The 144,179-nt window shown below is 38.7% G+C and overlaps 1 protein-coding gene across 1 annotated transcript; it reads left to right on the forward strand.

Moving 5' to 3' along the window:
* The first annotated feature begins 34,642 nt into the window (after positions 1-34,642).
* HIVEP2 (HIVEP zinc finger 2) lies at positions 34,643-119,584 on the forward strand. Its single transcript, XM_080807261.1, has 8 exons — positions 34,643-34,755; positions 96,379-96,423; positions 97,559-103,113; positions 104,099-104,253; positions 107,713-107,888; positions 110,639-110,740; positions 111,530-112,425; positions 117,083-119,584. The coding sequence occupies exons 3-8, from the start codon at positions 97,942-97,944 to the stop codon at positions 117,908-117,910; spliced, it is 7,329 nt and encodes a 2,442-aa protein (XP_080663387.1). The 5' UTR covers positions 34,643-34,755; positions 96,379-96,423; positions 97,559-97,941; the 3' UTR covers positions 117,911-119,584.
* Positions 119,585-144,179: the final 24,595 nt, after the last annotated feature.

A 144,179-nucleotide genomic window follows, 5' to 3' on the forward strand; every position in this document is an offset into this window, starting at 1 on the left:
AAATAAAATCTTTTAAAAAAAAAAAGGCTGGGAACTATGGGAATAATACATTGAAAAATACCAAATGGGAAGTTTATGAACTGTAAGAAACTCAGTATTGCATGAAATCTTACTTTACTCTCAAAATTGGCCATAAAAGAACTAACTTCAATTGCAGGAAAGGGGTAGATCTTTCATTCTAACCTATGTGTTTTGATAAATCACAGTATCTCCTAGTTTTGGTTAGGTAAGGTGAGCTGGACTTTGTCCTTTCATTTTCAGGTAAAGATGCTGTTTAAACGTGATTTACTGAAGAGTCATGTGATTTTCACCAATCATTTATTGAAAAGAAAAAAGATGTCGTCAATTCATATTTTAAGATAAAGTGAGTTTGAAAGGTTTTATGAAATCACTGTCCATTTTGATTCGGTTTTGCCAGTAGCTGCCAGCACTTACGCTTTGTTCTTGGTTAGTCATAACTGTTTAGGAAAGATTGCTGCCTTTTGGAAATGGTCCCAAAGACTCATTGTTCCAGACATCGGACATCCTTATGTTATTCAGGTCCTACATACTTGGTCTAAAACAGATTAATTACTAATCTCTCAGTGAATAATTAACCATTTGACTTGTTCCCAAGTTATATACTCACTGGGTTAGAAATGATTTCCCAAACTGCTGAAGACAGGGGAAGGTTATTCCTGGTTTCACAATGTCCCCGTTATTACTAGCTTGTGTGTATGTGTGAGAGACATCAGCTGATGCCTAAGCTCTGGTCCAGCTACTCAATCAAACCACTTCCTGGGGTTTTCTCGGGTGATGGCAGTGATTCAGAAGATACCACAGTAGTTTTAAAGGGCTGCTCCCTGCGTGTTACTCTGGGCCTGAATGACTGAGAGCTGTCAAATTCAAAAGGAGCATTTTTGTTGCCATGCCCTTAAATCTGTGGCTTACTTTTGCTCAAAGTTGAATTTCAGCTGGGTTTAGCGTTGCTTGTCTGTGTGTTTCCAACAGTATATATTTTAAGACCACTTAATTTCATAGTAGTGGGCTACCAACTTAATTTCCATTAATTAGCCAATCCGTGCCTTGGTTGAGTTCTCACCATATACGAAGTCCTGTGTTAGGCTTGGGGCAGACAGGCAAAGGTAAGTCATTTGTGGCCACCTTTGAGCCGTAATAGTAACTGCAGAGATGAGAGCTCAACATGAAGGCGGTCGAATGAGGTGTTGATGCAAACGTATGCAATTGTACTTTTATAAACACATGTTTCTGTGATTTTAGCTTCTGAATCTATGCACGTTGTGTGTTCCATAAGGGTAAATTTGTATTTTTAAGATTTTATTTATTATATAAAAATGCCCATAGAACTACTATAAAGGTTTTGATTTGTTTTGCTTTATTATCTTTCTCAGAAGAAATAAGACTTTCAAAATTATTTTGGAATCACGACAGATGTGTTCAGAAGCTCTACAATTGCATTTTTGGCCATGGAGTAACCAGTTAAAATTTGGGAATTTAAGACACTAGTTCTCTCCTTGGATCTTCTGACACTTGACCTCCCTTTTTCCTTCTGATACCTGCAGATCTTCTTTCCTTGTGGCTGGATGATCCAAGTCTAATGAGATAATGTATGAGGAAATAGTCTGTAAGCTGTGAAGTGTTGTGAATAAGCACGTGTCGGTGTGATTATCATTGTCACTATTGTTTTCACATATTCACTCTTGCTATTACCTCACTCCACGTGCCAGTAATTCACTTCTGCAAGGTCAGAGATTATCTCATTGGGGAAGCTACTTTCTTCTTAAGCTGAAGAAAATTTGGTTCACGGATGGACGTTGTCTTTGGCAAAAAGTTGATTTCTCCAGGCCTGTCGTCTGTGTCCTGGGGAGCAGGAGGTGATGGGGAGGTTTATGAGGGGAAAAGATTCAGTGTGTTTGTGCTGTGTGGTGACTGTGCAGTGTCTGGCTATCTGAGCGTTGTAAGGCTCACTTTACAAAAACTGATATCTGCTCATATAAATAAATTTATCTATAAAGGGAGAGATTGTTCTTGGTAGTGGTTAAGAGTATAGGCTCTGGAATTAAATTGTCATGCCTTACTTCTAACTGGGTGATAATTTTGGGCAAGTTTTTCCTCCATGTGCCTCAGTTTTTTTCTATATTGTAAAATAAGGATAATTTTATTACATGGCAGGGCTTTTGTGAAGTTTATTTTTTTTAATTTAATTTTACTTTTTAAAAAAGATTTATTTATTTATTTATTTATTTGAGAGAGAGAGAGAGCACGCACGAGCGGGAGGAGCAGAGGAAGAGGCAGAGAGAATCCGAAACAGGTTCTGCTGTGAGTTGGGAGCCTGACATGGGGCTCGATCTCACGACCCTGAGATCACGACCTGAGGCGAAACCAAGAGTCAGACACTCAACTGACTGTGCCACCCAGGCACCCTTTTGTGAAGCCTAAGAGGGGAAATGGATCCGAAGCAGTTTGCACTCATCTAGATTCAAAGAGGAAATAAAATTTTATTTTGATGGGATGAAAGCTACCATCTCTTATACTGTTCTAAATTCTATTTAATGGAATTTGGTTGGCTTTGAGAATATGTCTTTCGAGAGGAGGAGGAAGGGAACAGGCAGGGGTGGATAGAGAGAAGGATGCATGAAGAACAAAGAAGGAGCTGTGTGGTAGGGATCCTTCATAGGTACAAACTCATGGGCTTTATGCAGCTGGGTGGTGTGAAAAGGTCTTCTAGATACATTTCACCTCATCGTCACAACAACCCCATTTTACAGATACAGGAATTCTGCCTCGGAGACACTCAGTGACGAGCTGATAGATAAGCAGCCAGTGAGGAGTAGGGTGAGGCCAGAGAAGCAGACCTCCTAAACTTAGGTGCTAACTTCCTTTCTTCCAGAGAAGGGTCCTTCTCTGCTGCATAGTAATGTTCATTTTTTAAAAAAGATTTTATTTATTTATTTGACACACAGAGATCACAAGTAGGCAGAGAGGTAGGCAGAGAGGCAGGCAGAGAGAGAGGGGGGAGCAGGCTCCCCGCTGAGCAGAGAGCCCGATGCAGGGCTCCATCCCAAGACCCTGAGATCATGATCTGAGCCCAAGGCGGAGACTTAAGCCACTGAGCCACCCAGGTGCCCAGTAATGTTTATTTTTATAATAACTCTGGTGCAGAATGCCAGAGGAGCAGAGGGTGCTGTGCTACCACAGATACTCCGAGCGGTAGTGGTGGGGACCCAGGGACCTCCTTCTGTAGACTGAGTGCACTAACCTGCAGCTGTTCAGGGCTGGCCTTGCTGCTGTGGCTGGGAGCTTTTAAGCGTCCTCTACTCTTCCTGGCCTTGGAGTGAAGATTGTGTTTCATCTCTCTGAAGGGCCGTTTCAGATCAGTGTGCTGGGGGAGAAATCGTCAGTCTTTCTTTTCTGCTACGAAGGAAGGTAATGAACACCTGTTCCCTGATTGAACACATAGGCTATAAGATTAGTAATATGAATATACTTTTAACTGGGCCTTTTTTGGATTACTGTGGCTGAACTTGAAGTTACTAAGGAAAGCTACTAACATATATAATCCAAACCTCAGTATTTGTAAAATGCTGAAAACAAATTTTAAAATTGGAAGAATTGCTTCAGGCATGTTAATGACTAAAGATTAAATTGGTTTTAATGTTATATTTGAATACATGGTTTTTATGGAATCATTTTCTAGACTGAATGAGAAATTTGTATATAGTTGGTATATTTTTGGCAATAAATACATTTGTTTTATGGATTAAAATTTTGATCAGCCATGATACAACCCTTTTTTGTCTATGAGCACTTTATTTTTCAGAGAAGTCGTATGTAACAGTGACATTTTTTTGAAGCAACATCTAGGCTAGGGTTGTTCAGCCTTGGTGCCGTTGACATATGGGTCTGGATAGTTCTTTGTTGCAGGGGATCTATTTTGTGCATTATAGGATGTTTAGTAGCATTCCTGGCCACTCCCCAGTAGATACCGATAGTATCCCCTGTACTCAGTCCGAACAACCAAAAATGTCTCCAGACATTGCCAACTGTCCCCGAGGGAGCAAAAATCATCCTGGATTGCGAGCTCCTGATCTAGGATTTTCACTATGTATTCAAATCTTCTGCATTGCTTAAATCTGGATTATTCTATAATTTTGAATAGATGTTCAGAATCACACCCACGGGGGAAAAATACTCCAGAGGCAATACATTGGACTTATACATTATGAAAAAGTAAGATTTTTCAATAAAATGGGTTGAAATGTTATCTGATTAACAGTTATCATAACAAATCGAATTAACCAGAAGTCCAAACATTCGGATAAACATTTTTTCTCCTTCTTTTCTTTCAAAATAGATATATCCCCTTGAGTCTGAATTCATTTATAACCGTGACTTGATAGTGTTTTTGAAAAACTGCAAATAAGTGGAAATGATAGTATGACTTGCCACATATTAAGTGCTCTCTCTGATTAGAACATTCTGTGTGTTCCTCTTGCACCTACTGGAAGGCTTAATTGCCTTTACAAATGGGCATCTGCCTCAATGAAGTAATCGTGCAAAAAGTGCTGAGGTTGGGTTTTCTAAGTTTCTTCATGGTCCTCTTAGTAGATGCTTTTGCATAAGGAGGCAGAGAGCTACACCTGGTTATTAACTGCCGTGGAGAAAGAGACATTTCACTTGGCATAGGAACTAAGGGGCTGCTTTGTAAAATGTGTTTTGCTAACGATAGAACGTATCTTTTTTCTGTGGACCATGGGCTGAAGCTTTAGCCAATCAGGGGAAGGAATTTACTGTATGGTAAAAGGAAGTATTTGTTCCGTTATTGTAGTACATGGCCTCTTGCCATCTTTGATAACGGATTGAAGTGCTGTGCACCCAAAGTCTGGTACCCTCTTGACCCTTCATCAGTCATCAGCTGCGCTGTGAGGTTAAGTGAACTGTAGCTCAGCGGGATAACCATTGTTTAAGCACTGTGTCACTCTTAAAAACGGAAATTTCTGACACAGCAGTCTTGCAATGTGATGTCTTTCTAGTTTTAAGATGATAGACATATGTTTCCTTTCTGTTGCTAATCTGTGCCAGATTAGTGGTATAAAATGATAATATAGAAAGCTTGAAACTAGCTTGTTTAGATGGGTGACCCAGAGACCCTTGGGAATTTCTTTTTCTTTTAAAAATAAGAACGTCTACAAAAATAAGCAGCCTTTTCTAGCACACCATTTCAAGAACTTCACATGGGATCCTGTTGGAATTTTCATTGTCTTAAAAACACCGGGCTACTTCCCAACTCTTGCATGCTACTCCTTCAGTGTTCATGTTTTAATTATGGAAAGCAGGTATTTTTCCACATGTTTTCTAAGTAACTGATGGCACATAGAGAGTCTTTTTTTTTTTTTTCCTGACTAGTTCAGGAATGCTTTGGAAGAGCTATGTCCAGTATTCAAGGCTTTATGTCATCTAATCTTTATACTTCTGTCCTGTACTCAGACAAGTAGAGTAATGTATGAGCTGCAGCTGTTGCTGACCAAAGCTCTCACAGAAGTGGGCGGAGGAAGAATCAGGGATGGTGTGTTCAGGTTCTGGGTATCAAAAGCATATCTGTTGCAATCAATCTGTGATGACAACAACTGGCTTGTAGAAGGCAGTTCAAGCCAGATACTTGTTTTATCTTCGACCAAATGTACAGTAGATGGATGCCATAGTGATAAATACCACTAAGAGCTAATAACAATTCATTGAATGTATACAATTGCCTCACTTGGATAATAAGAAATACTCATGAATGGGTAGTGTTCATTAGTTTTGGCTGCAGCCTTTCTGTAAAGTTGTAAACAGAAAGTTTGATTCTTAATAGCATGCGAAGTTATAAGAAAGACAAATGAAAATACAGAAGAGCAAAGGGGTAAAATGTTTGTTTTCTGATATAAGCAGGCAGTAGTGCTTTCTAATTAAGTGTCTTTTGATTATAATAAATATTTACACCCCGGCGTATATCCAGCTGCTCTTCAGAGGAATACTAACACCGCGCTTACCAAAGCTGCTTAGGAATCCAGGAGTCAGGATAGCTCTACCCAAGATTCCTCATAACTCACCGGATCTCCTTATTCCCCGTCTTCCATATTCCCCCATTCTCCAGTTTACCGTGGGGGCAGGGAAGAGAACTAAAAATCCCCATAAAAAATTGTAGCTCAGGGGCGGCGGGTGGCTCAGGCTCACTCTTGGTTTTGGCTCAGGCCATGATCTCAGGGCTCAGTGTGGAGCCAGCTTGAGATTTCTCCCTCTCCCTCTGCCCCTCCCTTCTAAAACAGACAAACAAATAAATAAGCTTGTAAACAAAATTGTAGCTTAATTTTTATCTTCTTTCTCTCTGTCTTTCTTTTTTTAATAAAGGCAGTTCAAGGGAATGAGAATTTTTTTTTCTTTCTTTTTTTTTTTTAGCAGTTGGAAAGGTATTAATTGGCCTTTTTGGGCTGAGTCTCTGCATTTTAACCCGGTTGGGGTAAAATGAAATCCCGATATGGTTAAATCAATTAAGGGAGAGACTTACCTTAAAGATAAAAAGAAAGCCCTTTGTACAACCTTACATATTGATCCTCCCAGTAATTCTCCTCTTTATCATTTTTTCATGATATCATGGTATCATTTTATCATCATATCTCCTCTGTATCATCAAGATACACACTGTTTTTGGGATTGTCCACATTTTTTTTTTTAAGATTTTATTTATTTGACAGACAGAGATCACAAGTAGGCAGAGAGGCAGGCGGTGGGGTGAGGGGAGGCAGGCTCCCTGCTGAGCAGAGAGCCCTGTGCGGGGCTCGATCCCGTGACCCTGGGATCATGACCTGAGCTGAAGGCAGAGGCTTTAACCCACTGAGCCACCCAGGCGCCCCTGTCCATGTGTTTTTGAATAACTGATGGCATGTCCAGATTCCTAAGACTGCAGGGGCCTCCCAGAAACAACTTTCCAGACAAAATAGTTGCGTTCTGGTGACTCACGTTGAAAGATAGTCACTTTGATATGGATATACATAGGGCAAAAAGGTAAAGGAGTAAGCTCTTACCTAGTTCCCAAAGGAAGCTTTACAGCAGAGATGAAATTTCAGGGACTGTTCATTGCTGGGGTTGCTGGGCGTTGGGGGAAAGGAAGTGTGTGCCAGCCATCATGCTCAGTGATTTCTTTTTTTTCTTTTTCAAGATTTTTTTTTTTTTTTTTAATTTGACGGAGAGAGACACAGCAAGAGAGGGAACAGAAGCAGGGGGAGTGGAGAGGGAGAAGCAGGCTTCCCACTGAGCAGGGAGCCAGATGTGGGGCTTGATCCCAGTACCCTGGGATCATGACCTGAGCTGAAGGCAGGTGCTTAGTGAGTGAGCCACCCAGTCACCCCTCAGTGATTCCTTGATAGCTAATGTTTACTGAGGACTTAGGGTGTGCCAGGCGGGCGTACTTTAGATGCCTTAACTTCGTTTCTTCTCCCACAGCATTTGAGGCAGTTACTGTTACTGTCTCCCCTTTCCTAGGTGAGGAAACTGAGGCACAAGGAGAATAAGTATTGTGCTTGATTAGAGGCAGTAAGAAGCTGAAGGATGCCTCTTAACCAAGGCACCGCCCAACCCAACCCTGCAAAGGAGGGATTTTCTTCACTTTACACAGGAAGACACCGAAGCCCAGGGAGGTCAACTTCATCAAAAGTCACAGGAGGCCAAAGGCAGTGGAAGGATTTGAACCAAGGTCTGAGCCTCTCAGAAGTTCTGTGCTTTTTCACAGCAAGAGGAAGTCTTCTGGGGAAGGTTCAGAAAGGCATTGCTGACAAAGAAAATACGGCAGGTCCAGCTCCTTGCCTGTAAAGACAGTTTTAAGGTTACAAAGAAGGCTGTAGAGATTGTTCATAATCCATCGGGAGGCAGGAGAGCAGTTGTTTACGGAGGCATGCAAACCCCTTCTGGTTCAGCTGTGTCTTAGAGAAATCGTCTGTCTCTGTCATGGTCCTAGGCTGTGCCTCATTTCGTTTGGTGTGCCTCTTTTTCAATGTACTGGGCTGTTCTATTCCTGTTTATAAATCTTTTAAGTGTGCACATTGAAGAAGTAATTAAATTGTCATTATAATTTATAGTATGCCTGAAGTCAGCCACCTAATTAAACTGCAAAAGAAGAGAGGTGGTAGGTTCATATGCATTTATTAAGTATTACTGTATTCATTATGCAAGGATTTTGAACCGGGTAAAAGAGAAAACTAAGGGTAACAGTGGTCTTTAAAAGTTTTTCCATTTCTTCTCTCTCAGTTTAATAGGTTGAGACTCTCACTAGTTTGTAACATAACCCTAACGTCTTTTTTGGTTGATTTTTAATGAAAACTATGATTTTTATGTCTTTCACTCAGCATTTTCTTAAAATGTTCCTGAGGGCATTAATGCACAGCACCCCACATCCTAACTGAATAACATTTAGAAATACAATGGAAATAGCAGTCCAAACTCTAACTTAAATGATAAAAATGGCAATGTGTTAGATACCTAAGATCATTTAGAGGAGATTTGATTTTTCTAGAGCAATCGTAACAGTCAATATATTTATTTTCTTATCAGAGAATAAAAAAACTACACCAGAAAAAAAACCCAAATGAACTGTAATAAAACTCTTACTAGAGGAAACAATTTTTGAAGAGCCTATTTTTAAACCTTAAACTCTAGCACATGTATATGTGTGTGTATATATGTTATGGGAGGTGAGAATCGATCACTTGCCTAAGTGTTTCAGTCCCATGGGAGATAATTGCACTTTGTAAGGGAATGCACTGAATTTATTCTTTTGGGGTTTGGGCCTTTGAGGAAAGGAGAATATTGAGGGACATAATCAAAGTATCATCCAGGCAAATAACAGATTGTGTGCTATGAATTTGCCCCTCCTTGTATGTAATTTTGTGGGTGTGGGGGGGTGGATTGAACTGAAATTCCAAAACAGGCAATATTTTAAAGAAAAGAACAGGCAATAAAGAGCAGAATAAAGGCATTTAACTGAGGTACGTAATAGCAAATGTATAATACCTAGAAGCTACGAGGTGCTCAAAAATTAATTGAATGAACAAGTGTCATGTATAAAGATCCCAGTTTCTTTCTCCTTCTGTGTGCACATAAGATACCGCCAACTTCAAACAGTTTTCTTGGATAATATTTTTCTTTGCTAAATTACAAAAACTGAGTTGACCTGTAAAGCACTTGCTGTATTAGTAATAGGTAATGAGTTATATATCTGGGTGTCAGTTTTTCTGGAAAAAGGCATTCCGAGTGACAAGCTGTGACATTGGGGAACATGGATCTTTCTGCTATTGTGGGAGCAGCGTCTCTACTACTCCTAATTTCTTAGCTACTTCTAGAGTTCTTGGTGGAAGGGATCTGGGGAGACTCTTGCTGACATTCCTGGAGGCTGGAGATTGAAGGAAAGAGCCAGCGAAGATGGCTCTAACTCCAGGCTGCAGGACTAGGGGGAGAGGGAAATCCTCAGAGTGGGCAGCAGAAAGAAAAGAGAGGGATCCCCAGACTGCCCTCTGGCTGGTCTGCTTACTGGGTGGTCTTTCCGATGGAAGAGGCAAAGGTAAATCATGCGTGTTTAATTTGAGAATTGCTAACACATATGTATCCTTTTAATACGATCTTGATTTATAGCAGTATAAACATTTTTCCATACTGGAACAAAAGTTCCATGAAATAATAAGAATGAAATTTAAATAAAGATTTTGCTTAGAAATGTATTTTAGGGATGTTTGAACTGTAAATATTCCTTGAATCCGTTCTCAATGGAATGTGTGCTTTTCCATAGAAAGAAATACTCTTATTCCTTATGGGATATCCTAACACCTGTCCCTGAGTTATCAAGAATGGGGCCTCAAAATGTGTAGTATGTAAAAAGTGTGTTTAGATGTAGGTAGCTGGGAAGTATTGTGAAGATTTTAATTTGATACTTCTGATTTACTCTAAATCTGGCATGACATTTACTACTGAATTTGACCTCTTTGGGGAAAGACTTTCTAAACATCTTTTATTTCCTCTTCACTTCTGAGAATTCAATTAAATCTGTAGAAAGATTCATAACTTGTTATTTGCCATGTACTGTCTTTAGAAATATTTTGTAATATTGTACCCTGCATGCTTTTTGATTCTTCAGAAAGCAGTTATTTTAGGAATTATTTTATGCATAGTAACTATTAATAGCCATTAATAGTCTAAAGAAGTTAATTCGTAATTTCCAAAAAGACTTAGGATTTTGAAACAAAAACAGTATATGTGTTAATGTCAGGAACACTGACGAGGCTGAGAAAAGTGTTGGCTTGTATTTAGGATTTATATTAAAGAAATCCAAACATACTATAATTCAAAGTTTATTTATGCATATAGTTCTGGTATCTGAGGTTTCTTATTAAATTTTGTGGTGTATTATGTATGGAGCCGGGGGCAGAGAATTTATAGGGAAAATATAACAAAAAACGTTTTTTTTCCATTTTTATATATTTCATTTGCTACAACAGCAAATCCATTACTATATATATATATATATATATGTATATATATATATATATGTAACCGTTGAAAGTAGTAAAGTTGTTTGAGGAAGAACTGATGCTTGTCCTTCACATCTGGAATCTAGTATAATAAATTTGTTTCATTCTTTCTAGTAATTATATTAGCTAAACCCATGTTTCATTTATTAGTGTTTCTTGCCTGTTATGGAGATTTATATAGTGGGAAAAGAGAATGTAGGGCCGCGAAAAGATTCAGGTATAAAATATTGATAACAGAGGCTTACAGAGATTGCCAGGCTGACGTGCCTCCTTAATTTTACAAACCTAAAATTTTCCGAGAAAATTTTCAGGTAACATTATGAAAACCTGAATGCTGTTTTATTGTTGTTGGTGGTGCTTTTAATCATTATGGAAATCAATCGCTCTCAAGCTATTTTCCCCATCTTCCTGCAGCTGTCCAGAGGAACCATCTGCTCTTGCAGGTGGACCAATTCTAATCTCCAGTAAGACTGCCACACTGTCTGCTCTGCCTACCATTTCTTTCTTAGGAGTCTACTTTGAAATGGAATCCTCTTCTAAAAAGAAGTTCCATACACTGAATTTTATCTATTTATAATTTGAAAGTATGGGGCTTGGCAACTTAGAACTTAAACCAGCATTAAATTGTTTAGAGGGAGAGGGACAATTTTAAGGGCATTTATTGATGAGTTAGAAAGAAAGCCAAAAGATCTCTTTCTTGGAATGTTATTATTATTATTTTTTTGTGTCAACCTGATTACAAAATGTATATGTCTTTTATAAATTTGTGTTATTTGTATGGTGCTATTCTGTTTTTTCCCAAGGACACCTAGAAGAAACAGAATTATTTTGTTGGGCTGGTCATGTTGCTCATAGTTCATCAAATGTTCTTGCATTAGATCTTTGGTTTACATTAGACATGGCATTCCATTTTTTTTTTTCCATGTATAGAAACCGTGGTTTGTTCATCTCAAGCTTATAGTGCATATTTTAGAGCTTGTCGTTATTAGCACATTGCTTCTTAGATATCAGTCATGTGAGTATTAATATTGGGGAAGGTCATTGTAACTGATCTGTCAATCAGTAGGGAAAGATTTTGCTCCTTAGTAACAAAATGTAACAATGATCTTGTTTATTTCCAAACATACAGAAGCAAAGAGGCTTTGTTATTCCAACCATTTTCCTTTGTGAATTAAACTTAAGTGTTTGATTATGTTGTTCTGTTGCTTCCTTGTGTCATTGTTTGTATGTGGCTCTGCTGTGTTTTTCAGTTATCTGATGTATGCATGTGCTAAGTAGCTTTTTAATTTCTTTGAAAATTGATGCAAGTCTTCTGTGAAATATTGGTTGATTTAACTTCTATTTCTCTTATTTTTTTCATAGTTAAATGAAGCACATAGGAATCAAAGAGGATTTACCTCATCTTAAAAAGTTGATTTATTACTTAGACAAGTTGCCAAATTTATTAGGAATAAGGCCTACTCTCAGGGCCAGTAGTGACAGTAACTGATAGCTTGTAGAACTTGACAGTATTAGTGTACATATCAGTAATTTTTAAAATCTTGAAACAGGTGATAAACACTATAAATTTATTTCTGCTCATTTAAATTTTTATCCTCTTGGTTCTTCTTAACATTATGGGAGTCACATAAAGTCAGTGAGTAATTGTGGCTCAGAGTCTTTCTTGTCCCTTTTACAGTTCCAGAAAAAATGTAGAAGGTCTGAGGGGATAGAGGCCTTTGATGAATTTCTGCCTTTCTTTTAAAAGGAGAATCTAAAGGAGGAAAAAATGTTTACATTTTCCCTATTGTGAAGTTTAACCAAAATGAAGATTTGATTTTGGTTAGTAGCATCCTTTCCCTTCTTCAGTGACTTTCAGAGGATATTACCTCAACTTCTTGCCTAGCAGTAAAGCAATAAACACTTTGCTTTCAACTTCCTTTAAATTGCACCCCCCCACCTTGTTTTGACAAGTTTATGCACCTTAATTCTTATTGCCTTGCCTTTGAGCTGATGCTGTTGACTAACGAAACTTCTAACAGTGACCAAAAGCTAGAGTATGGGTAAAAGAAAAAATTAGAGATGGAAATCTGTGTTTTACTCCTTTTTATATTTCTGTAGTGTCTACCCTGGCCCTGGCCCCAATCACAGGTGATTCCTTTAACACTGTTCGGCAGATGTTTATTGAACACCTGTTATGTGCTAGGTCCCGAGCAGTGAGCAGGGTGCAGTTTCTGTCCCCAGGAACCCTGGGTGCATAAGAAAGGCAGAAGCAAACAAAGTACAGTACAATGATGAGGGTTTCCGCAGAGTTGGGCACGATGGAGTAAGAGGTGAGCTAAAGCTGGTAATGAATTAACAGTGTGGGGGCATGGGGGGCGTTCATTCTGAGCAAATATTAATCAGTCATCTGCCATTTCTAGGCACTGTTCATGTGTCAGGGATACAATGGGGAAACAAAGCAGTATTGCCTCTTCTGAGAAGCTTCTATCGTAGTATGGGGGACAGATGTATGTCAGCCTTACTAGCACACACGCTCTGTGTGTATGTGTGTTAATTAGGTGGGGAGAGGCTATGGGAGAAGGTGACATTGGAGCAGGGACCTTATGGGGTCAGGCAGAAGGAACAGCAGCCTTTGTGATACTATGCACTGCATATGAGTACTTAGATCTCTCCTGGAAAGGAATTAACATTTCAAAGTGGGGAAGGGGAATAACTTAGAATAATTGAGGTGATATGTCTGACAGGGCTCTTGATATTTTGTGCCCCTATTAAGGCCACCAGACTCCAGCCAGGTTCAGCCAACATGAACCAGCCATTGTCCTGCTCCTGGTTCTGGCCCTAGCCATAGAGTGACTGGGTATTGCTCAAGCCTGGGCCGAGATCCCCTTTCCAGGGGGATGCTCCCTTTCTCCTGAAGCCCCCAACCCAGTGCCCCCAGCTCTCTCTCCTGCCCACACCTTGGCACAGGGCAGACTCTGGCTTGGAAAGGATAAATCTGACCTAAAATTAAACCGTGAGCTATTTTATTTATATATATATATATATATATATATATATATATATAAATATATATAAATGCCCATGATTAGGTGTTTACAGCACCAAATCTTCAACAATTAAAGAGAAAAGGTGTGGGTGGGGTAAAAAATAGCAATACCCACACTCTGAAGTTTTTGAGAAAAACAGGAAACTAGTCTTTTTTAACCAGTGATGCCCAGAACTGGTTATTGCAAAGAGGGTTGTTTTTCTAATGCATTGTGGTCAGCCCAGCTGTGCCAGAAGTAGATTTCTGCTCATTATGACAGCCGTCTGTGGATTTCTTTAGCTGACAAACCTATAGACAGGCAAGCATAATTATCAGTAGTAACCTGGTCATTATGGCCGGATGGTGCTTGGAAAACAATTTGCACAAGTCCTGAAAGCTCGTGGGAACATACAAAATAAGAGCATTTGGCGAACATGCAGCTATTTCCGGGAGTTGTGAATGACCCAGACCTGTAAACCATACAATAGCTTATTGTAGAAAGACTGTTGGAAACCTCTCTTTCTTTGGATTTTTATTTTCAGCTGACAGATAACATTTGATGGCAAGTGACATAATATTTTTTCTAATTTGCTCATTAACTCAAGCTCCACCTTCTAACTATGTTTTAGCCCTCTTTATTTTTGGCTAACATTTGCTGGTTGGTGGCAATGCAATAACAATTTCAGAAGTAAAATTGAGATCACAGAGATGTTGTCTCTTGTTCTCTGAATCTCAGAAATGCACCATCACCGCTGCATTTGTGGACAACTTGGGGAAAATGATCACAGAAGGGATTGTTTGGGCAATTATCGATTAGGTTTGTGTTCTTCTGAATCATGTAAAATGCTTTAGAGCCAAGCTGAAACGGAGTAGTTCCCTTATCTGCCCTGTATTCATACACGAAGACTGGGTTAGTACAGACTAGTCACAGAGGTTTCCCCTCCACTTCCTGTGTGGCTTCAGTGTCATCGGGGAGCCCCTCTAAACCAGAGCTCTCCCTTGCAGGCCATTTCTTTGTGCACGTGGAGAGGTCATCTTTTTCAGGCTAAAAGGGGCATTAGATTTTTGGAAGCTGAGTAACATAACCTAGATTTCATTGCTCATAGCATTGTGGTCGCCCAGCCAAGCACTTGGTCTATGGGTTGAAGGATTTACACTTGCCCATTTGTATCAGCCTTTACAGTTATCTCTTTAATAAGTAAATTACTCATGCTTCTCTATTGTGAAGCATGTTTGCTGTGCCTGATCCAGGCAATGTGCCTGGGCTTAGCAGTGTCCCCTGTCCTGCTGACAGCCCGGGCCACTCCAGAAAAGGCAATCATTACTGCTATTTATTTATTTATTTATTTTTTATTTTTTATTTGACAGACAGAGATCACAAGTAGGCAGAGAGGCAGGCAGAGAGGGAGAGGGGGAAGCAGGCTCCCCGCCGAGCAGAGAGCCCGATGTGGGGCTCGATCCCAGGACCCTGGGATCATGACCTGAGCTGAAGGCAGAGGCTTTAACCCACTGAGCCACCCACGCGCCCCTGCTATTGATTTTTTGGTAGCACATCGGCCATGTTAGATTTCTTTGCAGCGAAAGGGAACTCAACTCTTGGCATCGGTCTGCCTTTTCATTTTACCAGAAAAGTACTGGAGTCTGCAGTCTTTCAATGGCAGTGACAGGAGCTGAAGAGGGATCTTTTTCCTTCCTTACTCTGGGGCTGGCTTGGGTGGAGTCCTAGATAGTAGTAATGAGGAGCAGGAAGTAGAATTGGGGGGCGGGGATAGAAAGGCCTCCTATGTTTAACCCCTTCCTGTCTTGTTCTCAGTGAAATAGGGGGGAAGTATCTGCCATTTCCCCCTCAACAGCATGTGGCAAAAAATCGTGAGATGGTAGTTGTCCAGGACTCGCAAATGCATATGGTGGATGCTCTTCCTGAAACAAAACAAAACAAAACAAAACAAAAAACAAATCCAGGAAACAAACCTGCTTTTTCAGAAGCCCCCCCCCCCATTTCAAATGCATATTTAAATCCTGGTGTTTCTGCGGGGGGGGGGGGGGGGGAATAGAGCCCTGGGAAGTTGTGATAAAGTTGAAAGGGTAGAAAAATAGATTTTTATTTGTCCCACTTCTTCTTGTGTATGCCCCACTGTGGCTTTTTTTTTTTAATGCATTTTCATGTTCAGATTTTTAAAATTTTGAGGACTAGAAATACAGTCTTTGACTTTCCGTACTTGATAGGTTCTGAGTATGTCTTTGACACTGTTACTTTTATTTATTTATTTATTTTTGACACTGTTACTTTTAAATAGCCACACTAAGCATCTGAACTTCTAGAAGCAGGGCATAAAAGTCTTGGTTGGGGGAGGTGTGCGGAGGTAGGGGGGGCACTTAAGAAAACAGTTTCCTTTCTGGTTGTAGGACAGTGAATGGAAACTATCCCAGCAGATAATTCAGTCCTACTGAGCAGTTCCTAGAACTAAAACTAATTTGGGTGTCTACCAAATGGATATAAATATGTAAAGCATTTGTCCATTACATCAAAAGGCTCCTCAATTTGGTGGTGTTGTTGCCTTCCATTTTGCTTTTGCCTGCGGTTTTTATTACAAAGACACAGTTAAAAACGCACTGTACTCTTGCTCTGTGCTTCCTAATGAGAAGAGGGTGCTCGGGAGGTGATGGCTATCTGTGCAGGAGGCTGTGGCTGACGAGGCCAGAGTGTAATCATTTGTCCTTCCCCTGCTGCGCACACATGGAGATTGTGCCTTGATTTCTTACAGTCATCATTTCTAACAGCCTGGAGCTCAACGGAGACTTGCTCTGTCAAGCTTGGGGCCATTTTTCGCTTTTGTTGGAAAAGGCTTCTCTTGTGGGACTGCTCACTGCCTGGGTGGTTGGTCTGCTGTGTTCACAAACACCCCCCCATGGGAACCCTCAGGGCAGAGGGCTTCACAAGGTCGCTTTTGCCAACTTTCTTTTGAGCAGCCCCCTTCTCATTACCATCTGGAAAGAAAACAAATCATGGGAGTGGGGATTGAAAGGGAGGCTGGAGATGACTAAGTCCAACTCTTTCTCTGTTCTAATGAAGAAAGAGAGGACCAGAGAAAGGTTATGTCCCCTGTCCTGGTCACAGAACTAGTTGTGCCCTGATTCGTGACCCTGCTTTCATTCTTTTTCACACATCCAGCCCAGTAAAAGATTTCCTGGGGGGAGACGATTGCTTTTGCTTTAACAGGGGTGCGCTGTGAGCATTTCGGGAGCGAGCTGACACTCCTGGGTTGTCATTGGACGCTCAGTGAGGAATACAGCCGTTGTTGATGGAAATACTTAAGAAGCAGGATGCGGCATTGGTGGCAAGGTCCACGTTCACATGGGACCTCGCAGTGCACCGTGCTCTGGAACTCTGCAGTTTGACCCCGGTGATACCAGGTTCATGCGGGAACCTTCCTACCAGGCTCTCAGTGTTCGGCTCTCTTGATTGTATTTCTTCAGTTAAAAATCGGATGTCATACTCTGTTAATTCTGAAGAGTGATGTTGGTTGTAGGATTTCTCTTAGTTGACCAGGGTTTCCACAATGGAGTTTGAATAATATAGTGACCTGCAGGATCTGTGTGCCAAGATCACTTGCTCAGACACGTCACGAGCACAGTAACAAGTAACAGAAAGTTACTGTAGCACATTTAGGAAGTTAGAGCCTTTCTCAACTTGGTGCTGTTGAGATTTGGGGTTGGAGGATTCTTCGGTGTGGGGGGCTGGCCTGTGCATTGTAGAATATTAAACAGCATTCCTGGTCTCTACCCGCCAGACGACAGTAGCACCCCCTCCCCCGCCGTGATAACCAGAAATAAGCCCAGACATTGCCCAGTGTCCCTTGGGGGTCAAAATCGCTCTGATTCAGAACCTCTGTAGGCAGGCAGCCAATCTGAGGAGCACTGCACATATGCCAGCCTGAATCAGATTCTCATTTACAACAGAAAGCTTGGCCTTAAGAAGCCAGAGAAGGAAAGTAAGGTTTGGGAGGGTTAAATTACTAAATGATGAATATTCCTAATCCTGTGACCCAGTGAGTAGCAACCCAAACCAGGGGATTTCCCCTGTCGGTTTGTGGCAGGAATTCCCTTTCTCTTCCTCTTGCCCTCAGCTTGAGGACACTTCCTTTTCACCACTGTTCAAGTTTCTGATTGACCTATTCTCGGGGTCAGCTTTTCTCTTCCTCTGTCCGGCCACCCCAGCCACCCCAGTCACTACCGGTAACCAGACCACCCCTGCTGCCTTTGGGAAAGACTAGCGCCACCAAGATTCTCCCTGCTGTTGCCTCTGAGCCATCCCTCTGCCCCTGAAGAATGTGTCTTGCTGTTCTTCCATTATTATTTACCTCTTAGGGTTCTACCTAGACTTTTATGGCCCATGTAGGAAAAGGGGGGGATACTTTCATATCCTTTTGACTCAAGTCCTCAGTGTGACTATTTTTTTTCGAATAAAAACTATGACATGTAGGTGATACAGGTTCTATAGAACTCCTGTTACATCGCCTTAGGCTAGTCTGGGATGCAAATCACTGTTTGTGACTCTGGTTCTCGAGAGAGGCATTCCAGATTTGGAGTAGTAATCATTAAAGGGAACTTTGGCTATGTGACTTATTTTTAAGAAGGAACCATTTTGGCAGGCTGGAAGATGAAGTGTAATCATCCAGCTTGTGCCTGTTCCAAGTGAGTTCTTCACCAAATCCATAAGGAGACCCTCAAGTAGGCAGCTTGGACTTTCCTTTCTGTTGGGACTTCCCACTCTAAGTCCTAGACTTGGAGGGCAGACAAGCTGGACCATCTATGGGTTTGCTTCTCTGATGTGGAAAAAATAGACATCTGGCAGTCTCCTTGGATTCCATTTGGCCATGCTCTTGTAGATAATCTTTGCCAAATGGACTAGTCTGCCTAAGTCTGCCAAAGGAGGAAAAGACAAACACCTTAATCTAAGGACTGACATACCAGCTGAAGGAAATCAATAACAAAACAGCTGGAATCTTAGCAGGCTCTAAAAGGAATAAAAGGAAAGATAAATGTTGTACATGTATGCAGTTAAACTAAGGGGAGTTTAGATTAACTGAAAGATAAGAACAAAAAATAGTTACTTTTTGTTTCTACATCAAATAACAAATTTTGTGGGGGTATAGCTCAGTGGTAGAGCTTTTGACTGCAAATAACAAATTTTGACATCAAGTTTGTCAAAGAGACAGATGCTTATCATTTCAGACTAGACAGGTAACAGTGGAAAAGCCTGCTACTTCAAGACTTGAAAGGGTTTTCTGCAATTCTGATCATGTTATCTGGCTCCCCTAACCCTTCACTCTAAATTTGTCAAATTGCACAAATTGGTATGTTAGACTCAGTGATAAATCTGTGCAAGCTAGAATAAGAAAATAGTGGCCAGTGAATTCTTTTAGGAAATTTCTAGATCATCTGTGCTGAATGATTTCCAAATTGGATTCTGGGTGCTCTGGGACATTTACCAGTTTTGAAAGAAAATATAGTTGTGGTGGATTTAACATGTGTCTCTTTTAACCACCTCTAAATTTGAGGCTTCAGATCATGACAAGAGGGATGCTTAGCTTCCACATTTTAAATTTTTTAAATTGTGCACACTTAGAAAAGAGTTGCCTTTCTCAAATGGCTCTCTGATTACATGACTTGCCTTTTGTTGTAGGATCTACACAGTAACAATCTGTTTTTAATGTCTGTTCTTCGCTAGCCCTTAAGTTCTATGAGGACAAGAACCACAGCTTTGGGAGTACATAATTATTGTTTGTTGAATGAGTAATTGAATAAACGAGGGGGAAAAAAAGTTCATCATGATCATTTTATAAGAAAAGCATAATTTTTTGATAGAAAAATTAAATGAAGACATTTCCCAATAACGAAGTTAAAACACACCCTAAAGGAATATCATGTAGTGAAGTTTTGTTTCCTTTTTGGAAATTTGTGGCTTTTATTTAAGAACAAAGAAATACTGTATTTTCTGGAGAAGGAGAGCATGGAATGCCCTCCAAAATTAATCGAGTGGAACATAGACATATAAAGTCCTCCAAACCCAAAATCAATTTTAGTCTTACTTTATAATAATAAACATTTTTCAGTGCCAAAGTAAATTAGGACAATGATCTGGGTAAAAGAGTACTCTTGAGCTGTATATGAAAGATTTTTATTTTGTTGCCCAATTTAGAGCAGTGACCTTCATTTTCAGTGAGAAAGTGTTCCATCATTGTTGCAGACAGACGTGGTTGACTCACCTGAAACTATTGCCATGTGGTTCAGTCACACCAGTATAGATGGTAAGTAATAGGAATGGCTCAATATATTACACTTTCTTGGCTTGGCACCGATGGTTCATTTGCCAGATCAAAATCATGAGTGAAACTGAAAACTGAGTGCAAATAATTGCTGGGTACTTGGATTTCTTCAAATCAAGCATCTTTTTGTATTGCTACTATGTGTATGTTTTCAAAAGCATTGGTTTTGAGTCAGATTCACTGGGTTAAAAAACCATTTTCAGCCCGTACTATGAGGCAATGAAGCTCCTTAAACGTGGGACCTTAAGTCGTCTGTAAGGGAGGTCATATTAGTGCCTGCCTCGTAAAGGATTTAATGAGAAGATACACATAAATCATGTAGCATGTTGCTGGAACACAAGGATTCGGTAAATTCGGTAAATGTTGATTATTTTTATCATTCTCTGTGCTGATTGTTTCAAACTCCATTACTATTTCTAGGTCTTTCATTTTCTTCCTGTTTGCAGTAGTAAGCCCAAACTTTTAAGCTTCCTTTTTATGGAAATCAGAGCAGTCTAAAGAGAATCTAGGCTGCCAAACTATCTGCTACATCTCATAAAGAAAGAGATAATGCTTGGTGTATATGTGTGTATCTAACTATGAAAGAACCACAATCCTAAGCCTTTCCAGACCGTGGGCAGGTGGACGCCACTCTTGGCTGGGAGTCAAATTTTAATTCCAGACTTTACTTATTTCAGGCCTGATAAAGTTGCTTCCTCTGGGTGATTTTTTTTTTCTCATTTCTTAAAACAAACATAAAGACAGAGGGAGTTGGAAAACTTTTTAAAAAGAAGTACGAAAGAACCTCTCTTATTTTTATATTTTCCAGAAACCAATTTGATAAGTCATTTTTAAGTTCTAAAGAAGCACTTTTTTGTAAATTTTTCATCACATGAATAAAACTGGGTTTTCACTTATAATCATACAACACAAACTTTTACACTGTAAAACTATGTTTTTCACTTTGTATCATTCCTTGTTTACTCTTTGATAATGCAGTGGTTCCTTGTCCTGAGACAAAGGGTGAAAGCCACCTTGGGGTGTGACCCCAGCGTGAGCAGGAAGAGTCAGTTATTAGGTGCTAAGTGTGTGAGAGGTCAGTGGGTTCTAGAGTGTTGCTTCAGAAATTTTCTTGGTACGCTTATTAATAATAACTTGTTATCACCAGGTTTAGTTATCGCCTTCTATCAAGATGGCTGAATCAATGTGTGAAAGTTTCTGAAACAGGCTAGTTTGTGCCTCCTCTTTGTTACGAGCAATTTCTTTCATCTTGCACAATTTAAATTTGGTTCTGATGTTTCCCAACGGAAGTTGTTATTATTGCATTGCTTTAAAATTTGTTTTTAAGTAAGACCTTGAAATGGATGATCTATAAAATTGTGTTCAGCTTGCCAGTTCTATGATCAAAGTTTACCTTTGTCTTTTAGAAGTTTTAAGATTTCTCCAGTTTCATATGGTTTCTTACTGATTCCTTTTGGCTCCCCAAATCAATAAATCCCCATTAGTAGTTATGCTTAGTTGTTGAGAATCTGAAATTTTAGCTTAACACAATGAAGTCTTGGTTGTATCTCTCCACTGTCGCCAACATTTAATCCAGTAAAATATTGTTAAGACTCCCCACCCCCACTCCCCGCCCTAGGGCCACAGCTACTAAAAAGGTCTCTCAACTTGGAAAATTAAATGTGTTTAAATATCTCCCATGTTGATAGCAAACAAACAAACTAGAACCAATAATCCTAATGGCTTTTCTAGCTTCTGTACCACCCATCTCAACTGCATCACCTGCTTTAGAAAGGAGTATCCGTAACCTCTTCGTTTTGAAATTCAATGAAATCTTTCAGGTCTTCGACTTATTTGACCTACTGTTGATGATTTGTATTTGACTCTGTTTATCATTTGAAGTATTCTCTGCATGGCCCTGTGACACTGGGACCTGCTGCCCTACGCCTGTTCCGAGCCCCTCCCACATTCCCTGTTGTGGCTTTCCCCAAAGCACAGCCCCGGGGCCTCTTCTTCCTGGAGCTCGCCAAGCTGTGTACCCAGGCCTATTGTTTTAAGTATCAGCTCTAAAGGCTGGTGATCCTCATGGTGCTCCAAACTGGATTTTCAGCTCACATATCCTATGGGTTCTATACCTGTATGTCTGCCTGGACATTTCTACTCGAATGTCTCTGAGGCACCTCAAACGTAGCTTGTTCTAAAACTGAATATGCTCTATTTCCTCTCAAACTTGTTTTTCTCCTTGTCTGCCTTGGCAAGCTTCTGCTGATTACTCCATTTCAAGTGTATCCATTTTCAGCCCTTTCTTAATACCCACCCCTTGCTGGGGGCCCTGCTGTAACTTCTACTGCAGCACTTTTCATCCTGCCTGTAAGTTTGGTATTCACTGAGGTCAGAAACCACATTTGTGTACTTTCTGGTCATGACAGTGCCTGGTATGTGTGACAGATGCTTAGTAAATGATGTTGAGGGGCACCTGGCTGGCTCAGTTGGTAGAGCATGTGACTCTTGGTCTCAGGGTTGTAAGTTCAAGCCCTACATTGGGTATAGAGATTAGTTAAAAAATAAAATCTTAACAAAATGATTGTTGAATATGCTAACGGATGGCAGAAATAGTATAGTATAGATAGTGAGAAAGGAAACAAAATTTTTATTTCACTGAGCAGAAAAGTTTATGTGGTTAAATATTAAAAAGATGTATTGTGTAGTTTTACAAAAAATGAAACCTTCAGTCTTATTGATTAGTTGTAGGCTCTAGGACCTCAGAGAGTAAAAGAAGGTTATCTTTATTTCCTTCCTAGACTCATGGTTGACTTGGTGCTTGGGCTGGGTTTGAATGGAGACTTATTCCTGGGATTATGGCAGCACGTGTGGTGTTTTGAGTGACTTTCCCAGCTATTTCAAAAATCATCTGAGTGCACACAGCAGAACTCAGCTGTCTGCTTGGGAGAATATTCAGGTGCAAATATTTCCTATTTGCACTTCCTCCAATTTATTCTACCTCCCCAAATGGGGGCCCGTGGTTCAGGATAAGGGCACAATATGTAGGCTTCTGTTGACTTAGGCAAAAAGTAATGAAAAACCATGATTTCAGTTATAGAGATGATAACCTGTCTCCTGCTTCATCCTTCTCTCCCTTCCTCCTACACACAGTTAAGATTGTATATCTGAGTGTGCTAGTCCTACCCATTTAAAATTATCCATAGGCTATGAATATTAAGTTCATCCTTGAGTAGTGATCACTTCAAAATGTTGCACTGAAGGAACATTAGAAACAGTTTGTTATTGGAATCCTTATATTGTTGGGATTAGATTCTAACTAAATGGAACAGGTATCCAGACACCATGAATTAATCCATGTTAATTTTAAAAATAAGAAGTCTTAGCTGGGAAGACTCATCTGCGACTATCCCATATTGAAGATTAAGTTCTCTGCCCTAGGATGCTGGACCATTGTTATGTAACTGTTTCCCTTTTGGCATTCATAAAAACAAGAAGCATGTTTCCAGAGGTCATCCCACATTAAGCAAAATTTTTAAATACATGAATAAAAATTCCATCTGGCTTTCTTAATACTAGAAACTTCACATAGATTTGTAATTTTGATGTGTTTTGTAGTCTTATGCTGATTGGTAGTCTCTTAGGAGGAGCAACAACCAAAACATCCTGTTTTTATACTATCCAGCATCAATCCCAGTGGAATTATTACAGAAATAGCTGAGGTTCTTCCTATATCAGCTAGCAGCATTTTTTATTTCCATTATTTAATGGTTCTCCTCTCTTAGAAGTGTGACTTAAACAAAATCGATTTGTGTCCTCAAGCACTGAAGTCCTGCTAGGTGTTAATTGTCCAGGAGTTTCATAAAAGGCTTGAAGATCATGGAAGTGTAGGGCCTGACCCACCACCTCTGCAACGGTGACCGTTTTCAATTGCAGACATTTGTAAAACTCTTTTCAGGTTTTTTCTTTTTTTCTCCTTCTTCCATGTCAGGGTTTCATCTTTTTGAAACTTCCCAGGATTACTTTAAGTGTTTGCTTATGTGAAAATACGTGAAAATTGAATAGGAAAGATATTTCTAAAAGGTTGTAATAGTGTTTAAGGCTGGTGAAACAGCCAGAATGATGATTCAGAAGCTGAAAATAGCTCCACATTTTATGCAATCAAGTAAAACTCTGTACCTTGGCCTTCCCCACGTGGGATTAGCAAGGAGCTGGGAGCTCTTCCACCCGTAGCATGACTAGGGATGACACGCGGGGCCAGGACAGCCTGCTGCCTAAACGGGGCATGTGCTGCCCAGAGGCTCACCCTGAGCTACAGGGCGGATTAGAGTTGAGTGATCTCAACTCATATTCATTTCCTCTGAAAGGAGAACTCACAAGGTCCTCTCTGTTCCAATGAGCGTTTATGCAGTGAAGATTCTCACGATGGCGCCCCGTCACCCCAGAGGCGGAGGTACGCCACGTTCGGCTTTGTTGCTTGCTTCCCTGACAGGGCACTGGGACATTTATGGCATTTATCCCTGTCCTTAGGAATCCCCTTTTAAGACCCTGGGGAGGGAGGGTGATTGATTGAGTTTTCTTCTCCTCTCTTACAGATTTTTTTCCCCTTAGTTTGTTTTTGTGCAAAAAGCTGTCCCACAAAGTGAGGAGGCTAGGAGATGGTTCTTGAATTAATCCCGTGTCTGTTGAGCAAGGGGTAAGCTTTTCCAGGTACAACCTCTCAGGTCCGAGAGCTGAGTCATCTTTGTGATTGAGAGTTTGGCGCTTCTCCTTTCAGTTCAAGTTACCCCAAAGGAGACTCTCTGCTTTGTCCTGTCAAATAAACAAAACTGTCAGGTTATCATTAAGGAGTGATGCCCCTCTAATTAAACAGAACTGATGGGAACGATCTGGGAGGATATTAGCAATGGAACAGTGATGTTTGCATTTAAATGATCTTAATTACCCCTTAGACTTAATGCCCTAATAAGATGAGCGGGAGAATGTCACATCTCACTTAGCTGTATTGTTCTAGACAGTGGCTGCGGCTGAAAAGGACCAGAGTGCATTAACTTGCACTGTGGTGTCTGCTTTTGCAGACGGAAGGTTTGGGAATGTATGTTCTTTTCTTTTTCTTTTTCTTTTCTTCTTCTTCTTCTTTTTTTTTTTTTTCCTTCAAAGGAAATTAAATCACAGCCCTGACAGGAGAGGGTGAAATCTCTGAGCAGACCTCCCCAGTGCTTGGAATTCACAGACTCTACCACGTCCCAGTTTGCTATTGTCCTAAGGCAACACACTCCCCTGCTGCTCTTTGCGTCTTTGGCCGCTGGCCAGCCTCCCAGGGCCTCCGGCTTTGATGTGAGGAGCAGACTGTCCTCGGGCCAGGCTGTTGTTGCCCTGGCCCGGGCTTTACTCACCCAGAATGCCAGGAGGGATGTCCTGTCTTGCTGTATACACTTCGACAGCTCAGGCCACCGTCAGAGGTTTCTAACACTCCCACGGCAGAGGGAGCCTGCCTTCGTGTCATCCACAAGTGTCTGCCCCCAGCTGCTCGGCTTTACTTTGCTGGCTTTGGTGCTCTCTGTCGTCCTGTCCTGGTGGGGGTGGGAGACTCTCCGCCTGGGGGAAGACACCAGCGCTGCCAGGTCAGCTGTCAGACCGAAGGGCCTCCTTGGCAGGGCTCAGGGGAACCGACCCAGCGAGTTGAGCAGCTTCCTCTGGGGACGTTGCATCGACCTTCATTTGATCTGGGCCTGGCAGGCTGGTTAGGGAGAACAAAAATTCTGGCTCGGGAAATCTTTCTCAACTGAAGCGATTTCCACCATGATTCCAGGCTTGCAGGGAGAAGCCTGTGCTGTTGCAAATTTAACTGCTGTCATTTTGGATAATATCATTCAGTAATTTTAAAAGCAGGTAAACACATAAACACGGGGGATTGTAATGACAGATACTGAGGGAGTAAAAATGGGACTATGCCTTATAACTAACGAAAGGGCCAGACCCATGAGGGAGAGAGAGAGAGAGTCAGAGAGAGAGTGAGAGTTTCTCATTGATGAACTGTCTATTTGATTCAAATAGAAATTGCCTCCGAAAACTGAAAGCAGAACATACCTTGTTCCAGTTTAGGTGGCACAGCCCTTTGCACTGTATCTTAATAAGATTAATAAGAACGTTTCCCACAGAGGGGGTCTCTTGGCTTCCATTTTTGTAAAACCCGTTCCCCCCAAATAGGTCTCTTCATCAACCATTATTTATTTCTTTATATGAAGTTTTATAATGTCCCAAGGTTGGTTGATTCGTGTGGTGTTTTCTCTAATGAGAACACATTACAGTTTTGGCAGTCAGGCCTGAAAATGATTATTAGCTCTTTTTTGCAGTAGTTGGGGAATGCAGCCTGCAGGATCCCATGACCTAGTTAGGGGAGGACACCTGAAAAAGTTCAGAGTAGAAAGGGGAAGAGATTTGAAGAAGACAAACTTCATGGTCTTTTTACGGCCTGACTGCATTCTCTTTTGCAAGCCATTCATGAGCAACAATTTAGGTTCCTTGTAGTAATACCGTTTTCTTGTCAGTAACGAGTGTGTGTGTGTGTGTGTGTGTGTGTATTAGATTGGGGGAGATAGGTAAAGCCATTGGTGCATCTGAATGCCAGGGCCTTACTTTACACAGCTACCCTGATGCAGGTATTTTTAAACATTCAAGTCTAGATACTTTGAAATTGCAGAATTTTGCCATAATCCATTCCTAAATTCCATCTGCCAGCAAGCACAGGGAAGTTTTGTAGAACAGGAACCTAGAAGAGAGAAAAGCTGTGGTTAAACCATAGTTATGGCACTTAACATTAATAGGAAATGAACTAGTATTCCTTATATCATTTCTTATTGCTTACAATAAGATGAAGTTGGTAGTTCAAAAATGGAACTGAAACTCAGTAAGTTTGTTGACCTGACCCAGGAATGCTAAAATGTACTATTTCTCTTTCAAATGCTTCCCTTCCCTCCTGCAGCTTACAGGTACTCCATCTCCCCGTAAATTTTTCAGTTAAAAAAAAGAAAAGTTAGAGATTGATTTTTTTATGTTTTATTGAGTTTTGCAATCTTCTGTTTTTTTTTTTTTTTTCCCTGTTAAATCTACCGGGCAATATATTGAAAATATTGTAGGTTGACAGGAATTTTCTAAGGAGATTTAAAAAACAACTAAGGTATAACTCATTAATAATTTCATTCTGTTTCTGGATGTGTTTTCTTCCCATTGTCAGCCAGTGTGGGAGGAAAGGGAAGAATAATGCTGGAGCTGAGTGTGTGTGTGGGTATGTGCCATCGGAAAGTATTTTATAGAAGGAAAAAGTGTTTATTTTTATAATAAAAGTAAAATTCAACATTCCAAATAACAGAAGGCTATTAATTCTGTTGTAGTGAAAAGTTACATTCTAGTGCTTTTAAAACTGTTAATCATTAGAGACATATGTTAATCAAAGGCATACATATGCATACACACACACACACACACACACACACACACACGGTAATTTTTGCTGCCAGGCTTAAATTTAAAACATCATCAATAATACTGTTGCTATTGCCAGTGGAGAAAATTTACATAAGACTCAGGTAAATCTACCCATTTCTTTACTGCCCTAGAATAGCGCTATCATTCTCAAACTTAAAATTTTAAACAAACTCAGAAGTTCCTGTCACCTGATTCAAGTGAATTCAAGTTAAAATTTCAAATGGTAATATCTACACCCACAAAACAGGCACACTGCAGTCTTCGTTTTTGAGAACTGTCAGCGTGCCTTCCAGCATTACCTTTTCTGGGCTCCTGCACTCTCTCTGTCCACACCACCCCAAACCTGGGGCCTGATGGAGTGTAGCCTATTCTGGGAAACCATTTGCCACTAAACTAGCCCGTATACAACTCTTCCTGTTCTCATCATCTATCATGTCTAGAATCACTACCACAAGTTTTAGCATTTGGCCCTTAACTTTTTAAAATAATTTTTATATGTTGGCTCAGGGCTTTGTTATTATGGTCTACTTTATTATTTCTTAGAACAGCTAGCGCAGTGTGAGACACCTTTGCGCATGTTCTTGATTGGTTGATTGTTACTTGTGCTGTCTGGCTGTTAGTAAACCGGTGTTACCGCTCTTCTCAAAATGGGGACCTCAGACCAGCCATCAGCATCACCACGGAAGTCTCCCAAGTTAGACCCCATCCAGACCCATAGAATTAGAATCCACATTTCAACACACTTCTCCGGTGACTCATAAGCACGTTAAAGTTTTTTTTTTTTTTTTTTTTTTTTTTTTTTTTAAAGATTTTATTTATTTATTTGACAGAGAGAGATAGATCACAAGTAGGCAGAGAGGCAGGCAGAGGGAGAGGAGGAAGCAGGCTTCCCGCTGAGCAGAGAGCCCAATGTGGGGCTCGATCCCAGGACCCTGGGATCATGACCTGAGCCGAAAGCAGAGGATTTAACCCACTGAGCCACCCAGGCGCCCCGCACGTTAAAGTTTTAAAAGCATTGTGGAGGAAGGTTTCTCTCCCTGGGAAGGGTAGAGACCCCAGGAACCTTCAAGTGTCCCCTTTGCCAGTGTTGTATTGTCATCATTTAGGTCCCTGCTGTATTGGAGTGGAACTGTCCGCTCTTACTCCACCAGCGAGGCTGGAAATTAGTCTTTTCATAGAAACTGTTACCTTTAAAAGTGACCAGAAGGCCCTGGTTAAGTATCAGGACTGTATTTATGTCCTGATTCAAGACAGCTCTAGATGTAAATCATTAAAATCCCTTAACTGGCTTCTTTTAGAATTCTCATACTGAGAAGCAAAAAGTATGATTTCCTTTTCCTTAGTTACCTTTTTTTTTTTTTTCTTTTGCACTTGAAGTGCTACACCCACTCAGCTTGCTATTTTGAACTCTGGGAAAGAAAATCTGTGGGCATCTTGCAGTCTTTCAGGAAACAAGGCTCAGATTAAATATTTGCCACATTTTCTGTGTGTTTCTTTCTTCAGGAAGTTGGAGAGGCACGTCACTCATGCTTTCACTCAACTTGACACATAGTGTGACGTTCAAAGTGAGGATGGAGAATAGCTTCTGTCCTTATTTGCTCATCTTCGTGCGGATATTCCTGGTCTTTCCCCTCCCGTTTCTTCCATTTGCCCTTACTTCCTTTTCACTACGGTGTCTAGAATTCTTCAGATACTCATACATTCTATAAAATATAAGATTCCTTGAGAGTCCCTAGGTCTGTTACATCAAGGAAGATAACACATGGACTCAATTAAATGTGCAGTAACATGTACAATATTCTCAGTCAAGTTTATGGTTTTTTTTTTTAAGGTTTATTTATTTATTTGAGGGGAAGAGAGAGAAAGGGAAAGAGAGAGAGCCTGAGTACAGGAGCGGGGGCAGAGCTGGAAAGCAGCAGAGGGAGAAAGAGGCTCCCCACTGTGCAGGGAGCCCTGATGCCGGGCTCCATCCCAGGACCCTGAGATCATGACACAAGCCAAAAGGAAGATCCTCAACCAACTGAGCAATCCAGAAGCCCCTAGTCAAGTTTATGCTTAAAAGATTATCATAATTTTAAATTATTTGCATTTTTCTGTTGGTTTTGCTCAATCTTTGAACCTCGTCTTCGGATAGCAGACATTGGTTGGGATGAAGAGCAAGGAGGATATCAGCCATTCAGCTATGTTTTAAATGAATTTGGGGCGGTGTCTTGTAAATATACTAAGAAAATAAGGTGGTTCCGTGGGATATTATTTTGTGGTGGTTGTGTCATTTATATAGTTTAATTTCGTCATTGTTGAGGCAATTAGGATGTTTTATTTAAGCTGAAACTTAACACTTTTCTATTTAATCACTGTTTGCCTGCATATAAAGGATTTCATGCAGGGGATCTTATGAGGAAGTAACACAATTCAGTTGTTGGACTTGAGAAATTAACTATTTCTAAGCAAGTGAAGTGGAATTTGGGAAGACACAGAACCAGGTTTTTTAGAATGCAAATATTTATTGAATGTAAAAATGTAATAAATGTAGAGATGCATGATAATACACTATTTTTTACATGGCAAAACAAAATATTGAAAGGATGCTTATATGTGATTCAACACAATTCTATTAAAACTTCTAATGGGATTTTTTGGGTATGGCTGAATGCGGAAGGCAAATGTTACACTTAATCAGATAATATAATCTGGGAAAAATGGGTGAGAAATTTGCAAGTATCTATGCACACATAAGGAAATATGAAGGAGTGTTGGGGGGGGAAGAGAACAAGGTATCAAATCTAGCCCTACTATAGATTTCAAACATACTATAAACAACAGTAATAATTAAAACTGCCTAACACATGAACAGCAAGTTCCTACAATAATGCCAGTCACATTGCATTTACTCAGTCTGAACAAAGTTTACCTTTTAAACATGTAGATCAGTGTAACAAAGTGAGAAGCCTATAAATGGGCCCATTATGATACAATAACACACATAAAATATAATATAGCAAGCTTAGTAAATGGTATGTGGATAACCTGGAACTTGTCAAATACATGCCAGATATATTAAATGGTTAAAGATCTAAAGATTCTTTATCTTTACGTTTATTGAACTTACAGAACAATTTGTAGAGAAGTTAATGTATACATTGTATTAAAGTGCCATTTAAATGCATTAGGAAAAACAGGACTACAGTGTTGTCAAATTATATGGGTAGAGATAATTTTCACATTAGAAAGGAAAGACAATGAAGTTATTTTAAAATGGGAGAGTAATTATGGTCACCATTATATAAAAAGACAACCCAGAGGTGCCAGTTTACATTAAATAAACCACCAAAAGAATTTAATCACATGAAAGGGTGAGTAAGTTTTGTGAAAGTGGAATGCTCGTATTTTGTTGGTAGCTTCATACGTGATTTCCGTCTCTTCACATCAATACAGCTAGAAATGTGAAGTCCGTAAAAATACTCATACTCTGATTTACTAATCCTATTTCTGTTAATGTTTTTAAACAAGAATAGTATCTCTACTATTAAGTAGCATCTCTAGCACTAAAAATAAATGAGAACAACTTAGATGTTCCCACACAGAGGAATGGTTGAGGAAAGTTGCATACTACATATGCAAACTATGGAATATTATATGGCTAGTAAAAATGAGAACTGTATGAATTACATGGAAATGTAGGATGTGTTTGTGAAATATTAAATAAAAACAATACATTGTTATATGTGTTATGAGAACATCTATGTGAACATATGCTTACATGGGCAAATAAATACATTTGTAAAAAATGTTAATAATTGTGTTTGGATGATGAGATTGAGGGTTTTTTTTTTTTTGGTTAAAAATGTCTTCAGTGTTGTTTTGTGTTTCTAAAGAAAAATAATACAGATGGCTAAGTAGGGCAGCTGTACTGACTCTGGCGGTTAAGGTACTGCTTTCCAAATGTTATTTTGGAGTCCTGCCAAAATATGCCAGGGTGTTTTGGGTCTCTAACAGTCTGAAGTTATTCTGTTTCCTTATTCTCCTTGGCCAGTTTTTTACTAGGTTTACAAAGAAGCAAGTTACTTGCAACCATGATAAAAAGGGTGGTGTGGAGCCTATGATATTTGCTGGTCTGTTGCCGCCCATTTGCACTCACTGCCTTCCCTATTTCCCTCCCATCATATATTAAGAGCATCTTTAGCATCCTTGGTGCTCAGAGAAGCTCATTGATGTAAAAGAAAAATAGTGGAATAGTGGTTAGGAAATCTGCCTTCTAGTTGCATGACCTTGAGCAAATGACTGTGACCTTCTGTGTCTCAGTCTCGTCATCAATAGAAGGATGGTGTTTGAACACCAGGACCCGGACAAAGGATTAGTCCAGGGATATAAAAACACCAGAATCCACAAGCTCACTCCAGGGTGCCAAGTGCTACTCTAGTGTGCTCCTAAAAGGGCAAGTTTACTGTGTCGCTGTTGCAACAGTATGGACGGCTGAAGTGCTCTCAGGGAGTGGTCTGGTCAACTCAGAGGCCATGGTTCCTGTATACTATATGGGGTAAACCATTCAGCTAGAGAAGGTCACTCAGGTTCAGCATTGTGGCTAAAATATAGACCAGTCGGTGACAAGCATGATCAAATATTAGCTAATGATAAATTGCTCCATTGTTTAGACTACATAACTGAAATACAAAGTTTCAGATGTTTTTAGATTTTCCGAGGAATCTGAAATACCGCTCACTGAGGTGTTTTTGTTTTTTTTTTTCCTTTTTCCTAATGTGTAGAGGCAAGCAGTAAAAAAAAATAAAAATAAAAAAAAATAAAGGTAAGAAGGTTTAGATTCAACTGCTTTCATCAGGTTATACAATTATTTTAGGCATTGCACTACTGTGTGGTATAGAAATCATAGGGAACCTACTATCATAACATGGGTGTCATTGTTCATTTCTAAGGAAATGAACATTTCTAAAGAATGTTGTATTGTGGTTTGTACACATGAGGCACACCTGCTATGTAGGCAACAGATCCGTATCTTCTTTGCTAATTAGGAGCAATCATTTTACTGAATCATCCATACAGATGACTAATATATTTTGTACTTTCTGCTTTTGAGGTTTGATGTGAGGCGTCCGTACTACCACTGAAAAATTCCTAAGTAATTTGAAATCACTGGCCACTCAGATAAACGTGGTTAGATTGGAACGAAAACATACTTGCTATATTCTAGATCAAAGACCTTTTGAGATTCTGGCTTAATGACTGGCCCCACGCAAGTACTAAGTCCTTTTGTGAGGCAAGAACTACATACTTTAAGAAAGCAGTGCTCTGGGGGGGGGGCCTGGGTGGCTCAGTGGGTTAAAGCCTCTGCCTTCAGCTCAGGTCATGATCCCAGGGTCCTGGGATCGAGTCCCACATCGGGCTCTCTGCTCAGCAACGAGCCTGCTTCCCTTCCTCTCTCTCTGCCTGCGTCTCTGCCTACCTGTGATCTCTGTCTGTCAAATTAAATAAAATCTTTAAAAAAAAAAAAAAAAGAAAGCAGTGCTCTGAGAAGTAAACAAGCATAGGAAGAGGGATGGTAGATGTAAACTTTTGTATAGGTCAATTTCACATTACTCATTGACAAATCCGTGAGAAAAGGATTCTTAAGAATCTTCAAGCCAATCTTTGAGCCATTCTGATGGGAAGTGCCCTCGCTTTTCCTCGGAAAGTGACCAAGAGAAGGATAAGTTGTGAAACCCTGTACTAGCGCAAAACCATCACGGCAGTAGTTCAGAGGCAGTATTATAAAGCTAAGTTCCAAATGTTATTTGAAAGGGCCTTTGCAACTTTCATCCAAGTCCTAGAAAAGTACAAAAATATTTTCACAGCTCTAGATATCCAAGTGTGAAAAATGGATGTGTTGTACCATTTTGAAACTTCTGTAGGTGCTTATATTTGTTGATCCAGAATAATTTAAAATAACCAAACCATTTGACTTTTGTCTTGCTGTATTTATGGCAAGAACCCTAGACTAATAATTAAGACTATTTGTCTCTGTGAATGAAGAAGTCTTTGGAGACCATATCCACATGAGTTTTTTAGATAACTATTTCCTGAATAGCAGTCAAGCCTAGAATCTAGACATTAGATTGTCTTGGAAGTGAAAATGTATTTCCCATGACTACTGTGGATTTCTACTTAGTGTGTATAATTATTGCTATTTGTCTTCTCCATTGTTAGGAACGTTTTTGTTTTGTTTTGAGCGTCTGCCTTTGAATAGTGGATAGCAAATCATTTCAACCTTTTTTAAAATACTGAGGTTAGTTAAATTAATTTTTACTACTATGTGTGTTGGGATTAGATGGGAGTGGCTGTATGTGGCTAATTCCAAATTGCATGATAAAAATCATGTATTTCTGGCTTTGGGATAGGTTTTTGATTTTTCACTTGACTATGGTTGGGTTTGATGTTCTGGGACTTTAAAACATACTAAATCTACCCCGGGGAGACTTGATTTGGGAGTAGCTGGCCGCCAGCCAACTCTGTATCTTACTCTTCTGCTCACCCCTCCAGCATCCGTTTATTTTAGGCTCTCATCAGATGAGATATAGCTTGCTTTCTCTCAAACTTTCTCTTGAAGCTGAGATAGTAATTTAATATTTGGGCTTTAGAAAAGGTGTAAGGTGGTAGAAAAGTTGGTAAAATGAATGGAATTAACTGATATTATTTATAAACCTAATCAAGCTGTTTATGGGTCTTTAGTAGAATAAATACTTTCTGTGGGAGACCAGGTATAACATTCTGAGGATGATTTTAAAATTCATGCCAGTGAATTCTCTCCAAGTGATTGATTATAGGTATTAGTTTATATTCCTCAACAGAGATTATATGGAACTTAACTGCTTTAAGGAACTACAGCCTACACATCTGCATTGCATTGCTAAATTAATAAGAATCAGTGAACTGAATTCTAAAGCAATCAGTTGCCTCTTTTTCTCACGTCTAATTTTACATATCCTAACTGTCATTATATGGTCCTTGCTTCTGTGTGCCAGTCAGTAGTGACAATAAACTTTCCTGCTCCCGCATTGATTGTGTCATTTTATTGTTTTCTTTACGCTCGAACATTCATTTTGCCTCAGACTGGATTGGTTTAGTTAGCAGATGCTTTTGTTGTTTTATACTCTTAAGAAGCACAGTAGCTTAGGAGAAGATTTAGTAAGAGTCTTGATTTGATTTCTGTGTTATTAATGTATTGATCCCATGATGCTGCTCTGGTTTAAACACTGTTTTTGTTTCTGTTTTTGTTTTCCTTTTCTCATTAGGTGGAGTCTGTGAATTTTTAAAGAGACAATGGTAATGAGATCCACTTGAAAAATTAAGTGAACTGATGTGGTTGGGACCCGCTTTTACCAATTCATTAACAGTCAACTGCTGGGTAAGTTGAGTCAAGTGCTTTTTATATGGTTTGATTTCAAAATTATTGGAAATATCTTTTAAGCAACATATTAAGCTTTATGTGAAATTTTGGCAGTGGTGATTTGAGGCCATTACTACCTGTGAAAGATGTTTGGAATGCTATCTAAATGAACATGTTTGCAAGTGTTTACAGTATTTCTGGAAATGTACCATTTAGAAAGATGAGAAAATTAGAAAATGTCGTCACTTGTGATTTGGGACCAGATACTTTTATTTACTATTTTAGTACTTACTTGCTTGTTGAAATCTTGAAATAATGTAAAAATATCAGATTTTACAATTAGTGAGATATTTATGTATGATTGTACTGTATTGTATCAGAGGCAAATCTAAAATCTAATGAGCATTTGAGTAAATTAGTATCTCTCTCTATTTAGGCCATTCTCATTTTACAGAAAGCTTAGTTTATGTGATAAGAATAGAAACCTTTAAGTCTTGCTCAATTCAACTTCCTTGTTGCACTGTGTTTTGTGGAAAGCTCTCGAGGTAGAGAACTCCTAACCAAGAGGAGTTAAGGCTTTTAGTAAATTACTGGTGCTGCCAAGACTGAATTCAGTGGGAACAGGACTTTGGCTACTGCTAAAATGTCAGTATAGTAAAGCCTGCTCTGTCAAACAGATTTTTGGCATCAGAACTCTAAATGATACTGATTTTAAGGTTTGGTAATTCTTCTTCTTTTTCTTTTTAATCCAAGCAAACTCATGCTTTAATTAACCCTTTACACAGTAACAGAAAATTTGGAAAAATATTTATTTTTCTAGTCCAGTCACAAGATTTGAGTTTCTGAAATTCTAAATTTTATGCACAATTCTAAATTGTATGGCTTGTTAATTTTCCTCTGAATGAACTGAAGCTATTTAAAAACCTGATGGATGATAATGAATAAGAGGAGAAAGTGTCTAATCATTTGGGGAGCAGACTTTGAAACCAAACTAATAGTATCTGCTTCACCTATCAACATCTTAAGACATGATGAGGTCAGGTGGTTTTTCAGAGATATGGTTGCATAATTCATATGATGCCAACAACTGCTTTAGGTTTGTCTGAAATGATCTCCCTTGAGACAACTGCCCTAGAACTTGATTTGTTAGTGTGGCTTTTGAGTATTCAGTGAGTGCAGAAATAAATACCAAGCTTGGAAACCCCAGGACATCTTTTCATTTTGTCTGTAAGGCTCATGACCCAAGATTCATTTGTGACCAGTAATTTACATTGTTATGGGCATAGAGGCCATTCAGAAAAAAAAAGATAATAAAATCAGATAATTAAAGGGACATAAGGCAGTTAGATAAAAAACCCTTCAGGAAGAGAAACATTAAAAGACAGTTTCTAAAGCAAAACTTCAATAGCTAGAGTAGATGTTAGAAAATGATAATGAGTTCTGAGTACCACTAACCTAAATGTTTTTGTCTGCCGCACTTAATTCTCCATGTACTCACAAGTTTGGCTTTTACAATTATTCGCAAACACTATGGTGTTATAGTTAAATTTTGGCTGGTGGAACCTAACTTAAGGGATGTTTAGGACACTGTGCAGGTTATGCTCTCTGAGTGCTGCCTGAGAATACACCTGGCCAGGACATTGAGTACAGCTGGCCTTCTTGTTTACCACACATGCGTTATGGGAACCTTTGCTTCAGAGTCGGCATACTGGGAGTCACTGTGTTTTAAAATAATAATTTTATTTTTTTATTTTTTTTTTGTAAAGTAAATTCATAAGATTATGTGAGGATTAAACTCCTGGCAGGTGGTAGGAGCTCAACAACTATTAGTGTTTATGAGGATGGTTAGTAGTGGTAATGGTAGTTGTGTCATTATTTAAGCATAACAATACTTAACACTTTATTAATCATGTGATTCTTTAGCCTGTCACTGGAGACAGAACTCATTGAGATGGGTACATTTTCTCAAGTAAACCAAATACTTTGGTTAGGAAACACTTCATATGAAATTAGTATGGTTTTTTATGATGTCTGCGTTGCGTATAATCAGCAGTCTCTCCCTGACTTTGTCTGTGAACCTGGCTTTGCCCATTAGTCCAAGTGAGGATATTTTTTTCAAATAATACATTTTAGAAATTTGCCCAATTTCCCCTCCCCACATTGGTAGTAAATAGAAGACAGTTTCCAAGAAAGGAAAACACTCACCATTAGGATGATCTTTCTCTTATATCACTTTTTGTAAAATATAGTAAAAAAAAAAAAAATCAATTTTATCTTTCTAAACAATATTGCTCCTCATTTGTTGCCATTTTCTTTCGTGTAGCCAGTGCTTTTGATTTGTCTTGAAATTATTCATTTTAAGGTAGGTGAACTTTGGACCATTAGGTGGACTATGGACCTTTAACAATGTGCTCAAATTTATATTCTTTCATTGCATCAGTTGTAATTATTTAAGAATTATGTACATGGTGGGGAGCTTGGGTGGCTCAGTCGGTTAAGCATCTGCCTTTGGCTCAGGTCATGATTTCAGGGTTCTGGGATCAAGCCCTGTGTTGGGCTCCCTGCTCATCAGGGAGCCTGCTTTTCCCTCTCCTTTTGCCCTCCCCCCTGCTTGTGTGTGTGTGTCTCTATCTCTCAAATAAACAAATGAAATCTTAAAAAAAAAAAAAAAGAACTGTGTAAGTGGTATTTCTTCTTTAAGCTAAGGAAAGATAAGAAGGAAGGTGAAAATGCTTAACATGTTCTGTGAGTTGGGCTCTGTGCTACAGGTACTTAAACTTTTTAAAGTAGAAAGTAAGTGGGGTTCCTGGGTGGTTCAGTGGGTTAAACCTCTGCCTTTGGCTCAGGTCATGATCTTGGGCTCCTGGGATCGAGCCCCACATGGGGTTCTCTGCTCAGTGGAGAGCCTGATTCCCCTTCTCTCTCTGCCTGCCTACTGTGATCTCTCTCTCTCTCTCTCTCTCTCTGTCAAATAAATAAATAAAATTTTTAAAGTAAAAAGTAAGAATCCCATATTCACTTGAGAAAATTGGGTTTCAGAGCAGTTAATTACTTAGCTGAGAATTACATAGTTATTATAGCTAGTAATTTTTGGAGCCAGAAGTTATTGAAATCCAAATTTAATTTATAAATAATAAAATAGAATACTTAAATATATTAAATAAATAATTTATATATATATATATGTCATTAGTTACACAAATAGGGAAAATAAAACTGAGGAAACTTTTAATCCATTGTATTTGGACGCGTTTTAGCAGATTTTGTAAAGATTTGGTAATGTTGCAAATTAGATTTACTCTCTGCTCTCTTTGGGTTTGATATAATTTTTCTAGCTATCACATAGAATTCAGAGTAGACCTTATGAGCTTCAGTGTGTTGTGGCCTTCAAAATGTTTCCTTTTATGTGGGGTCATTTTTATAGTTTTTCGCATGCATGCAGCTCTTCTGTTTGGGTCCTTTATGTTTTTAGGTAACTGGAGAAGGTGTCAGTATTTATGAATGAGTATTACTGGAATGATAGGAAGCCTACAACCAGTCTCTATTTATCAGGACTGCTGTTTCTTCTGCCATTATAGTCTGTGTGAATGGAGCCCATTACTGTTAGCTTCTTGGGCCACATGGGTTCATTTTTCCCAAATTATTTCTTTCACTCTTGACACATACCTGATACCTCTTGCTTTTGTTCATGCATTTCTCTTGGCTATGCCTTCATTCATTCCCACATTCAGTTCCTTACCTCTTCATGTATTCATCATTCAGTCAATAAGCGTTAATTAAATAAGCAGTATGAACAAAGTCCATTTGGTCCATGAGCGTTTTTTAGTTGCCAGAAAACTGACTGAAGTTTGCTTTTATATCATTTCATAATATTCCCTTCTGCCTATCCTTCTTTCCTCCTGACTTAAGCATGCACTGAAGGGTGGTTGTGAGGGATAAACCTCTCATCTTTTATTCTCCACACACAACCTACGCAACAGGACTTAGTAATTATATTCCTTGTTTCCCTGATGACGTGAATTACCATTTGTGTAATGCTATGCAGTTTACAAATGGCTTCCATGTTACATTATCTCACTTTAGGCAATAACTATTATGTACCTAGCACTCACATTTTATTTTGTGTATGAGGAAATGGAGGCTCAGGGGGTTACAAGTGAGTGATTTGCTCAAAGTCGCAGCACTAGTGAGTGGTAGAGGCAGACTTGAACTCTGGTTCCTGCAACCTCAGATAGGGTATCACTAGCTGCCAGGTCACCGGTCTGGCTGACTGCCAGTATTCAATTATTGGAGCTTTGTTGATGCAGTCACTATATTCTGTTCAGTATGAATCAAATGAGGAAATAGACGCTATGTGGAAGTTTGGGAGAAAAATCAGGTCTGATAGGGAATATTGGAGGCAGTGTACCTTTACTTTCCTTGGTGGTACAACTGTTTAGTTCACCCAGACATGCTCCCAGCTTTGAGAATCTCACAGACTCCAGGCAGCATCCCTATAGATGAAGAATAGCCTTTGAGATTCTGATTCTCTTGGTTAGTTTTCATAATAAATTGCTGAAGTGGATATTGGCCAAAATGACCCACTCAGAGATCTTTATTTATGAACCTGATCTCACATTGACTTCTCATCCATGAATTGTCAAAAGACAAATTAACTTTGAGTTTTCAACCTCATCTATTATTTGCGTTATTATTTTTTGGTTAATTGTACTTTACTGATTTGAGAAACTGGTTAGCTATTTTTTTTAGTATGATTCATCTTCATGTTTTACCATTTCCCTCTGAATCCCCTTGACAATTTTTACTTCTCTGACGTTACTTTTTGTACGGATTTTTGTGCTTTATGTTAAAACAATTTATGTGAAAATTTTCTCTCACATGCTACCCTATAAGCTGCTTGAGGGCAAAGGCTGTGTCTATTTTGTGGGTATTCTCTTCAGCCTTGAAAATGGTGATTGAAAAAAATAGTAGATATTCAATAAATATTTGTTTAATTCAATAAAAATATTTGGCTGTGAGTTTTCTTTTTAAAATTCATTTTGGGGACTGCAAATTTATACCTGGGTGCAGATTGAATTTTAATCATATTAGTGAGATGAGTCAGCATGTCTGATACTTATTAAATACCCAGAGCAGAGCTGTAAGAATAAATTTTGTGTTTTTCTAAGGATCTTTTTGAATGCAAAGAAATCTCTATGTAGAATAACAACAGTACTTTCCCCCACAAATAAAACAAAAACCCCTTTATTCCCCTGACAAGGACATTTTATTGTCCTTGTCTTGACCATGGGAACAAAAAACAATTGACCTCTGAAAAGATTTAATGAGATAAAATAAAACATGGCCTCTGAAGTAAAGGCTTCCTAGGAGATACAGGTGTAAATGTCATGTGAATGTGGGGTAGAGCTGTCTTTGACTCTGGTAGGGAGGGTATGCATTTAATTCGGTCTGTGGTGGTGGGAAGGCTCTGAACATTTTTGAGCAGAAGAGAGACACAATCAGGCCTGCACATTAGGTAGAGGAATCCAGTCCTGTTGTGCTGGATGGTGTCTGGGGGTAGTAATGAGCATCGGGTGTGGTGAGTAGTGGTGAGGCTGGGGTGCAGGGGGTAGTGATGAGGGTGGGGTGTTGGGGGGTTCAGGTGAGGGTGAGGTGCAGAGGGTAGTAATGAGGGTGGGGTGCAGGGGGGTAGTGGTGAGGGTAGGGTGGAGGTTATGGTGAGGGAGGTGGGGTGTTGGGGTAATAATGAGCATGGGGTGCAGGGGGGTAGTGGTGAGGGTGTTGGGGGTAGTGGTGAGGGTAGGGTGGGGGGTAATGGTGAGGGTAGAAGCAGGGGGATAGTGGTGACGATGAGGTTCCAGGGGGTAGTAATGAGTGTGGGGTGCAGGGGGTGGTAGTGAGGGTGGGTTGGAGGTAGTGGTGAGGGTGGGGTGCAGGTCTGGTGGTGAGGGTGGGTTGGGGTAGTGGTGAGGGTGGGTTGGGGGTAGTGGTGAGGGTAGAGTGCAGGGGTAGTGGTGAGGGTAGAGTGCAGGGGTAATGGTGAGGGTAGGGTGGGGTGTGTAGGTGCAGGAGTCCCTAAAAGCACAGAAGGCACTTAAGAGGCACTTACACGAGTTTGCACAAGAGCTGTCAGTTCATGAGGTGCCTTTTACCTCTCCTCCCACACTTCCATCACAGACAGAGGTACTTTTAGAAAACTTCATTGAACACTTGAACCGAGGTTCAGGGGATTCTTTCTGACTTAACTGCTCCAATCTCTTCCTCAATTTCCCACTTCTCAGGTATGCATCATGGTACCCTTGAGGCTACTTTCTGCTCCAACTGTTTTCCTTAAGACTCTCCTGATACTTCCACAGGTCACAGCCTCTGCTCATTATCCCTAGATTCCATATACCTGAGGATACTGTGCCTAAACCTGTCCTTTGGGAATTTGCCAGTTGGCCCCAGAGTACCTTCTAATCTGATTGTGTGCAGTGGGATCTCACACAGGTGTGGAGGGCCTAAACTGGAGGGGTAGCAATAAGGATTGACAGGACACAGATAATATAAGGGAGGGTGTGCAGGAAGTCAGCGTAGGGCTGCCTGATTGGGTGTAGGTGGTTGTGTGTGTGTGTGTGTGTGTGTGTGCATTTGTATCTGTGCAATATGGGGGTAGGGGAGCAGAAGGAAGCTGTCGATGAGGACACAAGGCTTTGAGCCTGGGAGTTTGAATGTTACTTTTAATAGGAAAAGAGAAGTAAAGAGAGAAACTGGTTTCAGTAACAGGGTGATGAACTTGATTATAAACTAGTTGAATTTGAGATAAAAGTAGATAAAAAGCATATATTCTATACTGCATGGCTTTTCTTTTTCCATGAGGGTTGGTAGTTGGAAACAGGAATTCACTGGAAGACCTGAGTCTTCTTCCTCTTGTTGCTGTCCTTAAATATTTCCCAAGAGCTTAGGATAGTTTTAGGTTTTCTCAACCTTACTCCTGCCAAAATCCCCCACAAATTCACCTCCTCAGGAACATGTGTACTTGTCAGAGTACTCACAGCAGCCAGAAGTGTGCCTTTCAGCATCCAAAAATAAAAACGGGGAAAATAGCTATCTTTTCCTTTTGAGGAGCATAATCATTGTCATCTCACGACTTGCTGAAATAGCACAGCAAAGGAACATTTTTTGGCAGGCTGGGAAATCTAGGGAATGCGCAAACACATGAACTGCTCTTTTGCTATGATTTATTTGGTTGGAGCAGTCCACGTCAGGGAAGCAGTGGGATTTTTACTTCAGCATTAAATTTTTTTAAAAAAATGTATTAGCTGTTTGAATCTAAAGTTATTCTCTCAATTGGTGGTGTTTCTAACAAGAAAATCTTTAGGTTCTTAAATTTGATGGTGGCAGTGAGTTGGCGGCTTCCATTGTAGTCCACCCCCATTCCCATCCACTGAGTTTTTGAATTTCAGAAGAGATGCTCTTGATTAAATCAGTTTAAGAGCATATAATGATCCTGTAATTATCATTTGTCATTACCTTGTATACTAATGATTAAAGCAAACATTTAATAACTATAGGGCAGTAAATATATTTTAGATCTTGAGCCATAAAAAGATTTCCATTAACAGAATGTTTTGTGCACAAATAAATTATTCATTGACTGTAGCAGAGCTTAATTCTGTCATCAGCCTTAAGTGGAAATTTTGAGAACACCAATCATCACAGATGCCAGCACTAACTTGGCTTTGGCCCCCATCCTTCTTACATGGAACCTGAGCTTTTTTGGCTATTTGTAAAAGCTTCAGTTTAGGTTAAATTCAATGAATATTTATGACATTTCTGCCATATGCAATTTAGTGTTCTGGTGGTTAGAGGAATAAAATGATGAGGAAGTCTGCATTTTAGCCTTTCCTTTGCTTATCAAATCTAAAAGAGAGATGAGACTGTTATTACCTGACTTGGATAAAAGAAAGCTTAAGTAGCGTCCCCAGAGATGTGTAAGTAAAACATGTTGCCCATTCAGAGGAAGAAATCATATGCACTTTCTTGTGGGTATGTGAGGGGAAAGGGCTTAGGGATCAGGAAGTCTTTCTTGAGGAAGGCTTCACGATGGGCAATGTTTTGACAGGTGGAGAGAATTATATCCACATAGGCAAAGAAACAGGTGGATGGTATGGGTGTCCTCATGGAGTGAAAACTAACATGCTGTGTTCGCTGAGTGAGGAGGAGGCATGGAAGAAACAGAAAGAACAGTGTTGAGAGATCCGGCGTGTAGAGGGCCTTCAGTGTGTAGTTAGCACATTCGTCTGGTAGACATCAGAGAACCTTCACCCATTTTTGAGTCGAGGAGTAACATGATTAGATTACATTTTGGCAATATACCTCACTTCACTTTATAAGTAAGAGGTAGAAGATTTGGAGGTAGAGAAGTTAGAAGCTATTGGGATAGTCTCCATGAGAGGTTATTGGGTTCTAAACTGGGGTGGTTGAAATAGGAGTACACAGGAGGGGACGGAGGGGATTAAATTATCTGCAGGTTTTGGCTTGTGATGGGCAATGGAGGGGTGGGAAAAAAGAAGAAGTTAAAGATTATGTTCCATTCAACAACTTCAGTAGATTCTTGAATCCCACTAATATTTATGGAAAGCCAGGCATGTGCAAAACATTGTGCTTGGTGCTAGAGGTATGTACTGATGAAACAAGTGTGGTCTCCTTTCCAAGTAGCTGAAAACTTAGGTGTGGTTATAAAATATGTCTTCAGTTAACTAAAATCCAAAGCAGATCATGATCATTGTCATAGCAGGAGTAGAAGAAAGGGCTATGAGAACACAAAGGAGAGAGGTATTAATTTTGACATGGGAAAAATGAGAAGCATACAGGGGAGAAGATGCTTCATCTGGGCCTGGAAAATCAGATAGAGGATAGATTCTACGGTATTTTAGCTATCAGAATTGTAGCTGGACATCAAGACAGGCAAATATCAAAGAAGCTAAGGGGGAAGGAACTTCATAGGAAGCAGAGCTTTTACTTATTGTCTATTGCGTGTCTGATTTTGAGCTGGGAACTCAATAGTTAAGGGAGGCATGTCTAACGGTATCAAGTGCTGCAGAGTTGTCAGCAGTGTTCTGATCTAAGAAAGGGCCACTGTCTTCAGCTTAAAGATCATGGGTGGCTTTTGAAGGGATTTCCGTAGGGTAGGGGTGGAAACATCCTAAAAGTTATAACTTAATCTTGAAGATATAATTAAACTACATCAGTGAAAGAAAAAGCTGAACTTCCTTCAGTGATTCCTCCTTAATGGGTCAAGTTTATATAAACCTTGGTAGATCTTAGTACTCTGGCTGGGCTTAAAGGTATCACCTGAGACTATGTTAGTCCTGAGAAGTCTTCACAAAATATTTAAATATTGCAAAAATGTTAGATTCTTAGATTATTGTCTCACAGGTAAAAGATTTCAACACTTATTACCAGCTTTCCCCTTCCTCCTTCCCACTCCTTCCCTTTAAGCACCCAGCTGGTTATAGTGAGTACATTTACCACACCCTTGGCTCAGGGTCAGGGAAGTCCTCAGGCTCTCCTTGGCCCTTTTCCCATGTGGGAGATTTCCATGAGAACAATCCAGGGAAGTGCATGCCCGTGTGCGCGTGCACACACATTCACACACACACACACCACTTCTTTTCCGGTCCTCAAGGATATTCGTGTGCCAATAAACAGACAAAATACACATTCACCATGAGGAAACAGGTGAAGGGTGCAGAATCTGGTAGGAGGCAGGAGGGATACGTCTGACGGTTTAACATTAAGGAATAATAATAGAACTTAAAGAAAAATTTTAAATTGCCTTGCTAAGATGAATAGCATATTAAAGGAGAAAAGGTGACATTTATATCATAGTTATATTTGGTTGATTTTTGGTGTGTTTGTTTTAAATCCATTATTACAGCAAACTGGGCACAATAAAAGAACTTTCACAGAGGTGTCTATGTTACAAAGAAGAATTTTAAATTATATCAGACTACCTTGCAATTTAAAAGGAATAGAAAGGGACACCTGGGTGGCTCATGGTGGGCCTTCGGCTCAGGTCATGGGGATCGAGTCCCGCATCGGGCTCCTTGCTCAGTGGGGAGCCTGCTTCTCCCTCTGCCTGCTGTTCCCCTGCTTGTGCTCTCTCTCTCTCTCTGTCAAATAAATAACTAAAATCTTAAAAAAGCTTAAAGGAATAGAAGGAAATTAGAAGGAATAGTAGAATAGAGGAAGAAGCAATTGCTCCTTAACCCCACAAATGCATAATAGTACATGTTAAGTATATTAAATGTGAGTGTGTTTATAATCATTCTTTCATTCATCTGTTCACTCCTTTGATCGAACTCCATCAGTAAACATTTACTGAATTCCTCTCGTATTCCTGGCTGGGGGCTGAGAAATACAGCTGAGTAGAGTAGAGAATTATAACATTGTAAATAAGATACATACTTCTTATGTGTTTAGTCTGCTAGAATACAGTAATCCAGTTATTAGATTGATGGGAGGGAAACTCCTCAGAGCTTCTGAAGAAATTGCCGTGCGTTCTTGTCAGACTTTACCTATTACAGCTGTGGGATTCTTTTTCCTTTAGAATTGAATGGGCAAGATATTTTATCTGGCTGCTTTTCCCACTATCTTAGCAGAAGCCTTAACATAGATATTTGTTTCTTTGTGCATACATTTAAAAAGCCTAAATATCCTCAGGGAATTTCCCAAATGTAGGGACATATTCTACCTTTGCAAGCACTGTCAAGATTTTTTCAGCTAGCCATCAAACTTGGGAGTGAGAAGGAACAGTGCGCCTGAGTCAGGCTCGTCTCCCAGGGCACAGTAAATCTGAGAGTGCAGGGATATGTCCCTTGCCAGCTAATACTTTCTTTTTTACTCTTTTATTTATTATGTCTCCTTGCCTCATTTTTATGACTTTCTACTTTTTTTGTGGTGATGTGGCTCACAGGTTTCTGTCTCACAAGATTTAGTGTGTTGTCATGTCAGCGTGGTGAAACGGTATGCGAGGACAGGGCCTTCAGTTCATACCCCTAATTGTTTTGCAGTACACATTCATGAGTATTTGGGTCAGTGTAACATGCCACCATGTTCACCTCTATTTTAAATAGTTAAAATTCAAGTTGAAATGAGAAACCTATAGAATCTTCATCACAGAACTCTTAATCTCGAGTTCTTTTGTTTCCAAAGCATGTAAAACATAATATGTGCATAAATGACAGTAATTTTCATTATAAATGGCAACAATTTTCATTCTGTCAAAATGTAAATTTTAAGTTTGGGGAGTTGTTGAACATATTAACATATATTTATAGACTTTCTAAAATATTTTAGTTAAAGTATGTTAATATGAAATCTTATTATGCATATTTTAAGACTGCCCTAACCTAAGTTTGGAAGTATTTATTCGACAAGGATAAAATGTTTATGTGGACTTTTTTAATTCTAGAGAGAAAAAATAAGTTAATTTCACTTTGGTATTATTTTCTAAATGGTTTGCATTTGTGCCTGTATTATTTTCTAAACCATATATATTTTCTTAATCCTTGTATCTGTAGCCACGGAGAAGACAAAAACTACTCTGATGTCTGTATATAGATAATATATTCATTCACTCATTCATTCATTCATTCATTCATCCATTCATTCATTCATCCAGAATAGGAATGGAAGGAAGTTGACCAATGATTATATTTTTGATTCTAATAAATGCAAGATAAACTAATGGGTTTTTACTGGGAAATACAGTACTAGTGAGGGGGCCTGACCAACATGGAAATTTAAGTGTGTTGTATATGCATGGAAAATCGCTATCTAATCAGGAAATATATAACAGCATCATTCTGATAAAGAATTAATTATGAAATTCCCTTTGATCATTTACAGGTCAAAGAGATTCAGTCTTTTCAAAACATTGAGAACTATATGTGTGCTTTTCAATTTACATGTTGTGAACCTTTACTAGCTGGCAGCAACAAGACTTAAAATACTTTGGTTAGTTATCTATAACTTTTCCACTAGTTACAGTAAAAGTAGAGCTATTCAGAGCTCCTCATATAAGATTTTATTTTTAAACCATTTAAACTTACCTGATGGAAAGTTCTCCTAAGGTAAAGATTTTATAATAAGACACGTTTGATTTTAAAGAGCTAGTTTCAGATATTGAAAGGCAACTTTTAAGTCAGACATTTTTTATTTGTTTCTTGGAAGCAGCATGATTGGCTTATACGGAAAATGGGATATAATATCTGTCTACTCAGGATTTTGCTTAAAATATAGAAGTGGGCCAGGGAATGAAGATAATGTCATTTATTTGAAGATATTATTTTATTTTAAATATTGCTAGATTTACCATCCTTTATTATCTTTAATGTGCCCTATCTTACATGTACATGTTTGATGCATTTTGGAAAACTGATAAAAATTTAAATTAAAATAATTTCCATGTTAACATTGGCACTGTGAATGATTCTTCAGAACAGATGCAATTAGTTAACATTTTCTGAAGAACACATTTTTAAATCTTTTTACTCACAATAACATTATCACTTAAATCCTCTGTGAATATCTTAGAGAATTAAGCTTGGATATGTTCTGTGTAGTTTCTGTAATGTCTATTATAATTAGATCTTGCATTCCTATATTTAATAATATGTAGAATAACTTATAAGAAGGATGATTTAATAACTAAATGATTTCTAAGTTTTATTTTCTAACATTATCAAAGCCTTCATAAGTGATTTCTGAATTGAAGAATGCCAGTATTGTTTGGCTACATATGAACATTTCATGGTAGTTCACTGTTGGGGGGAGGAAGTAGTGATTAACTGGAAAGGTCATTGGTTGAAATATCAGGAAGCCACCCAGGCTCTTGCTCTGAATCTCAGAGAATAGCTGACAGACCTTGAGCAAGTAGCTCAGCCCTCCCCTATCCCAGTACCCACCTTCTTGATTTTATATAAATATCATTATTATATATGTATTTTATATATATATATACACACACACACACACACATATAATGAGATTTCTCTGTATATCTGAAAAACCTCTAAAATTCTTTCTCTGTTTAAAACATGAAAATCAAGACTTTATACAGATCTTTAAACAAAAGTTGATATGGATTATTGTAGGACCCAGTCCCTTAATCCAGATGTCTAGGAAATGTCCTTCCTCTAAACTTCCAAGTATAAAGGGACAACTCTACTCAAAACATTCATTGTGTTCATGTAAGTTGTTGGAAAAAACTTGCTGCAATATTTATTCTCCAAGTTTCAGAACTGGATAATGAACAAAAATGTCAAAGGCCCGCTTCATTCTCCTTGGCCTTCGCTGCCAATCTTCCTCCTACGAGACCTTAGTTTGAGTAGTGGGGTAGGGAAATGCACAGGGGGTGTGGAGATGGTGGGGTACAGGTCAGCCAAGAGCCTTGGAGGCAGGGAGAAGACAGAGGAAAGAGGAAAGAAGGTACACTAGGTAAATAGTTTTCTTTATACCAGTATGAAATTCATCAGACTCAAACTGTACAATCCCCTCCTCTCTCACTTCCGGTATGTGCTTTCATTCAGTGGTATTTAACTGTGGTTTTATATCTGGTTGAGATGGGGCAGAGGATATCCGAGAGGGGCAGTGAAGGGTGCTGTTAGCTCCCTAGCTCCTCGGACTGGGTCTGAGCCATCACGTTACACAGTAATCTCGGAGAGATTCTCAAGAAGAGTGGAGGCAAAAACCCGACGGAGCTGCTTCCATGGCAGTTTTGAGGGAGAACTGGTTAGAAGCCACACTTGGTTTGGACCTTAAGAACACACAACTTGGGATTTGGCTTTGGCGCCAATACTTCTGGGGCCTTCAGGGCGAGAGTTCAACTGGAGGCCCACAGTCTTCTTAACCTGATCAGTGATACGGTCTTTATAAGGAAGAAGATGGTCAAGTTGTGGGCTTGATGAGAATACTTTGTGGGCTCACTTTTGTTGTTTTGAACAATAACTGAATGATCATTAAATAAAGAATTTGTCATGTCCTGTTAGTGAATTTATGTGGGGCATGCTTGATAAAAGTCTGCTTACTTGCATTGTTTCCAGCTTAAAAAATTTAAGCAGAATGATGCTTGTAGATTTTCTATTGCTTTTTTTTTAACTTGTTTTCGTTCTCAATGACCTAAGAGATTTAAATATAAAATGTTAATTGTATTCAGAGTATATAAAATATCAATATATTTTCATTAATAATATAGAGCAGAGGAAGTACAAATTCGAAAGCTAAACATTTTCAAAAAGCTGTTTTTTAATTTAATATCCAAAATAACTTTAAAGTCAAAAGGAAGTCCATATTATAATGAATGTATGAAACATTTTAAATCCAAAATTGTTGAAATAAAGTTTTTTAACTTTTTTGGAAAGGTAATTATCTTCTTAACCACTGAATTGAAGTACATATGGATTAGCGTTCAATGTTTGTTTAGTTAGTAATGTAAAGAATTAATGTGATTTATGCACTTTACATCATCACAAATTTAAGAGTGAGAATTGTTTACTTGTAAAATGTTCTTTGGGCACCATGTGTAATTTTTCCAAATGCTGCACTAATGCACTGATATTTCTAAAACTACTGATCAGAGCACTAAGAGAAGCAAGAAATGGCATGCCTGGCAGTACTTTGTCATAGAGGAATCTGTTGCCTTTGCGCCATTTAAGAACAATGACTAGGTACTCCGTGTTTTCTTTTACTTAAGCATTAATGCTGCTCACATTTTTCTGCTTTTGAAATGGTGTCTAAGTCCACACTCTGCAGTGTCACAACCCACAAACCTTCAGGGCATTCAATCTCAGTCAGTTTTTGATTGGTGGCAATGAGATGGCTCACCAGATACAGAGAAACATTGCCTTGGCACCTAAACAGCAACAGTCAGGAGCTGACATTTAGGGCTGCAGGACATTTGGACACTGGTGACAGAGTTGCACATGTACTTTTTTTTTTTTTCTAGATTTTATTTATTTATTTGACAGACAGATCACAAGTAGGCAGAGAGGCAGGCAGAGAGAGAAGGGAGGAAGCAGGCTCCCCGCCGAGCAGAGAGCCCGATGTGGGGCCCGATGCGAGCTCGATCCCAGGACGCTGGGACCATTACCCGAGCCAAAGGCAGAGGCCTTAACCCACTGAGCCACCAGGCGCCCTACTTTTCAAAACATTTCTTTTCTTTCTTTTTTTCTTTTAAGTAGGCTGCACGCCCAGTGTGGAGCTCACTGTGGGACTTGAACTCTTGACCCTGAGATCAAGACCTGACCTGAAATTAAGAGTCAGATGCTTAACCGATTGAGCCACCCAGGCGGCCCTCAATACATTTCTTTTGTGTGTATTTGTGAACCTTCTAAAGTGTGGGACCCAAGGCAAGAACTCCTCCTGCCTAGCTGTGGGATGCCTGACCACTGGCATGCTCAAGAGGGGCGCCATCTACAGTGGCAGCAGAGGGGTTTCTTGATGAGGACACTAGGGGGAGCTGGTGCAGGAAGGAAGAAATGGCAGGTGGTGGTGGTGTGACTGACTGTCAGGCTGCCTGTGGGTTCCTGTGTCTCCCTTGCTGGCATTATAGAAATACTTGGCTGGGACTTCTCAGGGGGCCTAGAGGTCCTGTGTGAGCAGGTGAGGCTGAAATGGGAGCGGTGGTTAATTGGTATTGATGCCCTTTCATCTGTATATGCCAAAGGGTGACAGGGCCTTGGAGTGTTTGGGTAACTCATTTCCAAGTCTTTCTTGGATAGGGATGAGGAAAGATACTTCCATCCTGTAGGTCTGTTTCTCTCCACCTATCTGGAAAGGGTGAGAGAGTTCCTTTCCTTTGCGAAGACCCTCTGTGGAGAAAGGGGGGACACAATTGAATCATTGATCCTAGATCACTAGAATTATAAATAGATTTATTATTTACCTACTTTGGGGATCTTAGCTGCAAATAGAATTCAGAGGATCTGAGAATTTGATTTAGAAAAAAAATTCTAATTTTATTTTCACTAACCTCTAACTGAACTTCAGCACTCCCTCCATTATTAATTAGGCAATAGACAAAACAGTAGTTTTAGCAATATCTGTGCCTTTGTCTCCAGTAGAAATAACAGATAGCCTCACATCATCACTTTTGTGGCTAACATCTCAAAGTATCTTTGTGATTATGACTACTCAAAATTATGGTGGATATTGTCTTGCTTTATATCTTGTTTCTAATTTTTAATAAAGAATCACATGTATTACTGTCAACAAATTTGTTTTAAAATTTTTTGAGATTGTTGTATGTCATTATAATCGGTTTCCTTTATAATCTTCTGTACTTAATTTTATGCAGTTAGAACATTATGCTAGGAGGGATCCACAGGCTGCGGTCAGACTGCCAAAGGGGCTCATGGCAGCAAGAAGTTTGAGAAGCTTCAATGTATATGAATGAGATTCCATATTTCTCTATGGAAGATCAAGACTCGGAGAGTGTAGTGAGTTATTTAAGGTCACACGGTACAACAGGAATTACAAGAGGTATCCTTCCTGGACCATGTGGCCTCCTGGCACCTCAATCCTGATCTCGGTGCCAGGGAATTAGCTCCTTTGTTTTATTCAGCAAACCCTTTGATTATGGTAAAAGCCAACTCAGTGTCCTTTGTTTGCACTTCCCTAACCTGTGGTGTCCTTCCTCCCACCTCTCCTTTCCAGGCCAGCTGGTGGTGGTGGTGAGAGGTGGTTATCTCCAGCAGTGCTTGCTCCCAAAGCATCACAAAGCATGTTGCCCTAAGATGCCTGAGGGGGTCAACAGAAAGAATAGAAAATTTAACCCTGGTTGCTTGGCCCAGTTTTAATGGTGGAATTTTAGGTAGTATTGATAGCCCCGTAATAGCAGGGGAAATCTTTTAGCCAAACCCCTGGGCTCTCTTAAATTAATTTAAATTAATTTAGGAACCTTGTCAGATTCTTTCGTCTTTATTTTAGACTAACGCAATGTTAGTCTAAAATAATCTAAAATAGTCTAAAATGTAGAATTCATAACTAATATTTAGATTTTACTTGTCAGTGCCATTTCTAAGCACTGTATAATCCTGTTAAGGATTTTAGTGTTATTATTACCCACATATTACAGATGGGAAAACTAAGGCACAGAAGGGGTAGGTAACTTGCCAGAAGTTATTTATGTGTCTGTTAAGTATTAGAGGTGGAATTTGATGGAGATATATAGTTCATGATCTGGGCCACGGTGCTACACATCCAGCTGTTACCTCAATGCCAGGCACCACTGTTGTCCGATCTCTGTTTTCCTTTGTTTGGGGTTAGACTAGCAGTCTACATATTTGGGGTGAAGACAGCCTTTGGGTTATTATGATGCAGTCCTAGAAGGAACTCTTCTAGTCTCTTGGAGCTTGCTCCGAAAGGTACCATGTCATTTGGTTCATAGTCTGTTGGGCTTCACTCCCTTGCTTGTGTGCGATCAGGCAATATGGAGAAAGAAAAAACAGGCTCACACTCAAAAAGTTTAGTAGTGTTGCAGAATGCTAGATCGGGGTTGACTTTGTCTCCCTGTCAAGGACAATGACAGTGCTCTGATGTTTGCTTTTGAAGACTTCTTGTCAGTGACATTGACAAATATCAACGTCTTGGAGAATTTATATCTGAATTCTTGTGTTTTGAAAAATAAAGTTTGTTAGTGTTTCTCTTCTCGAACACTAGTTGATGTTCTGCCAACTAGTCAAACGTCTGCAAATCCGAGGGCTGGCTGAGACGTTAGCTCGCCGTAACCAGTTATCCCCAAATGGCCAGATTCCATTGGTACCACTTTTATAGATGCTCACTGCTTGCATGCTCGGGGTTAGGAGGTCTACTGTTCCACTTGTTTTTGCCAGACATGCCCAGTACATTACTTGATGGGTTGGGACAGATGGTATAGCTCAAACTAAAATGATGAGGGAGAAAGAAAGTGAAAAAAATAGAAAAAGGGCACTTGATTTTCTAATTCGCATTTCGGAAGTGAATTTTAGCTTCTGTGATTGACTAATAAATGCAGTGTTGCCATAGACTTGAATTCATTAACGTCTGTTTAAACAGATATAACTGAGTAATCAGCAGGAAGCAATCTCTTCCTTCATGGATGCTGTCCCAAACTTCATGGGGTCTACTCCAGATTTGAAAATGTTGGGCTATTGGAAGTTGTCAAAAATAGACCTGGATTTTTTCAGAATAAGATATACCACCACCAATACCAATCGAAACAGAAAAATCCCAAATTTTATTTTTAAACTGTAAGAAAAAAAATATATATATAGCCTGGTGAAGTAGCGGTGATAAGCACAATTAATCAGTTTTTGTGCAGCTGCTTCCTGACATTTCTGCAAATTGTTGTGGAAAAATTAATGAAGGTTAGATCAGTAATGGTTTCAAGCTTGGCCAGTGGAAAGTATGACAGTGTTTCCATCAGCAATTAAGCTGGGCTGCTTTCTTTTTTCTATAGGGGAAGTGGTATGATGTGTGTTCTCCACAGGAAATGGAAAACGGCAGCTGAACTGTGAGCACAGTTCTGAAGGAGCACTCCGGGAGTGCTCCAGCAGCCGGAGTGCTCCCGCAGGCTCGTCTGGATTCGCACTACAGATTTGAATTTTCGGCAGGAAGGAGTTTGCTATACAACACTGAGAAATCCTTCCTTAAAAATGATTAAAAAAAAGAGTGAGAATTTGGGGATTTTATTGCGCTGCCAATTCAGAAACCCAGATATGCTATGAATCTAAACTTTGGGAACCAGAAAGTGGAACTTATGACAAACAGAAAGTGAAACTTACCTATCTAATTTTATTTTTTGAGCCAAAGGTAACTCAGTATGGGCCCAGTTCACATCCTGTGTAACCCTATGGGATTTTCCCCAGTATTAGTTAAAAATTTTCCCATAGGGTCACACAGGATGTGAATTAAAGTAAACACTTAACGAGCATGATGAAAAGGAAATTAGCTTTCTAAATGACCCTTTCACTGTTAACATCCTGAGTAGTTATTGGAACATGGGAAAGTGTCCCTTCAATGTCTCATTATTAAGTGGTTACATTATTAATAGAATATTGTAATATTCTTCCCTATTATATATAAAATGTATTTCCTTAAATGTGAAACTAAATTTTATATACGTATTCTCCTTTTTGGAGAATGTTGAAAAGCCCGGCAAAACTCTCTGTAGGTCAGTGTTTCTTAGCCTTTGGTAAAAGGCGAAAGATTTATATGATATGAAGAGAAACCAGAGCATTGTTTCTTAGCCTTGGAAGGAGGTGTTCTTAGACCTCTTTAGGACTACTAAAAGCTCCTGACCCTTTCTGCCCGGAAAAATGCATATATACACAACATATTGCGTATGATTTTAAAAGTTTCACAAATCCCTTCAGTGACCTTGAGCCCCAGGCATTTTTCAAAGGACTGGGTTTTTACAGCTTTTTATAGACAAATAGAAAATTATACCTACAGCCATAAAATGTTAATTCTTTATGAGTAAAGTATTATAAGAGGCACTTCTTAAGAAATTTTAACTGTAGCAATAATAATTCTTTCCTATTTCCATGTGAAAAATGCTTCCTTGTCCTTGGAAGGGAGCTCATACATTGGACAGAATATACAAAGCTGGGCTTGAAGCTGGCTGTGTGGCATTTTAGCAAGTGACTTCAGTTGTCCTGCCTTAGCTTTTCTGTCCTGTTTCAGCTTCTCTAAAATGGTGGCAACAAGGTGACCATATGTTACTTGTGTCTAGTCCAGGCTCAATGTATATCCTTTTACTTCTCTTCTTTCCTTCCCTTTGAGATCTAATCTATTTATCTTTTCAAATGCAATTTTTTTTTTTTAAAGTAAGTTCTATGCCCAGTGTGGGGCTTGAACTCATGACCCTGTGAACAAGAGTCACATGCTTTCCAACTGAGCCAGCCAGGCACCTCAAGATCTAGTTTAAATGTCATTTTCTTGCAAATCTTTTTGGTACTCCTCAAGACACATTTTTTTTTTCACTTTTCCCTCAGTTACCTTCTCTTGCTTTGTAAATTTCTTTACTCTTAAAATTATGTTGTCCTTCACTGGTTACATCTCAAGGTGTTTTTGGAGGATCTTGTGTCTTATTAGTAATGTTCTCTTTATCTCTATGCATGTTGTATCCAGCATAGTGCTTAAGACACACAGGTACTTCCTGTTCATTAAATTAGTAGTGCTTATTAGAAATGAAATGATTTGGATGTGGGCTTGTGATTGTTACTAGATTGTATTGATAGGACTACTAGTCATCTCAGAAGAGAGGTCAAATGAGCTGTGTATAGCCGAAGTGAAATCTAGTGGGAGCACAGAGTCTGGAGCTGAGAACATGTCTTTCCTAAGCTTTGACTCCAACCAGAATGTATTCTAAACTAAAGCCACAGTATTTACACCAGAGTTTCAGTCGGGTTAATGACCAAGTGACTGGGGAAAAACAAAAACAAAAAAAGTGCTTTTACATTTCTAAAATATATAGACCTATACATTACATGGGTCTCAGAAGGAAATTGGAGCTCCCAAAGCCTTAATTTATACTTTATTTTTTAGAATCTGGGCTCCAATGATAGCTTGAAGGGCATAGCCATTTGCTTTTCTTTGGATTAAGTCTTCATGTGCCCTGTCGATGCTTTTCAACTCCAGTTGGACAAAAGTGTGCCTTGTCTTCAAGGAGCTGTCATTTTTCAACTCCCCTTATTCCCTGCTCCCCTGGAGGGAGTGATTTGCCAATGAGACCCAGGGAAGGGACTTCAGAAATAGCCTTGAGGATCCATTGGGGTGCTAATGGTGTGGAGTTGAGTGGTGAGAAGTATTTCATAGCTTTGAACAGAGAGACTTGTGCTCCTGAGCTACAGATAAAAGATGAATTTAGGATAGATAGGGAAGGAAAAAAAGATACTTGTTGGAAATGGGCTGAACTCAGGGCAAAGAGCAATACAGTTGAAGATTTTGCTCAGTAAATCGTTGGCTATGAATTCTGGCTCTCATGAGATGCACAACCGTTCCTTCACCCAGGCATTTCCATCTCCTGGAAAGCCTTGTCTCTTCCTGTCAGAATTTTCAAGCCCTTATTTAACTTGTACCAGCTGCATAAATATTTCTTTCACAACACTAGCTCATAGCAATCTCTTCTTTACTGAGCTCATATCGTACTATTATAAATGTAGTGGCACTTAATTGATGTTTAAAGCTGTAATTTAAATTTTCACTTGCATGTCTTGTCTTTTCAATGAGCCTCTGAACTTGTGTAGAATTGGATAGTGTAATAAAAATATTCTCTAATGTCTAATATGAAGTCATGCATATGGCAAGCACTCAATATATTTTTAAGAGTTTTAAAGGATATTGGATTTTTACTACATCCCTTAAACTTTACTGGATGGGGCCCAAAAAAAAATACAAAAAAATCTAGAAGACACAGTCCTTATTCTTAAAGTACAGATAACCAAGCTGGATATTTTGCTTAGAAGATTAGCAATTTGATGGAAATTTGGCATTACAGAAAGAGTGTTTTAGAAACATCCAAATTTTCTAGAATTGAAGTTAATGCATATAAAGTGCTCAGTATACTGCCCGACAGATAGTAGGCCTCCATAATTACTTTTTAAAACAACAACTATCAGTATTCATGTAATCTGTTGACTAGGCCTTCCATCAATGATTTTCTTAAAGATTAATCTGTATTAGTGATGTCAGGTTCTTTTCTGCATGTCTTCATAGGAATCTGGCTTCAACATCTCTACCCACCTGCAGTTATTCATGTTAAAGACACCATGACCTTTTTGTTAGTGGACATTGTTCATTTCTTACTTATTATGACGTTTCTGCCACATGTGACTCTCTCCTCCTTGGAATATTCTCCTCCTTTGGTTTTCATATCACTCTCACCCTGCCTCTCCAATTACTCCTCAGTATCTCTGTCATTGATTTTGCTCCCCATCAGCCCAGTAGGCATGACAGTGCAGTGTTACATCATTGGGCTTTTTCACTTTACATATTCATAAGGACCGAGGGTCTGTATCCTCTTTCGTTTCTTTGACTATTCTGTAGTGAAAGCTCTAGTTTCTTACTTCTGCACCTCCAACCATATACTAGATGTCTCTCCTTAAGTAGCCCAAATAAATTTCATATTCGACATGCCCAGAATTGTAGTTTCCCCTTAAGGGCTGTTCCCTCCTCCCTCTTTCCATTAAAAGCTTCACCATCCCTGTAAGTCCTTCAAGCTAGAACCCTGGAATTATTCTTTGCTCGCCTTCATGTCACACAGACGCACATAACCAATTCTCAAATTCCACGGGTTCTTCTTCCTAAACATCCTTTTAATCTGCAGCTCCTCCTTCTGCCCCATTCAGTTCTTCATTGTGTTTCCTTGAACCATTGCAGGAGACTCTTGACAATTGCCCTTATCTTAAGGACCAACCACCTCTAGTATGTTCTCCACGCTGCTTCGTAGGTTATTTTGTTTCCGACAGAGAAATCTTCCTTTTGTTTTAAGATAAAATCCAGAATCCTTACCATAATATACAAGGTACTTTATATCTTGACCCACTTTTGAGTTCCCAAATAATTTCTCTAATATCACTATTAATGCCACACATAACTTTATATTTATAAATCCAAGTTTGTTTATCTCTAAACTCTATCTCCTTTCCTTATGCTTCTGTGCATTTACAGCTGCTAGTTACAGCCTCAAATATCATTTCCAACGTCTCCATTGGGTGAACATCCACAGATAATTCAAGGTGTAAAGGTCACCTCACTTGTGTAGTTTTCCTTCCTCCTTTCCCTCATCCCTCACCCTGGCCTCTGGTCATCTTCTCACTTCTGCCCCCATAGCGCTTTGTCCATACTTGACCACACATATGGTGTACAATTATTTTCTCCCATCCAACCCTAGAGCATAAACTCTTTGAGGGTTGTGTCTTATTCATCATTCTATTTCCAGTGACCAGCATGGGCCTGCAGAGCATTCAATAAAATAATAAAAGAAAGATTGTGAAGAGATCCTGAATTTATGTTCTGTTATAAATCATCTGAATTGATGATGAGGAATCCAGATTAAAATGTCTTATAGTTTATAAATTATTCACTTTAAATGATTTAACAATATGCTATTTCTTATTATACTAAAGGGACAAATTTAAGGAGAATTTACAAAATATGTGTGTCGTCAGTGCATATCGAGTAATGAAATCTTGAGTGTGAATGATATTTTCAGAATACAGAATATTCAACAATAGAAACTGGGAAATACACATGAACCAAAAGATGGCTCAGTTAGAAACTCAATTTAAAAAAGACAAAAAACAGGGGCACCTGGGTGGCTCAGTGGGTTAAAGCCTCTGCCTTCGGCTCAGGTCATGGTCCCAGGGTCCTGGGATCGAGCCCCGCATCGGGCTCTCTGCTCAGCGGAGAGCCTGCTTCCCCCCCACTCTCTCCCTCTGCCTGCCTCTCTGCCTACTCGTGATCTCTGTCAAATAAATAAATAAAAATCTTTAAAAAAAAAACCAAAAAATGTTAATTCTTCAAGTGAAATAAGGCCTTCTAACAGTTTTGATGACATTAATATAATTATCTACAATTATTGAAAAGTAATAGTCTGCCCATGGGTTTTTTATTATTGCAATATATATGTTATATGCATATATTTTATGTATAATATATATAGCTGGTGAAGTCACACTAGTTATTTAAAACTGTAATGTTATTTATAAGCTTTGATAGTACTCATTTTAGGTTCTTTAGCAGGTGAGAGGTCTTATAAACCATATATAACCTTCAATAGAAAGATTATAGAGTGACTAGTCTATAAAGCCATATACTTTTATTAATAGAAAAATAAGCACTTTCTTTTCATAGTGCTAAGTGGATCTACAACTATATACGAATTTTATCTCATCGTCCAGACAATTGACCTCATTCAACTCACAAACACTTTTTTGAAACTGTGGACTTTGAGTAGAGCCAAGTATTTCAACCTTCTGTTTCATTTTAAATAATTTCTATTGCTATGTCTTCAAGTTCAGTGGTGTTCTGTAAGGTCAAATCTGCCAGCCAGTGTATTTTTTTCCTTCCAGATTTTGAAGTTGTCCTCTGTAGAAGTTCAATGGAAGCCTTTCTTGTGTCTATCATATTGCTACTACTTAACATATTTATTCTTTACTCTAGTTTCTTGAACATATGCAATACAATTACAATAACTTTCAATGACTTTTCTACTAATTCTGTCATCTATGTCGTTTCTGGGTCAGTGCTGATCCATTAATTTTTCTCCTCTGTATGGGTCAGATTTTTCTGCTTTCTTGGCATACTTGGTAATTTTTTATTGGATGCTAGAATTTTACCTTGTTGGGTATTAGAAATGTTTGTATGCCTAAAAATATTCTTGAGCTTAGGTAAATAGTTTGGTCCTTTTAGAGCTTGCTTTTAGGCTTTTGTTAGGTAAGACTAGGACAGAATTTAGTTTGGGGTTAATCCCCACCTTCACCCCCAACCCAGATCGAGACCCTTCTTAATACTCTGATTGATAGTTTCGTATTTATGAGGTTATCTACTCTGACTGTTGGGAATAGGCACTCTTCTTGGCCCTGTCTGAGTACTGGGCACTGTTCTCTGTCACACTTTTAGTGGTGTTTCTCCTGACATTGGGTGGTTTCTTCATATGTGTGTGCTGCTCAATATTCTATTAAATCTTCACTCTCTGGAGCTCTCTCTGTGCAGTGCTGTCCTCACCAAGCTCTGTGAACTCCACACACTTTAGGTTTCCAGCATTCCTCTCTCCATTTCTTCGACTTGAGGAAATCACTGGTCTCTTCTTAAATTTCTCCTTCCCGACCATGGTGAAAATTTTCTCTGCAGTAATTTAGGGCTCACCTTATTGGTTTCCCTTCTCTTGGGAATCACTGTCATTTGCTGTTGGATGTCCAGTATGTTGAGAGCTATTGTTCCATATTTGTTGTCTACCTTTATGGTGCTTTGCAAGCAGGAGAATGACTCTGGTGCCTCCTACTCCATGTTGATCCTGAGGCTGAGCCAAGGCCCATTTTCATACTTATTTACTCATTTATATAATACTCATTAACCCAAAGAATTCAAGGCACTATTAGATAATCACTAAATAAAGGATTTAACCTAATGTACACACCTATCATAGGGAGTTAGGTTTGTGAAATCTTTGTTGAGAGAATGTTAGGAAGTATTTTCATAGCATGATGCAAGGTATTGTTGGCTCTTCCTTTTTCAAAAGTTTTATCCATTTTAAATACTTAAACTAAAAGTTGTCTGATTTAAATTCAGTTGTGAATTTGTGAAATTTCAAAATAATGGCTCTTTCTTCTCTTATTCTCAATCTGACATTTTTAAAAGCAGCCACATTGTGTGGAAGGGGAGGAGGGGAAAGACTTGTGACATGCATGAAATTTTAGCCATTGCACAAAATGATAGGGTTTCGAAGATGTAAATAGAGAGGTTTAGACAAATCCACCTACTTTCTCCTATTTGTAAGAAGCCAGGTTTCTTAAATTGATCTTAAATGATCATTTTGCTTTCACTAACCTCTCTGCATCTACAATGGAAGAGAGTTTACATGTGTTGCATTTTTAATGATTTGTCTTATAGTGCTTCTGAGGTCATTCTGTGGTGGAATGCTATCAGATCTCAATCTCTCTCTCTCTCTCTCTCTCTCACACGCGCGCACACACACACACACACACACCCCCGTCATGAAAACATAGACATCTTCCAGAGAATTTCCTGATGTACTGTTCTTTGAATGTGATGACATTTGTTTACACAGGAAGCTAGACACTAAATTCTTTTCTTTGGAAACTGTGTCAGATACACATTTTCCACATTGGTTTTTCTCAATATGGCCTACATATGTACCACTTACATATTTAATGTTTGGGAGTCATGGAGACTGATGAAGAATTCTTGATATGAAGTGCTCTTATCGATCCACTTTAAATATTTAATGTTGAGAAAACATCCTCTTTCCTCCCCACTGATTTTCTTTTTTAATTCTCCTTGGCAATTCATGGAGCAGAAATCAGATTGAAGACAGACCTTAAACCTTACCTCTTGTGCTGTATTTTGCATGTTTTTCCATCAGTTCACTACAACCCTTAAAAAATTCCATTATATTTCCTTTGCCAGTTGGATTGACATTCTTTCTGGAAGCATGATAAATAATGTATAGCCCCAAGGATGTGGTCTATGTCTCTATGGGTTTCTAAATCGAATTTTTATGTTTGATTAGAAAAAACACTCAACATTTAAAAAAATTTATGTTTGTTAAAAAATTATATATCAATATTTACTTTTACCTGTCCTCTTAATGTAATACTTGCAATTGCTGTCATTATGAAGCAAGCATCAGTTGCCAGAAACTGTGTTAGGTGCCATATTTACATAACCTCTAGCTCTTACCATAGCCTGCGGGGTGGGTACTTTTATCTTCATGAGAAACATTAGGAAATCAGCCCTGATATATCAGTGACTTGTTCAATATCACATCCTTGGTAAGAAACAGGGCTGATGTCAAGCTAAGTTCTGCTACGCTGAGAGATTTAGCAACATATCCTAGGTTTGTCAACAGTGATGAATGTACTTAGTGGTAGAATTTAGTACATAAAGTGAGTACTTCTTAAGTAAAGTACTTACTAAGAAACTTTTATTGAGAGCCAAATATGGGCCAGATCCTGCTCTTGGGATGATGTATTACAGAGATCATAAAGCTGACTTCCTTGTACTGAGAAGAGACACAGGGAGCAAGAGTTAGACAGTAGTGTGCCAGCCTTGCTTTTGAAGGGTTCATGCACACAGTGCCTAGGGAGCATGGAGGACAGTACTTAGAATCTTTGTGGGAGCGTGGTGGGGAGAATGTTCTTAGAAGGTGTCAAGGAAGAGATGGAGTGTTGAAGAAGTAGAAGGTGATGACCACAACTATCTATGACAAAAGTTAACTTCAGGCTAGAGACCTAACCTTTGTCTACTTGTAGTTAAGGCTATATATATATTCATATAAATTAATATTTATATATTAATATATTATATTTATATATTTAAATATTTAAATTAATATTTATATATTAATATATAAATATTATTTCTATATTAATATATAAATATTATTTATATTAATATATAATATTAATATATATTATATAGTTAAGGCTATATATATATAACCCAGTCCTATTTACTGACTGAAGTACTCACTTGTACCTAGTATCTACCCTTCACATGTATTAAATTGTCCATTATGTACATTTGTTACCCGCTGCTAAGTACACCATATCGCTTTATTTCTTATATTTTAAAACACATATGTTATAAAAGAACTTGCACTTGGAGTTGTGTGGAATACAAAGATGAATATAATTCAGGCTTCAAGGGCCTTCCATGTAATGAGGGCGGGAAGAACTGTATTCAGATGTTTATGAAAGGTTAGCATGCAAAGAGCTTCATAAAAGGAACAGAAGTGTACTGTGGCACACTGACAAGGGAAAGATGACTACCGGCTAAGAGATTCATTTATTCATTTATTCATTTATTTATTTATTCATCCATCCAACCATCCATCCATCCATCCATCCAGCAGATATATAGAGCATTTGTTACATATCAGTAACAGAGAAGCAGGCACAACCTACTTAGATAGTAAGTAGGTTGATAAATCTTGATGGAAAAGATGAGAGTTTGCCAAGCAGAGCTCATAACTTGAACAGGGTATAAAGATAGGAAACAGTCATGCTCAAGAGTAATGACTAAGCCATCTTTTCTACAGTCTAGATTATTGGGGTAGATGTAGTAGAAGATTAGGTTGGATAGACAGATAAAAACCAGATTCTGGAGGGTCAGAAATGACAGTGCTGGAGATTGGAAGTTGGTAGGAAATGGGGAGTCACTGGGAGTTTTTGAGCAAGAGAACAGTAAGATTAGAGAACTTGTTTTGCGAAGCTTCATGTGGCAGCCATGGTGTGTGGGTTAAGTTAGTTGGGGAGGAGCCTTGGAGATAGGGAGACACCCTGTAGCTCCATTACCCGCCATTACCTCAGGCAGTTTGCCCAAGATGACTCCACAGATTTGGGGTCACTGGTCACTCCCTCTGTCCATGGCTGTTTTCCTCCAGCTGGTGGGCTTTGTGGCCTTGTGCACAGCTTTCCTCCTGGGTATCACTTTGGCCTCTCCTCCCACAGTACCTCTCCATCTTACAGAGACTTTGTTTCTAGGGATGCTTTCAGTTCATTAAGATTAGGACTATAACACCCTCTGTTTAATTTATATATACACATTGAAAATATTATTCTTTAGTAAATACAAGTTATGGGACCATTGTTATAGTATTTGAACATTGATATGAAATGTTGCCATCATTATAACATTGTTTCACTGGAAAAATAAGGTTTGATTCACATAATTTTAACTTACAGGGATTTTCCAGGATTGTGTCCAGACCTAAGTTGGCACTCTTGCCTGCCTCTGGATGATACACATGTCTGCTGGTCTTCCTTCTAGCTGCCGCCTTTCTCCCAGTTTTATAAGGCACTCTGCTTTCAAGATATCTTGATCTGGATGCACTGGTCATCCTCGATGCAAATTAAATATGGAGTGTACTCAGAGCATGCAAACTGAGTTTCATATTTGCTTAAATTAAACATTAAGGCAGAGTGGCCTCAGCTGACCTTCCCAGCCCACAGTTCTCAATTCCTTTATTTAAAAGTACAAAGTACTAGCCAGGTTGATTCCTTCTTACTCACCCACTGTTTCCCATCTCTAGGCTATTGGCTCATTGTTTGATCTCCATGGGTTGCTCTCCCCTCTAATAACTATTTTTAAAGGCTTCTAACTCTTCAGTGTCTGTGTCTAATACCACTGTCCTTCATTCAGGCATCCATTATTACTCCAACCACAAATACAGTTTTTCCTCCTTTGGATTATTCTTATAGTACTTGTCATAGACAAGAGCTGAGACATTGCAATGGGACAAACCTGGTTACAACGTCCACTCTTTACAATACGTGTGACCCTGGACAAGTTACATAACCACTATAAACCTCATCTGTAAAATGGGACTAATAGCACTTACCTCCTAGGATTGTTTTGATGGTTAAATGAGATAATGTATGGAAAAAGCTTAACATTGGGTTATCTGTCACACAAAATGTAGTCAGAACACGTGAGCAATTTTTATGTCTTCTCTGGGATTAAGCACTGTATTTTATTTACCTTTGTGAGGTCTTCCCCAAAGCCTATTTCTAAAAGAGCCTATCGTAGTGTTTAAATGTAATAAATATTCCATTAATATTTCTTTGAGAAAGGAAATAAATTTGGTTTTTAGGTTGCAGAATTCATCCCTAAAAAGGGAATTTATTAAAAAAGTGACAGGCTCTGATTTGCTAGGGAAAATCCCAGTATTACGTATTAATAGTCCACCTTTTGCTCTGAAAAATGCAATGGTTTGGATAATAAGTTTTATGGTCACCCTATTTATGGAATATTTGCAGTTTTGAATTGTTCAGGGTACTCTTCCCATTATATTGTTATTTATATCTCAAATAGATTTTTTTGTCTCTTAAAGAAGATTGTAAGCTACTTGAGAATACAAACCATTTCATATATTATTTCTTCAAACTACTGAGTGTGGTGCGAGTACTAACAGTACGTTGGGATGAGGGCATATATGCAGAGCAGTGACCCTATAGGTGCTAAGGCCCTAATGGTATTGACCATGATATAAAAGCTGCCTTTTTAATGAAAGCATTAGTTAATGTATATATACATTAAACTATATGCAAGCAGAGAATAGTAGTTTTAACCTATGATGGGAGGTTCGTCCACCAAACAGAATTTCTCTAGGGCAGAGCTCATGTCTGTTTGTTTTCCCAATGTAGACCAAGGACGAAGCACAGCACCTAAAGGTATGTACTCAATACAGACTTGTTGAACAAATGAGTGAATGATGAGGAGTTTGGCATCTCACATAACTTGTGTGTCATCATTCTCTACCAAATCCCTCTTGGATGTTTTGTAGATGGTATAACAAAATACATCTAGAGTCTGGAGAGCTTTAGTATGCCTGAAAATGAACTCAAAAAGTTTATGAAAGGATAGAGCTAGGTCAGGAGACACCTAGTCTTCTCAGACCTTCTCTGGAAATGGTTCCCATGTAGCTTTTTTCTGAATAAGCTCCTCTTCCAGAAGCAAAGTGGAAGATTTCTTTCTGTAGAACTCTGCCCTGCTTGCTCAGAGAGCAAGAAGAGCAAATGAAGGCAGGGCCCCTTTTCCTCTCTGTTCCTGTCCTCGCACTAAGGAAAGAACAAGTTCGGTGTGAGGGCTTCCTGTTTTAGGTGAAGGGAGATTTAGCTTTTTACCATTATAGTCTCTGAGGCTTGTTGGCATCTCTGAGGGTGGGGAGGAGTTGGAGGGCTCCTTTAAAAGGAACATTAGCATTACTTCCTTCCCTTTCCCTGCATGGGAACCCTTTAGGTTGGGGCTGGCGAGGAGAAATGGCACAAGGTCATGCACCACACTTTGTCTTGCTTCTCTGGCTCCTTATTTCCCTAAGGATGCCTGCTGGCCCTTGCCAACCCACATAATTACTCTTCTGTTTACAGCACACATCTTTCTATTCAGTTACCTTGTGTACATTTTGCATATAGTTTATCATAAAGCATGGGTACCTCACAAGTTAGCATTATACAGAGTGACATCTGTTAGTGCAATGTTAAGGGATTTTGTTGAGGATGTGTTTCTTCTTTTTGTTCTTTATTTTTTGGACAAGGGCTGAAATTTTGTAGTCAAATTTAAAGGACTGATATTCCCCATTCACCTTTCTCAAGTCTATTAAAAATAATTCTCTAGGACTTTTTCTGCAGCAATTCCTTCAGCCTTTCATCATGCTGAGATGAAATGGCCTTATATTCAGGCAAATGTTCTTATTAGGTTGCCCTATTTTCTTAAAAGAATGTCACTTTTGTCCTTATCCCATTAACCAACTATTCTTAATCAGTTCGGACTGCTATAACAGAAGTACCATAGACTGACATAAAGAACAAACATTTATTTCTCATTTAGTTCTAGAGTCTGGAAGTCCCAGATCATGGTGCCAACATGGTTGAGTTCTTGGTGAAGGCCTTCTTCCTGGCTTTTAGATGGCCAACTAATTGTATCCTCTCAGGGCTGAGAGAGAGGGAAGATACAAGCTCTCTTGTCTTATGAGGGCACTAATGCTAGCATGAGGGCTCCATGCTTATGACCTAATTACCTCCCAAACACTCTATCTCCCAATGGGGTTTAGGATTTCAACTTGTGAATTTTGGGAAAAGGGAGATCACAAATGGTCCATCACATTAAATTCACATGAAATCTAGATGTTCATTTTTCAGTTGGTTCTTGGCTACTACTCTTCCTCATATCTTCACCATGCCACTCCACATACTTTCATTATCTGCTTGGTCCCAAAGGGACTAGAATTGTGTACCTTGATGTTCTAAAATTTATCCAGTTATCAAGCTAGATCAGGAGAGTGTGAACCTATTGTTCTATATAACTTCCAAAACTCAGCCTCTGTGGGGCAGTCAATCTGGTTCAGTATTGATGCGATTTTTGAACGAGTGGCCAGGCCACCGCCATATGTAGTGTTCATTTATAATTATTACCAAGTCCTTTGAGCTCTTCACCACTAAGATATGATTGTTGAAGCTGTGACCAAATCCTCCCATTAGAATTTATACATGTTGGGTAAAAATAAACTGGTATTTTGCTTCCATGTACAATTAAAATTTGAACTGGAGTTCACTGCACTCATTGTAAACTGGCTCATAATTTTCATAAAATAATCAAAAGAGATTGTGAAAACAGGTAAAAAAAATGGCTTTTGATATTCATGCTTAAGAGCTCTGTCCGCTTAGAAGTTGAAACCCTTAGGAATTCAACAAAGGTTGGTATGAAAATGGGAGACTTTGATTCCTTTTCCACCCCTTCCAGTTTCCCATTCCTGAGGACTTGGGTTAATGAAGGGCGACATTTCCACACACCGGGCGCCAAAGAAGAGATGTTCTTTCTCTGTGATTTGGGCAGCTCTTGATTGGAAGGGAAGAATCACTTCATTGTTCTCTCTCTTGTTTTTGCTCCGTCCTGATATTGGCCGCCTATGGGGTGAAGGCAACTACTGAGTTTATTTCCATGGTAGGCATCTGCAATCTCTTGAGTTTAGGAAGGATTTCTTCTCTTTGTGTTCCAAGTGATGTGTGTGTGTGCACACGTGTGTAGTTGGTGCTTCTGCCTCTGTGCTGGCTACAGCTGTGCAAGATCCAGACAGCAGCTGTTTCGCACTTCATCTAAGTCTTTGTGCCCACATAGTGTAGGTGAAGTCTTTTTTTACCCTCTTTTTCAACTAATTATATGCCTTGCCTGTGCAACTGTTATTATTTCACCAACATCTGCGAAACCGAGGTCATTTTTCTTTTAAAATATAGTCAGAAAAATAGCAGAAATAAGCCTATTTTGAGAGCTTGTGTGGTGAAGCAAATTCCACTAAACAAAAGAGAGTCTCCGGATTGGAGCAGGAAGCATCATATTTTATCACCTGAAACTTCTGGGTGATGAGGAAACAAAGGTGTATGAGCTTATTTCCCGAGTGGAGTTTAAAATTATACTTGATAGATTTCTTTTGGTATGAATTAAATACACTAGCAATCTTGACTTGGCCAAATGTGAACTTCTGAAAAGTACTTTCCCTACTACACAGTTTCGTATGATGGCTTTAAAAGACCATGCATTCGTTCTTGGTATGCTTAATGACTTGACTTACAACAAAAATTTTAAGTATCTTTTTCATCCGTGCATTTGATCAGTTTTTAAAGTTAACTTGTATGAAAACCACTTAAATATTAAAACATCAACATCAGAGTTTTGTGATGTAGAGTCTAACTTAGATACAGAAACATGACAAGACTTTACCTTTTAGTATTATGTAAGTGTAAAATTCTCTAGTAAATTAAACAGCAAGTGCACTCTGTCATGCTTTATCTCTCCTTTATATATTGCTAGTGAATTTTGTCTCCATAATATTCCCTTATTATAGGGTGATTCTTTTTTTGGAAACTTAGGGTTTTGCTTATGATGCTTTTACTTTTTCTTTTTCTTTTGACGAAGTATTTTTCATCCTTCATACTGGATTTGGGTATATTAAGAAAAGGAAAGGAAGCAGTGAATTAGTGAATTTTAAGTGAATTAGATCTAAATACTATATGCTTTACATATAGTTCCTTTTTTCCCCCTGAAGACTTTTTCCCCCTGGCCAAGACTTGGGTATACTTGTAGTTCCTTCAGGAAGTGTCTTGGAAGTTTCCATTATAAGCGTGGCAGAGCCTGACTGGCTGTTCACCAAACCTGCATCCTGTTCTTCTGGGGCTTGTAGTTAGATTGCATTTCACAATCCCTCCTGTAGTTAGTGAGCCATGTGACTGAGTTTTAGTGGATGGAATGTGAGTGGAAATGCTGTGTGCCACATTAATGTTTGACTCCTAAAACCCTCCCATGGATGACTCTCCATGTCTTCCCCCTCTTGCCAGCTTGAAGGAAGGTAATCATGGTGGCCTTGAAATCCTTGTTGTAAATGGTGGGCCATAGGTTAAAGGGGCTTGGGTTCTTGGATTGAGAGGAGCCATCCATCAGGAACCTCATTTTGACTGTTATTGTGAATAAGCCACTAAGCATTTTAGATTTTGTTTGCTACAGCAGCTAGTAGTACATTAACAAATAGAGAGAGAATTCCAGCTGCAAGAGCCTCTCATTCTAGTCTGAGAGATAAACACATCAAAACAATGGCACATTGTGATGAATCATTAGTAGGGGATCACAGAAGACTTGAGAGGAGGGATTATACTTAGACTTAAAGATGAAAAACAATAAGCCAGGTACGTCTCTATGTCTGTGAAATATTAATGTTAGAACTTAGAACTTAAGTTAGAACTTAAGTCATCACGCAGAAGGCCTGTGGTGAAGATACCTATAAAACAGTGACTGAGAAGGGCCATGAAATTAGCATTCAGATCTTCCCATGACCAAGTGAATTTCATTTTAATATTATTTCCATATATAGATTCATTTAATTCTTAAAATAACCAAGGAAGGTCGCAGGGCAGGAATTATGATGTCCATTTTACAGGTGGAGAAACCAAGGCCCACTATTTTTAAGTGATTTATCCAGGGATACATAAACAGGGGAGCTGAATTAGTGTGCTGAAGGAGAGGGGCCATGGATCATGGGAATATTGGGGTTCCCGAGTAAAAGACAAGTAGCTTAAAATCCTCTTCCTGACACTCTTTGTCTGTCCTTTGGCCTTATCTAAACTCGGCTGGAAAAAAGTTATGTTTCAATGTTATGAGAATTCAATGAAACGAAGTATTTTAAAGTGTACTGGTACTTCTATAGCCCAGTGTTCTTTACGTATTATTGTATTACCTCTTACCTCTAGCTGTGCCTCTCTGTGCCCCTCATTCCCTCTTTCTTTGATACTGGCTACTGCCTTATTGCATAGTTGGTGAAGCTTTGGGAAAGATCCTCTCCCTACTGGTCTGCTCTGAACACTGTGGAAGGGCAGGCTCAGCCACTGGATGAGCCATCCGACCAGCCTTGTGCGTGCCTGGGGTTCTCCCTGCCACGCAGTGAAGGCTCTCCTGCCATCCCCAGTCTGTTCAAAATGGAGAGGCTTCTCAGTAATGATCACTATGTAGCCAGTCTTTGTCAAACAATTCTATTATTTGCTCATTAACATGAAGCAGCAAAGGATAAAATTATGATGCCTCTAAAGCTGTTGTTTGGTAGAGATGACAGTTTCTGTTTGGATTGCCTGTAGTTAGCTCAGGGAGAGACACTCGGTACTCAAACAGAAGGATATTTCCAGTTTGGGGAAAAAGAACAAGTTCTTTAAATGCTTTCTGTAGACATGACTACTTTCCATGTGCTTTTAGGAATTTTTCTTCCTAAATCTCCTAAATTCTCCCTTTTCTTTTGCTTATCATCTCTCAGGGTATTGAAAGGAAGCCACTTGCAAGATTTTATCTTACGGTTTTAAATTTAATTGAAATTTGAAAAATGAAAAATTTGCAGTTGAAAAGCAAGTTGAAATCTTTCTCATCAAATAGATGTTTTAAGTAGTAAGAAAATTTGTTCTTTTTATGAATTTTTGTACATAAATTCACTCAATATGATCAGTCATGCCTTTCTTATCTCTGAGCATTTTGGGTATGTATAAAAATGAAGGCCAAATACTTAGACACTTGAGGTGAGTCTCTTGGAAAGGACTCAAATGTTTCATAGAGAAACGTAGGTCAAGTGGAGCTACCATCTGGCAGTTGGAATGCCACCTTATTCAACTCGAATTCTGCACTTCGTGTGGTAGAGGTGCTATTTAATAATGACTAATATCATATCATCGATGTTCATTGAAGGTTGGTAAGTATCTAAAGTTGCAGTAATGGAGACACTTCTGCAGCTGAGTATGGTGATGTTTTCTCTGCTAGGTTCCGTGCTTCAATTATCTGTGAGTGCTTAAGACAGTTTTTCACACCAGATGCAGACATTTTCCAATATTTATTATTTATTTATTTATTATTTGCTGCCGTCTAGTTGCGTTGCAACCCAGACACTCAGTCTGAAGAAAAGGGAAAATATTTGCTGCTTAATCAGACTTCTGGGAAGGTTTCCTTGGGCAACAACAAGGTTTTTAACATATTGGGGGAAAGGGTGGAAATTGACATCAGCTGTTTGACCCGCATTTGAAGAAAAGCCATTATTCATTGATATTAAGTGATAGGTAGATTTTCATGTACAAGGTGAAGGTGAATAAATTTCAGACTGATCAGTGGGTGTGGGTCAGGGGCTGAGTATCAGGGGCTTGGCCTTGATGTATCATTCCTTATTAGCCCGCAAGGGAACTGTTCTCTCCCACTAACCAGATCTTAGCCCAGAGGTTTCCCCGCTTTCTGATGTCACTAGTTTGCCTGAACTTTAACTACAGTTTTTAGCTTGCATGATAGAAGTCAGCTGACAGATCTCTGATGTTTGGGACTTTTGATAATTTTTTGGCTGGGTGTGGTGGGGTTTGCTTTTAGCAAGTGTTAATTTTCCAAATCATTAGTTGATTTTGAAACCAACTATTAGTGACCAGAAATTGACTAATCCTTAATCCCTATTCTATAGGATCAGAAGACACAATGCTCAAAAAGTTAATGCCTGATACCTTCTCTCTCTCCTTTTTCTTGGTGTTTTAGTCCCTCATGGAAGCATGCCTCACCCTGAAGTTGACAAGATTCATATTCCCATGTGCTTTTAGAGAGACTTAGGTGCTCCTCACAGGGGCCTGGATGATGACTTCCTGACCGACAAGACAAGAAATGAGCTATGCTTTATGGCTAGTCATTCAACCAGTATATGTACACACACACACACACACACACACACCCCACACACACAACCAGTATACACACACACACACACACACACTGCATGCATACATACAGAAATTCTTACATCGATACTCTATTTAATACTTTTTACTTTATAAAATACAATGAAAACAGCGTCCTGAGATTGAGCCCCAAATTGGGCTCTGTGTTCAGCTAGGAGTCTACTTGAGGATTCTCTCTCTTTCTTTCCCTCTGTCGCTCCCTCTTCTCCCTCTCTCTCTCTAAAATAAATAAATCTTTAAAAAAATTGTAGGGAATCACTGACACCTTTAAAAACCCTTAAATGTTCATATTTGCTTAGTGATACTTTGTCTTAGTGATCCCTTCTCTTCAGAGGTGCTAACAATATGATTTTTTTTTCTTTTCCCCAGAAACTGGAGAGAAGTGAATAGGAAGGTGTAACAAATATGTTTGTGGGAAACCTTACTTCATTACTTGCTATCGTGACTTCTTTCAAAAAATAGATTTTCCTATTTTTTTTTTTCTCATAAAGAAAAGGGGACAAGGGGTGGAACTCCTTACTCATAAGAAAAAAGTGAGAGAAAAGAAACAATATAGGTATAGTACTCAGAACCCAAAAACCTAAGCATATCATATGGAAAACATTTATAATAGTATCTCCTCGCCAACAGTTTACTATAAATGGAGGGTGTTCATATTCTGGTCAGCTTATTTCCTCTGACAAAAAACATCTCAAAGAAAACTTTAACTATATTGTTATTTGGTTTAATTTCTAAATAGAAATTTTGTGTCTAATTAGACACAAAATAGAGTATGAAATAGTTACTCTTAAATTCTAGAGAGAGAATTTTTATTTTTTTTATATTTTTAGGCATTAACTAAACTTGATCTACTCCAATGAATCCAAATTGAATTAAAATGTCTAGTTCTAAATTCTTCCACAAGTTTACATGGAACAAAGAAAAGAGTTGTTAGCTCATCAAAAGTAATACGTTTGAAATACTTTCTTCTAAAAAACAGTAATTGGGACTTTAAGCTAAAATGGGCACAGATCATTTAGACAGTGAATGGAGATGATGTCACTCAACATTGTAAACAAAGGGCCATTCTGGAATGACAGTTTTCCTGTTGTGTACATATGTGCTTGCTGTGTCCAAAGAGTATGTACACATATGCCTAGAAAATCCTTCCCTTTGCTTCTAATGTAGTGATTTTATGTCAAGAAGAGTATTATAAATAATTCTGAATTGGGCTTCTCAGTAATAGTAGGCAGTGCCTGTCAAACACGAAAGATTTTTATCCTGAGCGGCCACGAGACGTTTTCTCTTCCTTTGATTTGGTGGTGAAGAGAGGAAGTCAGGAATCCCTTTTGTCATTGCTACTCGCAGGAGAGGGGCCAACCTCATGACGAATCTGACACGCAGAGGAGAGAGTGAAAAGAATCTCAATAAAAGAAGCCAAATCCCGAAGGCTTCAGAGGCCTCTGGATCAAGCGTAGCCTGAAAGCACACTACCCTTGGCCTATTGAGGATCGTGAGTCAACAGTGTTAACATTTTTGCCGTAGAGAGTTTGGGTCAGGTTCTCTGTTCTTTGCTATCAAAAAGGCATCAAACAATACTATGATAAAATACCTTGGTTGGTGTTTCCCACTTCTTAGCTCTACCTACATGCCCATAAAGAAGGCATGACACTGAGGAAAGTGGAAGTTTGTACAGGTTTTCACTGGGTTGCAGTTGTCTGCCTTTCTTATCTGACCTTGATGAGCCATCCCGAAGTCCCATTAGTCTATTGTATGAAAAGTTTTCTGACTGGTTACTGGTTAGTTGGTAGAATTTACTCAGGGCACTCAGGGAAGTAGGAAGTATTCAGGCTCAGGCCTTTGAATGTCTTCTGTTTTAGTTTCTTCAGCAAAAAGCTGCTTTGTTCATTAGTATCCACAACAGCAATATCTACTACTTGGTGATTTAAAATTGACAGCTTTGATAGGTCATCTCAATTGTCGGCTTACCACTAGGGGAGTAGAACAGTGGGGCCAGCATCTTTATTCCCATTTTACATATGAGGAAATTCAAGCTCAGAGAAAGTAAGGGAAACCATTCAAGGTCAATCCACGGGAGAGGGAGATCTTTAACCTATGTCTTCTGCCCGCAAATTCCACACATGCTCTCTTAAAACTAACCGGTTTATAGGCTCCATTTGGTCCACAAAAGGAGCCTTGTGTTGGGGGACAGGAGGCCAGGGAGCTGCCCCCTGATTGTGTGATCCATTAAATATTGTTGTGACAATGGCTTAGCCTCTCTGAGCCTTGATTTCCTCATGCTCTTCTTACATTAGGAGGATATTATGAGGGTGAAATGATAAGCTTTGAAAAATAACATAATGTACATATGCAAAATAATATTAAAACATTTTCTTCTCTATATTGCATTGCTACTCATCAATTCAAAGAAGTATTATAATCTGCCTATTCAAATAATTTACACCCATGTTAAAATCAGAGAGCAGATGCTGCAATAAAATTAGTTCTGGCCCTTGTCTAAGGCCCTTAATGAAATCAGCTCAAGCCTGATAAATTAAACAATATGATAAAATATTTAATTTTGCAATGTTCTCTGTGTTTTCATTTGCTTAATTGCTTTTGCTTATTTTTTCTCTACTTTAGTTTATTTTGACTAGAATTTGTGTGAAGGAAGAATTCTTAATGAGATTTTTAAAGCAAATTCTTTGCTCTTCAGTGATGTATGAGAGAGGATGAGAGTGCTATATAACAAATATACAGTATAACAAATAACATCAGTTATTTAAGACCATTTGTGGGATGGCAGATTTTGGCAAACTGCTCTTAAAGCTGGAACAAAAGCATATCTATTTTTTATTTCTTATAATGTTTTTCAAGGTGAATTATTTCTGGCTGCCTTGTTTAAATTGTGTTCTACAAATTATTTATTTATATGGGTGTGAAGAATGTAGAAATTTAGGCCAATATGTCCATCCATATTGGATACTGGTCAATGTTGACTGAAACCCCAAATTAGGAATCTGACAAATTCTCTGGCATTTGGAGTTATTTGAGTACAAAGATCAAATTAAATCACATATAACTGGTTAATCAAAATGGCACTAAAAATGGTTTTTAGACTCTTAATTCATTGTTTAAAATTTTAGTAACATTCAGAATGGTTGATGCTCAAAAGTAGAGGTTGATTTGAGACTTGAAATACTTTCTGATCAAATAGATTCTAAACTTGCTCAAGTACATGTGTCCAAATCTGATTTTATACCTTATGGATGTTCAACAAATAAAAAACATTCATCCAACCCCTTCAGTACACCATACAGGATTTTTATGTAGATCTGCCAGTGTAAGTTATCTGTGTCCAAGAATATGTCAGATGCATTTACCATGTCTGCCGCTGAGCCTTGACAGTAGCTGGAAATTTGACCATGTCTCAAAGATAATATAATTTGAGCATATTATTTCCATATTATTCATTTGCAATTCCTTAGAGAAGGAAAAATAATTAATGTTTCTCTTGAATTGTGTTATATGTACCTTTGCTGTTGTATTTATGAAATCCTTTCTTTTCTTGGAATCAATACAGGTGAAAGCAGAGGGAAAAGACAAATATTTGGGGAGTTTCCACTTACTTTTTATATTCCTGGAACCAATTAGTTTTCACAATTGTGCTGCCCAAACACTACTGAAGTATACAAACAGGTTCAATTTTAGAAACAGTTCCCAGCTACATTTATTATGTCTTTTGTAATAGTTCCCATTATTGAGGGGTGCATGTGTATGTGTACATATTAGTAAATGTGAGTACGAGACAATAGGAAACAGAAGTAGGAATAGTACTTGAAGCTAGAAATGATATTACTGTCAAAATATGTGCCAGGAAAGCCTGTGTACTTCCTAGAGGAAGGCCCCAAATTTAGATCTTAGTTCTCTAGTAGCCATCCTAAAGAGGAATGCTAAGTAGACTTAAAATGTAATATCCATAAAACCAGTTTTCAATAAAAATAAAATTCTTGATCCTGACAATAGGCAAATTTCTTCCACATGTCATCATTTGGGACAATTAAAAATTATAAATCACACAACTTTTTAATTGCTAAATAAATTAGAATAGACACCTTGCCTTGTCTGTGGTAGCAAGCAATACATACTTTAGTAGCCATTGAATTGGGGAGAAAATGTGACATAGAATCATCATCAATTTTCTTTGATAAATTATTGATTAAAGCATTGAAAAAATCACCTCATTCACTAATTCACTAATGATACCATAAAAAGTGAATACTTAGGCCACCAATAATATTTTCTAAATGTTGATAGAATGAAACATAGCTTGACTATAGCAATATTCTGCTTTAGGTAGCAGTATAGAATTATGAGACACAGTATCTTTAATTACTATAGCTCTCCCTCACTGAATACCCACTTGATCTCATTACCTTTTAAAAATCAATTTATCGGGACACCTGGGTGGCTCAGTTGGTTAGGCAGCTGCCTTCGGCTCAGGTCATGGTCCCAGCGTCCTGGGATCGAGTCCCATATCGGGCTCCTTGCTTGGCGGGGAGCCTGCTTCTCCCTCTGAGTCTGCCTGTGCTTGCTTGCTCTCCCTCTCTCTCTCTGACAAATTAAAAAAAAAAAAAAAAGGTTAAATTAAAAAAAAAAATCAATTTATCAAGTACCTACTATGACAAATTCTGGTTACAACAACCATGGTTGGGAGGAGTTCTTTTTTTATTTTCTGAATGAAGAAAGAAGGCTAAAAACACTAAGTAAATTATCCAAGATTTCACAGCTGCCAAGTATTAAAACTGGCATAGGAGTATGTATTTTCTGACTTAAATTCTAGTATTCTTTTCATTACATCTTTTCTCCCTTGTCTCAACAATTTCGTGTACTTTTATAAAACTGTGTTAAATTATCATGTTAGTCTGCTTAGGCTGCCATAACAAAATACTAAAGATTGAGTGCCTTCAACAACAGAAATTTAAGTCTCACACTTTTAGAGACTAGGTGCTGGCACAGTTGGTTTTTATTCCAAGGCTTATTCTCTTGCCTTGTAGGTGGCCATCATCTCATTGTGTGTTCATAGACCCTCTTTTTGGTGTGCGTGCAGAGAGAGAAAGTGAGAGACCACTCTCTGATGTCTTTTCGTGGAAGGGCACTAATCCTATGGGATCAGGTCCTACTCTTACAGCCTTAATTACTTCCTTCGAAGCCCCATCTCCAGTTATAGCCCCATGCTGAGCTGGACATCAGGATGTGAATTTGAGGGAGATACAAACATTCAGTCCATCATAATTGTCAACTCTGAGAAACTTCATGTTGAGGAACGCAACCAGTCACTCCTCCCTCATTCGTATGCCAGGGACATGCTGGATGGTCTGTCTAGGCTCAAGGGCTTAGATTGCTACCAGAGCAGGCTTAAGTGAGCCACTGTCATCCAGTGCAGTCGCCTGGCACTCTAGGTTGGTGCCATAGTCTTTGGAATTGGAGTGACCAAGGCCCACACAAAGTCTCTGAGGGCAGTTGTAACTCATAAAAATGACAACAGTAACACTTGGAACAAATGCTATGTGTCAGATACTCTACGAAGTGCTTTGGGTTCATTGAATTCATTATGTCTCATTGAATTCTCACAATTGAATGAGGTTGGTAGGTGACATTTGGTATTATTATTTACCTTTGTACTAAGATTTTTGTAGTCACAAAGCTAGTAAATGCTTGATCCGTGATTTATTTGAACTGGACTGACTACAGTGCTTTAAATACTGCCCTCTTCTTCCCTTGTAGTTAGCATGTAGACTGGCATCTTGATAGTCAGTGCAGTAAATATACTCTAAGACTGCAAGAGGTAGTAATATTCATGAACAACTCAAGGGGTAACTTTTTTTTTAAGGAGGGGAGGGTAAGGGCAGAGGGAGAGAGAGAATCTTAAGCAGACTTCATGCCCAGCATGGAGCCCAATCTCACAACACTGAGATCATGACCTGAGCCAAAATCAAGAGTCCGACAATTAACTGACTGCTCCACCCAGGGACCCAGGGGGTAACTTTTTATATCTAGAGGGCCATTTGAGTCGACATTGCCTTATTTTTCTTGACCATTTCTTAGGTAGAAGTTTGCTATTGTATTGCTTCTGGGCTTCAAGTTCAGGAGCCATCTTTCTTCTCCCTGATTTTCAATGATCTTCTCATATATATATATATATATATATACACACACATACACACACACACACACACACATACACACATATATACACACACACATAAATAATATATAAATATATATTTATATATAAATTATATAAATATTTATATAATATTATATTATAATAATATTTATATATATATTTATATTTGGCAAAAGTATACATAGACCCAGCATTGAATCTCACAGGTTTCAGTGATGAAAATGACAGCTCCAATCAATAAGAAGGCAGGAAAGTGAGACTGAAAAACTAGAGAAACCAAGTTAAGATTTTATTGTTTGCTTTTAGGTTGAGACATTTAAGCCTAACTCTCGATCAGTTAATTTAGTTACTGTATTGAGATGAGATCTTCAAGAATAGTTAACATGGTTAGATGTTTGTACTTATTTGGTAAAAAAAAAAAAAATACACATTTCTGTTAACTTTTTTCCTACCTAACATTTTAAATATAACATCTAGCTTTCACAAATTTTTTTTCTTTGTGTTTGGTAGCTGAAAAAGAGCCAGGAATTCTAAAACTAATCCTTTCGTGAGGTTTAGGATGCTCAACTTTCTTAAAATCCACTCAGGTCAGTCACTCAGTTTTAATGGGTTTCTGTGTGCTTGACTGTTGGATATGGTGGTACACAGGCCAAGATCCCTTCCATGCTTTATAGATGAGGGTTTATGATGCTCTTTTTCAGTCATTAAGCAAGCCTCATACTGGGAACACATACACACACATACACATGGTGAATTCACACCCGTTTATTAGTTCATTCATTCATTTATTTACATTTATTCATAGAATTCTTTTCTTTTTTAAAAGACTTTGTTTGTTTATTTGAGAGAGGGAGGGAGAGAGAGAGGGAGAGAAAGAGCATGAGCAGGGGAGAAAGGGAGAGAGAGAGGGAGAAGCAAACTCCCCACTGAGTAGGAAGCCGGATGCAGGACTTGATCCCAAGACCCTGAGATCACGATCTGACCTGAAGGCAGTTGCTCAACCAACTGAGCCACCCAGGTGCTCCTCACGTAATTCTTTTCATCATTCACTGAACTGACAAGTATCTGTTGTCTTCCTACTCTGCCAGCTGTGGTCCCATGTCCTGTGAGACATTCACATGGCTGTTAAACTTTCAATATATTTCAAATGTGTTTGAATATATGTAGTTATTTCAATAAGATAACAAATCCATATTCCAGGTATTAACTAATAGTTTGATCATCTAAAACCCAGTAAGAGTTCGAAAATCAATATAAGTCAGTGTTCCCGTTTACAGTATGAAAGAGACTTCTTCAGCCACAGTTTCGAAAAAACAGTAAAAAACAAAACAGAAGAGTATACAAATTTTTTAAAAAGAATTTATTTATTTATTTTACAGACAGAGAGATCACAAGTAGGCAGAGAGGCAGGCAGAGAGAGAGGGGAAAGCAGGCTCCCTGCTGAGCAGAGAGCCAGATGCGGGGTTCGATCCTAGGACCCTGGGATCATGACCTGAGCTGAAGGCAGAGGCTTTAACCCACTGAGCCACCCAGGTGCCCCAAATTTTTTTTAATTGTCTTAAATCTACTGTTCATAAAGAGTGGCTTACAGTTCATCAGCCTCAGAGTTTGATTGAAAAATAAAGGATAAATGTAATTGTTTATTGTATTACTTGATATGATAATATCATATTATTTGGATTTATTTATCAACTTAGATAAATTTTGCATGTATTCTGGGGCAAAACTCTCTTTTTAAGTAGCCTAATAACAAATAGTGTTCTTTGTAAGACTGTTAAATGCATTAAGAACTCAGGACAAATGGATGTTTAAACTCATGAAGCCCTCACCAACTCTAGCTCCCTCTCCTACCCTCATCAGCCTTCTACTTTTCTGAGTAGGTTAAACACATCTTCAGGGAATTTCTCCATTTTTTTCCCTCTCTATTTAAAGGGTTCTCTTGCTTCATTATTTCTGTTGTCCTGTCAGTCTAAAATTGAAAAGTTTCCATTCTTTCTTCTGAAACTGATCTCTTAATCTATGCTTTTGAGTTTGCTTTTATTTCCCACTTTTCTGAGAGTTTATTCCACTAATTATATTATTACTTGGATCTTTCCCCCTTTGCTTCTCATCGTCCTTGTCTTGAAACAAACTTCTTAATCTTGAATTTTTTTCAGACTACATATTTGCAGAAATTTGCCCAAAAAGGGATGGAAAGATATAGGCTATAAATGTGAATTTGTTAAGTGTTTCTGTGATTGTGGCACTCTGCTGGCTCTCATTATCTATCAAATACAGTTCCTTTATCATCTGCCACCACCTTCCCTTCTCAGTCCCACTTCCATTAGCTCATTATATTGAATATGCCAGTCACAGTTTCTTCAGCATCCCTTGCTCTTCTCTTTTGAACAGTATGTTCACATTAAATGCCTTTTCTCTGCATCTCTGCTTGCCAAATCCTAGCCTTTCAAGGCCCAAGATCATGTTTCTTAAAGACAGTCTTCCCGGGCTATCTTTTGTTTCTGTGAATCCGTAATACCACTTTATGTATCTGTTGCTTTTCTAGCTTGCTTATATGGTTTTCTTGCCTACTAGACAGTAAGCTCTTTGAAGGCAGGAATTTTGTCTTATTTATCTTTGAATTCCACACCTGAACATTATTCTTAATTCAGTTTTTCTTGGTAAGTTTCATTGAAGTTGTCTAAATTTCAAATATAATATATATTTTTAATGTAATATATATGATACTTAGATTACATATATATTGTAAATAAATCAGTAATATCTGGATTCAAATTCAAATAAATATGAAATTTACATTCCAATAATATTTTATTTCATTTCATTAGTTTAAAAAAAAGCTTTGGAAAAAATGTCATTTGATTGTGTGAAAGGGCCTATAGGTGGAATTCTGGAATTATCTGACAGAGTTTACCCAAGAGGATCTTATAAACGCCTGCTTGAAACTTGGGGATTTTTCTAGCCTTACACTTTGTGGCAACAATATATTCCAAGATGGGGCTGAAAATATGAATGCCATTTAGAGTTTATCAAAGTGTCAGGGGAGTACCTGAACAACCCCATAGCATAGGCAATTTTAAAGGTTTTCTGCTTACTTCCTTTGGGTAAAACATGGCTTCTGTTTGAACCACGTACCTCTGTTGAGGCTTACTTGGTTGTTCAAGACCTTTTTGATCATATGCTTTCTTGAACTCTGATAATAACTGAGTGAGGTTCAGAATATTTGCTGTGTGCTAACATTATGTCCGTTTCTGAAGTCTGTGTGCCTTGCTGATCCAGGGACAGTGCTAAATCAAGATGTGTTCTTTGACTTACTGAGGTTGCACACCTCTACACTGACACACGGGTCAACTTCCTCACTCCGTAAGAATTTTCAAGAGAGGAGATGGAATTGATTATTTCAGCTGCTCAGTTATTAGAGGCAGACAGGGCCCATCTGGTGAGATGTGACATATGATATGTCATAGGCCTTGCCTTGATTTCTTTCTTCAGGAATCTTTATTGTGGACAGACATAATGTAGGGAGATAAGATGATTCTTTTTCTCTGCAACCTGAGAATTGTTTGTAGCATGAGATACGAAATGCAATTTCTATTTTCAGCTGTGCATTCATTGCTTTTAATATTATTTCCATTGACGTGGGAGGGTCTACTGTGAGAGATGGATTTTCCCTTCAGACAAAGTCAGCCTGTTTTATGCATACTTATAAAATAATGCTTATTTTACGATTTGTTTTCTCTATTCTCTTTGTTCACATAATCCGAAGTTAACATTGGCCTTGATGTTAATCTTGGCACATCCAAGAGAAAGGAAAGTTGGAGAAGGAATCATTACCTTACTTATGTTTACCTGTAGCAACCAAAGAGTAAGCATAAGCACTGGAAAAGGTAAAACTTGAGACTACAATATATTGGAATTATGACTTTGCTGTTGTATTTCTTGTTAGAGTAGAGTAGCCAAATAGTCCTCCTCTGGTTTTATCCTCCAAATATTTAGTTAGGGTAAATATTTAAAATAGGTTGGCAGGAAGTGGTTATTTACCTACCATAATAACATTAAGAGATAGAATAGTGGGAATTGAAATGAAGGGAAAAAAACAAGAATTGGAATATAAAAATAAAAATTTATCACAACCAAGAAAACAAAAAAGATATTTTTATTTTAATTCCAGTATAATTAACATACAACATTATATTAGTTTCAGGTGTACAACATAGTGATTCAACAATTTTATACATTACTCAGTACTCATTGTGGTAAGTGTACTCTTAATCCCCTTCATTTACTTAACCTTTCCTCCCACTGACGTCCCCCCTCTGGTAGCCATCAGTTTTTTCTCTGTAGTTAAGAGTCTGGTTTTTGGTTTATCTCTTTTTTTCTTTGTTCATTTATTTTGTTTCTTAAATTCCACATATGAGTGAAATTATATGGTGTTTGTCTTTCTCTGATTTATTTTACTTAGCGTTATATTCTCTAGCTCTAGATCCATTTATGTTGTTGCAAATGACAAGATTTCATTCTTTTTTATGGCTGAGTAATAGTCCATTATATGTATATATCACATCTTCTTTATCCATTCATCTGTTGGTGGGCACTTGGGTTGCTTCCATATCATGGCTATTGTAAATAATGCTGCCATAAACATAGGAGTAAATATATCTTTTCAAATTAGTGTTTTCATATTCTTTGGGCAAATACTCAGTAGTGGAATTACTGGCATTATCTGGTAGTTCTATTTTTTACTTTTTGAGGAACCTGCATACTGTTTCCCACAGTGGCTAAACCAGTTTACATTCCCACCAAGAGTGCATGATGGGTGACATTGAGGATCCTTTCATGTGCCTATAAGGCATCTGTAGGTCTTCTTTGGAGAAATGTCTGTTAATGTCCTCTGCCCTTTTTTAAATTGAATTATTTGTTTTTTTGTGTGTGCTGAGTTGTATAAATTCTTTCTATGTTTTAGATACTATTTATCGGATGAGTCATTCGCAAATATCTTCTCTCATTTAGGAGGTTGTCTCTTAGTTTTGCTTATAGGTACCTTTGTTGTGCAGAAGCTTTTATCTTGATGTAGTCCCAGTAGTTTTTTTTTGTTTTTGCTTCCCTTGCCTCAGGAGACTTATCTAGAAAAATGTTGCTATGGCTGATATCAGAGAAATTACTGCCTATGTTCTCTTCTAGGATTTTTATGACTTCAGGGCTCACATTAGGTCTTTAATCAATCCATTTTGAGTTTATCTTTTGTGTGAGGTGTGAGAAAGGGGTCCAATTTCATTCTTTTGCATGTTGCTATCCAGTTTTCCCAGCACTGTTTGTTGAAGAGACTGTCTTGTCCATTGCATATTCTTGCCTCCTTTGTCAAAGATTAATTGACCATATAATCACGGGTTTATTTCTGGGCTCTCTATTCTGTTCTCTTGATCTATGCATCTGTTTTTTGTGCCAGTACCATACTGTTTTGATTACTGTAGCTTTGTAGTAGATCTTGAAATCTGGAATTGTTATACCTCCAGTTTTGTTCTTCTTTTTTCAAGATTGCTTTGGCTGTTTGTGATTCTGTCAAATTTTAGGATTATTTGTTCTTGTTTTATGAAAAATGCTATTGGCTTTATGATGAGGATTGCATTAAATCTGTGATCACTTTGGGTAATATGGACATTTTAACATTATCTGTTCTTCCAGTCCATGAGCATGGAATATCTTTCCATTTGTTTGTGTTGTTTTCACTTTCTTTCATCAGTAGTTGATAGTTTTCAGAGAATAGGGCTTTACCTCCTTGGTTAAGTTTATTCTTAAATATACTTTTATTTTTTGTGCAAGAAATCAGACAAAAAAAGAAATAAAAGGTATACAAATTGCTAAGAAAGAAGTAAAACTGCACTATTTTCAGATGACATGATACTATATATAGAAAACCCTAAAGACTCCACCAAAAAACTACTGGATCTGATAAACGAATTCTGTGAAGTGGCAGCACACTAAATCAATATATAGAAATTTGTTGCCTTTCTTTTTTTTTTTTTTTAAAGATTTTTTTTATTTGACAGACAGAGATCACAAGTAGGCAGAGAGGCAGGCAGAGAGAGAGAGGAGGAAGCAGGCTCCCTGCCAAGCAGAGAGCCTGATGCGGGGCTTGATCCCAGGACCCTGAGATCATGACCTGAGCCGAAGGCAGAGGCTTAACCCACTGAGCCACCCAGGTGCCCCAATTTGTTGCATTTCTATACACTAATAATGAAGAGGTAGAAAGAGAAATTAAGAAAACAGTCCCATTTAAAATTGCACCAAAAATAGTAAGATTTTTAATCATACAAAACATCTAATTCTTCTTGCCCTTTTTAAAAAACAAGGCAACATATACCATTCTGACAGAGAAATAATAATTGTGGAGATGGGGTTACCATATTTCCACAGGTCTCCTTGGTGAAATTGTGGTATTATGAACCAAAGGGCACACCTCCACTGGCTTTTAGTGAAAGAGCTATCCTTGCTTTGGGGAGGGTGATTGCATAATTTGACTTAAAATGCTTAATTTAAAATTTTTTTTCATTATAAGAACATAGGAAGCTTGATAACAGAAAATATCTTTTGCTGGAAAATTATATAAATTTAAAGACTTAAATAAATATTTTTGGTTTGGATATGAAATGATGGACCACTTGTAGAAATTGATTATTTTGACAACTAATTTTTCTACCATTTACTCATTTTAGGAAAATTAAAATTTTCATTGAATTTATTTTATTTTCTGTAAAAATTTGTAGCCAGTTCAATGGGAGCATTGGTTTTTAGCTGCTGTTATTTTCTGTTTCTTTGACCGGTTAGTTTTAAAGTATGGATGATAAACGTTTTCGCTCACTTAAAGTTCAATGCTATTTATTCTTCATTCCTTTTAATCTGTTTCTGCAATAAAGGCCAGATTAGAGGAAGTAGTGTGGAGAGTGGGAAATAATTGACTTGAAGTTTGAAGACCTAAACAATAGCCCCAAGCCATCATAATGACCTGTTAGCTCCATAAGGAAATCTTTTGATTTCTCTGGTTTTCACCCTTTCCTTCTGTTAGTTGACTGATGGATTGAATAATTTCTGAAATGTTTCACAGTACTTATTACTCCGTGTGTGATTTAGAATAGATTCAAAAATTAATGATGATAGAAGTGGATAGTTATATACCTGCTCCTAAAACAAGTTAGATATGACTTATTTGATGTCAAATCTGTGGTCAAGAAAACAAATCTCAGTTACAACTGTGATCTTGGAAAATATAACATGTGCTTAGGAACACATGTGGGGAGAAGTTTGCATAGCCAATACCAGATGATCACAGCCCAGATGCAGAGTAAGGACTAGAGAGCACTATTGATACTGAATCATCAAAGAAAGATTAAATTATGTTCAGGAGACTCTAATTAACTCGAGGAGAAGCCTAATGTATTTTGGAAAATAATCTCTAGCAGATGTTAAAACAAAAATCATTTTCTCTGTAGTTTTTACCTAACCATAAGGTTGTATTAACGAGAACACCTTATTCCTTAAGCAACTCTGTGAACTAGCATTTCACCACGCTAAAAGCATATACAGTTAGAGAAAAACTGGAATGATACACCAGTCAAGTGTATTTATTTCTCAAACTAACATTGAGAACTGTGTAGTTTTGTGTATTAGCAGAGTTTTCTTTGAAGACTTACTCAATATCTATTCCTCACTAAACCTTTCCTAATTCTCTTGATAAAATTAACCATTCCCTCTTTTGTGGTCTCCCTGTACTATATTTATATTTATGTCAAAGCACCGAAAACACTTTGACAATGAATTTTTCTACCATTTACTCATTTTAGGAAAATTAAAATTTTCATTGAATTTATTTTATTTTCTGTAAAAATTGTTTGTTCATGAATATCACCCTATTAGGCTCTGAAGTCTTAAATGGAGAGCTTACCTCTCCCTTTCTGTATTTTGTTAACTTAGTCCATTTTCTGGTGCATAGTAGGCATTGATAAATGCCTAAAAGTGTCATAAAATGGTGACAAAAAAATCTAGTTAAGGAGACTTAAGTTATATCCCTAAGTCACATGCACCTACTTTTTTGGTTGTTTTTAGTAATATTAATTTACACAATGTTTTATTTTGTGTCTTGTCTGTGCTCCAGCTCCAGCTACCTGCTGAGAAGCAGCAAAGACCACAGGTAGCTCTGGGATCATGTTCACAAGCAGTTTCTAGAACCAGAACCCTAAGCAAAAAGACAAAATAGGTGAATTTGATTCAGTTTGCCCCAACTTCCTCCTGTGGAAACTCCCTTTTCCCACACACATTTTGTGACTTTTCAGAGCCTCTGCCTTGTCCCAGTAATTAATTGTTCCATGTCCCCCAAATTACTACCTTTTCCTTTTCCTATTTGTATCTCTTTAATCCTTTTTCTTCTTCTTTCCACTTCAAACCCAGCCCCAACCTTCACTTTGATTTACAAACTGCTTCCAAAGATCTAAGCTTATAATCATCACACCAATCAAAGTGTGTGCGTGTGTGTGTGTGTATCTGTGTGTGTGTGTGTGTGTCTGTGTGTCAGTATATTGTCATCATGTGTGCCTGCCTTCTCTACCACCTCCCAGCCACCTCTTAACCTTTCCACACCAGACACTCTGAAGTGGAACAAGGGGCCCATTTAGAGCCTTTTTTTTTTTTCTTTTTTGGGTGGGGAGAAGATGCCTCTCTTCAAAAAACTGGTGGAATTAATAAAATGTATCATGAGCATGCATTTCTCTTTAAGTACCCTTCTCCCATCTTTACCTACTTTGGAATTTCTTTTACTACTATTGAATATAAATATCTCTTCTCTAGTGTGTGAAGAGCAGTGTTCTTTCTTTTAAACGTGTCATATTTAAACGCTTCTTTTAAATGAGAAACAGAAGGACCATATCTTGTTTCCAGTCCTATTTGCCATTTTTCATAGAGTTGATGCAAATAATAATTATTTTTAATAGTGACAACTCTCATCTAAAATGCAACTGGTTTATCTTATCAGCTCTTCTAAAATTATGATCTAGTGTGCATTTATTTAACCTTAGGGGAAAAAAAAAGAATGATGGAAGGTACTTATATTTGCACAAGAAGTTTGCCAATGAAGCTTTAACGTTTTGTGAGATTCATCAGAAAGTCATATTAAACTGTTAAGTCCTAACTTGTCTTAAAATAATTTGGAAGAATAGAGATTTGAAATAATAAAAAATCCTACCAGTAATGGATATTTTAAAACCTATCTTATCTATCTATCTGTCTACCTATCATCTATCTATCTATCTATCTCATCTATCTATCATTTACTATCACAGCTCAGTGTGTTCCTTGCTTGGCTTAGTGACAATACCTTATAAGCATCCAATAATAAATATCTAATGCCAAGATTTTTTAAGAGTAGAAGGGTTGAGAAACCACTGAGACAGAAACAGTAATAATCAAATTTTCCAAGTATTTTTTACTGTTGGAGATGGGGGAATTGGAAAATATTTTTGAGGAACTCTCCTGTAAGCCTATAGGTGACGGGAAAATCAGTCTGTACTTTGTAAAATGAAAGATAATTTTCACCTCCTATTTAGGAATGAATTTTAAATGATGTGGGGATATTTAACAAGATCCATTAACACTGTTTCCTGAATTAAAATAGTTCATTTTAGGGGCAGCTGGGTGGCTCAGTGGGTTAAAGCCTCGGCTCAGGTCATGATCCCAGGTTCTTGGGATGGAGCCCCACATCGGGCTCTCTGCTCAGCAGGGAGCCTGCTTCCCTTCCTCTCTCTCTGCCTGCCTCTCTGCCTACTTGTGATCTCTGTCCCTCAAATGAATAAATAAAATCTTTTTAAAAAATAGTTAGTTTTATTAAATATCAAAGTTTCATTGCTTGATGATTTCTTATGAATCTAATAACCTAAAAGCAAAGTTAAAGAAATGAAAATCTCTCCTCTTTTGTTCCATTGTTTAAGAGTATATACTGTGTGAAGTCTTGATTTCCAGGGAACATAAACATAAGTTGTCACACTACATTCTCAAGAGCTATTTGAGGAAAGATTTGTCTTATATTTTGATAAGGAAACAGGCCCCAAAACTCATTTAAAATTAATGCAAAAATCATTTTCTGAGATGGTTATCTTCAGGTCTTCATGGTAATAGTAATAACTGCCTCCCTTGTGGAGGCCATTACTGATTCTAATTTGCAACAAAATTATTTGTGTACAGTCACCAAAGTTGGTGTCATATCTTTCATGTTAATATCGCCCAGGTCTTTGCCTTAAAATCACACTAATTACCTGGAAGTTTCTGTAAGGTAAAAGTGTAATATCCCTGCCACTGGTTTTTTTTTTCTCCAAGGGAAAGCCAAACATTGAAGAGATCATGAATTGTAAGGCATAGTCAAAGAAATTTCGATCTTCTTATTGAGGGAAAAGAGGGATCTTCTCTAATCTCAATCTCCAGATATTTGTGCATGTCATGAGATAAGTGTTTCCTATTTCTAGTAGCCATAGTCCTGGAAAGTTAAGCCTGGAAAAGCAGATTCAGAACTGGGAACATTGCCCTGTCACAGCTTGTCTGAGGGATACTCTTGTGCTCTGTTTTGCCTGTGGAAGCTGTTGGCAAGAATGAGGATTTCTGGGATTGGGAATGTTTGGATACCTATCTATAGTTTGCAACTCAGTTGGAAGGAGTGGGTGCCTGTGCTGGCCTCCTGGGGGCTATGTTCTCCTTTTCCTTACTTACCTCTTAAGTTTAGTGACTATGGGATTGTCAATCATATGTAGTCACTGAATACTGCAAGTTATTGTTCCCTGGAAATAGCTGTATCTATAGATTCTTGGCCCATTTATGTCATAGGTGAATGTTGTTCGGAGTGCAAAATAGTTCAGTGATTTATTAACTTTTTTTTTTTTTTTTTTTGTCCAGAGGGATGCCATGCTTTACTTTAGAGTTGGTCATATTGCCAAAGTATAGTTTTTGTGTGTGTGTGTGTTTTTAAAGCACTTTAGCTTGTTTGTTTGTTTGTTTTTTCTTTAAAAAGGTGTTATTTGGGGGCGCCTGGGTGGCTCAGTGAGTTAAGCCTCTGCCTTCAGCTCCTGTCATGATCTCAGGATCCTGGGATCGAGCCCCACATCGGGCTCTCTGCTCAGCGGGGAGCCTGCTTCCCCATCCCCATCTCTCTCTCTGCCTGCTGCTCTGGCTACTTGTGATCTCTGTCTGTCAAATAAATAAATAAAATCTAAACAAAATAAAGGTGTTATTTGGTTTGTTAAATATATATATATATATAGTTAATTATCTTATAGAATATATGTCTTTTTCTTTCAGTATTTAATCAATCATGCTCTTTGGCTTTGATGAAGCTTTCAGTTTGGAGAACAGTAGAGCTTGTCAAGTGTCATTTTCAGTACCAGCAAATGGTTGATTTGAGGCAAGAAGAACATAGTTTTAAAAAGAAAATAAATCTAGCATTTGCTTAATAATTTGCCCTTTGCAGCAACGGAATCTTATCTGACCACCCACATTCATCTGGCTGCTGACGAGGTTCTTGCTTCAATTGCGGAAGCTATTTTTGTACCTTTTGTGTCTTTTGAGGAACCAAGTGGGCCTACTTGCTTATAATGATTCACATCTCAAAGTGCACAGGGGGACCGGAAGTGCTACTGTGGTGGTGTGGAAAGGGGGGAAGTTAAAACAAACTACTTCCTTTGAGCACTTTGAATGCTCTCATGAAGTGGGACTAGATTAAGGCACATTTTGCCATGTCTTGAATCTTTAGTCCTTCCTATGAGACTCTAACTTGTCTGGAAGAAAAAGCAATATTAAAAAAAAAAAAAAGGAACAAATATACAATAACCATCTAAGAATAGTATAATAATATTTTTACATGGGCCGTTTGTACGGGGAGGTAAACTGTTTTAAGACGGTTGATTGATTGATCTACTTGGATTAAGTAGTTTGACTGACTTTCCATGCATTTCTTTGGATTAAAGTTGGGTAAATATTAATTCTAAGTATGAGAAAGTCCCTTCCTTTATTTCTTGTTAAGTCTCAGGATTTTAGTTTGGTTGGTTTTGGCTTCCTATTTCAGAAATTAATTTTAGCCCAGAACATAACATTGCTGAAATAAACTATAGAAAAGAATTTGCGACGAGGTTATCTGAGACTTCATCCTTTGGAGTTTATTTGCTGATATACCACAATAAGTTTTATAAGACTCTCAGCTTGAAGGCGGGACTGTGTCATGCACAGCCAAGGCATAATTTCTAGTTCCAATATGTTAAGATATAACCTTACCATTATTTTCCTAATTGCCCCCACTTTTGCTGGTATAGCCAATTCTCTTTTGAATACAAGTACTTGTTCAAAAGATTTTAACTATGTTAAAAGAGAGGAAATTTTTTTCTTCAGAAAAAAAAATGTCTTCTTGAGAGATCCTCTTCCAAATTTTCTTTCCTCAAAGAAAGCAGTTTCTGTGAATGAAGAAAGCATGCCTCTTAAATTGACTACAAGTGCCATCATTTAAAAAATAGTCTTGTTCATTTTTTAGATTCCCCGAAGTTGTGCATGAGTTCCTGTGGGGAGAGTCGGCCTCGTGGAAGGCATCGATGGTTGTGATGCCGTCTTTTGATGTGTGGATAACAGGTTAATAACTACAATTTATTACTTTATTCTAATTGTTTTTATATTTAACTTGAAAAGCAATTTTGGCCTGCCATGTACCCATATGTAAACCAACTTCATCATTAAATCAGGGAGGAAACAATGTATATGCCCTCTCCAGAAAAAAGGGTTGTGAAGGTTTTTTTTTTTTTTTTTTTGCAAACCAGTTGCAATGATAATTCCCTTAGTTGAGATAATCTCATTTAAGAGAATTTCTTTCTGGCAAGGTTTATTTTCATGTAAAATTCTACTTAGTAAATCCTAATTATTTTGGCTCTGCAATGGGGGAAACAAAATCACAATTGTAAAAAAGCAAACAAACAAACAAACAAAAAAACCCTGCAAAAAACGTTTAGAACAAGATATTGAAAGAAGCAGCCTGCAGTCAAAATAAGCCATAAATACCTTGACTAAATATGCAAACTATACAAACATCTGCAATCATGCCCTCAGTGTAGCCAGTGTGGAAAAATACACAGTTTAGTTTTCCATTAGGTTTTAAATATCAAATTTGATTTTAACATATGTCAAATTAGAGGGCAATCATCAAAATAGTTTTACTTTTTTCTAAAAGTTCTCTCAATTGGCAGGGTTTTATATTAATATACAGTATCCTCCTCATATTGGCAACTTGGCTTATTTTAGGGAGAACTAAGGTTGTTATGGGGATTTTTACTAATAAAAGAAGCATTTATAATGAATTTGGCTCTCAGAACGGTGCCTTTTTTTTAATCATCCTGTGGAAATAAGTCTGTATTCAGCTGGGTTCTGGCAATGGTCACAGTTTTTTTGTAGGTCCTTTTCCCCCTTATCCAGTACTCCTATGTGGTATTGATTTGTGAGAGCATCATTGTGCCCTGAGATGCTCATGTATTTCTTAAAATATTTGGTAATTGATCTCTGGCATTTTAAAAGCAAATATATGGAAACGGCCTCCAAAGTTTTATTCAGTAATTGCTATTTTAAGATGTGCATATTTGTTTACAAGTATAATACCCCCCTAATTCTCAAAAAAAGGCCAAATGACCACTTTGATTTTTAAAAATGTTTAATACTAAAATTTTGGAGGTAGAGAGGTAGTGTCTGTTGCCAGTCATTTTATGCCATTATTATTTAGGATGTTATTATGTGATGCACACTTGACTTTTGCCACCACGCAAGTAATGATTAATTTCCTGAGGTAAAGATTTTTTCTAAGATAGTGTTTTTCTAAGCAAAAGATCCCAGATTGACAACTCTGGATACTGTAAGCCTTTATTCATCTGCAGAGCAAGCCTGCCTTCCTGCCAATCCCACCCAGCTGTTATCCTGAAGAGACCTCTGTTGAGGTCTATACGGGAGGCTGTTTCTGTGCCTTTCCTTTCAAGGCCTGTCTGAGGAAATTATTTAACTGGGTGCCAAATTTATTTGAGTGGGACTGTGAAGAGTGGCCAAGGGAGAGGGCACACTTTTAGAAAAATGGCAACTCTTCCATGTAATAGCCAGGCAGGGGATAATATCTTTTTCAACACTGTCCCCCTCTGAAAAAGGTGCCTAAGCTGCCAGGCAGTGCCCGTCTTTACCGCCTGAAGGGTTTCTACCGGCTGGAGCACCATCCACAGGAAACCCCAGAGTCATATCCTCCAACGAAATATCTCACTCCTTTCGTAGAGCTCAAAGACATTGGGAAAATTTCAAATGTGAATGCGAAATTGTGTTTGGAATATCTCTCCTTTGTTGGCAATGGGTGCCAAAAAGGACTCTGCGTGGGTTTGCTTACCATAAAAAGAAATCTCACAGAATGAAATAACCGGCTGGGTTTTTTTTTTTTCCCCCATATGAGGATTACTCTAATATTCCATTTTTTGCACATATCAATTGATTGGGAAAACTGGAAATTTAACTTTCAACATACATTTAGGAATATAAAAAAAGACATAGCTTCGGAATAGAGAAGTGATATAGCTGTAATTAACCACATAACTATGGATTTCATAGTGCCAGATAGATGTCTATTGAGAAAATGTAAGTAAAGCTGCAGGTACATACGAGGGCACTTTTGATGGGTTGTAATAATATTATTACCATTTCCCTATTAATAAGCATTTTCATACATTTAAACAATAAAACATAGGCTCAGGAATTTACCATTGTTGGTAGTTAGATTGCTCAGTGAAAGTAACACCTAATAAAAAAAGATGAATGTCATCATCTCATCTTGCATTCAGCTTTGAAAGCCTTGAGATTAAAAGTGAGTTCTTCCCTGGATTGGAAGTTGAGGGGAGCAGCAAAGAGACTTTGGAACATTCCCAAATCCTGTTTGGTTTTAACAAGACAAATATGCTATGCCCAGTAATAGATCTATGGTACACACAATTTACATGGCAAATTCCTTCCCATATCCAAGATGAAACAACTGTAGACAAGAGATTAATAAAAAGAGTCACATTTTTAATGGTTTAAGAATATGATCAGTATATTCCTCTAAGGACCCATTACTCATATTTTCTCCCTTCTATTTGTCTCCATATGCCTCAGAAACTGCAAGAAGGAAACTGATTTTATGGATAGCAGTTATTTGAAGCCTCTCCAAGGCTGGTGTTGAAGAGAAATGCTATATTCTCAGCTATGTTTAAAATCTAATGTAAAAGGTACATGTGAAATAGGAGTAGTTTCCAATTCCCTCGTGATATTCTTAAGCTTTTCACTGCAGTGAAAAATGAGATGTTGAATTTTAGAGGAAGGTAGACCAGAGGGATCCCCAGTCCTGCTGAGACCTCTAGCTCAGACACAGACAGAAGCTCTTCCTGTATGACCTGGAGTAGGGAACGTGGTTCAGACGATCATCCAGTTTCGAGACAACATGGTTGGACATTTTAGGTAGGCTTGTCTTTAGAAATTTGAAAGGGAGTGGTCTCCCTGACAGAAGCTATTTGCATAACTGTATTGTACTGTCAATGTATTTTTTGACTGGGATCAAAGTTTTGAATTTTAAAATTTTCTGGATAATAAATGCTATTGGAATACAGGATGGTCCCATGTGATATCAGCAAAATTGATTTTTTAAATAAAATGGTAGATTTGACTTTTCCTGATTAGGCTCTTTTCCTAAAATTTAAGTTCCACAATTAACGAAACTTTCTAGGTAATTTTTATTCTGACCATGAAAATACCGGCTTTTGAATCTTTGGTATGTCACTTTTCTTCATCTTCTGGTTCATTCTTTAATAGCAAAATAGTACTGCCTTTGCATGATTTTAATTTGTGCATCTCTTTTTTTATATGTTCTTAGTGAATAAGAATTGTGTATGTGTTGTTTAGGGTATAACAGTTTTAATTTATTACTGTATACCACAGAAATTAAATCTGTGTGATTTATAAAGATATTACCTCATTACTAAATAAAATGTTTTGCTTTATTTAATTGTTAAATGTATTATTCCAATCCTATTTTTCCAAAAAATTTTATGTAATTGCTTAATTTGAAGTCAGTGTTTTAAAACAAAATTTTATATTATTCTGGGTAAACCAATGAATGGGAAGTGACCATATGCCTAATTTTCACTTGTGAGCTTCTTACTTTCCTTAAGAAGGAGTGCTTTTCAAAGCACTTCAATTGTCTGTTGTGATAACTTCTCATGTTCTCACAAGAAGCTGTCCTCATAATACTGTTCTTAATACTTGATATTTTGACAATATATACTTTGTACAATTTACTGATTTTGAACATTATTTAAATTATGGATTTGTGTGATTTCTAGGAAGTGGCATTTTGAGGCCACTTTCTATAGTACAACCATGCAAAACTCACATATTCTCCCAGGACTATGAACAATATAAGGACTGGAAATATTGAAATCCAAGGAACAATATTTAGGAGAAAGTATTATTGGAGATGTATTATTTTAAGTTACGATAAAACTTACTAGCCTAGGTGGATGGGAGAGGCGAGACCTTGTAGGCTTGGAGGTGAGCCAAACCTGGGTTTGACTCTGGTTCTGACAGTCAGCTTCCCTAAGGAGACTGATCCTCCCTAAGGATCGTGATTCTGTCAAATAGGTATAATAACACTTATCACATAGGGTTGTCATGAAGAGCCAATAAGGTAACACATATGAAGCTCTGTAGCAGTATCTGGCATGTGGTAAATGCCATATCATTATCCTTGATATTATTTATTAATGATAAGCATTATCATTGTTATTACTAGCAAAAGAGCTGCATATACAGGTCAAAGTCATGTAAAATATTACATATGAAAAGTAACTTAGAAATTACTGAGTTCAAGCTTTGCCTCCTAGTTAAGGAAAGGCTCACAAATGTATCTGTTTAGTTGAAAATACACTGTGCTTTCCATTTAGAGGGTACTATTCACCATTAAAAGTCTGATGGTGGATGTGTTTACATAAACCTTAAATATTTAGTTGGAGAAAAAATTCATTCAATTTGGGTTCCACATTGCATATTCTTGTTAGCACCGTTGCTCTGACTGAAGTAAATTTGCATTGCAGTATTATAGGGCCATTACTTCTCTTTCAGTTTTTGTCTTATTACCTATAAAAGTATGCAGAAGATCGGTGTGGAGGAAAAATTCAATCCAATAGTAAAACTTTGCAGCAAACCGAAGTTGATATGCATATTGTTTAGTTTTTCCATCTACTGCTTTACAAATCTCTGGCTCTCTTAGCAGAAGGAACTTTTGATTACAGATGTCTTGTTACAAATATCTGGGGGCTACTTATTCCTCACCCAAAAGACTTATTGTTCCTTCGACTCAGGTCATGATCTGAGGGTTGTGAGATCAAGCCCAGAGTTGGGCTTGTGCTGAGCAGGGCATGTGCTTGAGATTCTCTCTGTCCCTCTGCCCCTCCCCCGTCCCCCTGCTTATGCTCTCTCTCTCTCCCTAAAAAAAAAAAAAAAAAAAGAAAAGAAAGATAAACAAAAAGAAAAATTACCAAAAATCGTAAGGTAAAAAGTAGTGAAAGATATGGAAGGGGCATATGCCCCTTCTTCTGACTCCCTGATTCTACTTTGGCCATTTAATTTAACTAGAGTTAAAAGTCATTTGGCATCCCTGTAGATTACATGTTTCTCTTAAATGCATCCTAGGGTGCAGTGAGTTTTTTGTTGTTGTTTTTAACATTCAATATTACTGTCTTCTGGATGAGTTCCTATATGGGTACTTATTGCCGTACTTTATTTTTTTAAATGGCTGATGACGGAGTCATATTTTTTTTTTTAAAGATTTTATTTATTTATTTGACAGACAGAGATCACAAGTAGGTAGAGAGGCAGGCAGAGAGAGAGGGGAAAGCAGGCTTCCCGCCAAGCAGAGAGCCCGATGCGGGGCTCGATCCCAGGACCCTGAGATCATGACCTGAGCTGAAGGCAGAGGCTTAACCCACTGAGCCATCCAGGCGCCCCTGATGGAGTCATATTTTAATTTAAGCTGTCCTTGAATGCATGTCTTTGTGCACTTGTGCAGGTACCTCTGTAAGGATAAATTTCCAACAATGGAATTTCTGGGCCAAAGACTATGTGCTTTCTTACTTTGATTAGCACTGCCACACTGCCTATCAGGGAAGCATCTCAGTTTTCATCATAATTGAAAGGGTTGAACACTGAAATTCTCAGAATCCTCTGGGTATGACAATGGCCATTCACTTATGGAAGATGACTATTCACTTAAAATCTAATTATTTCTAAGTTGTTAAGTTTCCCTGAGCCATTCACAGCCATCTGGAGAATTCCTTGATTTTTTGTGCTATAAACTTAAATGTGCAAACCTGTAGGTTCAATAAAAACCCTCCACTATTCTCAACTTTTAATATTTAAGGAATTAGGGGCACGTGGGTGGCTCAGTCAGTTAAGTGCCTGACTTCAGCTCAGGTCATTATCTCAGAATCCTGGGATCCTGCCCCGTGTGGGGCTCTTTGCTTAGTGGGGAGTCTACTTGTCCCTCTTCCTCTGCCTCTCCGCACCCCCATTTATGCTGTCTTCCTCTCAAATAAATAAATAAATAAAATTGTTAAAACATATTTAACTAATTAGAACCAGGCTACTTGTGTCAAAAAACTAAGAAGTTTTGATATAATAATCTTATATATTAGAAAATGCTACTAAATTTTTAATAATTTTTCCCTCTCAGTTGTTTTTGGACACAGGGTTAATACAAAGTTTACTGCTTTAGCAGAGTATATTCAGAGCAGTCACTGGTTAATCTTTTTTTTCTTTAGGGCACATTACATTAAACTGACCTTTATATACAGCAATGTTGTGGTTTCATGGAACAATTTTTCCTAACTGCGTTTATTTTCTACCCAGGAAGCGTCAAGACAATCATGTCCATGAGAATGCTAAACCGTTCAGGTAATCATAACATTTTCAAACTATCCCAAAAATGTGTTTTGTTTTTCTATTTTTATGAAGATATTATAATTGTTTACTTTCCTGTTTATCCTAAGTTCTGGGACAATCTTTAATTCTTATAGCCTTAGCTAGCTCTGCTGATCACCGGTTTTAATCTATAAATATATCTGTATTGTATGTTAATATAAATATAGATATATGTAAAATATATGATATATTTAAATATTTGAAATATATTTTGCATGTATTTGTTTTATTATACATATATTAATCTGTAAAATGTCCATATAGAGAAATATGTAGTACACTTAAGTATGCAACTTATACAACTTGGTCAGAAATAGCTCTAAATTTATTTTAATGAAGGCTTTAAAAAATGTTATGATTACATAAATGATGTCGATCAAAAGCTTTCTTTTAAATACTTTTCTAACTGAAACTAAGGAGTGTATAAAAGGATGACCAAAATTAAAGCATTGAAGAAATTTATGCTTATGACTTAATGCCATGTTTGAAATTAATATCTTTTAATTGTGGAACTAATGTAACAGCTATAAAAAGTATTCCTTGGGGCGCCTGGGTGGCTCAGTGGCTTAAAGCCTCTGCCTTCGGCTCAGGTCATGATTCCAGGGTCCTGAGATCGAGCCCCACATTGGGCTCTATGCTCAGTGGGGACCCTACTTCCTCCTCTCTCTCTGCCTGCCTCTCTGCCTGCTTGTGATCTCTGTCTGTCAAATAAATAAAATCTTTAAAAAAAAAAAAAAAAGAAAGAAAAAAATTTCCTCTTTAAAAAAAAAAAAAAGTATTCCTTGGAAGGGTGCCTGGGTGGCAGAGTCTGTTGAGCCTCTGACTCTTGGTTTTATCTCAGATTGCCATCTCAGGGTGCTGAGATCAAGTCTCACTGCTCTCATGTGGCGTCTGCTTCATATTCTCTCTCCCTTTCCATCCGCCCCTCCTGTTCATGCTCTCTCTGTCCCTAAAGTAAATAAATAAAATCTTTTTTTTTTTTTTAAGTATTCCTTAGAGTAAAAATCATTTTCAATTTATCCAATGTCAGCCTGGCTATTTGGGATTGGTTCTGGTTTCTAACTAGATAACTGTTATGACGATCTCTTTGTGTTTCTTTTTCTTTCAGATCATTTTATCTTAGTGAAACTGGCAGTTGAACTTTGCTGTAGTTGATGGGCAAAATTTCTCCCAGGCTCTTCATCCCAATTTCATGCTAGTTGAAAATATTCAAATGCCATAAGAAATCTTTATAGATTTGCACTTAGCTTTTGGATGGACATTTCTGCAATGGAGAGAACTGTGTTATAGCCCTGGTCCAAGGAAATTACCATCGAATGCCCATAAGACTACGGGGTGGGTGTGGAAGTTTCCAAAGAGAAGGAGCACTCAGCAAGTCTGCAGACACCCTGCAACATGGAAGTAAACAGGCTCTGAAAAGCACAGCTTGGAAGACACTGCATGAGTCTGCATGGCTTTCAAGTGAACTAGCACTGAAGACCTTGTAACAAAATGGACACCGGGGACACAGCTCTAGGACAAAAAGCTACCTCAAGGTCTGGAGAAACTGATAAGGCTTCAGGTAGATGGAGACAGGAACAATCAGCTGTTATTAAGATGAGCACTTTTGGCAGTCAAGAAGGACAACGGCAACCACAAATAGATCCTGAGCAAATCGGAGACACAGCATCAGCACAACTTTTTGGTTCTGGGAAACTGGCCTCACCTAGCGACGTGGCACAGCAGGTCACAGAGAAGCAATACCCACCGCACCGTCCAAGTCCTTACTCATGCCAACATTCACTCTCTTTCCCTCAGCACTCATTGCCACAGGGGGTCATGCACAGCAACAAGCCACATCAGAGCCTCGAAGGCCCTCCGTGGCTTTTCCCTGGCCCTTTGCCATCTGTTGCCTCCGAGGACTTATTTTCTTTTCCTATACATGGCCACGGTGGTGGTTACCCTAGAAAAAAGATTTCAAGTCTGAACCCTGCTTATAGCCAATACTCTCAGAAAAGTATCGAACAGTCAGAAGATGCTCACAAGAAAGAGCACAAACCCAAAAAGCCCGGCAAATACATTTGCCCCTACTGCAGCAGGGCGTGTGCCAAACCAAGTGTACTGAAAAAACATATCAGGTCCCATACTGGTGAGCGGCCATATCCATGTATACCTTGTGGTTTCTCGTTCAAGACAAAGAGCAATTTGTATAAGCACAGGAAGTCACATGCCCATGCAATTAAGGCAGGATTAGTCCCTTTCACAGAATCAGCTGTATCTAAATTGGACCTAGAGGCTGGTTTTATTGATGTAGAAGCAGAAATACATTCAGACGGTGAGCAGAGTACAGACACGGATGAGGAGAGCTCTTTATTTGTTGAGGCTTCTGAGAAGATGAGTCCTGGCCCACCGATCCCACTGGATATTGCCAGCAGAGGGGGCTATCATGGGTCACTGGAAGAATCACTGGGAGGGCCAATGAAAGTGCCCATTTTGATTATCCCCAAAAGTGGGATTCCTTTACCTAGTGAAAGCTCTCAGTATATAGGCTCTGATATGCTACCAAACCCGTCTCTAAATACTAAGCCTGATGATTCTCACACAGTGAAACAGAAACTTGCACTAAGACTGTCAGAGAAAAAAGGACAAGATTCTGAGCCATCTCTTAACCTTCTGAGCCCGCACAGTAAAGGAAGTACTGACTCCGGTTACTTTTCTCGCTCAGAAAGTGCAGAGCAGCAAATAAGCCCTCCAAACACAAATGCAAAGTCTTATGAAGAAATCATCTTTGGAAAATACTGTCGGCTTAGTCCCAGAAATACACTCAGTGTTACAACTGCAAGTCAGGAGCGTGCCACAATGGGGAGAAAGGGCATGATGGAGTCATTACCTCACGTAAACACCAGGTTAGACGTCAAGATGTTTGAAGATCCTGTCTCACAGCTGATCCCAAGCAAGGGAGAAATCGACCCCAGTCAAACCAGCATGCTGAAATCCACGAAATTCAACAGCGAATCCAGGCAATCCCAGACTATGCCATCATCTATCAGGAATGAAGGAAAGCTGTTTCCTGCAAATTTCCAAGGCAGCAACCCAATTCTCTTAGAAGCTCCTGTGGACTCTTCACCCCTTATTAGAAGCAACTCGATGCCAACTTCTTCAGCAACTAATCTAAGTATTCCTCCTTCTTTGAGAGGAAGTCACTCATTTGATGAAAGGATGTCTGGTTCCGATGATGTGTTCTATCCAGGGACGGTAGGAATACCCCCTCAGCGCATGTTAAGAAGACAAGCTGCATTTGAGCTGCCTTCGGTACAAGAGGGGCACATGGAGGCAGAACACCATGGCAGAATGTCAAAGAGTATCACAGGCTTATCCCTGAAGGAAAAGAAATTAATGTCTGGGGACCGGATGGGCTATGACTATGATGTCTGCCGGAAACCCTACAAGAAGTGGGAAGACTCTGAGACACCAAAGCAAGGCTACAGGGACATTTCCTGCTTAAGCTCTTTAAAACATGGTGGCGAATATTTTATGGATCCCTCGGTGCCATTGCAGGGCGTGCCAACCATGTTTGGAACTACATGTGAAAATAGAAAACGCCGGAAAGAGAAGAGTGTAGGAGATGAGGAGGACACCCCCATGATTTGCAGCAGCATTGTGAGCACTCCCATGGGCATGATGACTTCAGATTACGACCCCAAGTTGCAGATGCAGGAAGGACTAAGAGGTGGATTCTCCATGTCTGGACATGAGAACCCTTCTCACGGTCACTCTGAGCGCTTTGAGCACTGTCGACCCCAACTCCAATCTGGAAGCCCATCTCTTGGGTCGGAGGAGTCACCCTCAGCCACTGATTCAGACAAGATGTCAGACCTAGCGGGCAGGAAGCCTCCTGGAAATGTGATTTCTGTGATTCAGCACACAAACTCACTGAGCCGACCCAATTCATTCGAAAGGTCTGAGTCAGCTGAACTGGGGGCTAGCGCACAGGATAAAGCCTCTTCGCCTTCTGAGACCTGTGACAGTGAGATTTCTGAAGCCCCGGTGAGTCCAGAGTGGGCTCCACCGGCAGACAGTGCTGAAAGTGGGGGAAAGCCCTCCCCTTCCCAGCATGCTCAGCAGCAGTCCTACCATGCGCAGCCCAGGCTGGTGCGCCAGCATAACATTCAAGTTCCTGAGATTCGAGTGACCGAGGAGCCTGATAAACCAGAGAAGGAGAAAGACACCCAGAGTAAAGAGCCGGAAAAGCCTGTGGAGGAGTTTCAGTGGCCCCAGAGAAGCGAGACCCTTTCCCAGCTCCCAGCCGAGAAGTTGCCACCCAAAAAGAAGCGGTTGCGCCTTGCCGATATGGAGCACTCTTCAGGGGAATCCAGCTTTGAATCCACAGGCACGGGCCTCTCCCGAAGCCCCAGTCAGGAAAGCAACTTGTCCCATAGCTCCAGTTTTTCAATGTCTTTCGAAAGAGAAGAATCCATTAAGCTTGGCGCACCTCCTAAGCAAGATGAGTTTGGGAAGCATTCCGAGTTTTTGACTGTCCCTGCTGGGTCCTACTCATTGTCTGTCCCGGGTCACCACCACCAAAAGGAGATGCGGCGCTGCTCGTCCGAGCAGATGCCTTGTCCTCACCCAACTGAAGTTCCAGAAATCCGGAGCAAATCCTTTGATTATGGGAATCTGTCCCACGCCCCAGTGGCAGGGGCATCGGCCGGCACCACCTTATCTCCGTCTCGGGAGAGGAAGAAATGCTTCCTGGTGCGGCAGGCGTCCTTCAGCGGTTCTCCGGAGATCGCCCAGGGTGAGGCTGGTGCAGATCTGAGTGTGAAGCAGGAGCAGATGGAGCACCTGCACGCCGGCCTCAGGGCTGCGTGGCACCACGCCCCCACCTCTGTGCTGCCTCCTCTCCAGGCAGAGGACCCCGGGAAGCAGGTTGTCGGGCCCTGTGGCCAGCTGAGCTCAGGGCCACTCCACTTGGCCCAACAACAGATCGTGCACATGGACAGTCAGGAATCTCTGAGAAATCCCTTGATACAACCAACATCCTACATTGCGAGCAAGCACTTGTCTGAGCAGCCGCACTTATTTCCACATCAAGAGACTATTCCATTTTCTCCCATCCAGAATGCCTTGTTTCAGTTTCAATATCCCACCGTCTGTATGGTTCATTTACCAGCTCAGCAGCCTCCCTGGTGGCAGGCACATTTCCCACATGCCCTCGTGCAGCACCCTCAGAAGAGCTGTGGCAAGCCTTCTTTCCAGGCAGAAATCCATCCTGGCTATCCCTTAGAGCACATAACAGAGCACACTGGAAAGAAATCTGCTGATTATGTGCACACGAAAGAGCAGACTTACCCATGTTATTCAGGAACATCAGGGCTACACTCGAAGAACATTCTTCCAAAGTTTCCATCAGACCAGAGCACCAAGTCACCTGATACTCCCTCCGAGCAGGTTCTTCAAGAAGATTTTGCCTCAGCAAATGCCGGGCCTTTACAGTCCTTGCCAGGAACAGTGGTTCCTGTTAGGATCCAGACCCACGTCCCGTCCTACGGGAGTGTCATGTACACAAGCATTTCTCAGATACTTGGGCAGAACAGTCCTGCAATTGTCATATGCAAAGTCGACGAGAATACTACCCAAAGAACACTGGTGACCAATGCGGCCATGCAAGGGATAGGATTCAACATTGCCCAGATGTTGGGGCAACATGCAGGCTTAGAAAAATACCCCATCTGGAAAGTACCTCAGACCTTACCCCTTGGCTTGGAATCCTCCATCCCCTTATGTTTGCCTTCCACGTCTGACGGTGTGGCCACGCTGGGAGGTAGCAAGCGGATGCTTTCTCCAGCCAGCAGCTTAGAACTCTTCATGGAAACAAAGCAGCAGAAAAGGGTCAAAGAAGAAAAGATGTACGGACAGATTGTCGAGGAACTCAGTGCTGTGGAGCTAACCAGCTCAGACATCAAGAAGGATATGTCCCGCCCACAGAAACCCCAGCTGGTTCGACAAGGTTGTGCTTCTGAGCCAAAGGATGGCTTGCAGTCGGGGTCATCTTCCTTCTCCTCACTGTCCCCTTCCTCATCTCAAGACCATCCATCCGCCAGCATGCCCTTGAGGGAGCCATTTCCACCCAACTCCAGGGCACCCTCTCTAGGCCAGAAGTCCAGTGGGCCTTCTGAAAGCAGAGAGTCCTCAGATGAACTTGATATTGATGAGACAGCATCTGATATGAGCATGAGCCCACAGAGCTCCTCGTTGCCTCCGGGAGACAGCCAGCTTGAGGAGCAAGGAAAGGGCCAGAAGCTGCCTGTTGGCATGCTGGTGCACATGGCCGCTGGCCCAGGCAGGAAAATGGCAAACTCGACTCTGCTTTTCACGGATGTGGCAGATTTCCAGCAGATTCTTCAGTTTCCTAGTCTGCGGACAACAACTACCGTGAGTTGGTGCTTCTTGAATTATACAAAACCCAATTACGTGCAACAGGCCACCTTCAAATCCTCGGTTTATGCTTCATGGTGCATTAGTTCCTGTAACCCGAACCCATCAGGATTGAACACCAAGACCACTCTGGCTCTTCTGAGGTCCAAGCAAAAAATCACTGCAGAAATTTATACTCTGGCTGCTATGCACAGACCCGGAACTGGCAAACTTACATCATCAAGTGCTTGGAAGCAGTTTGCTCAGGTAATGGATACCATTTCTAAAAGCCCTGTAGTGTGGATTTGCTTGCTGAGAAGAATACAGAGTGAAGGACATAAGGTCTAAAACATACAAGTGAAATGAAGGTTAGAGTTGAGGGAGCCCTCCGCGACACTGATTTCCCTTCCCTAGTAAGAGAAAAAGCCATGGACCATGAACTGGGTCTTGGGGAAGTCTCTTCTTCACCCAGGTGCCGTGAAATTCTACCACTGGGACCGATTCCTTTGGGTTCTTCTCCTTTCTGGCCTGTGTTAGTGACCCAACAGATCCAATTTTCTTTTGATATGAGGAATTGAGGGGATTATGAAGTGTGGATGTAGGACGTAGAACTTTGTGAATGTGGGAATGGACAGTGACAGGAAAGACCCGGGAGGAAGTGTGCATGTGTCAGAACTGAACTTCACAAACTCCGGAGGGCGTGCTCGCATTGACAATACTTTTTACTAGAATTTATTTTCTCTATTTTTCTCCCAAAACTCATTTTTCCAAGCGGTTATCTGATTTGTTCCTACATGAACAATTAATACCTCACACGTAAAATTACAAAAATACAAACAGGGACACTTGGAATTTTTGCCGAATTATTAATGAAACAAATAGAGTTTAAAAATCTATTTTACTTAATCTGGTTACCATTTCCCTTCAACAATTTTTGAAAATATTGTCCTTAATTGATATTGTTTTCATTGGTATTTCTGAATACAGAACATGTTTTCTGTTTTTATTAGTGTTACACAGAATAAGTGCCAACAGAGGAGTATTATTTTTTAACAAAATGTTGGATTATTCCATTAAAACTGTCATTCTTCTCCGCTTTTATCTCTAACATCCCTTATTTCATGTAAATGGGCTGCAACCCTTTAGAATGGAATTTAGGCTGATTTTCAGAGATTAGAGAAGAGCAGAATGTGTGGGTTTCTCCTCTGTCTTAGGGAAACCATTTGAAATGATTCTCTCCTTTGTCCTACAGATGAAACCTGATGCATCCTTTTTATTTGGCAGCAAACTAGAAAGGAAACTAGTTGGAAATATCTTAAAGGAAAGAGGGAAAGGAGATATTCATGGAGATAAAGATATTGGATCGAAACAAACGGAGCCAATCCGAATTAAAATCTTTGAAGGAGGGTAAGGAAACATACGTGCATGTATGAGACATTCAGTTCTAAGTCAGAGAAAATGGTCACGAATGTACACATGGAAAAAATAGTATCTACTCTGGTTGGAAGTATAAGGTGAATTCCTTCTCTATTCACATTTCTGAAGTCTGGCTGGTAATAGATACTGAGTTCATGCCCTTGCTCTCAATGGCTTACTTTCAATGATAATGTCCCTGTTCATAAGGTTTGAGCTTCTGCTTTAAATTTTCACACCTCTCATGCACTCTGAAATCAACTAAATTGGTAGACTCTTGATGTCATCTAAGCTTATGCCTTCTTTAATTTTACTTTTATAGTTATTTTTATATGTAATATTAATGGACATATTTTATTGTGTGCTTACAAAAATATAATCATGTACACTCATGTATAATTCTAAGAACTAGTTAATTTGATGGTTCATTTTATTGCTTTTATTATTATCTAAAGTCCAGACTTTGTCAGGAATTCACCAGTTTCATCAGTGTCCTGTTTCTGTCCCAGGATCCAAGCCAGGGTACCACACTGCATTTATTTGTCATGTTTTCCTGTCTCTTCTGGTTTGTGACAGTCTCTTTGTCTTTGGGAATTTCTTTTTAAATGTTGAATCCTGAGTTGTAGAAACACAAGTGATAAGGTCCCAATGACTTTGATATCTATACAGTAAAGAAAAATTACACATATGTGCAACATCTAGTTTTAAATTTCAATAGAAATGTATTTTAATTTCAGTCAGTCACATGAGAGAAAATTTAAAAATATTAAAGCATATTAACCACATTTGGGGCATTATGTTGTAACGAGCCTTATCTCTGCAATAGATCTGTAATTTACATGTTTCCATGAGCATGAATTTACTCTAGTTACATTTGGAAGACAGAATAATGTTATCTATTTGATTATAAAACATTGAATGTTTACTGATAGGAAATATCTGTTTCCCATGTAGATTCACCAGTTTAGAGATGAACTATTAAAGTTGTTTTCCTCTTAGTGTTGGCCCTTTTGGATGTCTAGTATTTTCAACATTGAAGCCAAAGTTGTATGGAGTCTTGAAACCTGTCTTGATATTTTGTTGACATCCCTCATCTTTTAACACAAATGAGAGAAATATAGATTTTATCTTTCCTCAGAGACTAAGAGGTCCCTGTGACTGAATCAACATGCTTATATTCGGCAGTCTTCATAGCTGTGCACTTGTACTAGATTAGCAGAAACCTTCTTATTACCTTAGGGGAGCCCATCTCCACCAATGAAGGACATAAGTGAAAAAGCATATGTGAATATTTTATTGCTGTGTTTTTATGATCCACAAGGACTGTGCCCTTATATTATTTCTTCCTCCTTTCATTGTCCCGTGATATGGGCTACATCCCAATCATTTCTTAATCTTTGACCCAACTTCTGCCTGGTGGTGACCAGCTGTTCATTCCAAGCAGTGTGCTACCGCCTCTTATTTTGGTGATTATTTATATTATAAAGGAATAACTTTAAAAAAGAAGTATTAGTGACCAAATTTTTAAGTGGATGTGTGCTTTATGCAATTCCTAGATTTAGTAATTTAATTAAACATAGCTTATATTTTTTTCAAAATCCATTAATTCTTGTGCTAAGTAGATTCATGGGTCTGCAGACCTTCGAAGGGTACTTTATTTGCACAAATTTTTCTAATATGCAGCTTTATTTTATACTGAATTTTACTGTTTGCAAGTTAATCAGGTAAGACATTAAAAATAAAACTATGTTACCTGAAGATAAAACGCATTTACCATCAATTGTGGTAATGGGCTACATTAAGCTTAAGGCGACCTTCTGTGATGAAAACTAGCTTTCTAGAAAATTATTTGTTTTATTCTATATTTCTTAGGTAATTTTATCTATGTAGGGCCAGAGAAGAGTGAAATTAAAAGGTGAAAGATATTTTGCAACTTGAGGTTCTTTTGTTACAAACAGCAATGTGAAATAAAATGTGAAGTTTAAGAAAGTTTTGAGAACAAGTTGAAGTTGGAAATTCTTTGTGAAAGGGGAAAGATTTAAAGGATGAAAAAACATGCAAAATTGACTATTTGGTATTTTTGATATTACTTAATTCCCACCTGGATCTTTTGGTACTGACCAAAACGTAAATAATGTTAAGATTGAATAGTATCCATAACAGAGTTAGTATTTAAATATGTGGATGGATTTTCTCTCCTAAAAATCCTTCAGTGGTTTGGACATATGAAGTTGAACTTGTATTCCTGATGACAGATGAGCTACTGGGACAAAATGGAGAAGTGCCAATGCTCTTAGAATGTAAAAAACCAAAAACCAAAACAAAAAAAACCTGTAAATGGAGTGCCTTTAAACTAAGTCTGTAGTGAATTAGGGCATTTTATATGTCAGTTTACATTTTGAAGTTATAAAAAGAGCCCCCCTTGAAAGGAATATTTTTCCAAGAATGACAGTAGACCCATAATTCTACCCTAGCTTTGATTTAAAGATAATGATATTCATTGAATTATTCAATAGAATGCTACTGTACTCTGTGATTGATCATATTTCATTGTAGTCTAGACAAAATGTGATGGTTGAGCACTGGATAGGTATCTTTCACGAATTATCACAGTGAATACTTAAGACTTGGTTAACTGATTTGATTAAACTAGATGACCTCAGACGTCCTTTCAAGCCTCTCTATTAAATTCTTCTGGAAACAAATGCAAATTTGATTGAAAAATAGAATCTCTAGTTTTTATTATGTAACAGTACTTACCAGAAGCTACTTGAAATTTGGACTCCACTTTAGTGCAAATTCATGGTCCTTGGGAAGAGCGGATCAAATCTGTAGACAACAGTTGGTGAGCTCAGCTCAGCCTGTGTAAGCTAGAAATTTTGGAGACACTCTCATGCCAGGATTGTAAAAATAGAGTAAAAACTTGCAATGAAGAATTCTATTATCAGTTATACTTATTTTAGCAAATTTAGAGGGATGTGTATGTGTGTTCTGCATGCACATCTTAGACGATGTAATGTTAACGAATGATATACGTTGATTTGAATATGTTGGTTAACTTTTTGGATATTTCTTGTGTGGAGTCTGCACTCGAATCCAAAAGTAGTAAGGCACAACTCTGCAACTGTCTGAGATTTATGGAAGCCCATTTGAACATCTATACCCCAAGTCCCTATATCTACACTTAATAGAGGGACCCAATTCCATTTTGTAGACCATAGAAAAATTATTTTGCTTTCAATGCCAAATCTATTCTTTGGTGGTTTCAGGCATTTATTGCATAAATTTCATGGGGCTTCATAGAAGTAAAGTTGAATAATTGTTTGTAAAAGACCCTCATAAAAATTTTGTCACTCAAAAAAAAAATGTACCCCTCAAAAGATCAGCTTCTGGGTTGACATATAAAACACTGGAAGTATTTGAAAACACATGGCATTCCCCTTTTCTAAACAGGTATAAATCAAATGAAGATTATGTATATGTCAGAGGACGTGGACGTGGAAAGTACATTTGTGAAGAATGTGGGATTCGCTGTAAGAAGCCAAGCATGCTCAAAAAGCATATCCGTACTCACACTGATGTCCGGCCTTACGTATGCAAGTTATGTAACTTTGCCTTCAAAACGAAAGGTACAATTCTCATCTTTTTAGAGGAAAATTCTTTTTTTTTTTTTTTTAATGGCTACCTTGGATTCTGAATACCATTTGATAACTAACTTGCATTGACAGTAAGACGGTTTTGGTTTTGAAATGTATTTTCTCCCTTATGTTAGCAGTCAAAGGATGTCCATGAGACAGTGAGGCTCCTTTTATGACTTAAGTAAGAGCTATGGACTTGGGGCCAGGCTAGTTGTTTCCGAAGGAAGTGGCTGAGAATTGCCTGGATTGCTCTTGCTATTATTCTTTGTTGGAAATGTTGTGTGGTCTAGATGATCTTTGCACCGGTACTGAAATACCACCGGGAGACAGTTCATGCAGCGGCATTAGAAAAGCAAGGCAGCAGCTGGGAAGAAAGCATGTGCCCATGGTCAGTTTCAAGATTATAAATAATGTAGAGACCCACAGACTCCCAGGTGGGCCCCTCCATCCACAGTCGCATTAATTATGCATAGAAGTTTGATAGCTTGTGTTCCGTGTATTTATCAGCACAGAGAAAATTTCTTACTCTCAGGCCACAACTGTGAATCTCATAAAACTAGGACCTGCGTTAAAATGATACTCTGTCTTTTACAGGTAGATTTATATGAAAATATTTTATACAAGAAGGTTGCTTTGACTGTATTTCCATCATTTTATAAAATCATGGAAATGTACATATGCTCAGCGTTTTAAGATTACAGACAATTGTAACTTAGAGGTGGTTTGAGTTTTGTAGAAGTACGTTCACTGCTTGCTGTAGATGTACTTTAGGTCTAAAGGATTTTTACCCCCTCACTAACCTCATATGATTTCCTATGTTTTAACTTAAAATTGGCAACCCCATTATTCTGCTCCACTACCTGTCAAGAAAAATAAATATCAGATAAGATCATCTTTGGTAGAGAAATTTGTACCTATTTTCTCCCATAGCCAATATCCTAAATTGTCTTATCGGGTTTTTCAGAAGTATAAATGAATAGACTCTCAATATACCTGTTTCTTCTGTATTAAGGAGGTATCTCTGTTATGGGAGGTTTCCTTTGAAGGCACCTAAAGGAGGAGGGAGTGTTCATTTGCATTTCAAAAGAGATAAACATAATTTCCTTTAAATACCATCCACCTTTGCAGTCAAGCCTTTTATTTAGAACGTCATCAAGAGAATCTCTAGGACAGAAGAAAATATAAACTTTGGTTTTATAAACTGCAAATCTGCTAGTCATTACCACTGGTAGATTTTCCCCCAGCATAGGGGTTTACCGTGGATATAGCTATGTGAAACTCTGAGTGAAGAAATGTCACATTTCTAGGCTTTTTAAAATCAAATTAAAAAATAATGATAATAAAAAAAATAAAGACTTAGTTTCTGTAACCTTAAAAAAAAATCAAATTAAATTTGGCTCCAGATCACTGTCATGGAATTTCAGCAGGAAATAATTTATTCTTGGTCATTATTGGCATTTCCTTGTCACCCTTCAGGAATGTGCAAATGTCTCGGAATCTTAAAATGAGCACAATAGCCTGGGAAACCCTTCTAGTTTTCCACAGAAGTGACTGTTGTCCCAAACCATGTCATCTGAGTGCAGATGCTGAGCGCAGTTGTGGAAGGAGCACCTCCTGCAAGCCCAGTGCCTCTCTTTCAGGGCCCTCCCTCGCTCCCTTCCTCCCCTACATCCTCCAGGCTACCCCCCCTCCCTGTGCTAGAATCCCTTTAGAAGCTCAGGGCTTCAGTCAACCAAAGCCAGGATGGAGTTATTTCAGAGCCAGATTTCTAACTAAAAACCTACCCTGAAGATGAGAGTCCAAAGCCTGACTGCCTGTTGAAATGGAGAAAAAAGAGAAAGAATAAATAGATGAAGAGAAACATATTAAGATCCAAATAAATTATCTTGACACCTACCTACACACCCATCCACGTACACAGATAACTTGCACCTGTGCAGAAGCCAGTGTTTTCCATTAATATACAGATGTATTAATTAATTTATAGATTTAGGAATTCTTGATGACCTGGCTCTAAAAATTTTTGAGATCTTTAAAACATTTTTAGATAAATAAGAACTGTAGGGGCCTGGAGATATTTGGAATTATCAAAATAGATGGAATATTGCAGAACTTTAAAAACTACTGTCATAAGTTTGCTAACATATAACAGACAGATAGATGGTAAACACTGATAATGATGCTCCCTGTAAGTAGTTAGCTAAATATGTGTATGGCTCTTTGAATTTATTTACAAAGTTGGTTTGCATAAGTTTGCATAATTTTTTTCTTATGACCAGTGAGGAGCCTGGGAAGTCGATTTAAATTTGATCAGTGCCAGAAGGTCTGGGGTCTCAGGTGTGTTGATGAGAATGTTTGATCTGAACCTTCTCTGAGGTGTGTGACCCCGCTTATATCACCCTGTTTATATCCAGGCCTAGGAGGCTGGCCTATTGGGGCCAAAGATATTAGATCTCTTCTCAGCCAGGAAAGCCTGGGATTCCCAGTCTTGCTTGGAACATACTCTTAAAAGGTATGACCCTATTCCATAAGTCTTCTAGAGGGAAGGAAACTTGAGATTGGGCCAAAGTTTTGAGTTGCTCATGTATTCATGAGCCAGATTGTTCTCATTAGGTTCAAGGCAAGGGGTAGCGGGTAGAAACAAATCTATGTTATCTCAAGATAGTTCATTTCTAATTTTGGAGTAATCATCACATTTTTGTAATGAATTAATTGATCCTTTTTTTGCTTGTGTTTTCTAGGAAACCTAACAAAGCATATGAAGTCTAAAGCACACATGAAGAAATGCTTGGAGTTGGGAGTTTCAATGACATCAGTGGATGATACAGAAACCGAAGAAGCAGGTATTACAAAATTTAGTTGACTGACCTCTTCATTCATACTGCAGCTTTGTGGCTGGGGTGACAAAACAAATTTTGATATTTTGATATTTTAAAAAACTGATCACATTTCATTTTACTAAATATGAAACATAGTGAAGAAATCTGACATGTTGAATTGCTTACAACCTACTGAGAAGAAATAAATGCATTTCAATTCTGACTGAAGGGAAAAAAAGGCCTCACTATTAAAATACTTCTTTCTAGAACCGTAAAGGAGATCTAATTATTCTTGCGTTGTGACAGGGATTTAGATTTTATGAAATGTCTGGGGAAATTTGAAAAACAATTTAATGTGCTATTATTCCTATTAAGAGGGGAAAAAAAATCCATCATTAACCTGAATAGAAAACTTGAGGTCCAGTCAGACTTTCTGAGATATGTCACTTATATGTAAGAGTATACCTATAGAGACATATTGTTGCTTTCCTTTTCTTCTAGCCTCATGATTAACAGCATTATTCATACCCACCTGTTGAGGGTTTTTTATGGGCCATGTGACATTTGAGATATAAGGTCCTACTCTAGAGTTCTTTTGTTGGATGGGGATGAGTCAGATTAGTCATAAAAGGATAAGAACCAGTGTAAGGTCTCCCAGGTAAGTGCCTAGTGAGTGTGATAGGAGTTCAGAGATGAAACTATATCTAGGGGCTTCAGGGTTGGAAGGGAGATTTTGGAAAGAGATGGCGTCCAAATTAGCTCTCATCCTTGACGTTTGGACCTTGATCTTCACTGTCTGTTCAATTGTTTTAGAAACGATGGAAGATTTGCACAAAGCAGCTGAGAAGCATAGCATGTCCAGCATTTCAACTGATCATCAGTTCTCAGATGCCGAAGAATCGGATGGTGAGGATGGAGATGATAATGATGAGGATGATGAAGATGACGATGACTTTGATGATCAGGGAGATTTGACACCGAAAACAAGATCAAGAAGCACCAGTCCTCAGCCTCCTAGATTCTCATCCTTGCCTGTGAATGTTGGCGCTGTGCCCCATGGGGTTCCTTCAGATAGTTCCTTGGGGCATTCTTCATTGATCAGCTATTTGGTTACTTTGCCAAGTATTCAGGTTACTCAGCTGATGACACCAAGTGACTCATGTGAAGATACTCAGATGACAGAATACCAGAGGTTATTCCAGAGCAAAAGTACAGACTCGGAACCAGACAAAGACAGGTTAGACATACCGAGTTGTGCGGATGAAGAGTACATGCTGTCTTCAGAGCCCAGCTCCTCTCCGAGGGACTTCTCACCCTCAAGCCACCATTCCTCACCAGGATATGACTCTTCACCCCGTCGAGATAATTCACCAAAGAGGTATCTGATACCCAAAGGAGATTTATCACCCAGAAGACATTTATCACCTAGGAGAGATCTGTCACCCATGAGACATCTTTCACCAAGAAAGGAAGCTGCATTGAGAAGAGAGATGTCACAAAGAGATGTTTCACCAAGAAGGCATCTGTCCCCAAGGAGGCCAGTATCACCTGGGAAAGATATCACGGCAAGAAGAGACTTCTCTCCCAGAAGAGAGAGAAGATACATGACCACCATAAGAGCACCATCTCCCAGAAGGGCTTTATACCATAACCCACCATTGTCCATGGGGCAGTATTTGCAAGCAGAACCAATTGTATTGGGGCCTCCTGTAAGTATGACTAGTTTTCTCTTTCTAATGTAAAAGCCAGAGTGTGTTGATAACACACTTATGTGAAATTTGTTATAACATGGGTATCTCTCATGGGGAACAGTGAACTTGGTTACTGAAAATAGCAGGGGACATTTTCTCACATGCTGTTGTTAGCAACACGACTATGGCATTACCCCAAGTGTAGTATTGCATCAGAGCAGTAGCGCATTTCCAGCTGGGAACAGGTGAGGCATTTCTACATGCTTTCTAAGCTTCACTAACTATGGGCATGAACTGAAACCTTTACATGAGTAGGAAAGGTGAAGTCTTTGGAATGACAGGACTGCATAGACAGACACTCTCAGGGCCACTGGGGTCTCAGTTATAGAACTTTGCCAAGTCAGGATTAGGCATTAGCATTGACTTTCAATACATTTGGTTTTTTTTTTAAAGAAACTCATGACCTTGCTCACAGTGAGTGATCATGTGAAACCAGTGAGTGACTAGGAGAGGAGAGTGACCCCACTGGTATGTTGTGAGTCAAAGGCATGAACCTCTCTGCTTTTCTTGTCATTACTACCACCTCCTGCTCAGTGAGAGTCACTCCAAGTGCACTGCTCAGTGAGGTGGTGGGCTGGGTGGACTGAGACTGAGGTATCTGTGAGATGTTTGGTCATCTTCAGTCAATTGCAGTCACAAAAATATAAGCCTTTGATGCCAGTACACTATTGTTTTTAAAAACTAACAGCGACTCACAGTCAATTTAGGCAAAGGAATTGAATGAGGGGACTAAGGAAGTTCACCTAATTTTCGGATATATGACCAGAAAGTTGTTGGAAAGAAATTGGTTTTATTAATCACTGAGTTTGCAGCCAGTTTTTTTTTTTTTTTAATACCAGTTCACCTGGATGCTTAACACAATGGTTAAACTTTACCATTGATGAAGGCCAACTATAGAGCCATTGGTCTTACCAATAATTTACCAATAATTTACCCAGTTAAATTATCTTTAGAAAATTTATAGTCTGCTGCTTCATTCATGTGATAAGAGGGAATAGATCTGGGAATGCTCCCTAAAGAAGGGGCAGTTGGTCCAAAGCACTTCCCATTTAATGTTTTTTCACATCATTTTTGAGGGGCAGAGAAGGAGTTAATCTTTCTGTGATGTTGCCAGGGCAAAACAGAAGTGACAATACTATGAGAAGTGTTTCTCATGATTGCTGTATTGGAGGAGTGCCGCACCCTCTCTGAATAATGTATGAAAATATTAAATAAGAATAACCCTAAAAATAAACCTTTTTGATAAAAATACTTTTAGTAATTCCTTGTCTTGTGGCTTAATATGGGCCAAGTGGTCATAGGTCAGTGACTGTGGCATGAAAGGATCTTCTAGGCTAACATGACACACTCATCCTCTCGATCAGCCTGGAGTGGTAGTTTCCAGGGAGCAGGTTTGGAGGAGATGATACTCAACCACTGGGATCATACTGCTCTACTGTTTCTGTCCTAATGTGCTGTGGTTAATTTTAATAAAGATAGATGATGATAGATAGATAGATAGATAGATAGATAGATCGATAAAAGAAAGGAAGAAGCAAGGAAGCAAGAAAGGGTGCAGGGGAAGGTCTTTTGCTCCTCAGTATTTTTTGAGGGTCTAACATGCGTGGCCCAAGGATGGTGATGAAAAAATGCTACTATTTCTGGCCTCAACTTTAAAAAAAAATTTTTTTTTAAGATTTTGTTCATTTGACACACAGAGAGAGAGAGAGTGAGAGAGTGGAAAAGGGAGAAGCAAGCTTCCCACTGAGCAGGGAGCCTGATGCAGGGCTCGATCCCAGACCCTAGAGTCATGACCTGAGTCAAAGGCAGACTCTTAATGACTGTGCCACCCAGACGCCCCTGGCCTCAACCTTTTTAAGCAAAAAACCTTCCTATTCCATTTTTAAAGTTTTGGCAGATAAATTAGCAAAGGAGACAGAGAGAAATGTGTCTCGTTTCCAGTATGTAGTGCAAAGAACATCGTGTCTAGTCAAAGAGTCAACATTCAGTTCTATCACTTGCTATCTGTGTGATCTTGAGTAAGTCACTTAACCTCTTGGCCACAGTTTCTTAATCTGTTTGTGGCAGCCAAGGAGGTGGGCCAAGCAGATTTCTGTCCTTGAAGGAATTTGCCATTCAGCGATGAGGAACGCTGTAAACTGACAGCCTCCTGCTGTTAGTGCCATCAGGATAGGCCTCAGTTTTCAGGCTAAGGTCACACTCTCCCTGCAGCCCCCAGACAGTGACTGAGCCTAGATGCATCCTAACTAAGCCCTTGCTTCCTCTCCTCTTTACCTTCACATACATCAGATCCCCTGCTTCCTCTGCCTCCCGATGAACCCCTTACACTCCTACCTCCTTCTTTGCATTTGCTTCCAGAGCACCTACTGACAATATTGAAGAGATGAGTGGGGTGAGAGACCTGGTACCTGGGTTATATATACACACACATACATACATACACATAACACAACCCACACGAGTTCATTATTTGCATTTCCATATCGAGGTGTTTCTTACCAAGATTTACAATGATATCACAATGAGAAGGCTCAAATTACAAGACAAAATAAAATAGAGCTGCAGATAGGGTAAAAACCAAGGTAGAAAAATCATGTTGAGAGTTTCTCTGGAGGCTGAAGAAGGGGTGAACATAGGGGAAGAGGATGTATAGGAAAGGCCTGGCAGTGTTTGGAGCAGTGGAAGTGCTTACATGGTAAAAATTCTACTGGCACACTTACTTCTGGGGTTGTCATTATTTAATTGCTGATCAGCAAAGATCTGAATATGACACTTTCATTCTTAACACAAATAGAATTCTGATGGGTTTTGAACGTGTTGAGTATATCCTAGGGTTAGAGGGCACCTCTCTCATCACTCCCTTTGTTAGCCTGGAGTCAGAGACCCCATGGAATGGGACAGCTCTCTTTGGCCCTTCCCAGACCCCCATTCTGATTAGGTGTATGCAGTGGATGTCACAGAATAACAACCAAAGCAAAATGGAAAAATGACCGAGCTACATTTCATTTTAAACTTTGAATCTTTTAAAATTATAATTAAAATTGATTCATTTAGTTATCTTCAAAGATTATGACTGTAGGTGTCACAGTTCCTCCACCTTAACTGATGTTTGATGTAGGAATCATGCCTTTTTCTAGATTGGAGCAAAGACAAGAGGGATTTGTTGTTTTGTTGTTGTTGTAGCATTTTTATGACTGTCATATTATAAAATTCTCACCTTCCCTAACTTATGAGGTCCTTGTGATTATAGGATTGATGATTTCATCACATCCCCTGCACTTCCAGAATAATAATTTGTTTCTAGCTTGAATAAGGTATAGCCCAAAACAGGATAAGGGCTAAGCATGGCACGAAGTAACAGAGATAATGCATAATTTATCATTCCCAGGCTGGTCTCACAGTCTAAATAGAACTGAATGAATCACTAATGGTATAGAGCCTACACTGAGCTTGAGAACTGAAACATCCTTGAAATGAATTAGAACTTTTTTTGGGGGGGAGGGTCTCTCTCCTGGATTATTATCATACTTGACAAGTTTATATCTATCTGACTTTAAGTTCTCAAAAAAATAAAAATAAAAAACTGCGTACCTTCTAGATGACAGTCCATAAAAGAATGAACTCAGAAAAAAAAAAAAAAGAATGAACTCAGGAATTAAAACCCTGCTAATTTCATTCAAGCTTGATAATCTCATAGTCTAAGATGTGTTTTGCTACAGAAAGTAAGTTCTCTTTCAGGACTGGGACCAGAAAATCTGGAATTCTGGTCCCCAGTGTTAAGTGTCCTCATTCATTAATTGCCAAGATGGTATTTAAATGAACATGATAATATCAACAGAAGATATTAAAACATAAGAATCTTGGATTCCCAGCTGTGTAGTTGAGTATGAGTTGAAACTGTTTGACATATTTAATGTTAACTATTTTGATGGATAGTTGCCTTAAAAAAACTGGCCTTGATTTATCATTTGATAGAGAAGCTAATCTTCCACACAGGGTTCCTCTTGAGTGGGAATTTATTCCTTTAAATCAGCGTGTTGCACATCAGACTAACCAGTTTGTCTATCACCATTATTTCATCATCTGTTCTGTGGAAAACTTTAAAAAAAAAAAAAAGCCAATTTTCAGGCTTGTCACTCCAATTATACTCATCAACACTTAAGAAAAATATTAAAAATCTTCCCAGTATATAAACAGATGGCAATTGTTTTACTTTCTTTTGAATTTAAAAACCTATTATTAGTGTTTTTTGAACTTTTTCTGGTAATTATGCATTATTTTCTTTTCATTCTCTTTTATGGAAAAAAAAAACCCCACACAACTGAAATGTGTCTCTGTACCTGATGGAAAACACACTGCATGTTTTATCGTGTTGCTGTTTAAAAACAAAAGTCACTTTTCACAGACCGACAGCTTCATTCAAGGCTTCTAAAAGACAACTGAGAAATCTCTTGTGTCCTAAAAAGCGAAAAGTCAGTAAAGGGATGAGGTAGTTTTAAAGTGTTTTGAATGAGTGAGTGAGTGAATGAATGAGTGACTGAAATAGCTTGACTTATTTGACCTCGCTTGAAGAGTACCAGGTCCTAAAGGTTGTGTTCTCTGCTTCCCCGTGCAGAATTTAAGAAGAGGATTACCTCAGGTTCCTTACTTCAGTCTCTATGGAGACCAAGAAGGTGCTTATGAACATCCAGGCTCCAGCCTTTTCCCTGAGGGTCCTAATGACTATGTCTTCAGTCATCTTCCACTCCACTCTCAGCAGCAAGTGAGAGCTCCAATCCCCATGGTGCCAGTTGGTGGGATCCAAATGGTTCACTCCATGCCGCCGGCCCTTTCTGGTTTACATCCTCCACCCACATTGCCTCTGCCAATGGAGGGCTCTGAGGAAAAGAAGGGAGCCTCCGGGGAATCCTTCCCTAAGGATCCCTATGTCCTCTCAAAGCAGCACGAGAAGCGATCGCCTCACATTTTGCAGTCATCTGGTCCACCTAGCACGCCCTCCTCCCCTCGGCTGTTGATGAAACAGAGCACTTCAGAAGACAGCCTAAATGCAACAGAGAGGGAACAGGAGGAAAATATACAGACTTGTACAAAAGCCATTGCCTCTCTCCGGATTGCCACAGAAGAGGCCGCTCTGCTTGGGGCAGATCAGCCAGTGCGGGTGCAGGAAGCCCACCACCAGAAACCCTTGGAAAGTGCACATGTTAGCATTAGACACTTTAGTGGACCTGAGCCAGGTCAGCCCTGTACCTCAGCCACCCACCCTGACTTGCATGATGGTGAAAAGGACAATTTTGGTACATCACAGACTGCATTAGCTCACGCCACATTTTATGGCACGAGTCGTGTGGATGATAAACAGTCGGGCTTTCACAGCAGCAAAGAGTTACCTTCAAGCACAGAGGGAGGCAATGAGCCTTCAGCAGAGAAGAGTCAACTACATTGATCTAAGATGCATGGAGACTTTCATTTCCACATTTTCCCATTTTGTTTTTGTTTTTGTTTTTCTAGAAATAGAGGTAATCAAGTTTATAGCATGCCTGTCCTAAGTTACCGTAGTTTGCTATTATATATACTTTTGTTATATCAAAAGAATTAGGTAAATTAACAAGTCATCATGAGCCTGACCAAAACAAAATTTGAAATTAACCTATTGGGTCTGGTACTTTTAAAATTGTACAGATGTTTGTGCCTTTTCTTTACTTTGCTTATATTCTTATAAGCATTTTTTAGCAGTAATTTGTACATATTTTAGAATTTGTGTATCTGCTTTGTAATAAATGTAATTTCTTTCCTTTTTTTGGACACTTGGATCTAAATGATGTAAAGCAAAACAGCATCAATATATATGTGAGGTTGCACTAAAACATATTTTTATATGATTAAAACTGAACAGCTTTTATGTACAGCTCTGATTCTGTAATACTAATATTTATTTACTTTGTTTCATAAATTGTACATTTTTTCTTAATGTTGTGGATTGCTTTTCTATGTGAAGCATGGGATTTACTGTTGCGTAACTAGAACAAAAATGTATATTGTAAACAAGATATTTAAACTAGAGTATCTTATTCTGCACTTATGCATTAGTTAAAAAAAGATAAAGGATGTATCAGTCAGTTCTTAACTCTTGTAAATTTTTTTGTCTCTTGTTTGCTGGATTGACTATAACTTAAGTGCTGATTGTGATTTTAAACTTATAGTACCGTAAAGCATTAAAGTAAACAATGTGCTATTGTGAGTTTTTTCAAAGCTTTATAAATCAGTTATAAATAATATTAAAAGTATTTGGTCTTATGTGAACATGTTGATCTATATACTCATCTAAAAATATGGGAAAACATTCCGCCCCATGTAAATATGTACAAGTGCATCACTGGTACAATTTTATGTAACTCAGTTGGACACTAGGTTGCTACAGACCTATGCTAGGGTGTCTTTAAAAATTAAAGTGACAAAGCACATGGGACTGTGTAGAGCTTGGTTATCGGCCGGCCCGGTGGCTTGGCAGGCAGTGCTGTGCGCTGCCCCTGGAGAAGACCTGGGCTTACAGATCTCCTTGGTTCTTGCTGCACAAGATGGTGACCGGAACTAAGGCTGCGACAGAGGGGACGTGCTTGGACTCTGAGGGTTAGGAGTGGATGTGGGGAAGGGGTGTGGAGACCTCTCACCAGCCTTTCCTCTCAGCCAGTCCACTTGGTAACAGGGTTGGCATCAGCTTTAGGGGAAGCCACTTCACCCTCTTAAAGAGGGGAAGAGTGTCAGGCTCCTGGCTATCTCAGGGGGAACAGGGAAAAGAAGCTTTCCAGGGAAAAGAATTTGTGGGAGGATGATGTCTTTTGTACACAACATGCAGAATGGGCTTTGGTTAGTGTGGAAGGTTGGCAGAGCCTTTGTTTGTAGGTCCGGAAGAATGGAAGAAAGGGAGGGGGTACAACAACACGTGTGCACACACGCACATGTGTGTGCATGCACACACACACACACACACACATACACACAATCTGGGTTATCTTTGTGCTATATAGTGGATTATAATTCTGTGAAACCAAGTTTGTATATTGAATTACATTAAGGAGTGTTCTTTAAAAAGAGAAATAAATATACAATTACATGCTTGAGGTGTCTAGTTTTTAATGTGTTGTTTTACATTTTAATTTCTTGATTTTGTTTCTAAAGAAATTTTGATACCACCAACATGCCATCTGTGCTTTTAATTGCTAGGCTTTGCCCGTTCTGAGGTATGCTGAGCATGAATGCTTTTAACAAGTGAGAAGACAGTCAGTGGCTTCCATATGTCATTCAATTAGGACAGATAGTGGTCACCACTGTGTGAGCTCTAGAAATGGAGTCACTGGATCCTAAGCATGGGCATGGGCAGAATACATTGCATCTGCAAAGAGTCATGAATAAATCAAACGATCATTTCCTCTTCTGCCTCCCTCTCAGTAGGCATCCATATCTGAAATTCCACTGGGGAAATCTCTTTATTTTTGCTCAGGTGACTGAAGGCAAAAAACCAACTGAAATAAATATACCATAAAATATCCACAAATCATAGTTCTTTAGTACAAAAAAAAAAAAAGAATAGAACCTTTTTAATAATGAAAGTGGAGACTCACTAAAGGTCAAATCTATCAGTATTTCCATTATAAAAATCTCAAACTGGTGGATTTGCAACTTACTTGTGTGGTTTTATGAGCCAGACTGTCTTTTGAAATTATGTTTTACAAAAGTGAATTAAAGGTCAACACAAGCAGCCAGCCTAAAATCTGTCCCTCATTGAGAAGAAACCCTGAAACATTACATTACATAGGGGTGATTTGTGTCTTTTTCCTCATTGTGCGTGTGTGTGTTTGTGTGAACCCTTCTAATTGCTTCCTCTTCTAAATCATCTCTTGTATTCACTCATTCATAAAGCAGTTTTTGAGTGCCTACTACGAACTGGCTACTGTGATGGGCATTGGGGATGATGAAAGTATTCCTGCCATCAAGGAGTTCAAGTAAAAAGGAAGACATGTATATGAGTGTATGTAATATGATGTTAGAGCTTAAACAGTGGTAAATTTGGTGTGTTTTGCTGTCACAAAGGAAAGGAGTTCAGCAGTTACCCTGATGAGAATGGAAGGAGGGGAAGGATAGGCTTCAACACAGAGGTGGCCTTGGAACAGATCCTTAAAATAGTAGACTGACTTATTCAACAGAGAAATTCTCATCACCGACCTTAGGACACTGTTCATTGTGCTAGGTGTACAGTGCTGCACAAAACAAATTAAGTTCTTGTCTTCATGGAGTTCATATTCTAATAGAGAGGCATTAAAAAGAAGTGGGGGAAGGGCATGTTGGATGATCAAGGGTGTGTAAAGCAGAGAGTGGGTAAAAAGCCAGATGGAGCTGGCTCCCTGCGTATGTGATAGGGTGGTGTGTGCTTAAGCCAAAAAGACACATCAAAGTCCAAATTCCTAATCCAGTCTAAGGACATCAGATCTGGCTCTATAGGCAACAGGGAGCTGAGCCAAGGAAGGGATGAAGCAAGAAAGTGGCATTGCCGTTGCTAGAGCTGTTCTTAGTTAGAAAAAAAAAAAAAATCACTGTGGCAGCAATGAAGATAGTGGATTTGAAGCAGAAAGAGTAGAGGCAGGGGACCAGTTGGGAGAATTATGAAGTTGTGTCATTTCCATGGAAATAAGAGCAGCAACAATCCAAGCAGATGATGGGGAAAGAAGGGACAGTTTTGCTTAATGAAGAACTGATAATAAGTAGTGACCAACTTGGTGTCTGGGATGAGAGAGATGGAGGGAGTAAGGGTGACTGGCACTCTTGACTTGGGCAGTGGAAAGAGGGTGGTGTCCTTAACTGTCAGGTGGGTTTGTACCAGCTACAGGTAAGAAAATGAGCTCCTCTAAGAAGTTTAGAATGAGTTCACTCTCAAGAAAGACCTAAGCTGGAGACTGGTTTGTCACTTCTTGTCACTTAGTCTTAGTTGAGGGTGCTGACTTGGAGGAAAATACTCAGGACATACAAAAGGACAGATGAAGACATTTGAAGACTTCCAAAGGGAGGACAGGCAACTTGGGAGTGAACCAAAAAGATGCATTTTTGAAATTTTCAAAAACTTGATTTTCATAAGTTCTCCAAGAAGTTTCTAGAAACTTCTAGAAAGCAAAACCTGAAGAACAACATTTTTGAGGCCAACTCTAGTTGTGGAATTATAAAGTGATGACATTACCTGAGCAGCATCATGGCAGCTTTATTATTAAATAATTAATTAGAGGTTGATAAACCAACATGTCATTTACAAATGCATCTCCAAAGCCTGTGGTTCAAAGAAGTTAGGTGTCGTTTTCAAGGAGAAATAGACCATTTGCTGAACTTTCTAATACAATCACCTAGCCCTAGCTACCTGCGGCTATTGAGCACTTGAAATGGGGTGAGTGTAACTGAGAGACTAGATTTTAAATTTTACTTAATTATACTTTAAACTTCAGTAGCTACACGTGGCTAGTGGGTCCTGAGTGGGACAAACCAGCTTCAGCACAAGTCGTACCCCATACCTCTATCTGCATTCATCCATTTTCAAAATATAGACCCTGGTGGTGGGTATTATGGAGGGCATGTATTGCATGGAGCTCTGAGTGTGGTGCATAAACAATGAATCTTGGAACACTGAAAAAAAAATAATAAAAAAAAAGAATTGGGCCCCCCCCCAAAAAATATGGAGCTCTCATCATGTGCCAAGCTCTGTTCTTGGTATTGGATATATACAGTGAGCAACAAAAACAAACAAACTAAAATAACATAAAACATCTGCCTTCATAGAACTGTGTTCAGTGCTCACTGTTAAATAGCCAGTTAAGGAATTTGGTGATGCAATCTTATCAGTTGTTCCTCTTCTACTGAGTCTTGGACCTTGGAACTCACCCAAGGAACAACAGCCACAGCCTAATTTTATGAAGGGGTAGATAGGCTCCTTATAGGTGACTCCTCTCCCTCCTGCTGGAAATCACTGTCAAAAGTTGGAATGTGGATAAATCACCTCCTCAGGACTGATGTGGAGCCTCACATGTCTTGCCTTAGTCTAAATGCCTACCCTTCAGTGGGTTAAGAGAGACGTGACCAGGCTCCAGGAAGGGCTCCAGCTCATCCTACAGCTTCTACACAGGAAGTAGAGGTCTGGGAGGAGAGAGCTGTCGTCTCAAGGCCCTAGAAATTCTGCCTTCCTTTTCTGCTTATCACATATAAGTAATCAGGAGGGAGGAAGAAGAAATCATCAAGGGAGTTTTGTCTTGCAGTCATAGGACAGCTCTGCCATTCTTTCTCCCATGGTAACAAAGGGAGCAGAGGGTGGGAAGAAATGGAGGATATTCTCTTCTCTACCTGAGCTTCCATGCTGGCTCCCACGTGAGAAACCTGGAAGAAAAGGCTTCTCTTTTCCACTATTTCTCATTGTTCTAAATAGCCAAACTTATGGACAACCATACTGTGAATTTTCCCCTCTTGGAGAAAACCTGCCATCACCAAGGACCCACCACTTCCCCCAAAACACATTCTATGGTTCTCTCTTATCCTCTTGAAACTAAAGAGATTATAAATCTAGTGATACTCAACGGAAACAGGTGAATTAAATAAAATAAGTCATCTGAGGTAAAGAAGAAAAATAGACAATACAGCCTTTTCTGGAGAGAATTAAGCTCATTAGAAAATGATTTGAGTTAACTATTTTCTCAAATCTCCTAAGGAGAGTACCTAACTAGGACCATCCTCATGCATAGGAGAGAACTTAATTCAAAACACACACTAGGAGTCCTAGGGCATTAGGCTTACTATTCCTATGGAACCTCTTTTGTGAAGAGTTCCCCCAACTCCATAGAAGCCCCATCGCATTGTCCAATCTGGCTTACCAGAAGTTATGTATTGACTATCACAGGAAAGCATAAAATTCTCTCTCAAACTGTACTTGAAATGTGGCTAGTTCAAATTGATAAATGCTATAAGACATATGCCAGATTTTGAAGGCATAGCATAAGGAGGATGCCAAATACCTCACAATTATAAATAATTTTTCATATTGATAACATGTTGAAATGATTCAATTTTGGATATAGCAGGTAAAATCAAAAGTTATTAAAATTTATTTTCCATGTTTCCCTTTCTAAACGTTGGGACAGAAAATTGGAAATCATATATGTGGCTCACATTGTACTTCTGGATGATGCTGGGGAGAGAATAAATCTGATAGGGTGAGGGGGACATAAGTCAGTGCAGAGGCTATTTCCATAATCAAGGTGGGAAATGATGGTAGCTCTTCCTTTTTTCTGGAAAAAAAAATTCTGTGTATCCGTGGTTCATAATCTTATCAAACCCAATGCCATCTTCTTTTCCTGGTAAGTATTTTACATGCTTCTTCAAAAGATTTCAATATAATAGCCTAATTGCATACAAGAAAGAAAAGACAGAAAAGTAATTTATGATACATTTTTACTTATTTACTCAATAGTTCAATAGTCTTTAACTATTACAGTTAAAGATTACAGTAGAAGGGGTACCTGAGTGGCTCATTCGTTTGAGCAACCAAGTCCTGGTTTGGGCTCGGGTCATGGTCCCATAGGTCATGGTCTCATGAGTCATGGTATTGAACCCCAACTCAGGCTCTGCACTCAGCAAGGAGTCTGCTTTAAGATTCTCTTCCTCTGCCCTTCCCCCCACCCTGACCTCTCTCTCTCTCTCTCAAATAAATAAATCTTTATAAAGGAAGATTTCAACAGCAGATTTAATGAAGGAGTTTGATGCTTGCACAAGGGTCCCATGCCAGGAGCCTGAGATCATGACCTGAGCTGAAGGCAGAGGCTTTAACCCACTGAGCCACCCAGGCACCCCTGATCCTTGACTTTTTAAAATCAGCCAACAAACTACTAGTTCTGGTTGCATTGTGTAAGGTGACTTTTACTGTGCATTGCATTTCTAGGATTTGGCACAATAGAACCAAACCACAATAGCCAATAATGGAGTATTCACAAGTAGCAGATGATATAGACAAAGGTCATCATTTGTTTGTCTTTATAACATTAGGTACAGTACAAATAAAAATAATCTCTCTCATCTACTTTCCTGAACCAAAATTAAAAACAAAACAGAGTCTAAGGAAAATTCCAAAATATATACTTATTAACTGGTTTCTTTTCTAACAACCTCGGTGTTCCTATTAATCATCTTCACTTTCCTGAGATGGAGAGGGGAGATTAATTAACTGCACCCTTAATTTAAAAATGCAAACATCAGCACAGAAAACGTTTCACATTCTTTATCCATGAGTGAACTCTCAGAATTAAAATAGCTATTTTGAGTCCAACTGGTAACTATAAACACCAATGTAAACAAATCCTGCATGGTGGGGAAAGATGGCAAGAAACAGCAGGAGTGGTATTTAGAAGGTCAATTTATTTCTTTGTAAATTTATCCCAGGGAAGGCCCGTTTTTCAGATACATTACATCACCCAGCATTTGGGATGTATACATGTTTAGGATAATCTATACCAGAACTCCCTCCTCCCATTTTTATTTTCTGTAAAGTTGCAGAAACAAATTCTTTGTCTGTATCCCTAGTCATTTTAAATAAGATGTCAAAATTCTCTAAGGGGTATAGACCTTAGAAAGTACAGGATGGTCCCAGAGCCAGGCCTACACATCTCTCCATTCCCCCTCTTTCCAGCAGAAGGGCAATATGTTTCCAGACTTGGGGAGCTTCTGGAACTGGGAACACTCCTTAGAAGATGGCAGGTAGAGGTGGAGTTGGAAGAAATGGCACTTGGGGGTATTTATAAAATGAAAAACATTGGTCCTGCTCCTTGAAGGAACAGTAACAGGCCTCTCTCTTTGGCAGTACCAAAAGAGATCTCTTTTTATGAAAATTGGTCCACCAGTGGGTTTTCAAGGCACAATTATACAAAGTAGAACTCTTACTGCTTGTCTTTGTGCATTCCTTCTAATCAAGGTTTAGAACGGGAGTGGCAATGAGAATGAGCCTCCTCAGCCCCTTCCCACACTTTGTTAGATGTTAATCCAACTGATCCTTCTCAAGAGGCAGCTTGGTGAGTATCAGTGAGCAGAGGCTTGAAAACCAGGATTCAAATCTGCACTTTGTGACTTCCTACTTATGTGGCCTTGGGTAAGTAATGGAAGGCTAACTCTGGATCAAATGGCCCCCAAATTACAGTGGTTTGATAAACAAGCAGTGTATTAATTGCTCCCGGAAAGTTTTCCAGATCATCAGGTAACTTTTCTTTACATGATGATGTAGGTCAGGGCTCCGTAAACTACAAATTGTGGTCTGGATTTGGCCTGTGGCATGTTTTTTGTATGACCAATGAGCTAAGAACAGGTTTTACATTTTTAAATGGCCAGAATTGAGTTGGTTCTAGAAGTATTTATATAATATTTTTAATTCTCCTTCTTGGTCCTCAAAGGCTGAAATATTTACTCTGGTATTTTACAGAAAAAGTCTGCTGCTCCTTAATGCAGGGACCCAAACTCCACCTACCTTATGGCTCCACCATCATCAACAGGAGGTTTCCAGAGACCATTCATTAATCTAGAAGGATCAAGAGCACACAGGATGGATGGTACATAAGAGAGTTTTGTGAGTCAGGCCCTGAAGGGCTGCATATTGGTCCCTCAACTCCACCATATTCGAATAGTCAGAAATCGGTCACTTGGCCACATCTAGCTTCAAAGGAGGCTGGGATATATAGCCCAGTTGCTTTCCCAGGAAGTAAGAGAGGGGATAAAAGTCAGCTAGTCTCTGCCACAGCAGATTACTCAACTTCTCTGTGTTTCCTTTTCAACCTATGTGAAATGGGAATAATAAACAGGATTTTAGAGAATCGAATGAGTTAATAGACATAAATGCTTAGAACAGAGCCTGGAATCTTGCAGGTGTTGTGGAAGTGTTTACTGTTATTTCTCTTTGCCTGCAGGTTAGAAATCTAAATATCCTTCTTGACCTCTATCTTCCCCCATGGTCCCAAATTCAATCCATCACCATGTCCTACTGACCTCTAATATCTCTGAGATATACTCTCTTCTTAATTATGCCTCTTTTTAAAAATAAAGGTCTCACTATTCAGTATGGTGATGCCAACAGATCTAGAGATGACTGCCATTGAAAAGATAGTTTAGTAAGCTCACAGATTCATGGGGGGCCACGCAGGGAAGCACCAGGGTTGGTAAAGAGGCAGAGGGAGAGAGGAATGGGTCAAGCAGGGTAAGCAGGTTTTGGATTGGTTAGTTTGAATAATTTCACTGGGCTCTGGGGCTGTTTTTTGTTATCTGACACCTATCCCCGGGGTGATTAAGTCTGGTGGATAGTGACCCAGAATGTAAGAGTTTTATGAAGGAGACAATTGAGGGTATAGATCTAAGTTGTTTGGTCTACATACGAAAGACATGTCTGCAGACCGGTTGCTTATAATTCCTAAGAATTAGCTAACACTGTGAAGGGCAGTGCCTCCAGATCAGCCAAGGCCCAGATGTCAAGCATCACAATACAGAAAGTAAAAAGACATGGTTAGCGCTGTCACTGCCCCTTAACTGGATTGCTTGCAATGTTCTTTTTCCACCTCCTTCACCCTTGTGAAAAAACCTTACTCCTTGTAGGCAGAGTGACCTTTTGAAAGCCTACATTTGATTGTGTCACTAGCCAGTTTACAACTGTGCAGGAGCTTCCTGATGCCCTTGGGAGAAAGATCAAAGTCATTCACAGGGCTGTAGTGTAGATCTCTTTCCCACCCTCATCCCACACTGCTCTCCCCCTGGGCCTCTGTGCTTCAGGCAACCTGGCCTGTCAGTTCTTGCAACATGCCTTGTTCTTCCACCTACTGGGCCTTTGCACCTGCTCTGCCTTCTGTCAGAAAAGCACTTCTTGCTCTGCACCCTCTCCTCCTTCCCTGTTTAACACATGCTTCAAATTTCAGCCCAGATTCACTTCCTCAGAAAAATTTGCATGCTCCCCCCCATTGTGTGATTACTTGCTTGGGTGCACAGTGGTGAAGCTGTGCTGGCCTGGCTGAGTGGGTTCAAATCGCAGCTTTATGGCTTCTACCCTGCTTGACCTGGAATGAGTTATTTAGTTTTTTGAAAACTCGAATTTCTTCCTCTCATAGCATAGGGATAACAATAGGAATATTCTCTTGGGTTTCTGTTAGGATTACATAAGATAACCCACATATAATGTTTAATAATTTCTAAAACTTAGATGTTTCATATTAATATTTTTCTATTTAGCCTCAGAATTTTTTGTAACCCAGAACTCTTGGCAGCTACTAGCAATTAGTCAGGATTCAAATTGAGAGCATTTTTACATTCCTGATTAGGAGAATGGTTTGTTAATTATTATCAATCACTTCAGAAGGTTAATAGAGGCTAATTAATAATTTAGATACTGTTAGGGAACTGACATTTGCTCACCATGGGCAACAAAATGATTTTTTTGCTTATCTGCCATGACATATACTATCATCCTTTCTTGTTAATGGAGACTTCTATGTATAACTATCATAATACAGAGAAAAATAGTTAGAAATAAGAAACTATGAAAGCAAATGTAAGGGTATCATTATTAACTGGCTTTTTCTCACTTTCTGCAGGTAAAATTTCATTTTGATTTCTGAATTTCTTCTGATAAGGTCTTACTTTTATTAGGGCAAAGGAATGAGGCATGATGAACATGTTCATATACAAAGATTGGCTTGATCAATGGTTAGTAAGGGCTGGGAGTGGAGGGAAGGATTGACTACAGCAGACCATGAGGGAATTTTGGCCGGTGATGGCACTGTTCTGTATCTTGATTGTGGCACTGGTTATACAACAGCATGCATTTGTCAAAACTAATGGAGTTGGCATTTAAAATGTGAATTTGACTCTATGCAAATTATGTCTCACTTAAAAAAAGATCAAATTGATAATTTGATTTTCTCCTAACCTTAGGAACTGTTAGTAGTGACATTGCTTTTCCATTACGTATTGAAGAGGTCAAGAAGAATACATTTGTATATTCACAAGACCATGATCCAGTGATAATGTCAAACCTTAAAACTAATCATAAGTGTAGTTCTACTTAAGTAATTGTTCTTACTATGGAGGTAGAGTATTGCATGTGGAAAGTAGGAAATGGGAGGTGGGTACACAAGACACAGCATCCAAAGAGGACTTTTAAGAAGCTGCAGTTTTACCTAAATACATGTAATTTAGAAAATTCTAGATTTTTTGTAAAAATGATAAGAACATCTTTAGATGATGTAATTACTGTGTGTAATGTTAAAATGGAGTGTGAAGGTACAGACTGAGGACTCTCAGGTTCATGCTTGCTTTTTTTTTTTTTTTTAAGGTTTATTTGTTTATTTGAGAGAGAGAGGGGCAGAGGCAGAGGGAGATGCGATCATAAGCAGACTTTGTGCTGAGCACAGAGACCAATGCCGGTCTTGATCTTATGACCCTGAGATCATGACCCGAGCCAAAACCAAGAGTCTAAGGTTTAACTGACTGTGTCACCCAGGCATCTCTAGAGTACATGCTTTCAGTACCAAAATGACTTATGACTGCTAATTTAACCTTGCTGCAAATAGAATTACATTCTTGGTTTTGATGGGTAAGAAGAGATTTTATTATATTTGCTTGGCCCTCATCCCTAGTCAATACAGAGGGTGAATGCTTTGTGCAGAAACATATGACTTCTTGGGAAATATGAGTTATCAATTGAACCAGAGGTGCAAAAAAAAAAAAAACAAAAACCCAAAAACAAAAAACAAAAACCTAAACGAACAACAACAAACCAAAAACCAAACCGAAACAAAAGTGTTGAGAGGTGGTAACTATCCAGAAGTAAATGCTATTATTGTTCTTTCTTTTTTTTTTTAGTTTTTAAGAGATTTATTTATGTATTTATTTATTTTTGAGATTGAGAGAAAGAAAGTGCAAAGAGGAGGAAGAAAGGGAGAGAGAGAATCCCAAGCAGACTCTCTGCTAAGCATGGAGTCTTCCCTCTGTGTAACCATCAGTTTGTTCTCTATAGTTAAGAGTCTGGTTTTTGGTTTGTATCTTTTTTTCTTTGTTCATTTATTTTGTTTCTTAAATTACACATATGAGTGAAATTATGTGGTATTGTCTTTTCTGACAAACTTATTTCACTTAGCCTTATATTGTTTAGACCCACCCACGTTGTTGGAAATGGCAAGATTTCATTCTTTTTTATGGCTGAGTAATATTCCATTGTATGTGTATACCACATCTTTAGCCATTCATTTATCAATGGACAATGGGCTGCTTCCGTAATTTGGCTATTATAAATAATGCTGCTATAAACATAGGGGAGCATATATCTTTTCAAATTAGTGTTTCATATTCTCTGGGTAAATACCCAGTAGTGGAATTACTGGATCACATTTTAATTCTAATTTTGATTTTTCGAGGAAACTCCATACTGTTTTCTACCATGGCTGCACAAGTTTGTACTCCCACCAACAGGGCACAAGGGTTTCTTTTTCTCCACATCTTCACCACCATTTTTCATTTCTGGTATTTTTGATTTTAGCCATTCTGACAGAAGTGAGGTGATATCTCATTGTGGTATTGATTTGCATTTCCCTGATTATTAGTGATATTAAGCAACTTTTCTTGTGTCTGTTGGCTATCTATATGTCTTCTTCTTTTTTAAAAAATTTATTTATTTATTTGAGAGAGAGAGAGAGCATGAGAGGGGAGAAGGTCAGAGGGAGAAGTGGGCTCCCCATGCAGTTGGGAGCCCGATGTGGAACTCGATCCCAGGACTCTGGGACCATGACCTGAGCCAAAGGCAGTCGCCCAACCAACTGAACCACCCAGAGTCCCCTGTCTATATGTCTTCTTTGGAGAAATATCTGTTCATGTCTTCTCTCCACTTTTAATTGGATTATTGGTTTATTTTGGTGTTGTGTTTTATAAAATCCCTCTATATTTTAGATACTAACCCTTTACCAACTATGAGTTTTGCAAATATCTTCTCCCATTCAGTAGGTTGTCTTTTAGTTTTGTTGATAGTTTCCTTTGCTGAGCAGATGCTTTTTATTGCGATGTAGTCCCAGTTTTTGTTTTTGTTTCTAGAAACATCTAGAAAAATGTTGCTATGGCTGATGTCAGAGAAATTATTACCTGTGCTCTCTTCTAGGATTTTTATGGTTTCAGATTTCACATTTAAGTCTTAATCCACTTTGAGTTTATTTTTGTGTATGGTGTGAGAAAGTGCTTCAGTTTCTTTATTTTGCATGTAGCTGTCCAGTTTTCTCAACATCATTTGTTGAAGAGACTGTCTTTTTCCCATTGCATATTTTTGTGTCCTTTGTTGAAAATTAATTGACCAAATAATTGTGGGGGTTTTGGGGGGGTTCTGTTCTGTTCCATTGATCTATGGGTAAAAATGACAGCAGAATGTGTATTCTGCTGTCTTTTTTGTGACAGTTACCATACTGTTTGATTACTATAGTTCTGTGGTATATCTTAAAATTTTGTATTATGATACCTTCAGTTTTATTCTTCATTTTTAAGATTATTTTGGCTATTTGGGGTTTTCTGTGGTTCCATAGAAATTTTAGGATTGTTTGTTCTAGCTTTGTGAAAAATGCTGTTGATATTTTGATAAGAATTGCATTTAATCTGTATATTGCTTTGGGTTGTATTGGCATTTTAACAATACTTGTTCTTCCAATCCATGAGCATGGAATATCTTTCCACTTGTTTGTGTCATCTCCTTCATCAATGTTTTGTAGTTTTCAGAGTACAGGTCTTTCATTTCCTTGGTTAAGGTTATTTCTAAGTATTTTATTACTTTTGGTGTAGTTGTAAATGGGATTGCTTTCTTAGTTTCTCTTTCTTCTGCTTTGTTATTAGTGTATAGAATTGCAATATATTTCCGTATATTGATTTTGTGTCCTGTGACCTTACTGAATTCATTTATCAGTTCTAGCAGTTTTTTTGGTGAAGTCTTTGGGGTTTTCTGTATAGAGTATTATGTCATTTGCATATAGTGAAAATTTTATTTCTTCCTTACTAATTTGGATGCCTTTTATTTGTTTTTCTTGTCTGATTACTGTGGCTAGGACTTCCAGAACTATGTTGAATAAAAGTGGTAGGAGTGGACATTTTGTCTTTCCTGATCTTAGGGAAAACCTCTCAGTTTTTCACCCACAGAGTATATGTTAGCTATGGGTTTTTCATGTATGGTATTTATTATGTTGAAGTATGTTTCCTCTGAAACTAGTTAGTTGAGAGTTTTTATCAGGAATGGATGTTGTAGGGGCACCTGGGTGGCTCAGTGTGTTAAGACCTCTGCCTTTGGCTCAGGTCATGATCCTGGGGTCCTGGGATCGAGCCCCACATTGGTCTCTCTACTCAGCAGGGATCCCACTTCCCTTCCTCTCTCTCTGCCTACCTGTGACCTCTGTCTGTCAAATAAATAAATAAAATCTTTTTAAAAAATGGAATGGATGTTGTACTTGTCAAATGGTTTTTCTGCATCTATTGATATGGCTTTTATTCTTTCTCTTTTGATATGATGTATCTATCCTGTTGATTCATTTGCAAATATTGAGCCACTCTTGCATCCCAGGAATAAATCCCAATGAGTGTGGTGAATGATTTTTTCAATGTATTTGTAGTTTTGACTTGCTAGTATTTTGTGGAAGATTTTTGTATTATTTTCATCAAAGTTATTGACCTACAGTTCTCTCCCACTCTCTCTCTCTCTCTCTCTCTCTCTCTTTTTTTTTTTTTTTGGTAGTGTTTTTGTCTGGTTTTGGTATCAGGGTAATGCTGGCCTCTTAAAATGATTTGGGAAGCTTTTCTTCCTCTTCTATTTTTTTGGATAGTTTGAGAAGAATAGGTACTGACTCTTCTTTAAATGTTTGTTAGAATTCACCTGTGATACCAGCTGGTCTTGGACTTTTGTTTATGGGGAGTTTTTTGATTATTGATTTAATTTCATTCCTAATAATCCATCTGCTCAAATTTTCTATTTCTTCCTGATTCAGTTTTGGGAGGTTATATGTTTCTAGGATGTCCAATTTTTTTGGCATATAATTTTTCATAATATTCTCATAATCTTTCATATTTCTGTGTTGTCAATTTTTATTTCTCCCTCTCATTTCTGATTTTGCTTGAGTATTCTTTCTTTCTCTCTCTCTCTTTTTTGGATAAGTCTGGCTAAAGGTTTATCAATTTTGTTGATCTCTTCAAAGAACCAGTTCCCGGTTTCATTGTTCTGTTCTATTGTTGTTGTTGTTTTTGTTGCTGTTTCATTTATCTCTAATCTTTATTATTTCCTTACTTCTACTGTTTTTTTTAATAGCTCCCTGAGGTGTAAGGTTAGGTTGTTTATTTGAGATTTTTTCTTTCTTCTTGAGGTAGACCTGTATTACTATAAACTTCTCCCATTAGAACAGATTTTATTGCATCACAAAGATTTTGGACACTTCTGTTTTTATTTTCATTTGTCTCCATGCATTTTTTTATTTTCTCTTTGATGTTTTGGTTGACCCATTCATTGTTTAATAGCATATTGTATTCAACTTCCATGTATTTCTTTTTCCTAGATTTTTTTCTTGTAGTTGATTTCTGCTTTCATAGTGTTATGGTTAGGAAAGATGTGTCGTATGACTTCAATATTTTTGAGTTTGTTAAGACTTGTTTTGTGGCCTAATATGTGACCTATTCTAGAGAATGATCCATGTGTACTTCAGAAGAATGTGTATTCTGCTGTTTTAGGTTGGAATGTTCTGAATATACCTATTAGATCCATCTTGTCTAATGTGACATTCAAAGCCACTGTTTCCTTGTTGGTTTTGTGTTTGGATGGCCTATCCATTGATGTAACTAAGGTGTTAAAGTTTTCTATTACTATTCTATTACTATAAATTACTTCTTTATGTTTGTATTAACTGCTTTACGCATTTAGGTGCTCTAATAGTTGCTGCATAAATATTTATAATTGCTATATTTTCTGGTTGAATTGTTCCCTTCATGATTATAGACTGCCCTTCTTGTTACAGTTGTGGTTTTAAAGTCTATTTTGTCTCATATAAGTATTGCTACCCTAGCTTTCTTTCCACTTCCATTTGCATGATAAATGCTTTACCATCATTTCACTTTCAATCTGCATGTTAGATCTGAAATGAATCTCTTGTAGGCAGCATATAGATGGGTATTTCTTTTTTATCCATTCTGTGGATGTTTATGTCTTTTGATTGGAGCATTTCACCCATTTACATTCAAAGTTATTATTATAGGTATGTACTTTTTGCCATTTTTTACTTTTTTACTGCAACAAGTGAAATGAAGACAGTTACATACAAAGGAAACCCCATAACATTATCAACTGACTTTTCAGCAGAAACACTGCAGGTTAGAAGAGAGTGGCATGATATATTCAAAGTTCTGAAAGAAAAAAAAATCTGCAACCAAGAATATACTACCCAGCAAGGATACAAACAAAAGCTAAGAGAATCCATTGCAGTTCTTTGGTCCTTTTTTCTTTTGCTCTTTTCTTTCATTTGTTTGTTGGTTTTATTTAGTGATACATTTGGATTCATTTTCTTTATCTTTTGCATATCTATTTCTGATTTTTGACTTGGAGTTTCCATTAGGTTTGTATATAACATCATACACATATAGCAATTTATATTAAATTGATGGTCACTTAAGCTTGAACCCATTTTTTTCTCCTCCCCCACCATATTTCAGGTATCTATGTTATATTCCACACCCTTTTATTTTGTGAATCCCTTGACTGATTTCTATAGATATGCTTGTTTTTAATACTTCTGTGTTTCCTACTTTCTCCTACTTACTATTTCTTTCTTTCTACTCAAAGAGTCCCCTTTAACATTTCTTGTAAGACTGGTTTATTGGTCATGAATTCTCTTAGCTTTTTTTTTTTGTATCCTTGCTGGGTAGTATATTCTTGGTTGCAGATTTTTTTTTCTTTCAGAACTTTGAATATATCATGCCACTCTCTTCTAACCTGCAGTGTTTCTGCTGAAAAGTCAGTTGATAATGTTATGGGGTTTCCTTTGTATGTAACTGTCTTCATTTCACTTGTTGCTTTAAAATTCTGTCTTTATCACTCCTTTTTGTCATTTTACTTACTATGAGTCCTGGTGAGGGCCTCCATGGGTTGATTTTTTGGGGTGGCCTCTCTGTATTATTGTTATTTCTAATAGTCCTATTCCACTAGGAAAACCTAACCTCTGGCTATCATGAGCTCTTTTTTTAGTTAAAAAAAATGAGTCTGTTTTATGTTTGAAGATGCAAAACTAACCATGTGTCTTCATTTTATTTTCCCTGGAGTGACCTACTTATGAACTATTAATAGGTTATTTCTTGCATTTGTTGAATATTATGAATCCTTTACTGTATTCTGGGCATTGTACTAGGTATTTGAAAGTCAAGGACCCATTACGAAGAGATTTTCTTATTACTGCTATGTTTATTGGATTTTCACATTACCTAGATCAGCTTACTTCAGTTTTCAGATCATCAGAATTACATTATTTTTAAAGATTTATTTATTATTCCTGAGAGAGAGTGTGTAGTGAGGAGCAGAAAGAGAGGGAAAAAGAGAAACCCAAGGTGTCTCCTGTGGAGCACAAAGCTCAACATGGGGCTCAATTTCATGACCCTGAGATCATGACCTGAGCTGAAACCAAGGGTCAGTTGCTTAGCTAACTGAGCCACCTAGGTTCCCCCAGAATTACAATTTTTAAAAAAAGTTTCTCTTCATTCACAGTACTTCTCTTTAACTTCTCTGCAATAACACTGTTTGGTGCTCACGTATTATCATAATGTATATTACTAAAATTCCTGTCACAGACATAAAGCCTATATATACGAATGAAGAACAAAAAGTAATAGATTAAATATTTTAGTTTCAAAGGTTTGGACATGTGAGCACTTAACCCTTTATCTATTTATCAAAAATATTTCTTTAGGACTTACCACATGGCCTACAGCAGTAAACAGGGTGGATAAGGCAACTGCCCTTCTGAAGTTTATATCCTAGTGAGGTATAATACACAAATAAAAGAGTGAGTAAACATGGTAAGTTCAGAGAGTAAGATGAATAGAGCAACATGACTGAAGACAAGCTCCTTCAGTCAGAGGCACTCTCTGAGGAAGTGACATTTGACAAAACACCTGAACAATGAGAAGGAGTGGTATTCAAAGAGAGAAGAAGAGCTTTCAGATGGAGAGGACGTAGGTGTAAAAGTTCTGTGGAGAGAATGCTCCTATTCTAGGAGCAGAAAGTACACAGGGCAAGCAGGGGTCTATGTGGGAGGTGAGTAGGATTAGCTGAGGTGAGGAGTTAGCAGAGGCTGGGCCACTTACAGCTCTGCAGGCCAAGTGACAAAAGTTGGATTCATCCATAGTGCATAAAAAATAGCTGGGGTATTTTTAGCAGAACATTGAAAGACTTTTAAGAAAACTTTATTTGGAAATAATTTCAGATATACAGAAAATTTAAAAAGCACAAAGAATATCTCTGTATTCTTTACTCAGATTTACTTATTGTTAAGATTTTGCTCAATTTCCTTCATCATTTTTATCTCTATCTCAAAATCCTTTTTATCCAAACCATTTGAGAGTAAATTGCATACATTAATGGCCTTTAAATTCTACACTTTGATGTATATTTCCTTTAAAAAGGCAATACACTTATCTGAGGGTCAATTTGAAGTGTCAACTTGACTGGGTCATGGGGTACCCAGATATTTGGTCCAACATTATTTTAGATGCGTATGTGAGGGTGTTTTGGATGAGATTAACATTTAAATCTGTAGACCTAGTAAAGCAAATTGCCTTTCCCGTTGTAGATGGGCTTCATTCAGTCAGTTGAAAGCATGTTTAAAATAAAAACTCTGACCTTCTCCAAATAAGAGCATTATTCCTGCCTGATAGCTTTTGAACTGAAACATCAGTGTTTATCCTGCTTTCAGAATCAAACTGAAACATTGCTTCTCCCTGGGTCTTAAGCCTGCTGACCTTGGCACTGGGACTACTCATTAGCTCTCCTGGTTCTCCAGTTGACTGACTCACCCTGCAGATTTGGGGACTTGTGATCTCCATAATCTTGTGAGCCAACTCTTTATTACCTATCCATCCCTCCATCTATCTATTGTCTATGTATGTATGTATGTATGCATCTATCTATCTGTCCACCTGGTCATCTATGTCCTATTGATTCTGTTTCTCTGGAGAACCTTGACTGATATATCCTACCTAATGACAGGGAAGTTATCAACCTAAGTAAAATTTATTATAAATACAGTAGTTTTATCCAGAATACCATCTGCTTTCCAGTTACATCAATTGAGTCAGTCAAGTCCTTTACAGCATTTTTTTTCTCTTCCAGTACAGAATCCAGTCTAGAATCACATATTGCATTTGATTTTCAAGTCTTAGCTCTTTTAATCTGGAACAATTTCCCAGCTTTTTTTTTTTTTCCTTTTATGATTATTGACAGTTTTGAAGCATTCAGTCTCGCACCTCTCAACCAGCCCTGCCCTGCCAAGCCCATTTTAATAGATCGATCTCTATTTTTGGGTCTGTGTAACATTTTCTCATGATTAGATTCAGGTTATGCATTCTTGGCAGAAATAACATAGAACTGATGTTTGTCTTTCTCAGGATATCTCATCTAGAGACATGCAATGTCCACCTGCTCATCCTTTGTGATAATAATTTTAATCACTCAGTCATTGTGTTTTCCAGTGTGTCCACTGTATCATTACTATTTTCTCCTTGCTGCTAATAAACAATTATGCACATATCCTGGTTGGTCCTTACCAAAATTTACTCCCTAGATTTAACATTTCTTTATGATCCTTGCCTGGATTCTTCTTTACCGTGATGCTTACAAAATGATGATTTTCCTTATTCAATATTCACCCCATGTTTACAACATGCTACCATAAACAAGAGCTTTCTCTTCTTCTTCACACTTTGTTTCATTTTATTATCTGTGTGGAATTATAGATTTCTGTTTTTAAATGATTTATGATTAATTACTGCCTTTAATTATTATATTTCTTCAATTGTCCCAGTGGGAGCTCCTTCAAACTACTCTCTGTGTCCATGTGACAAGTCCTCCTATTTGGGGAGGGGAGCATTTCCTTAAGTTTTCAACAAAAGTGTGGTTCACAGCCTTCTAACACAATCAACTCAGGTGCTTTCCTGATGTAATCTGAATCCAGCCCGCATATGCAGAGGGCTGGTAGAGACCGAAGAAAGAGGCAGGCCACTCCATATTGGTAGGTGGCAATTTTAATAATAGCAAAGAGAGCTTACATATGAGGCTTGTCTTGGGCAGCAGCAAAATGAATGTTTTCCCACACCTGCCCTTCAAATCTTGAGAGGCCCTAATGGCTCAGTCGCGTAGACTGTGCGGGTACTTTCAACATCACATCATCATCTTTAGGCTGTGTCCTTGGAGCAGCCTCTGGGAGTGGGAAAGGCAAGCTGAACTCACATTCCAAGGACAGGGGAAGGGATGAGGCGCCTTGGGGTGCCAAGATCTAGCTCATGGGTCAATCGGTGGTCATACCTCTTTGACCCTGTTCTTCAACAAAAGTGATTTTTCAGTATCTTATTGTACTTAGCTTACCCAGCCTATAAAATTGTCATTTCTCCGAGAATCTCTGATTCCTTTTAGTGGAGATGGTGTCAGAAGTCAAGATCTGGGGGCTGTATTCATTTTGTTACTGGGAGTGTTACCGCTCCAAGGTTCTTTCAGCAAATAGAGCTAGGAAATATGCATGTTTGCATATGTTTGTCTATATTATGTCTGCATGTGGAAACATACATATACTGAAATATTTACACATTTTAGAAATCATGAGTCCACATCAATACCTCCAATTCCAATCCACCCTCTCAGGGTAACTCTCTTGCCTTCCACAATGCCGTAATAGGATGTTGGAAGAGCTTTCTGACTACTTTATAGACAATGTATTCTAGGGTAGGCAAGTGTGGAAGTAGGAATGCCAGCTGGGAGATATTGCAGCAGTTCAAGGAACAAGGAATGGTGACTTGGACAAGAGTGACAGTGGTAGATGTCATGAGAAAAGGTCACGCTTTTATTTTTAAGGTTTAGATTATACAGTAAGGACAGGATATGTTGTGTGAGAAAAGGAGAGAAACCATATTTTACTCCTAGAGATTTAATCTGAGTACTGAGTCTGACTCAGTTGGCAGAATATTCAGTGGAATTGATTTGACACTTTTAAAAAAAGAGCTCCTTTTCAATAGGATCCATTTAAGATGTGGAAGTGATCACATGTTCAAGATGACCAATGAAGTCTCACAAACCCAGATTCTTTCATTAGGAAAATATTTGAAACTCAAACACTTACATACTTCCTTTACCTACCTCAGGGAGGTGTTTGGGATACACAAATCCCAGAGGGGGAGCTGTGTGGCCGAGGGAAATATATGGACATGCCTAATATGAAAAAGTTCTGGGAGCAAAGTAAGAAAATGAGCCTGCTTTCCAGACATTCCTTTATTTTATTTTATTCTTTAAAATTTATTTTACTGCAGTAAGAACATTTAACATGAGATCTACTCCACCCTCTTAACAAATCTAAGTGTACAATACAGTACAGTTGTCTAGAGGTACAAGGCTGTACAGTAGATATCCAAATAAGTCCTTAACCTCGGAACACATTCAATGTACATTCCAAAGAAATTGCAAAGAAAGCCGGAATTATGTTGCCCACTGTTCCAATCATTATACACTGTTATGTATCACAATCATGGAGGAACAAAAAGACCCATTGTCCACCAAGAATATAACTACTTTCCCCTTCCAGTGGCAGAATCTGGAGAAGACATGCAGAAATGGAACCTTGCAAGGGGAAGGAAAGAAGGAAGAACAGGCCATCAGCCTTGAACCTCACATAGCTGAACGAAAAAATGTGTTTGGTGTCTGCCACATCTTTGTCTCCCCCAATGACACTTTTGTCCATGTTGCCAACCTTCCTGGCAAGGAAACCATCTGCTGTGTGACTGGGGGATGAAGGTGAAGGATGACCAAGATGAGTCCTCTCTCTACACTGCTGTGTTGGCTGCCCAGCTTGTAGACCAGAGGTGCAAGAAGCTGGGCATCACTGCCCTCCACATCAAATTCTGGGCCACAGGAGGAAATAGAACCAAGACCCCTGGACTTGGAGCCCAGTCATCCCTCAGAGCCCTTGCCTACTCAGGATTGAAGATCAGGATGTCAACTCATACCCACTGATAGCACACGCAGAAAAGGGGGTCAACCTTGTCGCCATCTCTGAATAGCATTCCTCAAATTATTGTTTTCTCTGAATAAATTGCCTTTGTGTAAGAAAAAAAGAGAATATGACTACATTCATTTCTTTATGTTTCCTTCAGTCATGTTAACAGACACACGATTCCTACACTAAAGCCATTATGCACACTTTATGATGTATTTAACTTTTATTTCCTGCTTTATGTCTATTGAGCATTATAAGAGAAGTGTTTAAAATGTTTCTCACTATTCCCTGTTTGGGATTACGCATGTCATCTTTTTATAATGTAGATAATCTCTTTCTCCCCTCCTCCCCAGAAACTTCCAAACACATAAAAGCTTCCAGAGTATAGACTTCACAACTCTCATTATCATGCTCTACCTTATGGCTTACATCCTAACTTACTTCAGGATGGGAATGTGTTTCAAATCACATAAAGAAAAACGATTAATAATTTATCTACTGATTCATTTGATCCTTTAACCAGACCCCAGGATGTCAAATCTAAGCCTGCTTTCATAGGCAGACCTACTAAACAGTCTGATCTGCTTTCTTTACTATGGACATTGTTCTCATGAATGAAATTCCCCAGCAATGGCTGGATAGGCACTTGGGTACAAGTTTATCTAAACATACACACAACAGCCTATCTCAGACCCAGAGAGGAATCTCAGCTATCCATGTTTCCCAGGTCTGGATAGACAGTTCCAGTGGGTGATGACACCTGAGGAACAACTTCCTATCTGTTCAGTCTAGGACTGCATACTCTATATCTCATGCAAAATTCCAAAGCTTTATCTGAAAATTCTGAACACTGCAGAGCTTTCCTTATCTCTGAGAGCCCTGGGGCCGGTGGAACCAGCACTTCCCGCATTATGGGAACAGGAAACACAGAGAATATGATTTATTGAAGATGTTTCATGTTATACTTGTGCATCACCAAGCTCCACACTGCATGAGTGTTGACCTCCTCTGCTTCTGGAAACATTAAAGTCTATGATGTACTTGCCCAGAAAATGTAAAGGAAGATTCTTTAGGTGTGGAATAGATGGTGATATGTTGACCTTCAATCACTTGAGAACCTGATTGGGATAGACTGATAGGAGGAGGAAGTTGAGGCAAAGGAAAGGACTCAGAACTTAAAAGCCAATTGTTTTAAAACTGCAACGACTGTGGGAATGTGATTTCATACTCATTTTCCCATTACAGAGTTGTTTGCTGCACTCCCCAGGAGATGATATGTTTACAACTTTATGGACCTAGACATTTTAACTTTTATTTTAAGAGAATGCGAATAGATCAAAATTTGAACCTCTAAGTCCAAAATATCACACACATATGGGAATAAAAAAGTACAATTTTTATACTGGAGAAAGGGGGCTGCGTCTTGCACCTCACAGCCACTCTTCTTGGCATTTTGTTAGCTATTTCCTGGTAGCAATTCTCAGTGAGGTGTTACCTGGAATTCTGCCAAATCAGTCTTACACAATTTGTTACAATAACTGTAGGTCACAATCTTTAACTGTTGGCAGGTGTTCTGGGCTTGCCCTCACTTGAGGAGCCCCAGTTAATCCAGTTTGGTACAATTCTTTTCTGTTTAGTTCTTGAAGATCCTTTTATATACTCTCTTCACCAGAAAAATTAGCTAGCATGAGCTCACACACTCAAATCTCCATGCTGCTGAGAGGGTTGATTTTCAAGAGCTGAGGAACTCTATTGAGAGCTCTTCACATATCTCTGTCTATTCTCAAAAGATTTTTCAGTGTATTTGTGAAAATAAAAGGAATGTCATAGATAGCAACATATTGTCAAGGGTTACCTGACTGCTCTGTATATGCATGTATTAGTCAGCTTGGGTTGCTGTAACAAATATCATAGACTGAGCGACTTAAACAACAGATGTTTATTTCTCACACTTCCAGAGGCTGCAAAATCTGAGATCAAGGTGCTGGACAATTCTGTTCCCAGTGATCTCTCTTCCTGGCCTGTGGAAGGCCACCTTGACAAAAGAGTATCTGTCATCTGGGAAGATAACCATCTTAAGCAGTTATGATTTCAAGAAATTCAAGAGCAAGAGAACATTTGCTGCTCTTGGCTGCAAAGGTGTTGGGTGTTTCCAGGACACGCAGGGTATTCATTCAAAGCCCAGTGTCAAAAGATAGCTTAAACTGTAAAAGCTGTTTGTGATGCAAACACTAGGGACAGTCTGGCCCTTAGGCACCTTTCAGAGCTGTGCCTGCCCAGGTTTTAAGAGTGGGGAACTAGGAGAAAGGGATGATTTTTCTAGTTATCTGGGGTTTCTGGGCTTCTGGTTCTCCCTTCTGCCCATCTATCCCCATCCATTGAAGTCACTATGCATTCTTGGATTCTCTCGCAACCTCACCCTTGGGTGAAAGGCTTGCCTTCCTGACTATCATGTTGCCTCTCACTCCAGGGCTGCCTCCTCACTCCAGAGAGGACACCCCTCCAGGCTCCATCTCCCCTTAGGGCCACCACCCACTGCATTTGGAGATTAAGAACAAAAATGAAAACACACACACATAGAAATACATTACTAGTCCAGTGTTCTCAATATCCCTGAGGTGGTTGTATTGTGATATCCCCGTCCCTTAAGATTTTCGTTACAACTGAGCCTGGCTGATTATCCTCCAGTCACCAAATAAACACTAAATGGACAGTTCCACTCCCTTCTAGTTTTATCAGACTGCCTGCCGGACTCTTCCATGCTAATACTAACTATGACAAGTGACTAGGTTATCTGTTCTTTTGTACTTGTTTTTTTATGATTAACGTTTATCTTAAGCAGGTGCTAACTTTTCTGTGAAGGGCTTTTCTCTCAGTATGATTAAAAGATTGTTGAGTCCTGGGGAAAAATAAAGAAGTTATATTACATCTCTTTTCTTTTTTTTTTTTTTTTTAATTTTTTATTTTAATAAACATATAATGTATTTTTATCCCCAGGGGTACAGGTCTGTGAATCATCTGGTTTACACATTTCACAGCACTCATCATAGCCCATACCCTCCCCAATGTCCATTTCCCCACCACCCTCTCCCGTCCCCCTTCCCCCCCGCAACCCTCAGTCTGTTTCTTGAGATTGAGTCTTTTATGGTTTGTCTCCCTCCCAATCCCATCTTTTCATTTTTTCTTTTCCTACCTCTCCCCAAACCCCCCCACCTTGCATCTCCCCTTCCTCATATCAAAGAGATCATATGATAGTTATATTTCTCCGATTGACTTATTTCGCTAAGCATGATACCCTCTAGTTCCATCCACGTCGTCGCAAATGGCAAGATTTCATGTCTTTTGATGGCTGCATAGTATTCCATTGTGTATATATACCACATCTTCTTTATCCATTCATCTGTTGATGGACATCTAGGCGCTTTCCACAGTTTGGCTATTGTGGACATTGCCGCTATAAACATTCGGGTGCACGTGCCCCTTCGGAGCACCACGTTTGTATCTTTAGGATATATACCCAGTAGTGCAATTGCTGGGTCGTAGGGTAGCTCTATTTTCAGTTTTTTGAGGAACCTCCACACTGTTTTCCAGAGTGGTTGCACCAGCTTGCATTCCCACCAACAGTGTAGGAGGGTTCCCCTCTCTCCGCATCCTCGCCAGCATCTGTCATTTCTTGACTTGTTAATTTTAGCCATTCTGACTGGTGTGAGGTGGTATCTCATTGTGGTTTTGATTTGTATTTCCCTGATGCCGAGTGATGTGGAGCATTTTTTCATGTGTCTGTTGGCCATCTGGATGTCTTCCTTGCAGAAATGTCTGTTCATGTCCTCTGCCCATTTCTTGACTGGATTATTTGTTCTTTGGGTATTGAGTTTGATAAGCTCTTTATAGATTTTGGATACGAGCCCTTTATCTGATATGTCGTTTGCAAATATCTTCTCCCATTCTGTCAGTTGTCTTTTGGTTTTGTTTACTGTTTCCTTTGCTGTGCAAAAGCTTTTGATCTTGATGAAATCCCAATAGTTCATTTTTGCCCTTGCTTCTGTTGCCTTTGGCGATGTTCCTAGGAAGAAGTTGCTGCGGTTGAGGTCAAAGAGGTTGCTGCCTGCATTGTCCTCAAGGATTTTGATAGATTCCTTTCGCACATTGAGGTCCTTCATCCACTTTGAGTCTATTTTCGTGTGTGGTGTAAGGAAATAGTCCAATTTCATTTTTCTGCATGTGGCTGTCCAATTTTCCCAGCACCATTTGTTGAAGAGGCTGTCTTTTTTCCATTGGATATTCTTTCCTGCTTTGTCGAAGATTAGTTGACCATAGAGTTGAGGGTCTATTTCTGGGCTCTCTATTCTGTTCCATTGATCTATATGTCTGTTTTTGTGCCAGTACCATACTGTCTTGATGATGACAGCTTTGTAA

The sequence above is a fragment of the Martes martes genome (assembly GCF_963455335.1).
Source record: "Martes martes genome assembly, chromosome: 6".
Lineage (NCBI taxonomy): Eukaryota > Metazoa > Chordata > Mammalia > Carnivora > Mustelidae > Martes > Martes martes.

Excerpts from the sequence above, each read along its gene's own strand:
- HIVEP2 (XM_080807261.1), top strand. The coding sequence starts at position 97,942 with ATGGACACCGGGGACACAGCTCTAGGACAAAAAGCTACCTCAAGGTCT. Across the intron at positions 107,889-110,638 it reads CTTTGCCTTCAAAACGAAAG|GAAACCTAACAAAGCATATG; the intron begins GTACAATTCTCA and ends TGTGTTTTCTAG. Across the intron at positions 112,426-117,082 it reads CAATTGTATTGGGGCCTCCT|AATTTAAGAAGAGGATTACC; the intron begins GTAAGTATGACT and ends TTCCCCGTGCAG.